This window comes from Toxorhynchites rutilus, chromosome 1, assembly GCF_029784135.1.
Source record: "Toxorhynchites rutilus septentrionalis strain SRP chromosome 1, ASM2978413v1, whole genome shotgun sequence".
Taxonomy (NCBI): domain Eukaryota; kingdom Metazoa; phylum Arthropoda; class Insecta; order Diptera; family Culicidae; genus Toxorhynchites; species Toxorhynchites rutilus.
In genome coordinates, this window is record NC_073744.1 from 78,566,975 (window position 1) to 78,711,153 (window position 144,179).

Below are 144,179 nucleotides of genomic sequence, written 5' to 3' on the forward strand. Positions count from 1 at the left end.
ACGAGTTATATGATTGTCCCTTAGTGGTCCAAAAAATCGTTTCAATAGCTTAAAAATGGTTTGAAAGTAAGCTATTGAAATCATCATTGCTCATTGATGATGAGTGGTGATCGCAATGTGTTCCCGAACACGGACGCAAAATCTGGGCACCTGGAGAAACCGTCATAGCGAATACATGCAAGCTGCGACTTCTTTTGCTCGCTTGCATTAGTGTTTGGGAATCCACAGCGAACACATGCAAGGCGTGAGTACTTTTACTCGAATCAGTTTCTGTTCTGCTTTCGCATTGAACAGTCATGAAAAATTGTTTGCGTGTGAATGCGTCCAAGCGAACGAATATTCGCATTTACGCATTCGACTTGGTGTTCCCGTGATGCAATCCAATTGACGAATTCACGCAAAGCTGAATCAGCTCATGTGACACCTACATTAGGGTTCAGAACCACAAAAGTGATAATGCAGTTTGATAATACTGTGGATAATGGTGATGAAATCGATTTCATATTAAGTTGTATTATATCATTGATAATGTAAGAGCCGATACAAGAAGGATTTGTAGTATTTTTAGCGCAACACATGCTACTCATCGTTTATCCAGTTGAAAAAAATTAAAAAGTTACAACACTTATACCAAGCCATTCTTCAAAATATACATACCACATTGTAAAATGGTGATTTTCTAACCTTTTTAGCATAGAAAATAGAAAATAGAAAATCTCGTGTTATTCTCACGAAAACAAAAATGAATCATTTATCAAACATCTTCAATTGCTTTTACAAGGCCACTCAAATTCCATCGGGGTTTTTTTTTCGGGATCACCAACAAGTTCAAAAGAGTTGAATTTTATGTTAATAACAATTCCATACTTATACTCATCCAAACACACACTAACAAGAAAAACTTTCAGAAATCTTTCGAAAATATTCATTTATTCATTCATTTAGAATTGATTCAGATGCAATTTCAAATAAATGATTACCAAGCCAAAGGTAGTCCTACGTCTACCTTGCGGTTATATCACAGATATAACCCATTTCTTGTTTTTTTCGAGATGACAGCTATTTTGAGACATTTGGCATCAAAAATTATTTTTCGAGAACCCCCTTAAGTCCGATTGAGCTGATATTCTGCATAGGGTGTTATTTCGAGGTGGTGAACATTTTTTATGGGGTAACTTTTTGAAATTCGAGATGACCATTTTCATTGACACCCTAATTAATATATAGCCATTCCATGCGAAACCGATATAGTGGTTTTTCTTTTCAGATTTTCGGGAAAAGAAGTGGTTTTGTTTTATATCGCAAAACATTAGACCCGTATTTTTTTTTGGTTCTGACGTAGGACTACGTCTTTCATTTCTATACCGGGCCGTAAAATAAATGTTTCGAAAATGGAAGCGTTACGCCTGAGACCGAGATTTTGAACGTTAATAGCTCCTAAACAACTGAACGAAATGGTATGATGAACACTTCATTCTAAAGATAAAATGTCTACACGTTATATACTTGTTACTTTTTGATCCAAAAAGTTGTTTGAGTAGCCTTAAAATTGCTTTCAAACCAGGCTATTGAAATCATCAATCGGTGTAAAAGCGAGCGCCGCTCAGAAATCCACTCAGTTATAATTGAACAGCGATTGGAGCATGTTGTCGTTGTTGTGGTGAAGCTAACTTCGTTCATCATGAAAGCGTTGATGAACGATGTCACCAAGAGCCTGGAGAGTGATGTCACTGAAAAGGGGATCAAGAGAATATCAGCATCGAAAACGGTTCCGCTTGAGACTTCGGAGCAGCCGCCACACACACAAATACAGGCGGAGAACCCTTTTCGTTTGTTTGCCATCCAGCATCGGGAAGATTCCGGAAAGATGTCATCGTTGCTGAGAAATAATCTGCCAGTTCCCCTTGGAATTGAAAAGTACATTCAAGCGAAAGAGTTTATTTTAATGTTTTATATACTGCGATCAAATACATTTGGTTTTGTGGTTTTTTCAATCAAGTGCAATTAGCAGGAAAGCTTCTGAAAATAATTCTTCATCAGTAGGATATTTTCGTATCCAATATTGGGTACGCGCGCAACGGAAAACGTTTCGCATCGCGAAAATCATAATTTTCAATCCATTATTGCTCAGTCGTTGTAAGTTTTAAATTCAAAGAGTTCATTCGCCTCTAGTTTGCCTTCCAAATTGCCATCGTAAACCACACCTAGTCTCGATTCAATCACGGACAAAAAGCGATATTCTGGTGGTGAAACGCATTAATTTTTCGTGAGGATAACGACTGGACAACATCGCTGCTGGATGAGCTGGCCGAGCTGGACGGCGAGGGATCGAGTGATTCATTACATCGCTGACCTGACCTGACCTGAAACGCATTCAGTTTATTTCGAACTGTGAGGGAGCGCAGAAAAGCCGAAACTATCGGGAGGAGAAGAGAAGGCGACCAAGAGAGTATCAGCATACGGTTCCGCTTGAGACATTGGAGCAGCCGCCACACACACATACACGCGCGGAACTCTTTTCGTTTGGTTGTCATCCAGCATCGAGAAGATTCCGAAAAGATGTCATGGAAATAGAAAAAAAACATTCAAGCGAAAGAGTTTATTTTAATGTTCTCCATCCATATAACACTGCGACCAAATACATTTCGTTTTGTGATTTTTCAATCAAGTGCGATCAACGTAAGACTACGTCTTTCGGCAATTTATTAGAGGTGCAATGAATCTTAAGAAAGAATTCCCGCTCTACCCACACTGGTGAACGATTTTTACTCAACTTTTTCTCAAACGAGAAATGGGTGTTGTGAGAAAGGATGAGCGAACGCAAAAATTATGTAGACTGATTTGATCCAACAGATATTCTGTCTATAGGAAATGGAATACAAATCATATCACAATACAATCAATGTATTATGTATTATACAACTTTTATGTGATTGCTTCTGTTGCTGAATATTGTGCATCCAACGTAACGCTCTCGAAGTCCCCCAAATATTCATTTATTCATTCATTCAGAATTGATTCAGATGCAACTAAAACAAATGGTCACTAAATCAACGATAGTCCTACGTCACCCTTGCGGTTATACCACAGGTATAACCCACTTCTTGTTTTTTCTTGAAATTTTCCAAATTCTGGTTGTAAATTCACGTGACTCTGGAAAATGTCTGCTGCCTTTCCTGGAACATTATTCCGTACTGTTTTGGTCATAAAGGAACAAACCGCCAACAACGTGTATTGTTTTTCATGTGTTTTATACTAATTTGAAGTTACAGAATCCTCGATGTTCGCTATGAACGATAAAAATCCTATCATCTGGGGAGTATCGTATTACTTTTCCTCTAAGAATTGTGATATTGTATGTTAGATTCCGTTTGTACGCTTTGAATCTGGCGTTGTCCTCGTCCCACGATGGGTCCCAAACGGCGACGATGGTGGATGAAGGTGATACGGCTGGCGGAATATCACATGGTGGAAGGTGGAAAAAACGTTTCGGGAGCGCGAATAAAAAACGTCCGAACTCTTTCACTTATAACTCGCTTCCAATTCTGGTAGGAAAAACTGGCACAAAGGCCAGTGAAAAAACCTACTTCCTTTCGTGAACATGTGTTGTGTGTTTTTTGTGTCAGTTTTGCGCGTGTATGAGTGTGTACGTTTTCGTGTAGTTTTTGACGTCTATGTTCGTTGATTGGTGGTGGATGATTGCGATCGAACACCGTTGTTTGATCGACAGCCCAGTTGCTGGTTTAACAATTCGTGAGTATATTAATCGAACATCGCATGCAGGCTATGTTTGATATACTTAACGTAGACTCAGATCCAATATAAACCCATCTTTATCAACATTCCTCCCAAAGGAGAGTTCCAAACCGCGTACCCACAGTATTACAACGCAAGAAGAAGTCCTTTGACACAAATCCAAACAATCGCTGCTGCTTCCCGGAAAGCACCAGGGCCCGAAGTTGTTGTGTGTAAAATCGTTACCCAATCCCCTAAACCTTTCTGCTAATTCAGTTCTAAATCATTAATTATCAGCCATGCCGAGCGAAGGGAGTTATTGTTTATTCAGTTCGGGCAAAGTTTTCCAGGCGGCATGCGAAGAAGACGATGACGGTTTGGTTTCATCGGGCTAAACGCCCGTCGCCGGCGGGATGTTTGCTCCTACCAGCAAGCTTAGTGGGTTAGCGGAGATTGTTTATTACCGCCAGGACAAAACATGCTAGCGTGGCATGTCTTTTGTGTGCGAAAGTTTCCCCCGGCGGAGTTTGAATTTTGATGGCTCATTACCCATCGCATCTCGATCGAGGATGTGGAAACGAATGAGGAAGAAAAAATGAGATGGAATGATTAAAATATGCTGTGTCAAAAGTTCGAAAAAAAAAATCTTCGCTGTATGCAGTTGATTGTTTCACAAATGTCTGCCGGCATCATGTCTACTTGGCACACCTTTTATAAATTTCTGTAGTGCTTCACGCTCGGTTCCTTCCCATGAATGAAGAATGGCAATTTGTGATTTCTTGATCTGTTGAAGTTGTCGATTACCAGCATAAACACTTCGCACACTTCGGAGGAACATTCACTGAAATACAAGGAACAGAGTAGGTTTTTTTTGTTGATCCTCGGTCGTTTTTTGCGATTGGAAAGGTCCAGATCCAACCTTTCTTTGATCACCGAATGTTCGTTCGTGGGTTTTACTTACTTACGCTGAAAGTCACATTAAATCAAATTTCGGACCTGTGTTGAGATTTGCTTTTCTTCCATTTTCCGGAAGCTTTCTCAGCGTCAAAAACACGTCATTACACACGAAAACTTGACTTAAAAGCTACGAAAATTATGTTTTTGTCAGATATAAATAACCAGCTGTCAATCGTTGGAGAGAATACGATTAAACAAATTTATGCAAGTTGATTTTTTTATGTCATACTATAAAAGTACCCATTTAAGAACAAAAGTCATTTTTTGTTTTATGAGAAAATAAATAAACGATACTGAAACGAATGGTCTACTAATTACCTACTTGTACGCAGTATTGACTGGAATACCGGAAAGTTTCAAAAAACTTTTAATATTGGAACACATTGACTTCAAATGGGGGTGGATTTTTTGTGCCCATCAGTGTAGATTTGACGAATCCAATTCAAGTTCGAATAGTCATCACAATATCTAAAAACATGAAATCATTATTTTGATGAATAGTCTGCATTCATCAATGGAATCTACTGTTCATATGTACGTCTATATTATTTTATTTGCAAAAATACTTGAATCAGCTTATCTCATAATTCGCCTTCTTCACACATTTATTTGGGCGCTTCACGCTTCCTCTTCAGTTCATCAGTTGAATGTGTGAAAGAGAGCTCTTCCATATTGAAGGAATTTTCTACTTTGTGTATTTTCTTTTGTCATCGCTGCAGGTGAGTACGACCCACATCGTTGCGTAATTCATCATACTCATCGTCAGTTTCACCCTCTGTTACCGTTAATATCTATCAAACAGTTTGAGGAATGCTTTGGGGTGGTGGCATTCGTAGTGAAGGATGTTGTACCGTGTCGAAGACGACGTTCGAGGTCGATGTTACCCGTTAATATGTCATGGGAAGGTACCAGATGTTGCATGTGCTTTGTGTACACCTCGGGTTCATTCATCGATTAACCCGTCAAACGTCGCCTTCGGTAAATGTGTTGTCACATAGAGTAGACGTGGGTAATTATTTGCCTCAAATTGACACTCGTGGCGCCTGTTCTAAATTGTTTCGTTTCCGAGTACATGTGAGAGAAAAATTCCCTACACAAATCATGCTAATTGATTTGGGTCTACAATCAATCATTCACTTGCATGGAATGATCACTGCGATGAGGTCGACCCACCAAAAACCCGAAACCACTTGTGAGCTACTTCACGCTCGTAACACCAGCCATCGTCATCGAGGGGACGAATGATGGTGAATATCCCTCACTCATTTATGTCAACAGTCGTGAGAAAGATTCAAAACTTAACGACTATTTGGCGTCAACAGACGGTCGGCTTAATGGGTCGAAACAGTTGCAGCGAATTTCACGAGTCTCCATCCCTCTCACCCCAGCTAGCAAAGATGTCCTCGGTGTTCGAGCTAATCACCCCCGTCGGTTATATTTTCCCAGCGAAGTCTTCCACGGAAACGAACAACAATACCTACAGAAAAAAAAGAAAAAGAGAAGATACAAGTCAACATTCTTTTTCTCTCTCCCCTTCCAGTTCCCACCAGGTAGATGCGAGAGAAACCGAGAAAGTTATGGATTAGTACACGGGGGCGACAGCGTTTATGTCCGTTTTCGTCGTTTTGATAACTCCTAAGTACCATCGTGGAACGCCACTACACACTCAAGAAGATAGCGAAGAAGTAAACAGCTAGAAATGATATTGCTTCACTTTTGGACCAAACCGATGGAAAAAGGGGGAACGGCGTCACAACTGTTTGTGTTTCCTCCATTCTCGGTTCGTGGAAATGAACATCAGCTTGGAAAAGCATCGTCTGGGTGACCTTGAAGTCGGAATGGTAACCTTGGAGTCTAATTTGGAATGAAATTCTCCTTTTAGCGACTTTGTTTAAAGATTTTGTATCATTTGAAGCATTCTTTAGGTTTACATATAAAGAATGCTTCAAATGATACAATAAAAATAGATATAATAAAAAGTAAATAAAAAAAGTAAGTAAATAAAAACAGAAATTACTCTCTCGATAGCCATTCGGCCGTAGTTCTGTGCGCATGGTAATAACAACATAGAAATTACTTTGAAGTTTAGGGGCAAAGTGGTCATAGGTGCATAACGACTTACAATGTTCTGTTTACTATACATAATATACCTCATCACATTCTGCCCTTGAAGAGATTCCTTTCGTGACTTTGATCCTGGCAAAATATGTCACTCCAATTAAACCATGCCTCATTATACGGAACGTTATGTGTTTCTTGCAACGTTTTTGTATGCATGAGAAAATTTGAATTGAGACTCTAGGTGAATAGACCAAGCTTTTTTCATATCTTACCTACTAAATCGAATATGATTTGAACAAATTTGGACGAAAAAAAAAACGCATAAATGTATCCCATTTAGCTTGATATGTATGAGTGACCACTTTACCTCCAAGCAAAAAAAAAGTTCGATTTTTCAAAATTTTTTTCTAACGATGGAAAATGTACTATTTTTACTTTTATAGTAAAAGTCGTACGCTATCTTGAACAACAATGAGTTGAAATATAATAATCTTAGAAAAACGGGAATTGTAGCGGTATGTGGACGCTGGAAATGGACATATTCCTTAGAATGACCACTATGCCCCCACTTCCCCTACGTGATGAATTAGAAAGGGTTTAAATTTTTCAGTTCATTCGCCTCTGAATTTTGTATCTTCTTCCCTTATCTTATATACGAGGTCTGTTCGAAAAGTATCGCGATTTTCGAATTTACGTGGGTTACGTATATTTGATTCTAGACTTTTATGTAACACTAGCTGACCCGGCAAACTTCGTACCGCCCAAAATGTATTGTTTGTTATCAATACCTTCAACATTCACGTTTTCTTACTAAGAGCACGTTCATGGCTCCAATCGCAGAGCTAATCATTGATTAATCTTCTAATCGACCCTTTAGAATTTTGCTATAAAATTCCTAGTACTTCTACCAAAACTTCTCATTCTCTTTCAAGATTATTCAATCACTTGAAAATAACATGTTTCTCCGTTACATGGAATAAATGTGATACATAAAATAAGATAGAATAAAGACAGCCCTAAATCCGAGAATTCCTTTCTCGAGTTTTGCTCCGATTCATTCAATTTTTATTTATATAGATAGAAGAAGACATAGGAGTTCATTCTATCACATTTAAATACATTTCCACTTTCTAACAAAAAACCAATTTCGTTAGCGCAAACATCAAATAGACTAACAACGCTTGTAACTATCATTCGCTATCCAACTCTTGACGAGTAAAGTTCAGTGTCGTTATTGTGCGTTGCCACTTTTACTATTGTGCGATTGGTATAGTGTACGAGTGAAGGTCATTGCTGTCCGCTTTCGAATTGACCTTTTGTGAAGTGGAACAAAGGAAGCAGCGCTCTTGCAGCTTGCAGCCCTTGGCGGCTGTAGAACATTGGCATAACGGGATCGCCATCGTGTGGCTGTCGTTAACGGGAATTATTATCACGTGACCGTGTGAGCTATTCTTGCGCTATTGTGTTGATCCATAGCGCGTAGTCTCTGTCTCTCCCTGGTTAGGGCAGTAGAGCGTAGTATCGGAACATCTTTTATATTAAGGTACACATATTTAATATTAATATTATTGTTCAACTCATATGTTCATTGCTTAATATTATCATCATAATTTTTTGTTTGTTTGTTTTGTTATTTTTTTTTTTGAGATTATTGTTAAAATCAATAATAGATTAGAAATAAGACAAATTTTTTTTGTAAAATGGAGAATAGTGGAGGATCTCCAGAGATGGAGATTTCCGATAATGAATCCCATTCAAGATCTGGGAAAAAACATAAACGAGTCCCTCAAAAAGAAGATAATTCTTCTGGGGACGAATCTGCTCATCCTTCCAAGCCCCCCTCTAAGAAAATAGCAAGCCTCCCTTCTGAACCCACTGTTACTTCCACTCCCCCTCTCCCATCATCGATTTCGCTTCACCCTTCTGATGTTTCCGATCCAACCCAATCCTCGTCCTCGTCCTCGTCCTCGTCTTCTCCCTCTGTTGTCTCCGCTCCACGTGTCAGAGTTTATCCAGAAGATGCACCTGGAACTGGCCCGTGGGTTGTTTTCCTCCGGCCAAAACCAAAAGGAAAAAACCTTAACGTGATTCAGATCATGAAAGATCTGGCCAGATACACTTCTGTATCTGAAATTCGCAGGGTTAGACCGAACAAATTGCGGGTTGTCGTGAATGAACGGAAACACGCAAACGAGATTGTTGCTGACCAACACTTCACTCTCGAATATAGAACATTTATACCCTCCCATAACGTAGAAATTGAGGGGGTGATAACTGAAACGGGTCTGACGAGCGAACAAATAAAAAAAGAAGGAAAAGGCAAGTTCAAGAAGCTTCCCTCAATGGAAGTAAAGATCTTGGACTGTCGCCAACTCGGGAAACTCTCCCATGATGGGGACCAAACTAAATTTACGCCGTCAGACTCGTTTCGAGTCACCTTTGCTGGTGCCGCCTTCCCTGACTACGTTATGGTGGACAAATTGAGACTACCTGTGCGACTCTTCGTGCCAAAGCCCATGACTTGCAACAAATGCAAGTCAGTTGGTCACACTTCAGATTATTGTGCCAACAAGGAGCGCTGTGCCACTTGCGGAGAGCAACATGAGGGGAAATCCTGCAGTGCGACTGAGCATAAGTGTCCATATTGCGGAGGATCCCCACACGCGCTCTCAGCTTGTGAAACTTACAAGAGTCGCTGGGAGAAACAGGAGCGCTCTTTAAAGGAACGCTCGAAGCGCACTTTTGCGGAAATTTTAAAGGGCGCTTCTCCACTGGCCCAACAACAACAACAACCAATCTCAACACACAATATCTTTTCCACGTTGCCAGTTGATGAAATGGAAGCGGACACAGCTAGCGGGGGCACACCGTTTATTTTCAAAGGGAATCCCCGGCGCAAAAATGTGACCACTCCCAAAGTTCAAGAACAAGTCCCCCCGGTGATACCCCCAGTTAGCTTGCCTAAAAAATCGAGTGCAGCGGACAAGCAAAATCAGGTTCCTCCTGGCTTCCGTGGGAATAGTTCACCTTCGAACGACCCAGCACTCGAGGGGACATCAAAAACCCCAACTGTCCCTGTTTTTCCGTCCAGCTCAACTTCCCAATCGGGATTTATAAAGTTGTCTGACCTTTTGGATCTAATCTTCAAGTGTTTTAATGTTTCCGACTCCATCAGAACCCTTGTCATCTCAATGCTTCCAGTATTAAAGACAATTTTACAGCAATTGATGCAAACATGGCCCCTCCTTGCAATGATTATCTCTCTTGATGTCTAATTTAGATAGAGAGGTCGGAGATATCACTGTTTTTCAGTGGAATTGTCGTAGTCTTATCCCTAAATTGGATACATTCAAATTTTTAATTCATAACTTCAATTGTGATGTTTTTGCTCTGTCCGAAACTTGGCTTTCTTCGCGAGATGATATCTCTTTCCACGATTTTAATATTATATGCTTGGACCGTGATGATAGATACGGAGGGGTGCTTTTGGGGATCAATAAGTGCCACTCATTTTTTCGAATTGACCTTCCACCTATTGGAGGGATCGAAGCTGTTGCTTGTCATGCAAACATCAGAGGCAAAGACCTCTGTATTGTCAGCTTGTATTGGCCTCCGAGAGCTGCGGTTAGCCGCAAACAACTTGATGACATGTGCTCACTCCTTCCTGAGCCACGATTGATCTTGGGAGACTTCAACTCTCATGGAACTGCCTGGGGGGAACAGTACGACGACAATCGTTCATTGTTGATATATGACCTTTGTAACAACTTCAATATGACCGTTTTGAACACTGGGGAAACAACACGTGTGCCTAAACCTCCTGCTAACCCAAGAGCTCTTGACCTCTCGCTTTGCTCGAATTCACTATCATTAGATTGCAAGTGGAATGTAATCCAGGACCCCAACGGTAGTGATCACTTGCCAATCAAAATTTCCATCACCATTGGGTCGAATTCTTCTGAATCTATAAACATGGCATATGACCTCACAAGACACATTGACTGGAAAAAATATACGGACGCGATTGCTCTAGCCATCAATTCCAGAGATGGTTTACCTCCATTGGAGGAGTATAACTTCCTTTCTCGTTTGATCTATGACAGCGCGGTTCGCGCTCAAACGAAACCCATCCCAGGTTCCACTATTCGTCGAAGGCCTCCCAATCTATGGTGGGATAGCCAATGTTCCAAGCTTTATGTAGAAAAATCGAATGCATTCAAAGCTTTTCGGAAACGTGGAACCCCTGAAAATTTTCAGACGTATTTGGACCTTGAAAATCAATTTAAAAACTTGATCAAAGGGAAAAAACGTGCTTATTAGCGAAATTTCGTGGGAGGTGTGTCACGAGAAACGTCAATGAAAAAATTATGGAAAGTGGCTCGAAACATGAGAAATCGCTCTTCAACGAATGAAAGCGAAGAATATTCACATCGATGGATTTTGAATTTTGCACGGAAGGTTTGTCCTGATTCCGCTCCTGTGCAAAAAATTGTTCGAGATATACCACAAGATAGGTGCGATCTTGATTCCGAGTTTTCGATGGTAGAATTCTCTCTTGCTCTCCTTTCATGTAACAATTCTGCTCCGGGATCGGATCGAATTAAGTTCAACTTGCTGAAAAACCTCCCTGATGTGGCGAAACATCGCTTGTTGAATTTATTCAATCGGTTTCTGGAGCATAATATTGTTCCAGATGATTGGAGACAAGTACGAGTTATAGCTATTCAAAAACCCGGAAAACCCGCGTCCGACTTCAATTCGTACCGCCCAATAGCAATGCTGTCTTGTATACGGAAACTGTTGGAGAAAATGATCTTTTTTCGCCTTGATCGATGGGTTGAAACGAATGGCCTACTCTCAGATACACAATATGGGTTCCGCAGGGGCAAGGGGACGAATGATTGTCTTGCGTTGCTTTCTTCAGAAATTCAAATGGCTTACGCCGAAAAAAAAACAAATGGCTTCAGTATTCTTGGACATAAAGGGGGCCTTTGATTCTGTTTCAATAGAGGTTTTGTCAGACAAATTACACTCTCGGGGTCTGCCGCCTCTATTGAATAATATGTTATATAACTTGCTTTGTGAGAAACATTTGAATTTTTCTCACGGAGATTCGGCAGTAAGTCGGGTCTCTTACAAGGGCCTCCCTCAGGGTTCATGTTTAAGCCCCCTTTTGTACAACTTCTATGTAAGCGACATTGACAATTGCCTTACACAAAATTGCAGCTTAAGACAACTTGCAGATGATGGAGTAGTGTCTGTCGTAGGATCAAAAGAATCCGACCTGCAAGAACCCTTACAAGATACTTTGAACAATTTTTCAACCTGGGCCATTGGGCTAGGGATCGAATTCTCCACGGAGAAAACAGAGATGGTGGTTTTTTCTAGGAAGCATAGACCAGCAAAACCAAAGCTTCAACTTTTGGGTAAACCGATCACTCATGCTATGTCATTCAAGTATCTTGGGGTCTGGTTCGACTCCAAATGTACTTGGGGGGCCCATATTAGGTATCTGAGTAAAAAATGTCAACAAAGAATAAACTTTCTCCGTACAATTACCGGCACCTGGTGGGGAGCCCATCCCGAAGATCTTATTATGTTGTATCGAACAACTATTCTCTCAGTGATGGAGTATGGCAGTTTCTGTTTTCAATCAGCTGCCAAAACACACCTCATTAAACTCGAGCGAATTCAGTATCTTTGTCTCCGTATTGCGTTGGGATGTATGCCCTCAACGCATACCATGAGTCTCGAGGTTTTGGCAGGCATACTCCCACTAAAAGATCGCTTCAATTTATTATCTCTTCGGTTCCTCATCCGGTGTAAGGTTATGAATCCATTGGTGATCGGAAATTTTGAGCAATTGATCGAGCTAAATTTTCATTCTGGATTCATGAATTCATATCATGAATTCACCTCTATGCAGGTTGTTCCTTCTTCGTATATTCCCAACCGTGTTTGTTTTCCTGACTACATCAATTCCTCTGTACATTTCGATCTGTTCATGAAGGAGAAAATCCATGAAAATCCATATTATCTTAAATTGGGGTTCGTTCCTACAATCTTCAATGCAAAGTATGGGCGTATCAATTGTGATAATATATACTTTACTGATGGGTCCTCTATGAATGAGTCCACAGGATTTGGAGTGTTCAACGTATTTTTTAGCACCTCACACAGTCTTCAGAATCCTTGCTCGGTATATATTGCTGAACTGGCAGCGATATACTGGGCGCTGGACAGCGTTGCCTCACGACCTGTTGAACACTATTACATTGTAACGGATAGTCTTAGCTCTGTCGAAGCTATCCGTTCAGTGAGGCCGGAAAAGCACTCGCCGTACTTCCTTGAGAGAATACAAGAAATTTTGAGTGCTTTATCCAGACGCTGTTATGTCATTACCTTTGTCTGGGTCCCTTCACATTGCTCAATTCCGGGTAATGAGAGGGCTGACTCATTGGCAAAGGTAGGTGCAATTGAAGGCGATATTTATCAGCGTTAAATCGCCTTCAATGAATTTTATTCTTTAGTTCGCAAAAATACCATCGTTAACTGGCAACGCAAGTGGAATGAAGATGAATTGGGCCGGTGGTTTCACTCGATTATCCCTAAGGTTAGCCTCAAACCGTGGTTCAAAAGTCTAGACTTGAGTCGGGACTTTATCCGCACCTTCTCCCGACTCATGTCCAATCACTGTTCGTTAGATGCACTACTCTTTCGTTTCAATCTTGCCAGCAGCAATCTCTGCGTTTGTGGCCAAGGTTATCACGACATCGAGCACATTGTTTGGTCGTGCGAGGTGTATCTGGTCGCCAGATCGAATTTAGAAAACTCCCTTCGGGCCCGAGGAAGACAGCCCAATGTGCCGGTGAGAGATGTGTTGGCTCGGTTAGACCTTGATTACATGTCCCATATATATGTTTTCCTTAAAGCTATAGATCTTCGTGTGTGATTGTCCCTACATCCTTATACCCTCATTTCCTTCCTTTGCGGGTAATTCGTCTCCTTGCTATAAATAGTAGAATAAGTTGAAATGTAAATAAACTATAGATATACGAATAGATTTAAGAATTGAGTGCTCATCAACATTGTTACAATTTCCTTATATCCCATCCTTCTCCTAAAAATATGTCACCCTTCTAAACTCGAGTACACCGCGAGTAATCGGTTTTCCACCTTACTAACCATAGATGTAAGAAAATTTTTTCTATATATATATATATATATATATATATATATATATATATATATATATATATATATATATATATATATATATATATATATATATATATATATATATAGTTTTAAAAATATATTTAAGAATTCGGCTCCTTTAAACTTAAGTAACTGAGCCTGTAAAAATAAACGAATTAAAAAAAAAAAAAACGCTTGTAACTATCTACTTATAGAACATATGGGAATTGAATTTTTCCATTTTCCTTCACAGTGTCATAGCACCATAGAAACACTTCTCGTACCCAGAAACCCGCACATCCCAAATTTGGCTCCATTTGCTTGATTAGTTCTCGAGTTATGCAGAAAGTTGTGTTGAATTTGTATATCAGCCCCCTTGCCCTTAGAGAGAGGGAAGGCGTGTCGAACCACTATAGAAACATTCATTGCTCCCTAAAACCTTGATTAGTTTTGAGTTCTGCTCCCTCCCTCTGAAACCTCCACATGCACAATGTTGCTTCCGTTTGCTTGATTAATTCACGAGAGATGCAGCCCATCCCCTCACCCTAGGGGAGAGGGAGAAGTTTCAAACCACCACAGAAACGTTTCTTGCCTCCTAAAACCTCCACATACCAAATTTGGTTCTGTTTGCTTGATTAGTTCTTGAGTTATGCAGAAAATTGTGTTTTATTTGTATGGCAGCCCCCTCTTAGAGTGGGGGAAGGGTCTAGAACTATCATAAGAACTTTCCCAGGCCCAAAAAATCCCTACATATGTACCAATTTTCATGTCGATCGGTTCAGTAGTTTCCGAGTCCATAAGAATCAGACAGACAGAAATCCATTTTGATATATATAGAACAGGGATGGCCAAACGGTAGTCCGCGGTCAACCGGTCGCCCGCGTAGGTATAACGAGGTGCCCGCCAGCTGGTCTAGGGTGGTGTCACCTTCAAAGGCGATGGATTAAAAATCCCTCCACCTTCTGCGTGATCATTTAAACCCTTTCGTCGCCCACAGCGATTCAGTCGAGTTTCTTGCGGGGCCCTAATTCAACTCTTGGTGCGCTAGAGAAATACGAAGGCAACGATAACAATGAATTCGGGTTCGATTCAGAACTATTTTTCTGTTGAATCCGAATGAAATCAACCGATTGATGATTAGAAAACGTATAAAAATAATTTTTCAGCCAATTGTACAGTGTTGCCAATGATAATGAAATTGAACCGAGCGTATTTGCTCTATATACTATATTCGATGACGATGAATAACCACAATTTTATTGGAGAATATGGAATATTCTGTTCAATCGATTGCAAAGATTCCGTGAATATATCATACCAAGAACATATGTCACTATTGTGGGAAAATAATCGTCATAAACTATATCACATTTGGCAACTCCGACTTTACACGTGATTCGTTTTCATTGTTCTTTGCGCTTGGTAGATAAAAGGCTAAAAGATGAGGAAAGTTGCAAGTTTTTTGACGTAGGATTACGTCTTTCGAGAACATATTGGGGTACAAATTGAAAATCGAAAATTGAGCACATCTTGAAAATTGTCCAATTTCAAACGCTTATTGCTCAGTCATTTCATGATGGATTGATGAAATTTTTGCATCAATCGATTTCGGTACTCCATAACAATGTTTTATATTGAAGAAAATAATATATGTCATGAAACTAACTATAGAACAATTGAAAATATTCAACCCCTATCCTAACAGAAATACCCACTTCTGATTGGTCGAAATTGGCGGACACATGTGGCGGGTCCCTAACAGAGACATCAAAACCAAGCTGCCTGGAGGAAATTGACATTGCTAATACGTAAAAGTAGGGGGAATTTTTGTTCCTACCGAAATGTATTCCCCAACAGAGCTATCAAAACCAAGATGCCCGAAATCGGCATTGCAAATATATGTAAGTCGGGGGCATTTTTATATTGCAAGTAAGGTGAGTGATACGATTAATTCTAGATTGTTTGCTTCGTGAAATTTCATATCAATGACCGATCGTGTGATGTGAAAAATTTAGCACAAGTGTAAGTGTAAAATTGTATATGGTAGCAGTTGTGTTAAAAATGACTTAATATATGAAATGATTTTTTCAATTTTCATAAATAAAAACCATGGTGTGTTCCCGCTCGAGAACGGGTCGTTTGGTTTAAGCTGTCTGTTTTGTTGTGTTCATTTTCACTCAAGGAAAATTTATACGGCGAGAAAAAAATGAAAAAGTGAAGAAATATTAGAAAAAGTGATTTCCCATATGCTCTACATATAGTATTAGGTGTTATTATTCCAATTAAAATTCGGGTTGGGTTGAATAAACACTCAGAAAATAAAAATGATAAAATAAAATTACCTTTTCCACTTATCTTTTCTCTATATTAAAGTAACAAGTTTTTACTGATGAGAAAAATAGATAATTGTGTTCGGTATTGGTAATTATTATTTATTACATTGGTGAGTTGTTTTTATTCTTTATTTCATCCATACAGACCACAGGAGACATCTCGTCTAGGATCACAAAGGACGGTTTTCATTATATCTCGTTCCACTTCGGTATCTTTTATCTAACACGCACCATCCAACAACTGTTTACCATCCTTCTGTCATCATCACTCGGTAAACACTGGTGGAGGGAACAAACAATACCCAGCAACCAAACAAAACGACCCTTTTCAGAGCCACCAAATCATTATCGAAGAGTTTGTAATTCTGTAATTCGATGTAATTCTTCAAACATATCCAAAATTAACAGATAGCCTAACGGAATCCTACGTCAATTATGCGGTCGTGTCTCGGACACAACCCTCCTGTGACTTTTTTTCTGAGAATGAGAATAATATTTGCGCAACTCGGAAAGGCCCCTGTTTATTCCAAAATGTTTTTTCTGAGACGCCATGTTTTTTTTCCTCCCTCAAATGTTTACCGGACGGCGTAATGGTAAATCTGAAAGTGAGGGAAGTTTTCCAGGGTGAGGGTTTCTTTCTTCCATTTTCTCTTTCATATGTTTACGAGTTTGCACTCAACCATGATGTAATATGTTAGAGAGAATGTGTTTCTCTGGAGAAAGGACTGACAGCTTTCCGGAGAGAATATGAGAGAGAGAAGTAGAGAAGCACAGAGTGTGTCATACAAAGAAAGATAAGTACTAATGAATAAATTTGAAATCTGAAGTTTAAAATCATAAATCATACAGTACAATTTAACAGAATATATCGCCGGACCGATTGGTTTTGTGGGGGTTCTCTCGGATGCTTCTCGGGTTTCCCGTGAGTAGCTCCCTGTCGAACATCAGTGAATGTCTTTGCGAGGGTCTGAAGGGGGGATCGGGAGGGGCTCCTCTGGAGCCGGTCGAGCCGGCGAAAAAGCGCACGAGTGTGGTAAATAACGAAATATATCGTGATGAATACTAGAATATATAGCCGGCTCACTAATTTTACAGATTTTCCTTCTCAGGATACCTGAAGATATTCTCTGCCACGTGTTGTAACACATAAGATTTCCGGACTCTTGTTTCTTCGAGTAGTCGAGTCGAATCGAGGAAAATATATCGTCGATTTGAGTAATGTTGAAGCATCGTCTTGGAGACCTAAAATAAATAAAAAATAACCTCGGTCGTCGCTATTGAATTATTTTTTGAAAGATAATACAAGTGACAAAAATCGAAATACATAGTCAGTTTTAGCGAGTTTAAAAGAATTTCCTCGGAGATCTTCTCAGGTTAAGAATATATTGTCGATTAGAGAAATACTAAAAGGGTTTCTTAGCGACCTTCTCAGGTTGCCAAAAATAACCTTGGTCTTCGCGATTGAATAAAAATATATAGAATGAGAATTTTCGAAGGAGATTTTTTATGACCTTCTCAGGTCAGGAAAAATATCTATTTACTACGCACGATGAATATGTATATTTTTTTCAAATCTCATTTCGCCGAATAGTTGAGAGTTCAGGTTTTTAGAATCACATCACTTACCGCAGTGAATCCTGATTTTTCTTAACCTTTCCCACTAACAACTGTCCCTTCTATGATAAACGCCAGGGAACCACGCTATAGACGCGACCCTTCTGGCCTTCGGGCGGCGAATATCATACTAACATTCCTTCCCTTCCCCTGGTGACTGTAAGGACGTGGCCGGCGGCGTTATTGACCATTTAAAGCTCGAATCACCGAAAATTGCACAACGAGAATGATTTGCTAGTCCCAAGCGTCATTCTGTGTGTTCTTTGTGCAATTTGGTTGGTTCAGGTCAATCACGGAGAGCAACTACGAATTGTACAGTCTACCCAAGCTCAAGCTCAACTAGTAAGAAAGCAAACAAGCAAAAAAGTTAGGAGAAAACTTCGCCTTTGAAGACTGCGAATGCGAGTTTTAATGAAGTATTGTTATTTTTATTTTAAAACTATGATGAGTAATGTGAATGTGAAGTGAAGATTTCTTTCAAGAAATATAGTCATGAATAGAACAAGAGTGATGAATGAGAAATTAGAAATTATTTAAAATTAAATATTGGGTCCCATTATGTAATTCTAATTGAACAGACTTTTGCTAGCTGGCTCTCTTTTGTTGTTATAGATACAGTCGGGTGGAAGCTGTCGGCATAATTTTCGAGCTGTTTGGTTTGCTTGTTGCATTCCTGATTTTTTTGCTTTGGAAAACATTTCGGCAGCATTTCAAAATATGCAATTCGCAACACATGTCGTTCTAGGATGAACTCGATTCTATAAGATATACAAAATACAAAATATACATATATTTTATACAAAACACGTATTGCCTTTTGTTTTTTCGCTGACATGCTTAAAAAAGCTGGCAGAAAAACTGGAAGGATGGCAATTCTGGTTTCAGTCGTTCCAAAATCTCTGTAAGTACTGCTCGGAATATGGTGCAGCTTTTGGGATACTCTTTCAACAAAGCTCTCCGATACGGGGGTGTTGTGTATACTCGAAATGCTGTACATATCAAACAAAAAATTCAATCGATATATTCAAATACTTTTGAAAGAACAACACTTAATTTAGCTTTGTATGAAAGCATCATCAAAATCGAAATATAAACCCAATCGATCGATCATAGGTTAACCGACATTTTCTTAAGTGCACCCATAACGATTATCATAATTTAATTTGATTGAATCAATTGTTCTGCTCCGGTTGGATATTGCATGTGAACTTGAGCCAAGATACACGCCGTGGCACGTCATTCGATGCTGCATCATTCATGCTTGAAAATAGAATCAGTTTGATTTTCCTTCAAATGGGTCAAACGAAGCACGTTTTCTGTGCAACCGTTTTGTTCTCAAATTTATCATGCGATTATGCAAAACAATTGCCATGGTTTGGCTGTTGCAACGAAGCAGTTTAGGCTTATTACGGTTTTTGGGTTCCCCCACGCTCCGACGGAGTAACGTCGAGCTAAAAAAATAACACACCTCAGCTCCGGTGAGATTTATGTCTTTCGCAAGTTTTGCCTTTCTCACCGCATCCTAACGCTAATCTTTCCTGTGGAAAACTTGGCAAATTGGTACCCCTCGAGGCGAAGCGTATCTGACATTTGAGCTCCCGAAAGTTGGTAAACTTTATGCTCGGAATGCAATTTAAAGTTTTGCACCGATATTTTCAAGCCATGGCCCTTTCCACTGAAACCGAATAGCCGGAACGGAACGGAAGCGAAACTTTCGTTCGAGACAAGAATTTCGGTCAAAGACTTCCATTTTACATCTACGATTTACAGTCTGCTGCAACAGCTCTTGTTTCGTGTGCAGGATTGGGACACTGTCGTTCAAAAAAGGAATATATGCGCTCATGTCATCCATGCTTAGCTGGTGAAACTCATGAGAGACGGTTGAATGGCTAGAAAGTGCAGTGTGAAATGAATTTTTAATCTACTCTAACTATTGCAATTCGCCAATGCATAATATATTATTCAGTGCTTGCTAAAGGTAATTGCAGCTAGCGTCTTTCGTTGGAGCTCACATTCTCACCGCTTCGACTAGTTCCAGGTTTCCAGTAAACTCAATTATAGTAACGTTGAATTATTTATTTCCTAATGACACTCGTGTCGGAGATTGTACTGGAAGAGCATTTGTAGCTTACCTCAGGTCTGTACGATTCGGGGGACATCTCCTAGCCGTACAGCATTCGACGTAACCCCAAAGCATTTCAGGTCGACAAACGACAAATTTCGCCACAGTTAATAAAAGCCATAAAATTACCATAACCAAACTCCGTAATAATTATCCCGATAAAGCAGTGGTAAGAGCTACCTCTAATCCTCACTGATGGAATGTGTTTGTGTATGTGACGTTACCTTGCAATGCTTTGGAACCATTTTGGGTCCATTCAGGCCCGCATCGAGATTTTACGATCTCATTATTCTTTGATAAATTTCAACCCCCGCATTCCCCCTGCTTTGCGCAGCATCTGTTACCGGATTGGTGCAGAGAACAGAGTGGACAACGGACGGCCTTCTGTGTATCCTTTCACTACTATCACTGCTCGTGAAAGCGAGGATCCGCGAAGTTCTGCGCTGCGAAAAATTGCTGACTTCGGAACGGGCATGGGAAATTGTAATAGAACCATAAATCTGCTACAAAGGCATCCGGGAGGATGCCGCACGAGAGCGTGGATGGAATGTGAGCCACAGGAAGGCAAAGAAAAAAAAAGAGAAAAGAATAGAAGATAGGCATTCCGAGCAAACGGCACGACCATGGGAAGGGACTGGCGTGCGTTAAACGGGTCATAAATCCCGACCTTTGAGGGGGGAATTTTATGAACTGCATAAATCTGCCAGAATTGAGGAGTCTATTTTACAGGAGTTTTACAAATGGGATTGTGCGATTGTTTCCGACATGTATAATCTTGTCCTTGGATCGTAAATAATATGACTGACAGGGTGTTTTGATTCGGGGAATTCTCGGATCAAGTCGGAAATGTTTTACTTTGTGCTTGTTTAAAATTTTATGATATTGTTCCACCGCGTTTTAGTTTTCAAAAGTGAGCAGTGACCATACTGGCCCAAACGTTCCTCATTCAGAATATTGACTTTTTAAAGTCGGATATCATAATGATGAGTTTCTGTTAAGTTCGAATAGAAAATATATGTGACGCACGCGTCTCGAAAATATATATTTATACGCAAAAATCATATTCATGAAATATCTATATAAATAAAAATTTAAGGCCAAATGTGTTGCTAAACGCGGAACCCGAAGATGGAATTGTCCGACTTTAGCCATTTTTATTTTGATGTATTCGTCTCTGCCTGTAGAACAATGTTATGGGGAGAAAAAAACTATGAACGAAGGTCGGAAAATTCGGAAAATTGATTTCCCATTTGTTCTAAGATTACATCATGATAAGCGTTGTCGGTCCATTCGATGTTTGTGCTATTGAAATTGATCTTTGTTTGAAGGTGGAAATGGATTTTCAGGTGAAATAACGCATTCCTATATCTTCTATCTTCTATATCTATCTATATAAATAAAAATGGAAGGCCAAATGTGTTGCTAAGCGCAGAACGCGAAGAAGGGATGGTCCGATTTGAGTCGTCTTTACTTTGTTGTATTTGTCTTGGTCCATAGATCAATATAGCGGATAGCAAAATTGCATACCCATATGTTCGAAAATTTCATCGTGATAAGCGTTGTTAGTTAGTAAATTATTCGTAATAATTTTGTTTGAAATATAAAATTTTCAAGATTTATATGCTTGCTACTTATTGATCCGAAGAAATATTTCATTAGCTCAAAAATAGGCTATTGAAATCACACAAATCTGTATACAAGCGGAAATCCATTTAGTTATGATTGTGAAACAGGTATATTATGATCTCGGCGCTCATGCACAGTTATTTTGTTTTCCCAAATCCTGTTTCTATTATATTGCCGATCTAATCGGTGTCTCTTGTATAAACCGAACTATCGATGATAATTCGATATACATTGCGTACAAATGGTGCCATTGGCTATGGATTCGATAGCGGATAAAACCAAATGTTTGAAATGAAGTGGAGATTATTTCACAATAGCAATAAACCACATTGTCTGATGAAAGCAGCAATTCTATTATCAAATGTTCACGAATGTCGCAATCGATCGATGATTCCAATTGGCGGGGAGGAGAGTATTATATGGGTATTATATTAACCGAAAAATGTGTTTCAATAACTTACCATACTTAATGCCAATGAAAACAGGCTATTGAAATCACACAAATCTGTATATAAGCGAGTGCCCGTTCGGAATTTCATTTAGTTATGACTAGCTGCCTCGACGAACTACGTCCCCGCAAAATTGATTTTTTGACACGAATGCTTTTAAACATTCAAGTTCTTATACAAAGCAAACGTTCGTGGGTCCAATCGCTGATTTCTTAATTTATTGATTACACTTGACCCTTTACAATTTAGATCGGGTCAGTAATTTCCAAGTCCATAATGATCAGACAGACAGACAGACAAATAGAAATCCATTTTTATATAGGGGAGAACTGTGCAAAACGCACCGGTGAGGTAAAATGGCCCAAGCCATTAATTGTTGAAAATCTTTGGATTAGTCATGTAAAATGATATATTACTTTATTCATTTCAGTTTGCAGTAATCTATTCCACATATCCACAGTACACAAACATGCCCATCGCAATAAAATAAGATACAAATTAAGAAAAAAAAACTAAAGCATCTGTCTGTAAAAACTTGAAGTGGGTTAAATCTGTGATATAACCGCAAGGTAGACGTAGGACTTCATACTTTCATATTTGGTGGTCCAGAAAACAACCGTTGGGTTTGCGTGGTTTTGCAATAGCAACTGATGAAGTTTGATCCATAATTCTATTTTGTTCTCGTGAGAATAACACACGATAGTTTTCATGACCACTCCACGCGGAAGCAGAATAGAAACTGATGCTCCTTTGATACGATTGCATCACTGCAACCAAATGCGCAAATCTTCCTTTGCTCGAACGCATTTGCATGCGAGTAAAAGAAATCACAGCCTGTATGTATTCGCGATGACGATTTTTCCAGGTGCCTTGATTTTGCGTCTGTGTTTGGGAACACATTCCGATCACCACAAAAGCAATCATCATCAATGAGCTAGATTAGACTTTGCCATTTTATCATTTCGCATAAAGTGATTATTATCCATTCAGCGTCACTCTCGTTTTCGAAACTTTGAACTTACACCCCGGTACAGATATGAAAGACGTAGTCCTTCGTCAAAAATCATGGTAACTTCGTAAGGTTTCGCGTTTAGTCAATGTTGAAATATCAGGATATTTACACTCTACCTCCACAATGAACCATTGAACTTTCTGATCACACCTGAAAATTGGACGAACTTGTCATATTTTACAAAAAAATTGCCAAAAATAGTGAAACAATAATTAGAACAAAATGCACAGAAAAAAATATTCATTGCGTAGGTTACAAAAACAAACGTTCGTTCTAACCTATGCCCTGGTATGTCGTCATTTTTTGTAGCTCGCATAGAAAATCATAAGCATACAAATTACTCCAAGCCGCACTCACATTGCGGAACAAACAAATGGAAGTTGACGGCATGACTGAATTGAGCACAATCACATTACGAAAAGAACAAAAGAAACCTGTAGAGGAGGATAGGGTAGGACGTCCATATTAAGCAAAATAGGATGAAACATGTATTTTTACTACACATTTCAACGTTATATTACATCCACAATGTAGCCACATCTGTTTTCTTTATAATTAAATTAATTTAAACTATTACAAATAAGAAAACCATAAAATATATTTTTATGTTTTTTAACGAAGAATTATGATCATGGTTTGACCACCTCTGATCATGGTTTGCCCAAAAAAATGATCATGGTTTGTCCGGTTTTAGAAATCTCCATTTTTGAATGAAAACATTCGATTTCACAATAAGATGTTGCATTTATCATTGCTTGAGTTTACTGTCATCATATTGATTCATTCATAATTTAGGCTTTCTTCAGAATATTGCCTTTTCTTGGGCATTTTAGAAGTGTTCACCTCAACACAATCAACACAGAAAAACCATACTTCTGCTATGCGCGAAGCACACCATAAACTGCAGCGCGCCAAGCGGTTGCCATAGAAATCATGTGGACAAAACAACATTGTTGAATTGGACAACTCATGATCAGAATTGTGTTCATCAAAATACGTTAATTTAATGGTTTAGCTATGTAAATCCGATACAAATGGTGAGCAAGCATGATGTTTACAATATTTATAAGTGTTGTAATCCAGAAAAGGTCTGAATACGTGCCAAATAATCATCTGGTGATCGATTAAAAGTTAGCTCGAATGAGGGGCGCATTTTTTTTTTTTTTTTTCCAAAATATATATTTTTATCAAGGCTCATATGGCGTTAGCCTCACGGGGCCGGGAGTCCAATACTTTGACAATTTTTCTTATTATCTATGTTAGTAATATGTAACCGATTACTCGCGGTTGGCTCGAGGTTAGTATTACAAGTGTTTTCGTAATTGGGATGTTGCTGTCTCCAATGCTCTGTACGTGTGCCCGACACGGGCAGCTGACCATTAATCAGCAACGCCCCCCTAGTCTGTACCTCATATCTAGCGTGGTGCGTCTTTCTCGACTCGAGGAATCCAGGATAGAATGGTCACTAGCCGGCGCAATCATCAGTTCGTGTAGAGTTGTCATGAGCGGTACAACCTTTGGCTCTTGTTGAATGATCCGTGGACTGCACAACCTTTGGCCCGTGTATCTGTAAAGAGGGGCGCATTGACACAAATAGAAGGTGTATTTTATAATCCTTTAAAACATGTGATTTCGTAAAAATATACTATCAAACTACTATAAATCATGTAAAAGGCAATTTCATTTATATGTTTCGAAACATTCGAAGGCCTTATTTGACACAGGAGCGCTGAATTAGAGCATTCAAAAAAGTGGGCAAACCATGATCATATTTTCGACTGGACAAACCAAGATCATTTACCCTACCTTAATGTTGCTTTGTTCGAATGTAAGAAATTTCACACGCGGAAAAAATCTGTACCAATCTGTACCTTTTGACGAAAATCTGCACTTTGTACCGTACAGAATCTGTTCCAAAAATAACGAAAAAATCTGTACCTTTCAAGATAAATCTATAAGTGTGGCAACTCTGATTAGACCCTTTTTTCAGTTTTTTATTCGGGAGTCCATTTCCATTCTAGGGTGGCCCGGAAAATCATTTTTCCCTTTTTCGCAAAAATGACTTTTTGTTAGAAACCCATAATTTTTTAACTAAGAGACCGAATCAGACGATCAACATATCAAATTGAAGGCAATGAACTAGTTTTCTTTGAAAAAAACATTAGACTTTCTAAAACAAATTAATTTGTTTCCGTAATTATTGATTGTAGAACAACTAAATAGTTTACATGGTCTCGGGACCAAGAGTGCTATATTTTTTTGTATTTTTCTTGAAAGTTGAGGTTTTTTTTACATAACATTTCCAAAAATCAGAGTGGCGTTATTTTTTGTTCTTGAGTTATGTTTTTTCAAAATTAACCGATGGTCCGAACAATCCTTTTTCACCACAAAAATTCATAACTTTTGAACTACTGGACCGATTCAGATGATCGGCATATAATATTAAAGCCAATGAGCTAGTCTGGCTTGAAAAAATATTAAAACTGGAGAAAAACGGATTGTTTTCGTAATTATTGATTGTAATTGTTTTTCATAGTTTACATAGTTTTGGGCCAAGGGCGCCATTTTTCTATATTTTTTTCTGAGGGCTGAGATTTTTTCACATAAAACATCCGAATATCAGAGAGGTAAGAACCATTTTCTTTTTTGAGTTATGATTTTCAAAAGTAAACATGTTTTCAGTTTTTGTTCAAGATTCCTATGCGACTAGAATCCAATTTTTACGCAAGTGTGGTATTTTTTCAAAGAAGACTCATTGGCTTCAAATTGGTATATCGACCATCTGAGACGGCTCAGTAGTTTGAAAGTTATGAATTTTTGAAAAAAGTTATGTTTGTAAACAAAGCGGAAAAATGATTTTTTGGACCATCGGTTAATTTTGAAAAATCATAACTTAAGAACAAAAAATAACGCCTGTTTGAATTTTGAATATGTTATGTAAAGTTTCTAGAAAAAATATGAAAAAAAAATATAGCGCTCTTGGTCCCAAGACCATGTAAACCAGGGTTTCTCAAAGTGATCGATATCGACCCCCATAGTGTCGATTATTGACAAAAACATTTTTTTTCGAGATAACAGTAGATCTCGACGTTTCATGCAATTTTAAGATATTTGGCATCAAAAGTTTTTTTTCGATAACCCCGATTTCGAGCAAATTTTGCGAGTAATTGGTCCTTACATCGAGCTTTCAAATCGTGGAGACGCACACAATCTACGCCAACAATTGAGTACTATCCAGGCTGTGTCAGGAAATTTGCATTATATCCATAAATAAACTTTGACTTTGACAGGTAAATTAGGCGTTACTAATAAAACAAGTACTAATATTATTGGTTCGATGTAGGATTATTATGCAACACAAAACATTCGAACTTATAGCTTCTAGACTCGTAACTTGTAACTTTTAACTAATATTATGAGGTTGATTATGCAACAGGACCTAGATGATTATTTGGTAAGTATTCAAATATTTTCTGGATTATAACACTTACAAAAATTGTAAGCATCATGCTTGCACACCCTTTGCATCAGATTTATATATCTAAATCATGTAAATTCTGGATCTCGATGACCTCAATCCTGATCATGTTTTGTTCGACTCGCTGATGTTGGTTTGTCCACATGATTACTATGGCCACGGCTTGGCGCACTGCAGTTTGTTCGTTTTGTTTTTTTGTCCGTCACGCGAAGCAGAAATAAAGTTTCTCTGTGTTGAGGGCTTTTTACCTTTCAAATGTCCAAGAAAATGCAATATTCTGAAGAATGCCTAAGCTATTAATGGATCAATATGATGACAGGAAACTCAAACAATGATAAATGTAACATCTACTTGAAAATTCGAATTTTGCATTCAAAAACGGTGATTTCTAAAACCGGACAAACCTTGAACATAATTTTTCTTTGAAGAAAATCGTTAAAGAACGTAAAAAATTGAACAATTTATTTATTTGATTGTTATCAATTTGAACGTCTTATGGTATTATTAGCAACTAGAGACTTTAGGGCTTTTCAACAAACCCAAACTCGTCTTGATAACATGTGATTTTCATGAAGAAAAATAGATTTGCATTTATTAGTTGCGTGAAAACACCAAAAATCTAAGCCTTATATAGCATCAGTATTTACAATATGTTATAAGTGTCAATAAGCTTCGAAGCAATTTTTTGACGATTTCAACTTGATTGAAACAATATGAATAATATCGGACAAAACTTTAAAAATAAAAAAAAACTTTAAAGACAAAATTTAAGCAGAAATAAATATTCACAGATTTCGCATTTGTCAAAATTATCACAAAAGCTTCAAGATCGTGTTATATTATCATAAAGGGTGTGTTACATCAAATTGCATCACGGAAAAAACGCTGTAGAAATTTAATTTTTAGGAATTATATCTTCAGCTTTCGTTTATAATCAGATAAGAGTGTATAGATCACGTTGGCCAGGCACTGTCAATTTTTCGTAAATTTGGAAAAATGTCGTCGAACGAAAAAGTGCGTCGTGAATTAATCCTGTGCACTCATTTCGAGAATCCGGAGTTGTCACATCGGGACATCGGTAAGATGCTGGGAATCGTCCAATCCACGGTCAGCAGAGTACTAAAACGATACTTCGAGAACCTAACCAGCGCTTATACCATTACTACCATCACGAGGGCCCGACCATCTTCTGGCCGGATCTCGCTTCGTGCCACTATTCAAAGGACGTGTTGGAGTGGTACGAAGCCAACGGGGTCACCTTCGTGACAAAGGAAATGAACCCGCCCAACGCGCCGGAGCTTCGCCCAATAGAGAAATATTGGGCGATTATGAAGCAGGCCCTCCGGAAGAACCCAAAAGTTGTCAAATCGGAGGCGGACTTCAAGAGAAAATGGATTTCTGTTCAAAAAAAAACTACAACCTGACGTTGTACAGAACCTTATGGACGGGTTAAAGAGGACTTTCGAGACGGGCTTGGGCTCGAAGTATGAATAAAAAGAAAAGGCCAAAAGTTGTTTAATAGTTTATATTTTACTGTCTAAAATTTTCAAAAGGATCGGTCTACTGGGCGAATTTCTACAGCGTTTTTTCCGTGATGCAATTTGATGTGACACACCCTTTATGTTACTCACTTGGACGCATTACAGAAGGATTTTACTAAGATGTCTTATGATCTTCAATATTTTCACATTCCGCAATGGAAAAAAGGCACAGTAGGGTTGTGACCGAGACACGACCGCATAGTTGACGTAGGATTCCGTTAGGCTATCTGTTTGATAATGATTTGGTGGCCGTCTGAAAAGGGTCGTTTTGTTTGGTTGTTGGGTATTGGTTGTTCACTGCATCAGTGTTTACCGAGTGATGATGACAGAAGGATGGTAAACAGTCGTTGGATGGTGCGTATCAGATGGAAGATACCGAAGTGGAACGAGATATGATGAAAACCGACCTCTGCGATCCTAGACGCGATGCCTCTTGTGATATGTATGGATGAAATAAAGAAAAAAAAAACTCACCAATGTAATATACTATAATTACCAATACCGAACACAATTATCAATTTTTCTCATCATTAAAAACTTGTTACTTTAATATAGAGAAAATGTATTTGAAATGGAAAAGGTTTTTTTTTATAACTTTCTTTTATAATTTTTACTTTATGAGTGTTTATTCAACCCAATGCGTATTTTAATTGGACTAACAACACCTAATACTATAAGTAGAGCAATCACTTTTTCCAATGTTTCTTAACTTTTCCACTTTTTCTCGCCGTATAAACTTTCCTTGGGTGAAAATGAACACAACAAAACAGACAGCTTAAACCAAACGACCCGTTCTCGAGCGGGAACACACCTTGGTGTGCTTATTTATGAAAATTGAAAAAAAAATCTTTTCATACATCAAGTCCTTTTTACACAACTGCAACCACATACTATTTTACTCTTACACTTGTGCTAAATTTTTCACAATACACGATCGGTCATTGATATGAAATTTCACGAAGCAACTAACATTTAAGTTCCAAATTTGAATTTTATTTGCTAGAATTAATCATATCACTCACCTAACTTGCAATATAAAAATGCCCCCGACTTTCATATACTTGCAATGTCGATTTCCCCCAGGCAGCTTGGTTTAGATGTCTCTGTTAGGGAACACAGTTCGGTAGGAACAAAAGTTCCCCCTACTTTCATGTATTTTCAATGCCAATTTCCTCCAGGTAGCTTGGTAGACATCAAGTCTCAGTTAGGGACCCGCCGCATGTGTCGTCAATTTCGACCAATCAGAAAGGGGTATTTCCGTTAGAATAGGGGTTGAGATTTTCCAATTGTTCAATAGTTAGTTTCATGACATATATTATTTTGTTCAATAACAAAATAGTTATGGAGTGTCGAAATCGATTAAAGCAAAAATTTCATCAATCCATCATGAAATGACTGAGCAATAAGCGTTTGAAATTGGACAATTCTCACGATGTACTCGATTTTAAATTTTCAATTTGTACCCCAATATGTTCCCGAAAGACGTAATCCTACGTCAAAAATCCGTACTATAACACAGCCATGGAATGAGCCAAGACGATAATGCAAGAAAAGTTGATTATCATCAGCACAGATGAGTTACAACGCAACATTGAAACACAGTATCCTGCGTTGTGGGACATTGTGGAAAAATATCTTATCGTTTTTCCATCACGATACTTTGCTGAAAAAAGGTTCAATGTGGTTACGAACCATCCGAAACCGAAGAAACCATTTGAAAATCTACTAACGCGGAAATTTAACTTTAACTAACCAATATTGAACCTATTTTGATATATTGGTAGTTGCGGATAGATTGGTTTGCGATTTGAATGTGTTTATAGCTTATAAGTAATATGTATAATAATTACACTTGATATTTACTAAATTTCATGTCTATTCATTTTGTTCAATATGATGAGAAAATAATGTCAGGTTTACTCATTGAACTAACCGCAATGTTTCTAAATATAGGGGTCTGTGGTATGACTTCATCCTGGAAAAGGGGTCTCTTGCCCAAACTAGTTTGAGAACCCCTGATGTAAACTATAAAAAAAAACTAATAAAATCTATAATTAAAACAATCAAAATCCATTTTTTTTGCAAGCATAATATTTTTCAATTTAAGAAAGCCAATTAGCTAGGCTTTAATTTGATATTTTATATCGGTTCAGTGGTTCAAAAGTTATGAGTTTTTGGAAAAAAAGGTGAATGAGTCGATTTTTAAGACCACCCTAAAATGGAAATGGGCACCCTAATAAAAAATAAAAAGAATACGGGCCTAAAATTTTGCGGTAAGGAACAAAACTACCACTTTTCATGAAAATCTGAGAACCAGCATATCGGTCTGGCATGGAATGGCTGAATGATAAGTTTTAGTAGGAATATCGGGAAATGAGAGGAAACAGGTTTTGTTAGGGTCAGGACTACGTGCTTCAAGTAATTAAATAACGGCAAGTATAATTTTCATTCAAATTTTACCAATTTAAAATTGCTTTCGAACTCTTCAATCTGATGGAGAATAGTTTTGATCCCAAACTCGAATGTCGAAACTAGTCATCGCGGAGACTCTCGTAGTCCCGAGTTGATGGCGAAACTGACCGTTGAAGGTGGCAAAACATTGATTGAGGTTATATCGGATCCGAAAGCCTGGCTGTAAGCCTGAACATAATTTTTGTATTGTTTGCGTTCGATAGAAAAATATCATGTCACTCGTTGAGGGGTTGCACTCACATATTGCGTCATCTCAACTTCCAGAATTCGATACCACGCCTAAAAGCTTTCAAAGTTTTGTCTTCCCTCCGCGACCGGGGAACTGAGCACGAAAGAGCAGGATCTGCACATTCCGGAAGGGCTCTTAAAAGGCCAATTAATTAACAACTGTAAAACATGAGTTGGTCGAGGGAGGCAGGACAAAACTTCACACCCTACTTCTATTATAGGGGGACCGTGGGAACCAACATAACACCGAATGGCTTGACTGCCGCTGTGCGAGTAATTTTTTTTTAGGCAAGCGAGATAAAAAGAAAAAAAAAGAAAATGCGAAGATTACTTTCCGCACTTATCTCGTAAAACTACTCTTAACTCGTATTTTATTGCGCCTTTACCGTCCAATGTTTGAAGTTTCTTCACCGCTTCGCCATAAAGAAACTCGAGACTTTTTATTTCTTCTCCAAAGAGGCAGGCTTTACTAAGCTTCTGTAAAAACTCAGCGGCGGGGGCGAAAAAGTTGTTGAACATGCGGAGAAGCGCTGGCGGAAATTGGAAATTCGTTGTTGTCCTGAAGGTGATGGATGAGTAAGGGAGTTGTTCCATGACTGATTTTAACAAATTAATGTATAGATATCTTCATACTGAGATGAATTGACATTAATCTTCTGTAAACAAAACATAGCTCAAAGCAGCGGTCAAAGTAAACTTCCCCGAATATTCGATTCCGATTATTCGATTTGTGCTGGATGTCTCCGCCGGTTCTGGCTTCAAAATCGGATTATCCTATTTCGATGACTGCATCCGGGGACGTTCAGCATGCCATCTATTCGTACATTTTTTTCCACTCGGAAGCAAATCCCCTTTCCTGCATGAATGTCAGCAAAACACGGCTCAGGATAGTGTACCGGATGAAGACAAGCGGATGTGATCAATTTGGGTTACATATCTTTTTTTTCTTGCTTTCCTTCCTTCTCTCGTCCCACACATATTCGCTCAAATTGAATCAACGCGCCGAAAGGAAAGTCACTTTCGTTGGGGATCTCTTCAGGAATGCTGTTACTCTCACCGGAGATAACTCCAGGGAACGGAAAATACGAAAACTTATTGCGCTAAATTGAATTCCATGATATCAAGTTTTATGTGTCCCTTTCGGAAGAATTAGGAGGCGTATCCACGGGTGAGAGAGAGACTTAAACAACATAAGTTTGTTTTCCCTCCCACTCTCCAGAATAGTACGGAGATATACAGCCGATGAAAAATAATTCACTAAGATCTTTCAAACAGTTTGAGTGCAGTAATGATTCAAGGCAAGCTGGAAGTGTTCTGAGCTGTGATTGTGTGCGATATTGTGTCACATCATCGCCCGCTGTAGTAACGAAGAATGTTGTAATTGGTCATTACCAACAGCCGTTCAGAGATAATCTGATTATGCAAAGTGTGCAATTATAGCTTCATAAACGTCCGACTTACGGCTTTCCGTGCGCTCGAGCAGGCTCGAAACGAATACCCGAGGGAAACAAGCTGCTGATTATCTGTCGCCCTAAGTGTAAAACTGATTTATTAGGTTCACACGATGGTGTGACTTTCTTCAGATAGGATCTTAGCTGTGGGTAAGAGCTGGCTGAACAGCTTCGGGTAGGCTGGTAATGTTGTCAGCGGGTTATAAAGTGTTCAAACGATTAAACGTGACAATCATTTCTTCGTAATGTGTAATGGTATGAGAATGAAATTGGAGAACTAAATTTAATTCTTCCAATAGAAATACAATTATTTTGTTTTCCTCTTGTTTCGACCAACCGGAAATTTCGAAATAAGGTTCATTATCGCATGATAAATTCCGATAAATCGATTTTCAACAGTTTATGTATCGATAGGTATTGCCTGGGAAACGTATTATTGTATAGTTCCAATACACAGTCAGATGATTTTTGAATTGGTAAATTAATCAATATACTATTGAAAAGAATCTTTAATTTGTGAAGGGATGATGCAATTAAATTTAATTGTTTTTATATGACACATTCAATAATCATCTCAAGATACTTTTCGTCAATGGTTCCCAACAAATCACTTATTAAATTGAATAAAAAATAATATTTTCCTGAATAGCATTTTCGTTTTTAAATTTTAAGCATGGTATCTTCAACTTTAATTCGAAATATGAGAAAAGCACGACTACATCAGTTGGATTCAATTAGGTTGTTGTACACCCAATCCTATGAATTACCATTTATGTGACCGAATTTGAAGGAATCAGTGAATTTGCATACATTTTTGTGCATTTTATACTAGAAGTTCATAAAAAAATATATTGAGCAATTTCGCTCACAGTTATGTTTTAAAATGTCCGCTAAAAGTTTTCCAAACTAACGCTTACGGAAATTTTGACGTAGGACTACGTCTTTCATTTCTATACCGGCGTGTGAAATCAAAGTTTCGGAAACGAAAGCGTTACGCCGGAAACCGATATTTTGAGCGTTAATAGCTCCTAAACAACTGAACGAAATTGTATGATAAACACTTCATTTGAAAGATAAAATGTCTACGCGTTGTATACTTGTTACCTTTTCGATCCAAAAACTTGTTTCAATAGCCTTAAAATTGCTTTTAAAACAGGCTATTGAAATCACCAATCGGTATATAAGCGAGCGCCGCTCGGAAATCCACTCAGTTATAATTCAACAGCGATTGAGGTGCCATCGCAGAAATGAATGGATGTTTCCTTAACAAAGACTTCAAAACTATGAAGCCAGGGGAAATTGGCATTGCAAATGAGATGCAAGCTGCGAGTACTTTTGTACTCGCTTGCGTTTTTGCAAATCGGAATGTGTTTTCCCAACACAGATTCCGAAACCAATTAGTTGGACAAATCGGCATTCCAGATCTCGGCAATACTTTTTTGCCCCCATGCATTTTTACACTCCGGAATGTGTTTTGCTAACACGGTCTACAAAAGCGGGTACAAATGCAATGCTTTGGCTCGGTTATTCAAGACTGCATGCCCCTTCATGTCGCCAGCTCACTGAACTTCTACGCATACCGTTTGATGATTAGGCAAAATGTTGCTAACAATTTGCTGCGACAACCACTACAATAATGCATGAATTGACCAAAATTGGGATTTGTTTACAATTGAATTCCTAAATTGTTTCATTCATCCACTAGTTTAATCAATACTTTAATCAACATCTCTGCGCAGGGGCGATATCGTACCCAATGAGGAACATTAGAAGTGCGATTATTGCTAATTGAAAAAACACAAATGATTACTAAGCGAATGGCAGTACTACGTCAACCTTGCGGTTATATCATAGGTATAACCCATCCATAGTTTTTCAGCAAAAAAAAACATAACGTTTTGTGACCTAAGCTCCTGTAGGGGAAGTGGGGGCAATACGGACATGTTAAGAAGAACTTCAATTGAGGGGCTCAAAATGAAAGGGGTGTAAGTGACATCATCGACTCTCTCTTTTGGTCACAACTTAGCTGCAAACAAATTCCCAGCTGTATTTGACAATGTGGAAGATAGGTCAGATCCTCATTTATCGGATTATATACCAAACTCAAATTAGAAGGTTTTTGCAGTTGAGTTATTCACTAAAGAGAAAGTTGGTGAAGATAAATCGATCAAGTCACTTACACGCCTTTTCATTCTAAGCCTCTCAATTAAATCTTTGGAAACTCATGTTTCCCGAAATTTTAATGCAATTTCTTGCAATTCAATATACTGTTTTTCGACCTAACACTTAATTTACAAAAAAAAGTGTTTTTCAATGTTTCTCACTAAAATTAAACATACCGAAAAATATGACATTTTTTCTATGCGGGTATTATGAACCTTAGGGTGGCAGCGAAAATGGTCATGTTAGATTTCAAAAACCGACCATGCACATTTTGTTTATTGGCCCAAAAAAATGACCTGTGCAATGTTTCAACTCAATCGGACATGATTTAGGGGTGCTTAACCGCGCTCAAAGTTTTGATTTTTTTTTATCGTTGATTCAGTGATCATTTGTTTTTAGTTGCATCTGAATCAATTCTGAATGAATGAATGAATGACTTCGAAAACGAGAGCGTTACGTTGAAGGCACAATATTTAGCAAAAAAAGCAATCACACGAAAGTTGTATAATGCATAATACATTGCTTGTATTGTGATATGATTACACGAAAGTTGTATAATGCATAATACATTGCTTGTATTGTGATATGATTTGTATTACATATCCAATAGAAATATCTGCTGCATCAAATTAGTCTACATTATTTTTGCGTTCGCTCATCCTTTCTCAGAACACCCATTTCTCTTTTGAGAAATTGTTGGGTAAACATCCCGAAAGACGTGGTCTTACGTTGATCGCACTTGATTGAAAAATCACAAAACCTAATGTATTTGGTCGCAGTGTTATATGGTTAGAAAACATAAGGTCAGGTCAGGTCAGGTCAGGTCAGCCTGACCTGACCTGACCTGACCTGACCTGACCTGACCTGACCTGACCTGACCTGACCTGACCTGACCTGACCTGACCTGACCTGACCTGACCTGACCTGACCTGACCTGACCTGACCTGACCTGACCTGACCTGACCTGACCTGACCTGACCTGACCTGACCTGACCTGACCTGACCTGACCTGACCTGACCTGACCTGACCTGACCTGACCTGACCTGACCTGACCTGACCTGACCTGACCTGACCTGACCTGACCTGACCTGACCTGACCTGACCTGACCTGACCTGACCTGACCTGACCTGACCTGACCTGACCTGACCTGACCTGACCTGACCTGACCTGACCTGACCTGACCTGACCTGACCTGACCTGACCTGACCTGACCTGACCTGACCTGACCTGACCTGACCTGACCTGACCTGACCTGACCTGACCTGACCTGACCTGACCTGACCTGACCTGACCTGACCTGACCTGACCTGACCTGACCTGACCTGACCTGACCTGACCTGACCTGACCTGACCTGACCTGACCTGACCTGACCTGACCTGACCTGACCTGACCTGACCTGACCTGACCTGACCTGACCTGACCTGACCTGACCTGACCTGACCTGACCTGACCTGACCTGACCTGACCTGACCTGACCTGACCTGACCTGACCTGACCTGACCTGACCTGACCTGACCTGACCTGACCTGACCTGACCTGACCTGACCTGACCTGACCTGACCTGACCTGACCTGACCTGACCTGACCTGACCTGACCTGACCTGACCTGACCTGACCTGACCTGACCTGACCTGACCTGACCTGACCTGACCTGACCTGACCTGACCTGACCTGACCTGACCTGACCTGACCTGACCTGACCTGACCTGACCTGACCTGACCTGACCTGACCTGACCTGACCTGACCTGACCTGACCTGACCTGACCTGACCTGACCTGACCTGACCTGACCTGACCTGACCTGACCTGACCTGACCTGACCTGACCTGACCTGACCTGACCTGACCTGACCTGACCTGACCTGACCTGACCTGACCTGACCTGACCTGACCTGACCTGACCTGACCTGACCTGACCTGACCTGACCTGACCTGACCTGACCTGACCTGACCTGACCTGACCTGACCTGACCTGACCTGACCTGACCTGACCTGACCTGACCTGACCTGACCTGACCTGACCTGACCTGACCTGACCTGACCTGACCTGACCTGACCTGACCTGACCTGACCTGACCTGACCTGACCTGACCTGACCTGACCTGACCTGACCTGACCTGACCTGACCTGACCTGATCTCCACGCCTTTGGGAAGCTTCAGATTCAGTACTCCGTTATGCATTACGTTCCAGAGCGTTGGGCCCAGGATAGAGCCTTGTGGTACTCCGGCCGATATATTCAACGTTGTCTGCCCCGTGCTCGTCTCGTAGACTAGGACGCGGTTCTGGAAGTAGCTTCCTAGAATTCTGCACAGGTACCCAGGAACCTTCATACGATGTAGGGACTCGGCAATGGCTTCCCAGCTAGCGCTGTTGAAAGCATTCCTCACGTCGATCGTTACTACAGCACAGTGTCGGTCGCCCCTCCGCTTTTGCTGTGATGCCTTCTCTGCTTTTTCAACCACTGTCCGGATAGCATCAACGGTGGACCTGCCTTTCCGGTCTGGTCTTTGACAGACCATGGTCACTCTCCGTACATTTCGTCAGTCTGTTGAGGATAATCCTTTCCAAGAGTTTCCCAAGAGTATCCAGCAGGCATATAGGCCTATAGGATGTTGGTACCCCCGGGGGCTTTCCTGGTTTTGGCAGCAACACTAACTTTTGGATCTTCCATTTCTTAGGAAAGTGACCATCATCCAGGCATTTCTGTAGCACTATCCTGAAAATGTCCGGGAACGCCTGAATCGCCGTTTACAAGGCCGCGTTGGGGATTCCGTCGGGGCCGGGCGCTTTGTTTACCTGCAGTCTCTTCGCCACTGCTACCAGTTCTTCACTGGAAACTTGAGAACGTTCGGTAGCTATTTCGGCGTACGGTGTCGGTGGCCATATCGTAGGATCATGCATCGGAAATAAACCCTCCACAATGACCTTCAGCTTCTCGGGACACGATTCGACGGGCGTCACAGGTCCTCTGATCTTCGCCATCACGACTCGATACGCGTTGCCCCATGGGTTGGCATCTGCATCTCGGCAAAGCTCCTTGAAACAGTTCGCTTTGCTCAGTGTAATTCCCCGTTTCAAGGCGGCTCTAGCTGCTCGGTACACCGTATTACGTTCCTCTCTATCAGCGCTATTTAGTGCTCTCTGAACGCGTCTTCTGGCTTGAAGACAGCTAGCGCGAAGGTTGCGAAGAGAGTCGTTCCACCAGTAAGCTGGGCGTCTTCCATTTTTTGGTACAACTTTCCTCGGCATGGTAGTGTCGCATGCTCTCACCAGTAGATCTGTCAACTTTTCTGCGTTCCAATCTGAAGCTCCGCTAGCTAGACGAAGTGCTTCGACGAAAAGGTCATTGTCGAAAGCATTCGTCTTCCACTTCCGCTCACCGCTTGTTGTCCTCCGAACTAGCACGTGGTTTCGTTGACCGATTCTGTACCGGATCGCCTGGTGATCACTGTGCGTATACGACTCGCACACTTTCCACTCCGTACTCGCCAACAGCGACGGACTGCAAAAAGTAACGTCGATGATGGATTCGCGCCCATTATTCCGGAAAGTGCTGGTGGTACCTTCGTTCAGTAACGTTACATCCAGCTTTGCTAGAGCTTCCAGTAGACTGTACCCTCTGATGTTGGTGCATCTACTTCCCCACTCCACCGCCCAGGCGTTGAAGTCGCCTCCAATGACGATCGGTGTTCTACCGATTAGTTCCTCGGTCATTGCGTCTAGCATCTGGTGGAATTGCTCAGTTGTCCATCTCGGGGGTGCGTAGCAACTACACATGAAGATTCCATTAATTTTGGCGATTACGAAACCTTCATATGAACCTCCAACCACTTCCTGGATAGGATATCTGCCCATCACCTGTATTGCAGCAATTCCTAAGCTATCCGTCGCCCAGCTGCCATTATCACGGGGTACTCGGTACGGCTCCGCTGTGATTGCAACGTCGCATTTTGTCTCTGTTGTCGACTGCCACAACAGTTGCTGAGCTGTGTTGCAATGGTTCAGATTGATCTGAATTATCTCCGTTACTGCGATTCTGCTAACGCCTTCTTATACGAGGGACACTTGAAGCTTCCTGTCGCATGGTCGCTGCCGTTCTCTGGTTTGCAGAGCAGGCATTTCGGTTGCTTCGTGCAGTCTCTCGCAACATGCCCTTTCTCACCGCATCTCCTGCACAGTTCAGACCTGTCGGGGCCTGTGCAGCTTCTTGCCTGATGTCCAAAGCCCATGCACTGGAAGCATCTCTCCATCCGCTTGGCCACCCGGGGCACCATCTTCAGCGAGCAAACCGACCAGCCAACTTTTATTTTGGTCGTTTCTACCATCTTATTGGCTGCGACTGTTGAGAGCCGTATCGACGCCGTCTGCGTGCCACCATACGCCTTCCTCATACGGATCGTCATTGGTGTATTGTCCAGCTTACACTGTTCTATTAACTCGCGCCTTAACTCCTCGTCTGTCGTGATTTCGTCGAGATTTCTGCATTCGACCACTGATTCCTGGGATAGAGCCCTCACCTTCGCCTCCTCACCGAGCGACTTCGCAACCAGTTCCTTGAAGGCTGAACTTTTGACCGCCGGATCCCTCTTGAGCTCGAAGAGCATCTCTCCTTTTTGGGTGCGCCTGGTTTTCACCACATTCTCTCCCAGTTCTTTCAACTCCGGATCGTCTCTCACTTTCCGCAGGAGTGATGCGTAAGTCACTCCTTCCTTCACCTCGACGATCAGAGCATCTCCCTTACTTCGCTCGCGTCTGGGCCTGTTTTTTTTTGTCTCCTGCACACCTTTCTTCTTTTCTTCTTTCTTCTTCCGTTTCTCCGTTTGTTTTTCGACAGTGCGCCATCCACTGCCTTCACCTTCCTTTTTGTTTCCCAGGTTGTCATTTTTAACCTTCTTCAGGTCTTCTTCATCCCCTGGGGTATCCCTCTTCCTTTTGTCCGATCGTGGGTTTCGTGGCGTCTTAGGCGTCTCCTGTATCTCGACGGACATCTTCTCCCTTACTTCAGCGAGTGCTTTTTCAACAACCTCTGCTCGCGTGATCATCTCCTTCTGTTCGCGGCCAGCAGCCGTAACGGCGGATTTGATGCTTGTGAATAAATGTTTGATCTTAGTATGGACATTGTTTTTGTCCTTAATGAACTCGTAGAGCTCGTTCACTTTTTTCTTGACCTCCATCAAGCTTGACCTCCCGACCTGCAGCCCTTCTAAAGAAGTGGTGGTGTTGGCTTTATGCGTTAGCACTTGTATCAGGCTAGTCTCTCCTTGTTGTGGATGCTGTTGGTGTCCTATAGGATTCGCTATGGCTGTCTGGTTGCGAATTGGTGATCTCTGGAGCTTACCGCTCCTTGCGAACACGCTCGCCTCTCCCGTTGGTGTGTCTTCATTACCGTCGTTTCGTCTGTTAAATTGTTCGATGGTATTCATGTCTGTTGGGTCCCAACTTCGGGCCGCTATCTCCGCTCGTTGTACATAGTCGCTATCAGTGATCCCATGGTTGTCTATGCAAGCAGTGAGGCCATGCAGGGGTTGACACGGTCCTTCATAGGGACCGTGTTCAGAGCCAGATCAGCGCAAGTCAGGAATGTGACATCTGACGCCTAGTACCTAGTGCCTGAGCCTAGACGAGCATCGAACGTACCCGAAGACTTGCCAAGTTATTACCGGGACGGGGGCAATCGCACTATTAGCCTACACGCCGTTTCAGGAAGGTGTCACCCTTCCTTACTCAGGGAACAGGATAGTACGACTGTCAGCCTTTAGCGTCGTGTTGAAATCGTTTCCGTATCGTGTCCGTTTTCTATGTCGTAACCAGTATGTCGTAATCAGGATCTTACTGGCGTCAATCCTGATGTGCTTGGCACTCCTTTCGTGGCTCATGTACACGGTATTTCCCCCGTGCAATCTCCAATAGGCTTTACCGCGCCCTTACTCGCGTTGTCACCCGATTTTCGAACCTGACCTGACCTGACCTGACCTGACCTGACCTGACCTGACCTGACCTGACCAAGCCTATTAGAGATTGCACGGGGGAAATACCGTGTACATGAGCCACGAAAGGAGTGCCAAGCACATCAGGATTGACGCCAGTAAGATCCTGATTACGACATACTGGTTACGACATAGAAAACGGACACGATACGGAAACGATTTCAACACGACGCTAAAGGCTGACAGTCGTACTATCCTGTTCCCTGAGTAAGGAAGGGTGACACCTTCCTGAAACGGCGTGTAGGCTAATAGTGCGATTGCCCCCGTCCCGGTAATAACTTGGCAAGTCTTCGGGTACGTTCGATGCTCGTCTAGGCTCAGGCACTAGGTACTAGGCGTCAGATGTCACATTCCTGACTTGCGCTGATCTGGCTCTGAACACGGTCCCTATGAAGGACCGTGTCAACCCCTGCATGGCCTCACTGCTTGCATAGACAACCATGGGATCACTGATAGCGACTATGTACAACGAGCGGAGATAGCGGCCCGAAGTTGGGACCCAACAGACATGAATACCATCGAACAATTTAACAGACGAAACGACGGTAATGAAGACACACCAACGGGAGAGGCGAGCGTGTTCGCAAGGAGCGGTAAGCTCCAGATATCACCAATTCGCAACCAGACAGCCATAGCGAATCCTATAGGACACCAACAGCATCCACAACAAGGAGAGACTAGCCTGATACAAGTGCTAACGCATAAAGCCAACACCACCACTTCTTTAGAAGGGCTGCAGGTCGGGAGGTCAAGCTTGATGGAGGTCAAGAAAAAAGTGAACGAGCTCTACGAGTTCATTAAGGACAAAAACAATGTCCATACTAAGATCAAACATTTAGTCACAAGCATCAAATCCGCCGTTACGGCTGCTGACCGCGAACAGAAGGAGATGATCACGCGAGCAGAGGTTGTTGAAAAAGCACTCGCTGAAGTAAGGGAGAAGATGTCCGTCGAGATACAGGAGACGCCTAAGACGCCACGAAACCCACGATCGGACAAAAGGAAGAGGGATACCCCAGGGGATGAAGAAGACCTGAAGAAGGTTAAAAATGACAACCTGGGAAACATAAAGGAAGGTGAAGGCAGTGGATGGCGCACTGTCGAAAAACAAACGGAGAAACGGAAGAAGAAAGAAGAAAAGAAGAAAGGTGTGCAGGAGACAAAAAAAACAGGCCCAGACGCGAGCGAAGTAAGGGAGATGCTCTGATCGTCGAGGTGAAGGAAGGAGTGACTTACGCATCACTCCTGCGGAAAGTGAGAGACGATCCGGAGTTGAAAGAACTGGGAGAGAATGTGGTGAAAACCAGGCGCACCCAAAAAGGAGAGATGCTCTTCGAGCTCAAGAGGGATCCGGCGGTCAAAAGTTCAGCCTTCAAGGAACTGGTTGCGAAGTCGCTCGGTGAGGAGGCGAAGGTGAGGGCTCTATCCCAGGAATCAGTGGTCGAATGCAGAAATCTCGACGAAATCACGACAGACGAGGAGTTAAGGCGCGAGTTAATAGAACAGTGTAAGCTGGACAATACACCAATGACGATCCGTATGAGGAAGGCGTATGGTGGCACGCAGACGGCGTCGATACGGCTCTCAACAGTCGCAGCCAATAAGATGGTAGAAACGACCAAAATAAAAGTTGGCTGGTCGGTTTGCTCGCTGAAGATGGTGCCCCGGGTGGCCAAGCGGATGGAGAGATGCTTCCAGTGCATGGGCTTTGGACATCAGGCAAGAAGCTGCACAGGCCCCGACAGGTCTGAACTGTGCAGGAGATGCGGTGAGAAAGGGCATGTTGCGAGAGACTGCACGAAGCAACCGAAATGCCTGCTCTGCAAACCAGAGAACGGCAGCGACCATGCGACAGGAAGCTTCAAGTGTCCCTCGTATAAGAAGGCGTTAGCAGAATCGCAGTAACGGAGATAATTCAGATCAATCTGAACCATTACAACACAGCTCAGCAACTGTTGTGGCAGTCGACAACAGAGACAAAATGCGACGTTGCAATCACAGCGGAGCCGTACCGAGTACCCCGTGATAATGGCAGCTGGGCGACGGATAGCTTAGGAATTGCTGCAATACAGGTGATGGGCAGATATCCTATCCAGGAAGTGGTTGGAGGTTCATATGAAGGTTTCGTAATCGCCAAAATTAATGGAATCTTCATGTGTAGTTGCTACGCACCCCCGAGATGGACAACTGAGCAATTCCACCAGATGCTAGACGCAATGACCGAGGAACTAATCGGTAGAACACCGATCGTCATTGGAGGCGACTTCAACGCCTGGGCGGTGGAGTGGGGAAGTAGATGCACCAACATCAGAGGGTACAGTCTACTGGAAGCTCTAGCAAAGCTGGATGTAACGTTACTGAACGAAGGTACCACCAGCACTTTCCGGAATAATGGGCGCGAATCCATCATCGACGTTACTTTTTGCAGTCCGTCGCTGTTGGCGAGTACGGAGTGGAAAGTGTGCGAGTCGTATACGCACAGTGATCACCAGGCGATCCGGTACAGAATCGGTCAACGAAACCACGTGCTAGTTCGGAGGACAACAAGCGGTGAGCGGAAGTGGAAGACGAATGCTTTCGACAATGACCTTTTCGTCGAAGCACTTCGTCTAGCTAGCGGAGCTTCAGATTGGAACGCAGAAAAGTTGACAGATCTACTGGTGAGAGCATGCGACACTACCATGCCGAGGAAAGTTGTACCAAAAAATGGAAGACGCCCAGCTTACTGGTGGAATGACTCTCTTCGCAACCTTCGCGCTAGCTGTCTTCAAGCCAGAAGACGCGTTCAGAGAGCACGAAATAGCGCTGATAGAGAGGAACGTAATACGGTGTACCGAGCAGCTAGAGCCGCCTTGAAACGGGGAATTACACTGAGCAAAGCGAACTGTTTCAAGGAGCTTTGCCGAGATGCAGATGCCAACCCATGGGGCAACGCGTATCGAGTCGTGATGGCGAAGATCAGAGGACCTGTGACGCCCGTCGAATCGTGTCCCGAGAAGCTGAAGGTCATTGTGGAGGGTTTATTTCCGATGCATGATCCTACGATATGGCCACCGACACCGTACGCCGAAATAGCTACCGAACGTTCTCAAGTTTCCAGTGAAGAACTGGTAGCAGTGGCGAAGAGACTGCAGGTAAACAAAGCGCCCGGCCCCGACGGAATCCCCAACGCGGCCTTGTAAACGGCGATTCAGGCGTTCCCGGACATTTTCAGGATAGTGCTACAGAAATGCCTGGATGATGGTCACTTTCCTAAGAAATGGAAGATCCAAAAGTTAGTGTTGCTGCCAAAACCAGGAAAGCCCCCGGGGGTACCAACATCCTATAGGCCTATATGCCTGCTGGATACTCTTGGGAAACTCTTGGAAAGGATTATCCTCAACAGACTGACGAAATGTACGGAGAGTGACCATGGTCTGTCAAAGATGCAGTTTGGATTCCGGAAAGGCAGGTCCACCGTTGATGCTATCCGGACAGTGGTTGAAAAAGCAGAGAAGGCATCACAGCAAAAGCGGAGGGGCGACCGACACTGTGCTGTAGTAACGATCGACGTGAGGAATGCTTCCAACAGCGCTAGCTGGGAAGCCATTGCCGAGTCCCTACATCGTATGAAGGTTCCTGGGTACCTGTGCAGAATTCTAGGAAGCTACTTCCAGAACCGCGTCCTAGTCTACGAGACGAGCACGGGGCAGACAACGTTGAATATAACGGCCGGAGTACCACAAGGCTCTATCCTGGGCCCAACGCTCTGGAACGTAATGTATAACGGAGTACTGAATCTGAAGCTTCCCAAAGGTGTGGAGATCAGGTCAGGTCAGGTCAGGTCAGGTCAGGTCAGGTCAGGTCAGGTCAGGTCATATCAATTTTTCTAATCAGTAAAAACACGTTACTTTTTATATAGAGAAAACATATTTGAAATAGAAAAGGTTTTTTTTATAATTTTCATTTTCGGAGTGTTAATTCAACCTTTTGCTCGCCCTTATACGAATTTTGATTGGACTAACAACACCTAATACTATACATAGAGCATATGAGAAATCACTTTTCCGAATATTTCTTCACTTTTCTAATTTTTCTCGCCGTATGAAATTTCCCTGGTTGAAAATGAACACAACAAAACAGACAGCTTAAACCGAACGACCAGTTCTCGAACGGGAACACATCTTGGTTTTTATTTATGAAAATTGAAATAAATCGTTTCGTATTTTAAGTCATTTTTATCACAACTGCTACCATATACAATTTTACACTTACACTTGTGATAATATTTTCACAATACACGATCGGTCATTGATATGGAATTTCACGAAGTTCCAAATTGGAATTTTATTTGTTAGAATTAATCGTAGCACTCACCTTACTCACACTATAAGAATGCCCCCGACTAGTATGTACTTGCAATGCCGATTTCCCCCGGGCACCTTAGTTTTTATGTCACCGTTAGGGAACGGTGCAACACAAACTCCCCCTACTTTCATGTATTTGCAATGCCGATTTCCCCCAGGCAGCGTGATTTTGATGTCTCAGTTAGGGACCCGCCGCATGTGTTTTCAATTTCGACCAATCAGAAGTGGTTATTTCCGTTAAGATAGGGGTTGAGATTTTTGAATTGTTCGAAAGTTAGTTTCATGATATATATTATTTTATCTTATATAAAAAATTGTTATGGAGTGCCGAAATCGATTGACGCAACAATTTCATCAATCCATCAGGAAATGACTGAACAATAATCGTTTGAAATTGGACAATTTTCACGAAAATCGATTTTCGATTTTCAATTTGTACCCCAATATGTTCCCGAAAGACGTAATCCTACGTCAAAAGTAACAAGTATATACCGCGTGGACATTTTATCTTTCGAATGAAGTGTTTATCATACCATTTCGGTCAGTTGTTTAAGAGCTATTGACGCTCAAAATTTCGGTCTCCGGCGTAACGCTTTCGTTTTCGAAACTTAGATTTTACACCCCGGTATAGAAATGAAAGACGTAGTCCTAAGTAAAAAAAATTTTTGGACGAAAATCGACTTTTTGGGACTTTTTGGCAAAAAAATCAAAACATTTAGTGCTTTGAGGCACCCCTAAATCTTGTCCGATTGAGCTGAAATTGCGCAGGTCATTTTTTTGGGCCAATAAACAAAATGTATATGGTCAGTTCTTTAAATTCGATAATTTTTTTTCCATACCCTCAGAAGCCAAAAAGGTCGATTTTCGGCCAAAAATTTTTTTTTAAATGACACCAGATCTCGACGTTTCATGCATTTTTAAGTCATTTGGCAGCAACAAAAAAAATTCGTTTTTCAAATTTCCTTTACTCCCCCCTTGGAAGATTTTCGAGGATCAAAAAATCAAAACTTTGAGCGCTTTGAGGCACCCCTAAATCATGTCCGATAGAGCTGAAACTTCGCACGGATAATTTTGTTTGGGTCAATAAACCAAATGTACATGGTCGGTTTTTGAAATTCGATGATGAAATGTTTTCCATACATACATTGCCACCCTAATGAACATATCCTCGTTGACGGCACTGAGCTTCGTATTACGAAATGGGGGAGTAGACATGACAATAAGAGTAGAAATGAGAAGAAATGAACACATTTTTAAAATAAAATAAATCATTCATATTTTTTATGTTTTTTCCCAAATCAAATTAGTACTCTATGTAAATGAAAATCACTTGCAAGTAATGGAAAAATATCATACAAAAATTTTGTCTAAAGATAATTTTATATTATAATGGTAAGTTTTGGTGAGAATATCTGAAAACACATAAAAAATAGTTTAAATTAGGGTCAGAACAACGTACTTCTAGTAGGTGAATAACGCCAAGAAAAAAAATGGATGGGTATATCTATAATATAACCGCAAGGTTGACGTGGGATTACCGTTGGCTTAGTAATCATTTGTTTGTATTGATTAATTGATTGAATGAAAAAAAATTGAGTTCAAATTAATTCAACATATTTGCTTTGTAAGTAAAGAATTTGAACAAGCGCTATGTAATGTAAGGTACCTTGGTTTTGATGACTTTGTTGGGGAAACAGTAAATCGGGCCAATCAAAACCGGGCAGTTAGGGCGTTAAGATAGTGCTTGACATTGTATAGTAATTCAATTGCCTATCTCAGGAAGAATAACATTTTATTAATTGTGATAGATACGTAGAAATATTTCCTATCAATTGATGCAAACATCTTTCCAATCTGTTAAGAAATGTTTCAGTTATAAGCAATAGAAAACTTATTTTTTCTCTGCATGTTCTGTTCAGTCCGAGAAGCGCGCTGAAGAGGGAAACAAATCAGAACGTAAATCCCACCCCCTTTTTTCTCTTCGTGACGCAACAGCCTAGCATAAAAGTAGCCACCCGACCGCGCTCAGGGACAGTCTTTTCTCAACCATCAGCGTGCAAACAACAAGTGCAAGAATGCAAGCAGCAAGAACAACACCCAGAAGCAACCAACACATCATCGCAAAAGTGCTACATCAGCAGCAGCAAGAACAACAAGAGCAGTCGCGGCAAGAGTAGCCCACAACAGCAAGAGTTTCAACGGGGGTCTTCGTAGCCACTTGGTTACGCGTTCGCTTACTAAGCGATCGATCGTGAGTTCAAACTCAGGGCCCTCAATTGACCATCTTTGTGTTGTTATAGAATAACTACGTCCACGCAACCATCATCAGCTATGGAGATCGATCCACGGTGGAACAAAGATCGATTCATCCATACAACTGCTCTGCTCTGCAAGAAACATCGGGCTGCTGTTCTATAAATAACCCAACAATGATCAATATCAACTGTCTCCGCTGTCCGGTCTGCTGAACAATGGAAGAACAGATAGAATACCCTTACGCCGAAATGGCTACTAGAGTGTAATTTACCATAATGTAATGGAACAGAAAACCTAACGCCTAAATGGCTACTACTTCTACTGTGTAATTTACAATTTATAGAAACATAAACATATGTACATGTACACGATAAAAACCCGGCTCTGTTACAAATAAAATGCTAACGAGCCTGATAAATAAATAAATGGGATAAAAAAAAAGAGTTTCAACATCGATGAAAACATAACCACATCAGCGGTGGCACTAATACTATCAGTAGCAGGAGAAATTTAACAGTGACGCAATCTGATCTTTAAATTCAAATTTCAAAGTGTAAATCGAACATTCAGTGATTTAGAGAAATAAAATGTATATAGAATAGATACTTGCAAATCACCATGCTTTCACTCCGCGCTACTCTCATTCCACGAAGAGTTTTCTAAAACACATCCTGAAAGAGTTTACATGCTCTTTTCAGAGCATAGAGCGGAGCCACAGGGGCTCCCACCCAGATGAGTAAGGCGTGAGGAACACAAGGGTTTCTTCCACGTACCGGTTGTCTTCATGAGTGGAACAACCATACATATACAGTCCATCCCACAGTTCCCATCAGACGGAATATGTTCTGTGTTTAGGTTTTTATTTTATCCTCCATATATTCCGGTTGTACGTAGTCTCACATCAATAATGCGTATCTGTCGAAGAGTGCGCTACTTTCTAAAATATCAAAAAGAAAGTTCATCAATATACGGCTACCCCAAATCTTCCCATTACTATAAAAATTGTGTGATGAGCTGATGAATGTGTTTGCGAAACGTATCGTTGCTTGGGAATCGAATTAGCTTCTGTTGCAGTATGTAATCTTTGACCCACGATTTGAGCAGCAAGGATTCGAGGATGATGGACTATACAGATCAACATAGTAAGCGATAACGAGAGAAATTCGAAACGTATTCACTGCTTCCGTCACAGCATCGAGTACAGCGAATGCGGGAGAATGTTCAACCATTGACAATTCCACGTTATGGGAAGATTTCGATAATGCAGTCAGCAAGCTTCAAGCAAAAAAGCAAAACAGTGGGAAGAAAGAAAATATACATAACCCAATTTGTACGCACTAAGAAAAAAGTTATGTATAACGGCGACATCTGTTCCATGTGAACGATTTTTTTTTCGAAAGCAGGGAATATTTGTACTGAAAAACGGAGTAGGATGACGTAGAAGTCATTTAAGGGAAACATATTCCGGTCTGCACAAAGACAAACGAGTACAAAAGTACTCGCAGCTTGCATATATTTGCAATGCGGTTTCCCTCAAGTATCTTTGTTTTGAAATCCATCTTAGGGAAATACATTTCGGTGGGAACAAAAATACGCCCTACTTGCATGTATTTGCGAAGCGGATTTCTCCAGGTACATTGAATTTGAAGTCCTCGTTAGGGAAACACATTTTGGTGTGAACAAAAATACCCCCTACTTGCATGTATTGGCAAAGCGGATTCCCCCAGGCACAATGATTTTTAAATATGTGTTGGGGAAACCATAAATCGGGCCAATCAAAACTTGACAGTTAGAACGTTTACATAACGCTTGACATTAGGGTCGATTTTTCCCATACATTCATTGGTACCCTAATGAACAGGTTTGTAATATACGGAGCGTAGAGGTTTATCGCTCATGAGAGGAATAATCTTATTCATCCAAGGCCGGAATTAATCACGAATGTCCCTTAAGGGATGAAAATATTTTGCTTTTGGTTCTAGTCAGCCTCTAAACAGTCCACCTTTGGCGATTTGATTTCCATTAATAGACGCAGGACATTCTTCACGAATATACAGTGTCGAACAAAACATTAAGACCACTGCTCAAGCAAAAAAAGTGACAAAAGTTTGAGAAAAAAATAATCCAATACATTGCTTCAATCATTTTACAATAATTTATTTGCATTGTTCGAAAAAATTTATACCATCTGTAGCTAAACCATAGTAATTCATTTCTCGTTTCGGCTGTTTCAAGTGTTGTTTCGACCGATTTTAGAAGAAAATTGATTGTTTCTCATAAAAAATAGTTTAAATTAGGGTCAGAACAACGTACTTCTAGTAGGTGAATAACGCCAAGAAAAAAAATGGATGGGTATATCTATAATATAACCGCAAGGTTGACGTGGGATTACCGTTGGCTTAGTAATCATTTGTTTGTATTGATTAATTGATTGAATGAAAAAAAATTGAGTTCAAATTAATTCAACATATTTGCTTTGTAAGTAAAGAATTTGAACAAGCGCTATGTAATGTAAGGTACCTTGGTTTTGATGACTTTGTTGGGGAAACAGTAAATCGGGCCAATCAAAACCGGGCAGTTAGGGCGTTAAGATAGTGCTTGACATTGTATAGTAATTCAATTGCCTATCTCAGGAAGAATAACATTTTATTAATTGTGATAGATACGTAGAAATATTTCCTATCAATTGATGCAAACATCTTTCCAATCTGTTAAGAAATGTTTCAGTTATAAGCAATAGAAAACTTATTTTTTCTCTGCATGTTCTGTTCAGTCCGAGAAGCGCGCTGAAGAGGGAAACAAATCAGAACGTAAATCCCACCCCCTTTTTTCTCTTCGTGACGCAACAGCCTAGCATAAAAGTAGCCACCCGACCGCGCTCAGGGACAGTCTTTTCTCAACCATCAGCGTGCAAACAACAAGTGCAAGAATGCAAGCAGCAAGAACAACACCCAGAAGCAACCAACACATCATCGCAAAAGTGCTACATCAGCAGCAGCAAGAACAACAAGAGCAGTCGCGGCAAGAGTAGCCCACAACAGCAAGAGTTTCAACGGGGGTCTTCGTAGCCACTTGGTTACGCGTTCGCTTACTAAGCGATCGATCGTGAGTTCAAACTCAGGGCCCTCAATTGACCATCTTTGTGTTGTTATAGAATAACTACGTCCACGCAACCATCATCAGCTATGGAGATCGATCCACGGTGGAACAAAGATCGATTCATCCATACAACTGCTCTGCTCTGCAAGAAACATCGGGCTGCTGTTCTATAAATAACCCAACAATGATCAATATCAACTGTCTCCGCTGTCCGGTCTGCTGAACAATGGAAGAACAGATAGAATACCCTTACGCCGAAATGGCTACTAGAGTGTAATTTACCATAATGTAATGGAACAGAAAACCTAACGCCTAAATGGCTACTACTTCTACTGTGTAATTTACAATTTATAGAAACATAAACATATGTACATGTACACGATAAAAACCCGGCTCTGTTACAAATAAAATGCTAACGAGCCTGATAAATAAATAAATGGGATAAAAAAAAAGAGTTTCAACATCGATGAAAACATAACCACATCAGCGGTGGCACTAATACTATCAGTAGCAGGAGAAATTTAACAGTGACGCAATCTGATCTTTAAATTCAAATTTCAAAGTGTAAATCGAACATTCAGTGATTTAGAGAAATAAAATGTATATAGAATAGATACTTGCAAATCACCATGCTTTCACTCCGCGCTACTCTCATTCCACGAAGAGTTTTCTAAAACACATCCTGAAAGAGTTTACATGCTCTTTTCAGAGCATAGAGCGGAGCCACAGGGGCTCCCACCCAGATGAGTAAGGCGTGAGGAACACAAGGGTTTCTTCCACGTACCGGTTGTCTTCATGAGTGGAACAACCATACATATACAGTCCATCCCACAGTTCCCATCAGACGGAATATGTTCTGTGTTTAGGTTTTTATTTTATCCTCCATATATTCCGGTTGTACGTAGTCTCACATCAATAATGCGTATCTGTCGAAGAGTGCGCTACTTTCTAAAATATCAAAAAGAAAGTTCATCAATATACGGCTACCCCAAATCTTCCCATTACTATAAAAATTGTGTGATGAGCTGATGAATGTGTTTGCGAAACGTATCGTTGCTTGGGAATCGAATTAGCTTCTGTTGCAGTATGTAATCTTTGACCCACGATTTGAGCAGCAAGGATTCGAGGATGATGGACTATACAGATCAACATAGTAAGCGATAACGAGAGAAATTCGAAACGTATTCACTGCTTCCGTCACAGCATCGAGTACAGCGAATGCGGGAGAATGTTCAACCATTGACAATTCCACGTTATGGGAAGATTTCGATAATGCAGTCAGCAAGCTTCAAGCAAAAAAGCAAAACAGTGGGAAGAAAGAAAATATACATAACCCAATTTGTACGCACTAAGAAAAAAGTTATGTATAACGGCGACATCTGTTCCATGTGAACGATTTTTTTTTCGAAAGCAGGGAATATTTGTACTGAAAAACGGAGTAGGATGACGTAGAAGTCATTTAAGGGAAACATATTCCGGTCTGCACAAAGACAAACGAGTACAAAAGTACTCGCAGCTTGCATATATTTGCAATGCGGTTTCCCTCAAGTATCTTTGTTTTGAAATCCATCTTAGGGAAATACATTTCGGTGGGAACAAAAATACGCCCTACTTGCATGTATTTGCGAAGCGGATTTCTCCAGGTACATTGAATTTGAAGTCCTCGTTAGGGAAACACATTTTGGTGTGAACAAAAATACCCCCTACTTGCATGTATTGGCAAAGCGGATTCCCCCAGGCACAATGATTTTTAAATATGTGTTGGGGAAACCATAAATCGGGCCAATCAAAACTTGACAGTTAGAACGTTTACATAACGCTTGACATTAGGGTCGATTTTTCCCATACATTCATTGGTACCCTAATGAACAGGTTTGTAATATACGGAGCGTAGAGGTTTATCGCTCATGAGAGGAATAATCTTATTCATCCAAGGCCGGAATTAATCACGAATGTCCCTTAAGGGATGAAAATATTTTGCTTTTGGTTCTAGTCAGCCTCTAAACAGTCCACCTTTGGCGATTTGATTTCCATTAATAGACGCAGGACATTCTTCACGAATATACAGTGTCGAACAAAACATTAAGACCACTGCTCAAGCAAAAAAAGTGACAAAAGTTTGAGAAAAAAATAATCCAATACATTGCTTCAATCATTTTACAATAATTTATTTGCATTGTTCGAAAAAATTTATACCATCTGTAGCTAAACCATAGTAATTCATTTCTCGTTTCGGCTGTTTCAAGTGTTGTTTCGACCGATTTTAGAAGAAAATTGATTGTTTCTCATAAAAAATAGTTTAAATTAGGGTCAGAACAACGTACTTCTAGTAGGTGAATAACGCCAAGAAAAAAAATGGATGGGTATATCTATAATATAACCGCAAGGTTGACGTGGGATTACCGTTGGCTTAGTAATCATTTGTTTGTATTGATTAATTGATTGAATGAAAAAAAATTGAGTTCAAATTAATTCAACATATTTGCTTTGTAAGTAAAGAATTTGAACAAGCGCTATGTAATGTAAGGTACCTTGGTTTTGATGACTTTGTTGGGGAAACAGTAAATCGGGCCAATCAAAACCGGGCAGTTAGGGCGTTAAGATAGTGCTTGACATTGTATAGTAATTCAATTGCCTATCTCAGGAAGAATAACATTTTATTAATTGTGATAGATACGTAGAAATATTTCCTATCAATTGATGCAAACATCTTTCCAATCTGTTAAGAAATGTTTCAGTTATAAGCAATAGAAAACTTATTTTTTCTCTGCATGTTCTGTTCAGTCCGAGAAGCGCGCTGAAGAGGGAAACAAATCAGAACGTAAATCCCACCCCCTTTTTTCTCTTCGTGACGCAACAGCCTAGCATAAAAGTAGCCACCCGACCGCGCTCAGGGACAGTCTTTTCTCAACCATCAGCGTGCAAACAACAAGTGCAAGAATGCAAGCAGCAAGAACAACACCCAGAAGCAACCAACACATCATCGCAAAAGTGCTACATCAGCAGCAGCAAGAACAACAAGAGCAGTCGCGGCAAGAGTAGCCCACAACAGCAAGAGTTTCAACGGGGGTCTTCGTAGCCACTTGGTTACGCGTTCGCTTACTAAGCGATCGATCGTGAGTTCAAACTCAGGGCCCTCAATTGACCATCTTTGTGTTGTTATAGAATAACTACGTCCACGCAACCATCATCAGCTATGGAGATCGATCCACGGTGGAACAAAGATCGATTCATCCATACAACTGCTCTGCTCTGCAAGAAACATCGGGCTGCTGTTCTATAAATAACCCAACAATGATCAATATCAACTGTCTCCGCTGTCCGGTCTGCTGAACAATGGAAGAACAGATAGAATACCCTTACGCCGAAATGGCTACTAGAGTGTAATTTACCATAATGTAATGGAACAGAAAACCTAACGCCTAAATGGCTACTACTTCTACTGTGTAATTTACAATTTATAGAAACATAAACATATGTACATGTACACGATAAAAACCCGGCTCTGTTACAAATAAAATGCTAACGAGCCTGATAAATAAATAAATGGGATAAAAAAAAAGAGTTTCAACATCGATGAAAACATAACCACATCAGCGGTGGCACTAATACTATCAGTAGCAGGAGAAATTTAACAGTGACGCAATCTGATCTTTAAATTCAAATTTCAAAGTGTAAATCGAACATTCAGTGATTTAGAGAAATAAAATGTATATAGAATAGATACTTGCAAATCACCATGCTTTCACTCCGCGCTACTCTCATTCCACGAAGAGTTTTCTAAAACACATCCTGAAAGAGTTTACATGCTCTTTTCAGAGCATAGAGCGGAGCCACAGGGGCTCCCACCCAGATGAGTAAGGCGTGAGGAACACAAGGGTTTCTTCCACGTACCGGTTGTCTTCATGAGTGGAACAACCATACATATACAGTCCATCCCACAGTTCCCATCAGACGGAATATGTTCTGTGTTTAGGTTTTTATTTTATCCTCCATATATTCCGGTTGTACGTAGTCTCACATCAATAATGCGTATCTGTCGAAGAGTGCGCTACTTTCTAAAATATCAAAAAGAAAGTTCATCAATATACGGCTACCCCAAATCTTCCCATTACTATAAAAATTGTGTGATGAGCTGATGAATGTGTTTGCGAAACGTATCGTTGCTTGGGAATCGAATTAGCTTCTGTTGCAGTATGTAATCTTTGACCCACGATTTGAGCAGCAAGGATTCGAGGATGATGGACTATACAGATCAACATAGTAAGCGATAACGAGAGAAATTCGAAACGTATTCACTGCTTCCGTCACAGCATCGAGTACAGCGAATGCGGGAGAATGTTCAACCATTGACAATTCCACGTTATGGGAAGATTTCGATAATGCAGTCAGCAAGCTTCAAGCAAAAAAGCAAAACAGTGGGAAGAAAGAAAATATACATAACCCAATTTGTACGCACTAAGAAAAAAGTTATGTATAACGGCGACATCTGTTCCATGTGAACGATTTTTTTTTCGAAAGCAGGGAATATTTGTACTGAAAAACGGAGTAGGATGACGTAGAAGTCATTTAAGGGAAACATATTCCGGTCTGCACAAAGACAAACGAGTACAAAAGTACTCGCAGCTTGCATATATTTGCAATGCGGTTTCCCTCAAGTATCTTTGTTTTGAAATCCATCTTAGGGAAATACATTTCGGTGGGAACAAAAATACGCCCTACTTGCATGTATTTGCGAAGCGGATTTCTCCAGGTACATTGAATTTGAAGTCCTCGTTAGGGAAACACATTTTGGTGTGAACAAAAATACCCCCTACTTGCATGTATTGGCAAAGCGGATTCCCCCAGGCACAATGATTTTTAAATATGTGTTGGGGAAACCATAAATCGGGCCAATCAAAACTTGACAGTTAGAACGTTTACATAACGCTTGACATTAGGGTCGATTTTTCCCATACATTCATTGGTACCCTAATGAACAGGTTTGTAATATACGGAGCGTAGAGGTTTATCGCTCATGAGAGGAATAATCTTATTCATCCAAGGCCGGAATTAATCACGAATGTCCCTTAAGGGATGAAAATATTTTGCTTTTGGTTCTAGTCAGCCTCTAAACAGTCCACCTTTGGCGATTTGATTTCCATTAATAGACGCAGGACATTCTTCACGAATATACAGTGTCGAACAAAACATTAAGACCACTGCTCAAGCAAAAAAAGTGACAAAAGTTTGAGAAAAAAATAATCCAATACATTGCTTCAATCATTTTACAATAATTTATTTGCATTGTTCGAAAAAATTTATACCATCTGTAGCTAAACCATAGTAATTCATTTCTCGTTTCGGCTGTTTCAAGTGTTGTTTCGACCGATTTTAGAAGAAAATTGATTGTTTCTCGGTGGTATTTTGTGGTCTTCGGATCCTTGCAAGTATTTATCAAGTAAACAAGAGGTATGTAAGGTTTAAATTTTCTAATTGTAGTTGCAGTCAACGAAAAATGGGTCGAGCGTATAATTGCACGGGAACACAGTGGATGGTCACCAGCAAAATGTCAAAGTCAGACAGCAGCCAACGCGAAATCGTAAAGCACTTGGGACGATTCGAAACTTTTATGTTTAAAGACTCTGACAAAAAGCGAGCCTCCAAGAAAGATCCCTTCAAGGCTTCGGAAAAGATCCGGGACGTGAGTTCCCGGAAAGTTCTGTGGATGATGGAGCAGAGATTAGGCGGTAAAAGCCCCCGGAAGCTCCCGATTATAAATTTGCTTTGAAAGCAGGCTATTAAAATCATAACAATCTAGTTCATTGATGATGATTGCTATAGTGGTGATTGGAATCTATTCCCGAATATGGATGCAAAATCAAGGCACCTGGAGAAACCGTTATCGCGTATACATGCGGGCTGTGAGAAAAGGAAGATTTGCGCATTCGGTTTCCGTGATACAATCATATCCAAGAGCATCAGTTCCTATTCTGCTTCCGCGTGGAGTGGTCATGAAAACTCTCGAGTATTATTCTCATGAGAACAAAATAGATTTATGTATCAAACTTCATCAGTTGCTTTTGCAAAACCACGCAAACCCAACGGTTCTTTTCTGAATCACCAACAAGTTCGAAATAGTTGAATTTCATATTATTAAAAATCTCATACTCATACTCATCCACTCACACGCTAACAAGGAACACTTCAGCAATCTTTAGAAATAATTCATTCATTGAAAATTGATTCATATGCAATTTCAAACAAATGGTTACAGAGCCAGTGGTACTCCTACGTCTACCTTGCGATTATATCACAGATATAACCAACTTCTAGTATTTTGACTCGAATATATGTAGGATTCGATTACATACAGGGTGGCAACGTGAAAGTGACTTATTTAATGCCATAAAACTCAAATCATTTTTTATTGACGTAGGACTACGTCTAACCGGAAGATATAGGGGGTGAAATGGAAATCTAGGCACTGAACAAGTAGGAAAAAATGCATTATAACTCGAGCATTTCTCAATAGATCGCAAAGGTTTTTGCATCAATTGATAGGAAATATATCTACGCATCTATCATAACGAATAACATTTCATTTTTCTTGAGATAAATAATTGAATAATTGTGAAATATCAAGCATTGTCCAAATGCACTATGTGCCCATTTTTGATTGGTCCATTTTGTGCTCCTCAAATCGTACCGACTAAAACGGTCAACCAGAGTAGCAGCGAAATACAATGAAGCACGATTGGAAAGGAAAAAGAAAAAAATATGAACGAAACATTGGTCGCAGTCTCACACATGCGTAATTCTCGAGCCAGCCAGTCAGCTTAAAAATCCCCGCTCCGCTGCCGTAACGATCATTCTTTGTGTGGACACCGACTGGACAACATCGTTGCTGGACGAGCTGGACGGCGAGGAATCGAGTGCCTTTCTCAAGGCAAGAGGGCGGAGGTGGTAGCGCTGGAGTAAAGTAGAGTGGAGTTTTCAAAGGGCCTTTCTCAAGGCTAGAGACGAATGAACTGCAAAAGTTTAAAGTCTCTATAATACAATACCTTCCTTCCTTCCTTCCGTAACGATCATTCTCATCCAAACCGTACATCACATCGTTTCGCATCACATCACATCAACAAACCAACACAAGCAGCCATGGTTGGATATGGCAAAGGAGGAAAAGTGAAGGAAAAGGCAAAATCCCGCTCGAACCGTGTTAGTCTGGAGTTCCCCGCAAGGGTAGCTAGGCCGAGCGCGTTAGTACCAGTGCATCAATCCACCTAGCCGGCGTTATATAGTTTCGGCCGCCGAAGTGATCGAGTTAGCTGGTAAAGCTGCTCGCGACGATAAGAAAACCCGCATTCAGAACAGCACACTTTCGGTTCGGTGGACATCAAGACAACAGGCAGTTGCAGCGAGTGGCGAGTGGCAAACGCAATCGGAAAACGACATCAGGTAGCAGAAGAAAAAAGTTTGTTCTTCATACAAACTGCTTTGGTGGCAAATCCAGAACAAGGCAGCATCGAGGGCGTTCGAAATGTTTTTTTTCAAAACCACGAGTACTTCTTCTTCTTCTTCTTCAATGGCACTAACGTTCCTAGAGGAACTTCGCCGTCTCAACGTAGTATTACTTGCGTCATTTTTATTAGTACTTAGTTGAGATTTCTATGCCAAATAACACGCCTTGAATGCATTCTGAGTGGCAAGCTCTAGAATACGCGTGATCACAGTGCATGTCGGAGGAAATTTCTTTGACGAAAAATTCCCCTGACCAGAACGGGAATCGAACCCGAACACCCGGCATGTTAGTTATGACGCTAACCACTCGGCCACGGGAGCACCACGAGTACTAAGTTTTCTAAATTGGAACCATTCCATAAAACAAGGCGCTTTTCAGGGCCATTAAACATTCCAAAAAAGAGTTTAGGAAATACAGTTCAATGCTTTCTAAAACATTATCCAAAATAATAATGAAACACAAATTGAATTTTTCATAATTTGTTTGCCAGGATCTGATGAGTATGTGAATTTGGCAGTTGTTCTGAGCTTATTGATAGTTGGGGACTTTCCAGATTATTCAATTTTCACCAATTCTTAAATTGTTTCCAGATTGAAAGTACAGTAATTTACAATTAGTTCGACATTTAGCTAATTGGACGGACATGTAATGCGACTTATTTAGTTGGACATTTTTGTAAACATAGAGATCCAAATTATGACCCCACATTGAAAGTCGACACTGTACCACTGTCATCGCAAATGTTCAATTACAGGTTAAAATCGCCTCCAATGCGACACTGAGTGGCGCTTCGGCACGTCGCATAGAATGTAATTTACTGTACAACATGTCACAAAGCTGGATGGGAAGAGATTTTCCAACTGTGAAAGCTGTGGCGAGTGGCAACAAATCGCTAAACAGGAAGGTTTAGCCGAACAAGATGGGGATATCGAGTGACAACAAAACAATAAACTCTTTAGATTGAAGATCATTTTGTGATCCTGAAAAGTACCCTTTGTAGCCTGCATGTGAATCCAACGAGCGAACAAATCGTAATGAATGTATTTTTTTGCCATCGCTCCCTTTTAACGCTCAATCGTTCGTCTCGTTGGACTCGCCCCTCTGGCTGAGTCTGCCGATTTGTATCTATCCTGCGAGTATGTACCGCTAGAGTATAAAACACGCGGACCCCAAAAAAATATCTTATTTTCTTTCAAACCCATTCTTTGTGTGGACACCGACTGGACAACATCGTTGCTGGACGGGCGGGCGAGTGCCTTTCTCAAGGCAAGAGGGCGGAGGTGGTAGCGCTGGAGTAGAATAGAGTAGAGTTTTCAAAGGGCCTTTCTCAAGGCTAGAGACGAATGAACTGCAAAAGTTTAAAGTCTCTATAATACAATACCTTCCTTACCTTCCTTTCAAACCGTAAACCCGTGTGGTTGTACGGCATCGGCATCGTGGACGTAACAAAGGAGGACAAGTTAAGCGAAAGGCAAAGCCCCACTCGAACCGTGCAAGTGTCCAGTTCCCCGTAGGTGTATCCGCCAATTGCTCAGCAAAGGTAGCTAGGCCGAGCGCGTTAGTACCAATGCACCACTCCACCTAGCCGGCGTTATATAGTTTCGGCCGCCGAAGTGATCGAGTTGGCTGGTAAAGCTGCTCGCAATGATAAGAAAAACCGCATTCAGAATAGAACACATCAAGACAACAACAGGCAGTTGCAGCGAGTGGCGAGTAGCAAACGCAATCGCAAAACGGCATCAGGTAGCAGAAGAAAAAAGTTTGTTCTTTATACAAACTGCTTTGGTGGCAAATCCAGAACAAGGCGGCATCGAGGGCGTTCGAAATGGTTTTTTTTCGAAACCACGAGTACAAAGTTTTCTAAAATGGAACCATTCCATAAAACAAGGCGCTTTTCAGGGCCATTAAACCTTCCAAAAAAGAGTTTAGGAAATACAGTTCAATGCTTTCTAAAACAATATCGACGTGCCATTGAATGTAATTTACTGTAAAATATGTCACAAGCTGGATGGGAAGAAATTTTCAACTGTGAAAGCTGTGGCGAGTGGCAAACGCAATAGCTAAACAGGAAGGTTTAACCGAACAAGATGGGAATATCGAGTGATAACAAAAACACAACACCAAAGGTTCTTTTCAGAACCATCAACATATTCAAAAAGAGTAAACAGTAAACTAATCCATTTTTCAGGTAGATAGGTAGGTATTCACGTAGGAGAAGAAAATAAAACAATATATTTAAAATATATATTTAACAAAAGCTGTCCCCTTTGTATAGTCCTACGTCACTCCGGTTATGTCCCCGACATTACCCACCCGTCTTTTTCTCTTCGGAATCGATTTCAATAACATCTGTAAGTAGTAGAATAACAATGTACTTAATTGGGTTCAAATCTCTCACGGCCCGTAGACGCATTTAAAAGTCATTGCAAGTCGCACGCACAACTTCGTTCGGCATTCATCCCAAATTTTCACCAAACGTTTTTTAAATGTGTCCAAACTCAGATGCCTAACGTCGTCCAACTTTACTAGCATGTATCCCCAGATACTGAAGTCTAGCGGGTTCAAATCCGGTGACGATGCAGGTCATTCAGATGAACTGATGAAGCAAGGCAAATTCTGCTTACACTATTTCTGAATGATCAATGCCTTATGCGCCTGTGCTGAATTCTGTTGAAAGCAAAAACTGTATTTCCCAAAAAGCATTTTATAGCGCAAGGATGCAAATGGCCTTTGATAACGTGTTGCAAGTAGCACTCCTCTTTTATCGGCTGGTATTTCACAAAGACATGCTCCATAAACACGGTCATTTTGTTTGTTTCAAAGTTGCCTCCAGAGTAAACAACTTTTCGTTCGAAAAAATAATGTTGTCACCTACGTGCGTCTTCAGCAGAAATCAAGATCTAGCAACCCTGTCGGCAATATTTTTGTTAATCCGTGAATTTTCTGCTTCTCAAAAGCTGAATATCCAAGGTCCTTTTTGATAACAATTTGCATGGAAGTGTGGCTCATGTTCATCTCACACGCCATTTTTTCTTGCCGAACGAGCTAGATTTCGCCGGAAACGTTCCTTCACTGCTTTGATGATAGCTGGAGTCCGAACACTCCGTTTTTTACCAGGTTTCTTATTGGAAACAACCGTGTCTGTATCCTTGAAACGGTTGACGGTCCTGTAGACGAATAATATGCCTCAATTCAGATGTGACAGCTTCCTCCTGATATCGATGTTAGTCAATCCTTGCGGGTGCAAGACCCTTATTTGTTCTCTATTTGAATCCATTGCAATTTGCTTGAGAGCGGAACTGAAAACTGACTGTATTTATTCCGAATAAACAGTAAACACGTCACTCTTTCAAAACATGCTCAGATGTTTGTCATGCTGTGACAGAAAATACAACGAGGGGCACTCGAATACGTGTATCACCTCTATGTTGCCACCCTGTACAATGAAAAGAATAACTGTCAACACAGAATAAATCAGGCAACTGGCAACACTGAATACATAAAGAGTTTGGCTTATATTGATCTGATTCAAAAACTATATAGTAGCGAAAGTTCGTTTCTATATTTTCAATTAGTCATTGGAAAGTATACTTCGGCACAGGCGGCTGAGGTCCCATCGTTATCTCCAAGGCGTGTGGTCTCCGTAGGTGCAAACAGGTCAGGTATTTGTATCGGAATCACAATGAGAGCGACGGCCATCTTTCTTACGAGGTACGAGATGTCTCATCTATAGCTACAATCAAAACATACGAACAATAGCAAGTCGATCTCTGGATGTATGTCTATCAAACGGATCGCGTCAAATACAGTGAAACTAACAAAATAGCTGGTGCTTACGTTCTCAAAAGCTTCATTTGTTGTTATTTACTCATTGTGGCCTGTTCATCAGTTCATCGACAAAATGATCAATCTAGATGATGATTATGTGTGCTCCATCTGCGAAAAAACTGAGAATGACCTGTCGCGAATGATCGAGTGCATATACTGCAACAAAAGCTGTCATTTCCGTTGCAAGAAGATCCATGGGTGTTGCCACGATCGTAGTAAGCCTGCCCATGTATCATAACGACGGTTACTGTGAAAAATAACAATTTGAAAATAACGTTCAGCGACATACACGCTATTAAAGATCACGGAAAAAATATACATAAACGGACAATTTGTGATTGAGACAGGAGTTAGGAACAATTTGAGGGACATCGGAGAAATTAGAGATTCAGGTTTTGAAATACCGCATTTTTATGTAATTATACAGATTATTCCTTATTTCCAAACTGTAAACAGATTTCAATTCCAGCTTGAAGCTATACAACTGTTGTACTACGAATTTTCAAATAAAACTGTATTGCTGTCAGGAAAGGTGTGAGCCCGATTGTTTTAGTAACAATGGGAATGCGATTGCAAGGGCGAAGAACAACTGCTATGTGGAATGTATTGATATGTACAATCGTACAGCCGAATCAAAGCCTGATCATTCTATGGATTTTATTGCCGAGCTGCGATCGTTGAATCGTTCGATCCTAGAAATAAAGCAGGAGTCGCTGCAATTTCGAGTTGCTTTTGAGGAAACAAGAATTCAATTGGCTACTCTAGTGGAAACAAATAAACACATCGAGGAGTCCTAGGCTTTCTTGGCAAGTCAGTTTGATACCTTGCAAGCTGGCTTCAACACGTTCAAAGAGGATGACTTGAAAAGTGAGAACTTGAAATTGTGGAATGAGATACAAAACTGTCAGAGCAGGAATCAACAACTCGTTTCAATAGTGCACGATCTTGAACATGACCTTGATAAGGTGAATCGGTCATTGTTGGCAAAAATGCAGTTATGCTGGGGGAAATAGAAAATGATAACACCAAGGACCTGGTGCGTGAAATAATGAAAATAGTTGGAGTTTCGGATGATGCTGATGTTATCGTGGACGCTAGACGAATCAATAGTCGGAACCTGCGCGGCGGCAATGCTCCACCAATCATCATGCGATTCGTGGACGAAAACACCAAGGAAACTTTTTCCTGATGGCAGCTACTGTCTCTCAAGCTTTTAACGCTTCAACAAATCGAATCATTGTTCACGATGAAATTACATCTTTCGGAAAAACTCTTCTTCAAAAAGCAAAGGATGTTCAGGGCTTTTTAAATATTAAATACGTGTGGATGGGACAAGATGGCAAGGTATTGCTCAAGCGGCATGATGGCGCCAAAGTGGAAAAAATGGCATCGCGAAGGATCTTGAATCGCTGTCAAAGTCGTCTCAGGAGTGGGTCCTTGATTCATCGAGGAGCAGCTCAACATCGTCGCCACAAGGGCCAGCCGCAAAACGAATTCCAGGGTAAAAAACCCTGAATCAGTGCTTTCTGCCCCATAACATAAATTCGATACTAGAAATTATTTTTACAACACGTTCTCAGATTTAAATAAAAATCTACCAAACCTGCCTAACTGTAGTTCACTTCGAGTCCTTCAATTTAATATAAGAGGTATGATTTCGTTGGAAAAGTTTGATAATATAAAAAAATTTTTGGAGGTTTACTCTGGAGGAGTTGACATTGTCGTTATCGGAGAGACTTGGGTGAAAGAAAATCGTGAACATCTTTATAACATCGATGGATACCGGGACATTTTTTCTTGTCGTCCAGAATCTCTTGGTGGAGGACTAGTAGTATTTATAAAACGGACGTTATCATTTGAAGAACTTTTAAATGAACATACCGGAGGTCTTCATCATGTTCACCTACGCATCAATGTTAACAGCACACACCTCAATGTTTTTCTTCATATTTGTTCTGTGAATTTATGTGCATACCTGCCTGTGCTTTCTATGCCGAGGAACGAGTAGAGTCGTGAGGTATATTTTGATATACCACTGCGAATAAGGTGTGTACAAAGCGCTTGCTCGAACTGCAAATGCAGCGTTCGTTCACACGGACACTGTGGCGGGAGGACATTTTGCAAATTATCGCCGCCCGTTATTATTGGGTTATTATTGGATATAATAAGTCATTCGCGATTGTTAATGCTCATTCTCGCTCCAACTAGCAAGCAGTCAGCAGTTTCTTAAATGTCACAAACATCGGCTTTGACTGATACAAAGTTCAAGAGCAAAATCAATTCGGAGGATCGAAAAAAGTCTTTTGTGAAAACAATTGGTTGGTGTTCAGAGGTGAATGAACTGAAAAGTTTAAGCCCTCTTAAAGCCAAAAAGAAGAAGAAGAAGATTGGTTGGTGGTTGCGACAAAAAAACCTTTTATCGGAATTTGAACATTTGCCGCGCTGAATCAGACCCAGATGCTGAAACGGTTCAAAATCGGTATACTGTAACCTTTGGAGTGTATAAATATAATTATTCGGATGATGAGTTACTGGCCCCAAAGTAGTTTTTCCAGTGAACAGCCTTAAGCTAAATTTATTCAGTTAGTAACAATTTACAGCAATTCTTTTTCAGTTATTTCCTTGCATAACTAAGTATTTCTCATCCAATAAAAATTTTCCTAATTTTCCGTTTTTTCCTAACAAGTGAATTCAAAACGTCACTTAAAATCCATTAAATGCATTTTTTTCTCACTTGGAAAATATTTCACCTCTTCAGTTTTCATTTTCAAGCTACGGTTGTCACTTCTAGAATGATCTAGCAATTTGTACAAATTTAACGGTTGCCATAATCCCGAATTTCAGTTCAGCGCCCCTGCGCTCGTTCCATTAGTTATGACGCAGTACCGACGGGGGGTTCGCTTTCTAATGTTGACGATTCTTCAACAATGGTACATTGGGTACCCTTGGATTGACAGCCACCCAATACTGAAAGTTGTACTTATTTGCAACCCCACTCAGGTGGAAACGATCCTCATAATTATGCATAAAAACGCGTAAATAGGAGTTGTCCGAGCATTTCCCTTGAAGCGCACCGCTGCGAGGCCATCCTTATCAGCTGGTTTGAAGTTCTTTAGCTGATTGCTAATGCCAATGAGTGTTGAGCGAGGGATACCATCCTAGTCCTAGCAGCCTTTTTTGTTGACATGTCTCACTATCAAAATTTTACACAGACTGTTAAACGCAGAATATATCGAATTTGGTGAAAGAAAATAGAAAACGAAAATTGATTTGCAATTCACTCGCTTGACTACTGCCTATCCTAAGAACAGCTCTCCGATACTTGTTCAATAACTACGAATTTGGCTCATTCGGCAGTCATTTGAGATACCACCATCAACACTCGCTCCGTTAGTTTCATAGAGAAAGCTTGGCCTGAAATATTGTTCGTTTCACCACCCCCGGTTGCTCCCCGGCATGAAACAAAAGTTCCACCGAATTTTATATTTTTCGGCACAACTTGACAGATAATATTGCAGTGACACATACCCGAGAAGGCGAAAAGATGCCATCCGGCTGCTGGTCCGTACTTTTTGTGCTCCTATGCCCGCTTGAACGAAAGAAGATGTAATCACATGACTATTCATCAACAAAAGTTTGTTCATTTATTTTTCATATCTCATCATCTGGAGCCCCGACAGTAAAATAGTGTTTGTGTTTGTGTTTGTTTGTGTGTGAATGATGCACAGTGAGAGAGAGAAAATAAACCGGAAATGTTTCTATGAGTTCCACAATGTCTGTCTCTTCAGATTCCAGCAAACTCATGACCATTCCGAGGCTATGAGAAACACTCTCGTGGCTACGGAATGTTACGCCGCCATGTGGTAGCGGTCAAGAATCACTGTCGGGTCTTACTTTGTAAATATGTAAATGTAAAAATGAAGCTCTCTACACAGTTGCATTCTTTTTCATCCACTGGAAGGTGGAATGAAGATATCCGGTTTGGGGTTGACCGTCAGTTTCGTTGAAGATTCTGGGTTCGACGATATGTTGCTGGATAGCTCCAGGGCTCATACGGAAGACACTTCCCTCCCTTTCAAGAGACTTCCTTCGATGGGGTTTCCACCCTGAAAACAGCGACAGGATGAAACCGTGAAGACAAACAAAAAACCTATCGCGCAAAGTGGCACTCACTGAATGAAGCAAATAAAGTTCGCTTTGTTTCACTTGCTCTCCATTTATCATCTCCCGGCGAAAAGAAGCGAAGCACAAAAAGAAAAAAACGTCGAAAGGAATTTGAGAATGCCCTCGGAAAATAATAACATAGAATTTTTCCACAAGTGGAATACACCGGCATACACATTCATGGCCCACCATAAGGCCACGGAGAATGGCGGCTCTCCTCGGGGCTTTGAATAGCGAGGTATCGTAAGCACTTTTCCACCACGCCATTATTGTCGGGGGGCTGTTGCTTTCACGCGCCGAGCATAAAGACCCCAAAAAACGCTTCTCCGCTATGCCGCAGTCGCCGTTGTGAGTGGAGGTTGTTTTGTTCTAAAAAGGGCTATCTTATACAGCCGCCTACGGATCCTCGGGCGTATTCTGCTCTCGCTTACAAAAGGAACATTTCAATTACTTGGGCGCATCGGGCGCGGTGGGCCAGGACGGGGACACTTTTGTCTTCGATGATTTATGAAGCTGAAAGTGATTCGAATTTCAGCAAAGTCACGTTTTCAGTGATTGATTTCAGCAGCACGATATGAAAAGAGCGCCTGGAGGCGTCTGTGGGTTGTTACGGGGGCGGGGAAGGTGGATTGACAAATGATAGACGAAGATTTTTGGATAAGAGATTTGTTGGATTGTCGCTAGCGTCGTTAGTTAGCGTTACTGGTAATCCGTAATGATGATATTCGGGATGAGCTTCTTCCGAACTTATTAAGACAGGTTTATCACTCGCCTGTTTTGTCGAGTAAAAATGTTTGCCCATTATTCACCATCATTGTCTGGTAAATTACAAAAATGTGCTAACGCGTTTCGCAAACAATTTGTTATGATTCCTTGAAACACACTCGACAAAAAGGAGCAAAGTGTAACATCAAATATCACAGTGTTTTGAAAAACTACAATGTTTCACGATTTCACGGTTCAATCGTCGATTATTTTTGTGAATATTTGGGTGTTGAATAAAACACTCTAATGTATTGTAAGTGTGTTTGAATATTTTAACGATCTTTAAAATAAATCGAATGTGACCGATAAAAAACGAATTAAATGATTTGAACGAAAGGTTATATGATGTTTCTTGGTGTATTTCATTAACGTAACTGACATGTTTGATCTCTTAAAAGTTAAACGTCAACTGAAACAAGTAATATAAGTTTGTCGTAAAGTAGAAAAACTGAAATATAGAAAATGAATATTTATTGCTGTCTCCTTGTTAGAAAATACGTGCATGTGATTTTCAACATAGCTTAGTTTATAACAGCTTGGTCTCGTTCATAAATTGGAAAACAGCGATACGCCAGATAACTTCAATGGAGCTGATTAATCGGCCTGTTTGGAATCGCGTTGTTTTATCGTTGTCATTCAATAGAGCAGTACTCACATCGGTAATCTAAGTTTGAAATACAGCCATATTGCTTCCTTTATTCATGGATGTTTTTATTACTCTTCACCGATTTCTAGAACTCAATATTCATATATGCATATGAGTGATCGGATTTTACAATTCGATCGAAATCGACTTTTACACTCTTAAATTCGTTCGCCTTGTCGCGAAAGAATGGTCAAAATAAGTCATCCGTATTTGTGGTTCAATTTACTCTCTATCTGATCGTCATAATTCCGGAAATAATTCTAAATTGTTGAAATTTCAATGAAAATTATTATTCGATTTCGTTTGGATGCTAAATTTGTTTTGAATGTGTTTGAATGCTAAATTTTGCGTGTTTATTCCACCCGAAAAACCATTACTATTTTTGCTTCATAGAAATGGAACATGGAGACCAATGTTGTTTACGTCGAATTGCGTGGCAAGGTTGTCACATTTGCTCAACTCGATTGGACTTGAGCTTGAACAGAATGCAAAATTGCGCTTTTTCCATTCAACAGAATGTAAAATTGCGCTTTTTCCATTCAACAGAATACAACCAACAATATGTGGGAACGAATACGATCGAACTTTATTTTGTGTTTGAACACACGCGCAATGTCATGACAATGCATTGCGCTTTGGCCTGGCTATAACTAAAGCTGTGTCGGCGTTGCTCATGATAGTGTCTCGCAAGTGAATGTGTTATTCCTCGCACCGCTTTTGTTGATTGTGTAGTAAGAATTGCAGTCGTTCAATCTCTACCTCCGCGTATATGTCGACCATAAATTGTTGGCACAGCTTACGATATCTTGAATTGGCGTTTCTTGACCATGTCAGTTCACCATATGATAAACATAAAAATCCTTCGAGCCCGCCCTCTGTTTGTTTCGTCGCATGTTCATAAATATTAAATCAAAATGGGAAATGATGTTCATAATGAATTAAGTATCTGTGACGGGATCTCGTTGGTCTATTGTTTAACACAAATTTCTACATCACTCGAGAATTAATCAAGCAAATGAAACGAAATTTGACATGTGGAGGTTTAAGGGTGCAATAAATGTTTCTATGGTGGTTAGACACTCCACCCACCATTTGTATGACAGCCCCCTTCTCTAAGGGGGAGTTGCCATACAAATGAAACACAAATTTCTGCATTACTCGAGAATTAATCAAGTAAACGAAACCAAATTAGGTATATGAAGGTTTTAGGGCGAATAAATGTTTCTATGGTGGTTAGACACTCCACTCCCTCTCGGAGGGGGGGCTACCATACAAATGAAGCAACAATTTCTGCATTACTCGAGAATTAATCAAGCAAATGAAACCAAATTTCGCATACGGAGGTTTTAGGGTGCAATAAATGTTTTACGGTGATTAGACACTCTATCCCCTCTCTAAGGGGGAGCTGCCAAACAAATGAAAACACAAATTTCTACATTACTCGAGAATTAATCAAGCAAATGAAACGAAATTTGGCATGTGGAGGATTTGGGGTTCAATAAATGATTCTATGGTGGTTAGATACTTCTCCGCCCTCTCCTAGGGGGGGCTGTCATACAAATGAAACACCATTTTTTGCATTACTTTGCATTAATCAAGAAAATGAAACCAAAAAAGTTTTAGGATGTAATAAAAGTTTCTATGGTGGTTAAACACATAGGCGACGCATGACCATCTTAGCTACCTGTTCAATTTAATTTGCAACATTAAAACAACAGTATTGCGATGACAGATTTTAACATTTTTATTTCTCAACATTTATCTATACAGTAAAACCAGTTTTTGTGCGGTTTTTTATGCAATTTTTTTTGTGCGATTGTTTTTTGCGACTTTTTTTTGTGTGGTATTTGAAAGAACATGAAGTCATCGGTCATTTTTTTCTATCTTTGATATGTATTTCGCTCTACATAGAGACTGTGTCAGTTAATTCCCATTCTCATGTTTTGTTTTGTTTGTTTTAAGGTGTCAGTAGGAGCTTATTGACAGGAGCTTGATTTTATGATCTGCGCAAGTGAGTGGGATGGTTATTAAAGAGAAAAAAGGAAGTCGAATGTTGATCACGAATGGAATCATTAGGAATTGGGTTATTTTCTCAAGGAAACTTTTTTTTTGCGGTCCATATCCACCACATAACAAAAAGTTTTTTTTAAGTTGTTCAGCGAACACGATTTTTTGTCCCTATCACCCGCACAAAAACAGGTTTGCCTGTATAACAAAATAATCCTACGGACAACTATGAGCGCAAACTTTTCAATGATTTCCTCATAAAATAAAGACATCTGCCTTATGTCATAAAGGTAATCTTTTTCCACAGTCATCATCATAATTCTGAATAACCGTTTCTGGTCAGATCTCGACCGCAAATAATTCTTGATTCGTCGAACAACAAAAAAAGTTCTTTCAACGGATGCCGTTGTATTAGGCAATGTCAGTATCATTTTGGCCAGCCGTTTCGGAGAAGGTTTGCTACAGGTTTTGTCCAACGATAATCGAAATAATGACAATAGTTTAAAAAGGACCGTCAGCTTATTACAAAGTTTCGCTTCATCGCCGACTTGACGATACGCACAAACTCTACTACGTCTAATTACTTTTTTTTGCAAAATCTGAAGAACATCCGTATGTGCAAAAATATTCGCAATAAGTTTTAGCAAGAATACAGTGTTGAACTCAAGCATGAATGCGTGAGGACCTCTGAATGTATAAAAAGTTTCAGCATCAAAGACACTGTCGCCCAGGTAAATCTCACCCAAACATCCATTGATAGGTGTAGAATTCAAATAATCTATTTTTGCAGCTGTTTCATCCACATGTCCGGCCAATGCAGCGAAGGTTTTGAAACGTAAGCATACAAACGTGTACTATATGTACCAGGTTCAAGTTGTCGAATGAACAGAATCGATAAAAACGGTTGAATTGAAGCAACACATCAACGAAGAATACCACCACATCCACAGAAATCATGAATGAATTTGTTCGTTTTTTTTTATTTTCATCATGCTCGCTCGGGGTGTTTGGTGCTGTGTACTCTCGCGGTCTCGTGCCCTCTCTCAACTTTTAATGACGTCAGGAATACAGAAATGGAAACGATGACAACTACGAACAAACACTGAATAATGGTAGTGTGTATTTTCCATCGTTTGCATCGGTTTTGTGTACTGAAATTTTATAGTAAAAATAAATTTTAAAGGGTAGATTAGAATATCAGTCAATAAACAGTTCTGCGATTGGACCCATGAACGTGCGCTTAGTAAGAAAACGTGGATGTGATAACGAAAAATAAATTTTGGGCGGGGCGAAGTTTTCCGGGTCAGCTAGTATCCTATAAAGCTACTGTAAATCATGAATAATACTATTTTATTTACATGTTTGGAAGCATTTGAATACCTAATTTGACACAGGTGCGCTGAACTAGAGCATTCAAAAAAGTGAACAAACCATGATCATATTTTCGACATGTTTCCGAGGTATAGATGGCTATTGCTATTGGTTATTGTATAGGCTATTAATTTCTTTTATGAATTTGTAAAAATACGTTTTTGAGAAAAATCGATTTATTGTTTTTAAATATTTTGTGTATAAATATAAAATAGTCAGAGATTCGACTAGAAAGTAGTCACATATAGTAAAAGATCCGAAAATAAATTATTTTTTTTATTCTCTTATTTTGTAACTGTCACAACATTTTTTTATGTTTCTACGATAAACTCAATGTCAGTCCCTAGGGATCGACAGGAAACGTGTTGAAAGATCGATGTCTTTACACCCACAACGTTTCACTGCAACATGAAATACATGAAGTAGGATTGTTGTCAATAGATTAACCCTTTCTCTACGGCAGTGTGCCCTGCCGGAACGCTACCGCTGAAATGAGCACTGCGCCGAAAAGTATGCATATCGCGCTGGTGTGATCGATGTGCAGTATCACCCTGATGTCGTCTGAAGATGACGCTCGTAGAGAAAGGGTTACCTACAGTCATAATAAAAAGTTAGAATTAAAAAAAAACAATTAATCTGTCGAATATAGTTTCGATTTCGCAAAGTTGGCGTACACGATATCTTCGATATCCACTGAACCGATCTATATCAAATTTGATATGACCACATCTTTAAACATCTTTCTATTATATAAATCAATAACATTCAATTGGTATTTTTATAATTATAGACATTATTAAAAAAATAGACAAATTATAAAATTATGTTAGTAGAAATATGCTATGTTTCATTTGTTAAAAACACGAAAAAAAACCTTCAAAATTCGTGTCTCCACAATAGAATACCCCCTTAACCAAATAGGATGGATTCCACATTCAGGCAATGGAATTTCCATTTTGACGTTGAGATAAATAACAGTTCGGCTGAAAAGTTCATAAGGTTGTCGTCTAGATGGCGCCTCTTGCATAAATCTACTTCACTATCACAAAGCACAATTTTCAATGGATACGTGTAAAAATTTGACAGCAATTGGTTGATTGGTTCGAGAGTTACAGCATTGAGAGTGAAGCAACTTTTGTTATTGTGAAAAAAAAAAATGGAAAAAACACAAATCAATGAAAACGATAACAAAATTGCATAAATTGGGCTTCGAATTGCTTCCGCATCCACCGTATTCTCCAGATCTGGGCCCCAGCGACTATTTTCTGTTCGCAGATCTGAAAAGAATGCTCGCTGGCAAGAAATTTAAGGACGATGATAAAGTGATTACCGAAACTGAAGCCTATTTTGAGGAAAAACCGAAAGAGTACTATAAAAATGGTATCGAAAAGTTGCAAGATCACTATAATCGCTGTATCATCCTCGAAGGCTTGAACTTTGCAAAAAAATAGTTTTACTGTATTACTATATAAATTTTTCAGCTGAACTGTTGAAACATAGCTAAAGTTTGAACGTAACTCTATATACAGAGTATGAACTTAAGGACCAACGGAAAAAAAGTATGCATCGTTGTCGAGTGAACAGCCATGTGAGTAAAATAACAGTAACCATATTTACGATTGTTTTTTTTTCCGTTTGTTATGTCGGTTTTGTTGCATTCACCACCTAGTACAAAAACAGACGGCGAAATGACGGGGCGTCAACTTGGATGACAACGGCGGAAAGCAGGGACAATATGCAGAAGAGCAAAAAAAAAAAAACCCAACACTACAGAGCATGGTTTATCGGTAGGATGCGTACGTGGGTTCGTAATTAATGGTTTTCTGCAGGAAGGAGAGCTCGTTGACGCTGGCCATTTGTTATAATTAAACATTGCTGCTGGTCTGCTGCGTACAACGGTCGGCCAGACGGAAGTACTCTTTGAAGTTAGTACGTAGGCGAGGAAATGTATAAGCTTCATTAGGATATTGCTTCGTTTCCAGGTCATGGATCAAGCGAGGTTGATATAATTGCAAAAATGGAAAGAGAGGTGAAGTCTGTGAAATTGGAAAAATGGCAACACGAAAATTATACAGAGTTATGCTGCTGTTCTACGCATAGTTGTCCCATGTTCAAAAATCAGCAAATGAGAAAAATGCAATCAAAGTTTTGTATCACATTTGTCTACCAGAAGCTTTAAGTATTTCAGTTTCGCAATACACCGGGTTTTTAATAAGCAATAGACTATTGTCTAATGAAATGTGAAACGTTCCCCTCGCTTGAATCAATCAAACTTGATTTAGGGGTTAAAATTCATGGTGGGGCAGTTATGCCTAGAATATCAACATGGGACAATTGAACTTGATGTTGTTTTTTTAAATGCTGGGAATAAACAATAACCTATTTTCGTGTTTTTCCGAAAGATTAGGCATTAAAATATCGGTGTTATTGTTCGAGGTATATCTGAAGATGTACTTTCTATTTTTGAGAGCACGAATAATGGTTATTACGCTGTTGACATCTGGATGCGTAGATGCTGTCTGAAAATTGGTGCCTTACTGGTGGTATCGGTTCTAAAGCAACAGGGTGTCGCAGAACGGATTCCAATGAATAATATGAAACTTTAGGACTATACATAAAGCGTTACATCAGCCATTCCATGCCAAACCGATATAGTGGTTCTCAGATTTCCTCGAAATGTGGTAGTGGTTTTGTTCTTTACGCAAAATAGTAGACATTTTTTTATTTTGACTTAGGACTACGTCTTTCATTTCTATACCGGGGTGTAAAATCAAAGTTTCGAAAACGAAAGCGTTACGCCGGAGACCGAGATTTTGAGCGTTAATTGCTCCTAAACAACTGAACGAAATGGTATGATAAACACTTCATTCGAAAGATAAAATGTCTACGCGTTATATACTTGTTACTTTTTCATCCAAAAACTTGTTTCAATAGCTTTAAAATTGCTTTCAAAACAGGCTATTGAAATCACCAATCGGTATATAAGCGAGCGCCGCTCGTAAACCCACTCAGTTATAAATGAACAGCGATTGGAGCATGTTGTCGCTGTTGTGGTGAAGCTAACTTCGTTTATCACGAAAGCGCTAATAAACGGTGCCTGTTTGTGCACCTTAGACCAGAAGGGAATCAGGAGGAGAGTGATGCCACGGTTCCGCTTGAAACATCGCAGCAGCTGCCACACACACATACACGCGCGGAACCCTCGTTGTTATCATCGTTGCTGAAAAATATTAAATATTATTTTTCCCCATCAGTAGAAAATTTTCGTATCCAATATTGGATGCACAAAAATGAAAAACGGAAAATGTTTCAAATCGCGAAAATCATGTAATTTTCGTGCGATTATTTGCTTCCTACTCATATAATGCTGCGACCAAATACATTTCTTTTTGGATTTTTCAATCAAGTGCGATCAAAGTAAGACCACTTCTTTCGGCAATTTATTGGAGGTGCAATGAATCTTAAAGAATTCCCGCTCTAGTCGCACTGTCAAACGATGTACTCAACAATTCTCAAACGAGAAATGGGTGTTGTGAGAAAGGATTAGCGAACGCAATAACGACAAACGGGAGAAAGAGATGTTTGGAGGTTGAAGGAAATTGGTAGAAAACATCTTCATTTTATCTTTCGAATAATGTGATTCATACCACTTCGTTTTGCCAGAAATAGATTAAAGGGTGTGCCACATCAAATGCATCACGGAAAAAACGCTGTAGAAATTCGCCCAGTAGACCGATCCTTTTGAAAATTTTAGACAGTAAAATAAAAACTATTAAACAACTTTTGGCATTTTCTTTTTATTCATACTTCGAGCCCAAGCCCGTATGCTCGCCCCTTCCTCTTTACCCCGTCCATAGGGTTCTGTACAACGTCAGGTTGTAGTTTTTTTTGAACAGAAATCCATTTTCTCTTGAATTCCGCCTCCGATTTGACAACTTTTGGGTTCTTCCGGAGGGCCTGCTTCATAATCGCCCAATATTTCTCTATTGGGCGAAGCTCCGGCGCGTTGGGCGGGTTCATTTCCTTTAGCACGAAGGTGACCTCGTTGGCTTCGTACCACTCCAACACGTCCTTTGAATAGTGGCACGAAGCGAGATCCGGCCAGAAGATGGTGGGGCCCTCGTGCTGCTTCAATAGTGGTATTAAGCGTTTCTGTAGGCACTCCTTAAGGTAAACCTGCCCGTTTACCGTGCCGGTCATCACGAAGGGGGCGCTCCGCTTTCCGCCAGAGCAGATCGCTTGCCACACTATGTACTTTTTGGCAAACTTGGATAGTTTCTGCTTGCGAATCTCCTCCGGAACGCTGAATTTGTCCTCTGCGGAGAAGAACAACAGGCCCGGCAGCTGACGAAAGTCCGCTTTGACGTAGGTTTCGTCGTCCATTACCAGGCAATGCGGCTTCGTTAGCATTTCGGTGTACAGCTTCCGGGCTCGCGTCTTCCCACCATGTTTTGCCTTTCGTCGCGGTTAGGAGCCTTCTGAACCTTGTATGTACGCAGGCCCTCCCGCTGCTTGGTCCGCTGGACGAATGAACTTGACAAATTCAGCTTATTGGCCCGGACCGAACTTCTCGGATCACGTCTAAACTGCTTAACTACGCGCTTGTGATCTTTTTCACTGACGGAGCATCCATTTTTGCCGTTCTTCACCTTCCGGTCGATGGTTAGGTTCTCGAAGTATCGTTTTAGTACTCTGCTGACCGTGGATTGGACGATTCCCAGCATCTTAGCGATGTCCCGATGTGACAACTCCGGATTCTCGAAATGAGTGCACAGGATTAATTCACGACGCTCTTTTTCGTTCGACGACATTTTTCCAAATTTACGAAAAATTGACAGTGAAGCATGGCCAACGTGATCTATACACTCTTATCTGATTATAAGCGAAAGCTGAAGATATAATTCCTAAAAATTAAATTTCTACAGCGTTTTTTCCGTGATGCAATTTGATGTGACACACCCTTTATATCTATATTTCGTGTTTTCTCTCAAAGCGTCAATAGAGTAATAAAAAAAAGAGTACAGTTTCTAAAAAAATCCGAAGTGCTTGTTTGAAGCAAATGTTTTGTCGTGAGGTGCTTTTAAAATGTGTTTTTGTGTTCAAATGAATCGGAGAAAACTGCATCAACATGTTTAACCAGCAATTTAATACGTGGTGCGCGAAGTTTTGCGACGTCCCCATTCGTTTATCCTTTGTGTGTGACGACACACATGGCTGCGTCCTATGTGAGTGTAGTGCGGAGAGGTCTTCAGAGAGAACATCAATGTACAACGTGGCATGTGACTGATGTTTGCGCTAGCGACGGGATGAGTTAAACAAGCTAAGTCATTTTACTTTACTTTACTCTCTTCCTTTTAGTCTCTGTATCTTTCAACATTCTACTATCGTAACTATTTTTCTGTTATCCAGAGCTCCATTTCTATTGGGCGCATCATCGTAGAAAGGTCAGGTTCTCTCTTTTGTCAAACTCTCGCTCCTTTGTCTGAGTGTTGGGAGAATGTGTGTGGTAGCCTAACACGGGGGGACGTGTTGAGTTTTGTTTATTGAGTTTGGGCCTGACGGCCAACATTTATGCTCCGGGTGTGTGTAAGGTTTTGTAAATTTCATTACGTTTTCACCGTGAGGTGGCGTTTGTGATCGGGCTTCTTGGGAAACATGGATCTGTGAAGTGATGAAATGGATGAAGCATTTTTCACTTGTGAGTGAGTTAGTCCCCGTTATTCTGTGCGGTGAGTGACGTGAGATAGCAAATTTTCTCATTTTATTGTGGAAGCCAGCACAACTTTCAGCTTCTTTTTGATACTCGAGTAGATAACAAATGAGGACACGACCTCAAATCTCACCTAGTGACAAACTATAGTCACGCCATTCGTCTATAGGAATGCAGTGATTTCAGTATGGCGCCGTGCTAAGCGGCCTGCAGCATGAGCTAAATTATTTTTTTTATTCGAATTCTCCCCCTCTCTCTATCATTCTCTCTTACACACACATCTAATGCATTTCTCCTACATTACATATTTCATTTAGTTCAATTCCTTTTAGAAAACTAACGGCACGATTGCTTCCATACCAGCTCTCTCAGAGTGTTGCTCTCAGTTTCTCTATTTTATTTTTCTTATTATGGAGACTTTGGATTTAAAAATTCATTCACCTCTTAAAACCCCGTGGAAAAATTACCAAATTTGCTAATTTTATTGTTCTTATTACTCCTTTCCTGAATAGTACCAATGACATTTTAATTATTATTAATCAATATTACTATCCATTATACAATAATAATTATTTTAATAATCATATTATTTACAGCGAATTCCGCAGTAGTGATGTGTGTTACATCAAATAAAATTCGTTTCTTTCAGCCACAAGTTTAGAATTTTAGATTTATATTTTAAGAATTCAAGATTTTAAACTTACGAATAGCGATTTTAGGTTTTTGAAATCTGTAGAATTTAGATGAAGAAATTTTTAAAATTTACAATGGATTTGGTATTTTTTTTTATTTAAATCGTTTATTTTTACAGGCTCAGTTACATAGGTTTAAAGGAGCCGAACTCCTTACTGTATTGTTACTAGTATATATACATTTTTCCTTAATTCTAATGTTAATAATATAGGAAACCGATTACTCGCGGTCAACTCGAGTTTAGAAGGGTGACATATTTTCTTCAGGAAAAGGAGGGGATAACGGATTTGGTATTGAGAAACGTGTTTTATTTTTAATTTCAAGTATTGGATAACTTTTTTTTTTGAGATTTAACGCTTAGAATTTTAGGTTTTGGATTATTTTATTTTAAGATTTTTTTTAGTATGTTTGGTATGGTTTTGGACGTTGTGTTAGATAATGTACTATGTTTGTCTATAGTTTGTATTTATATTGATAAGAATATGTACTTCTATGCTTCAAAAAGTGATCTTAAGTAGCTCATTAACACGTTGAGCCCCGTGTCAGTCCCTAGGGATTGACATTGAGCTTTTAGTCGGAAAAACGTTGATCACTGGAACTGACAGTTACAAAATTATCAACTATGAAGAAACATTGTTTGTCTTCGGATGTTTTACGATATGTGATTACCTTCTAATCGAATTTGTGACTTTTTTCACGTTGTACAATAAATATCTTTGGAAATCAGAGACCGAAACAGATAGTGTGTAAATGCTCTTGATGGGGACTGAACGGAAAGTATAGCAAGAAAAATTCGGGGCTCAACGTGTTAATAGCCCTCTAGCTTCGCGCTCTAAATCTCTGATATAGTGCTACGCCGGAAAACACTCAAAACATAGCACCGATTCGAGCTATGGTTGAGGAGTTCTTTTGGTTACCTTCTCAGGTAGCCCATCGATAACCTCCGATTTGCGATTTGAGAAAAAATAGAGTACTTGGCGTGGAAAGTCATAGAATGTATCGCCAATTTGATCCATTGTAGAGAAGTTCTTCCGGTTACCTTCTAAAGTAGCTTAATAATAATCTCCGGTGTAGCAATTTTAGAATACAAGAGAGTACTATGCGCGAAAAATCATACAATAAGTTGTCAATACGCGATTCGAGTCATTGTAGAGGAGATCCTTCGGTTATAGGGATTACCTATTATACCACTAGGTGCGAACGATCCCATAATATATCGTCGATTCGAGCCATGATAGAGGAGTTCTTTCGATAACATTTTTAGGTAACCTAATAATAATAATCTCCGGCGTCAGGGTCCGTGTTAACATAATCACATCACCTACCGCAGTGAATTCTGATTCTTAATCCTCCCTACTAACAACTATCCCTTCCATGGTAAACGCTAGGGAACCACGCTATAGAGGCAACCCTTCTGGCTTTCGGGGCGGCGAATATCATACTAACATTCCTTCCCTTACTTTGGTGACTGTAGGGACGTGGCCGGTGTCGTTATTGACCATTTAAAGCTCGAATCACCGAAAATTGCACAACGAGAATGATTTGCTAGTCCCAAGCGTCATTCTGTGTGTTCTTTGTGCAATTTGGTTGGTTCAGGTCAATCACGGAGAGCAACTACGAATTGTACAGCCCAAGCTCAAGCTCAGAATCGCTGTTTAGAAGCTTATAGAAAATCGAAAAAATTAGATATCGAAAAACGGCGAGTAACGCTCTAGATAATTCATTTTTACATGCTGATCAAAAATTTCAGCCAAATTGGTAGTGTAGATCCTGAGATATCGATACCACCAGCGGAAAAAAGAAAATGGTTTCGGGAAAACTGAGTTTAAGAAATCATACAGCAATACTATATCCCTTGAGATGACCTCATACTTTTGGCTGTAACTTTTCAACGAAATCAAATTTCGGACAATCCTTCTAGGATAACATTTCTGGGGGTATAAACTTCTCAAAAATTCGAAAAAACCGGGGTCTCCCTTAAGTTTGAGAGAACTAGCCCGTGGATTGAATATTTCTTATGAGATTGTTCGTCATATTTTGGTTGATGTTTTGGGCACGAGAAAAGTCGCAGCAGAATTTCATCGCAATCAGGTGACTGAAAACAAGTTTTACGATCAAATTCCGATCACTAGTTATGAAAAGTGTTTCGATGACTGAATTGTTCAATGGATTGCTTTAGACGGGGCCTGTTTTGAAGGCGATAAATTTAGATGATAAATAAAACATTTTCTTTAATAGCACAAATTCCCGGTTTATATTTGACAGAATGTATATAAATAAAAACAAAAATGAAAACAAACAAATAACTAAATAATAAAAGCACTATAAATACAGGAAGGCTTATGACTCCATTCCTCACTCGTTTCTCGTCCGGGTATTGGAGCTCTACAAAATTGATCCCGTCGTCGTTAGGTTCCTGCAGCATGCGATGAGGCAGTGGAGTACGTCTCTGCACCTCAGTGATGGGGAAAATGTGTTGCAGTCTAGAACGCTGCAGATAAAGAGGGGGATATTCCAAGGCGACTCTTTCAGCCCGCTTTGGTTTTGTCTGGCACTGAACCCCCTCAGTAGGACGCTCAATAGAAACGGTCATGGCTATAAAATAAGGTATGGCGACGGCGCCCACGAAGAAGTGATCCATACCTTCTACATGGATGATCTCAAGGTCTACGCTGATTCACGTCAGCGTCTAGGTGTAGTTATCCGGGTTGTCGAAGACATAAGCAGGGACATCTGCATGGAGTTCGGCCTTGACAAGTGCCGCTGTGTCCATCTGCTGAAAGGGCAGCTTACCGAATCCGGAGGTTACGAGGTCTATGACGGCGAGTTCATAAGAGACATGGTTCGTGGCGAATCCTATAAATATTTTGGATTCCAACAGCTCACCGGGATTCGCCACTCCGACATCAAGACGGAGCTGCGAGACAAGTTCTTGAGTCGAGTGAACTGTGTCCTGAGGACTTTCCTCAACGCGGGGATCAAGGTACGCGCGATCAACACATTCGCGGTTCCCCTGCTGACCTTCAGTTTTGGTGTAGTCAAATGGAGCAAAACTGATCTAGAGGACCTTGAGAGGAGGATGAGGAAAGCATTTAAAGAGGCCGGAATGCACCATCCTCAATCGGCACTGGAGAGAGTTTCACTGCCACGCAAAGAAGGGGGACTTGGAATAGTCGACATATCTGCACTGTGTGTTGCCCAGGTACGACTTCGCAGAACGCGCCAACCAAAACGCGCTATACCGGGCTGTCTGCGCCGCCGACAGAGGATACAGCGCTCTGCACTTGGCGCAAGCGGAGTACCAACTCAACTGCAATCTGCAGACAGTGGAGGAGAAGATTGCAGCTTGGAAGCAGAAGGCAGTGCATGGTGCCCACCCCCATCAACTGGACCGGTCACACGTCGACAAGGCCGCATCTAATCTGTGGCTAACGCGTGGTGAACTCTCTTCAGTAGTAGAAGCCGACATGATAGCCATCCAGGACAGGATAATGCCGACGAGAAACTGCAGGCGGTACGTCTGGCATCAAGACGTTGATGACATTTGCCGGATGTGCCATCAACCAGGTGAAAACATAGAGCACATTATGGGAGGCTGTCCCGTTTTGGCCAACGCAGCCTACACCGAGCGCCACAACAACGTGGCCCGTATTGTTCATCGACAACTGGCGCTCCAATGTGCTCTACTGGAAGACAACGTACCAAACTACCGGTACCTGCCTGCACCTGTCCTGGAAAATGACCGTTTCAAGCTGTACTGGGATCGCACTGTTCTGACCGACCTCTCGATCCACCACAACCGGCCAGATATAATGGTTTACGACAAGAGCGACCGCAAAGTCACCATCATCGATGTCGCTATTCCACTGAACCAGAATCTGGAGGAGACCCACGGTCGCAAAATCTGCAAGTACCGACCATTGGCCGTGGAGCTCAAGGAACTGTGGGGGCTAAGGGAGGTCCCAAGAATTGTTCCAGTCGTTCTCTCTGGAACTGGAATTGTCCCGAAGACACTTCTGGAAGCGCTAAAGGTGTTGAATATGGAGAAGGAATTGGCCGGCATCCAAAAGTCGGTCATCCTTAGCACCTGCGCGATTGTCCGACAATTTCTCGGTCAGAACTGAAACAGCACGAGCATGCAGATACGTGCATTCCGCAGAGCCTAGTCCCCCTTTGGCATTCAGAAGCCCGGGGGCAGGTGAAAATTCTGGCTAGGTTCGCCTAGTTAAGAAGTGAGATAAGTCTGCCAAAATAATAAATAACAATCTTATACCTCTTTTTCGATACAACGTGACAGCATTTGGAATCAAAATCCATCCATTAATTGAAGAGATATTAACGTTGAAAATCTATACTTTTAGCTCCGAAATGGGTCTATAAATTAAACAGACAGACGTAGTCTTACACCAACAATTTTGTTTTTGTTTGAAATTTATGAATTTCGGCGTTTGCATCTGAAAAAGGGTGGCAGATTGTTTGGAATCAAAAAATCCAAAAGTTTGCCCAAGCTATGATGTGGCACCACTTTTGACTACTCTATATTTCGTTTGTGTCGAAAAAAATCGACACGGGATGATTTCTCGACCGCGGGATTGAACAGAATGAAACTTTGAGGATTATAACGGTAAGAACCTTTTCGATGTCATTATTGCCCGTTTGAGGCTTGCATCGCCGTTTCTCGAAAATAAACGGTTTATCTAAGCGTTTTCCAGGGTGTTTCAAGTGCCACCGTCAATCAAGCTCAACTGACTTCTGTTTTATTCTGTGCTTTTATGCCGAAGGCACCCTTAGCGACATTAAATCGGATCATCTCAGCCCATGAATCAAGGTCACGCAAGCCTCGTTGATCGCCATTAGCTGGAAATCCTGATGATATAAAACAAGCCAGAAACTTTCAACAACATGATTTACGGCTGGGCGAAAGCAAGCAATGTTGGGTGGTGGAGGACGGTGCTCAGAGCAGGATCAGGATATAAACTCGATGATTTATTGATCAACTTTTAAAACCTGCCTTCGGTCTGCCCGTGTCTGTGTCTCTGTGTCTTTATTAGGCGTGTTTCTGCGGTCGGAGTATAAGAAGTTTTGTGCGAACTCGAATAAAGTTGCGAAATGGATGGAATTACAAATCAATCGTTGTGTGAAGCGCTGCTCGGGTTGGCGGAAATTTGATTGCGAAAAGTAATTGGATTCGCTCGCTCTCTCGCTTCAAGTCGAATGAATGTTGGTGGAAGCATCGAAATACGTGCTGCCTGTTACCGACGGAATTTAATTATAGAGATGAATTTTTAATAACCGCTCTCGGAAACGTACACTGCATTCTCTCTGAATCTGAATTCCGTTGATTGAAATAGAAACAGGCGCTTTGGTCTCGAGATACCGATCAATACACACTTTATTGCGGAGCGAGATCCGAGCAGATGGATAGTAAATTGCAGCTTATTTTCTTAGAAGAACCATAGTACGAGTAATGGGCCTCAAAAGGCCAGCACTTTTATATTCTTGCTGCCTGCGGAGCATCTTGGAATTTTCATACCGGCTGCAGCAACAATTCATAGGGAAATATGAAATGAATTGACCTCTGAGGAATACTTTACCCTGAGATGTGCTTCCTGGCAGGATGCTTTGTAAATCTTAGCGCGTTTGCATAAAATAAAAGAAATCTTGCACCGAATGGCAATAACAATTGGAACACAACTATTAAACGGATGCAAACAACGATGCATTAAAGTATTTGAGCCATTTTCCAACTCGTGCTTTCAACAATCGGCTGCATCATTAGCGATTCAAGTGTGGCGAATGCACCGCCCGTCGTTCACATTCCAGTGGGAATTATTATACCATAACGAGTCGATATATTGTGAAAAATACAAAAAAGGAAATACACGAACAGCTAATTCAGCAGTGAATTCGGTGCTTTTACTGAAGGTACACTGTTTGTCCGAAGGTAAAATATTTGACACTTATTGGCAGATAAAGTTTGGTTTGAAATTTGTACAAACTCTTCAATTATCAACAGTGGCAAACAATGTCAAACATCGAACGTGGAAAAAAATCGACTGAAATATTCAAGGTAACCTAACCATGTACCGATAGGTTTGACCAACAGACCGAACAATATTTTAGGCATCCAATAACTGAATACTTGCTTGTAGTGTTTTGTGTCGAATATATTTGATCAAAGAACAAATTTTATCTGCCAAAAAGAGTCAAATATTTGGCTTCGGCCAAACAGTGTATGAGCACTCTGAGTGGGAAGACAGTAAAAAAATAAAATAAACTGATAAACTGTTCCGCAGCCTACGCACTGCGAGCATTACGTGTCGAAAATAAAGTGCCGCAGCTTTCCTGCTGGGTTTACATTTGCGCTCCACTGCGCTGTCAATTTTCCGGCCGATACACGCGGGGATTGAAATTGAACGAGCCCAAAATAACAATCGTTAAAATGACAACCGAACTCGAGTGTTCGATTTGGTCCCGTGCGAGCGAGAATGTGTGGGCGGTAAATTGAATGTTTGAATAAAGCGACAGTTTATCTTCTGTTTCTTTTGGTGATCTTTGGTTGCTTCCGTAGTTGGAAGGACGAGAGTTGAGTTGATATTTAATGTATGAGGTACCGATCTTAAATAGAAGTTTTCTACGAGATTTTGCAAGTAACGTTCTATCCATTTTCGAATCCGACATCGTGCATAGATTTTGGATGCAAAACACATCCACAACATAATATGGGCACCACCACGTTTTACAAATTTTAAATATTTTTGCGAAGAAGTTCTCCGTCTAGTTTCATGAAAATTCCAGCCGATTGTTCGATCACAAACAGCTTTAGCTTGCATTCTTCCAACCAGGGCTATGGAGAGTCAACTGAGGATAGTCAGCTGACTATCTGACTGACTATATCCGTATTCAGTTAGTAATGACTTTTGGCTTCTTCACGCAGTTTCTCCGCCAAAACGACTAAACAGTGAGTCGGGCGTTTAGTCGCTATCTCCCTCTACCGACTCGACTATAACATTTCATTCCTCCCAGTCAAATTGTCCTCATTGAATTTTGAAGTGACTTCCCCTAAAACGAATTCGTTCCTCTCTTTCTCTCTCATGCACGTGTGCATGCATCGAGGTTTGAGTTCAACGTGGTTTGACATACGCTACAGGTGAGCTAGATTTTTTTTGTATCGTACACGAAAATTACTCACACGCTGTGTTCGTTACTAAAGTCTTGTCCAGTTAGAATCCGTACGGAAGAAATCATTTATATCTCGGAGATAGAATGACATACAAAAAAGAGTGATCAACCAAAAGAAAGATATATTCTTGCACTTTTACAAAAAAATGTCCTTAAAATTATTTTTCTTCATTTCTGATGAAATTTCTCACTTTTCTGGTGATTCCTCCCATCAAACGTTGCACAGCGGCAGTGTCGACCTCTGTGGCCAGTTTTTTCCAGAATCTGGTCATCCCTGCAGCGTCCCGAGCCATTTTTCCGGTCTTCTTTAGCTTCCGCTTCATAATCGCCCAATATTTTTCAATTGGGCGGAATTGGGAGCAGTTTGGTGGGTTGAACTCCTTCTCGATAAAATCCACCCCGTTGTCGCGGTACCACTGGAGAACCTCCCGGCTATAGTGGCAACTCGCTAAGTCAGGCCAAAACTTAACGGGACCATTGTGTGCCTTTATGAAAGGCAACACACGCTCCTTCAGGCACTCTTCCTTGTACAATTTCGAATCCATGGTCTTTGTAGTGATGAAAACCGGCGTCTTCGCACCACAGGTGCATATACCCTGCCAGATCATCATCTTTTGGCAAATTTGTCCATGAACATGAACTTGAATTTGGCGGGGACATCGCCTCGTGCCGTGGAAAGATAAAATTTTTGTCCCGGAAGTTGGCCGAAGTCCATTTTTACATAAGTTTCGTCATCCTGGAGCAGGCATCCATGGTACTTCGTTAGTACCTGATAATACAACTTACGAGCGCGAGTTTTCGTCACTAGACTCTGCTTCATCGTCCTATTTGGTTGCTTGATTGCTTTGTAGGAATGAAGTCCAGCTCGGTGAATGATTCGTCGAACGGTACTACGAGCGGCACCGTATTTCTGAGCGATATCATGTTCGGACAGTCCAGGGTTTGCTCTGACGGTTCTCAACACCTTCCAATTCAGCTGACGATCGTAGGTTCCGCTTCGACGCTTCTTTTGAACCGCCCGGTCCACGCTGTTCCGCTCGCGGAATCGTCTGAGCACATCACATACGGTAGTTTTAGCGATATCCAACTGTTTGGCGATCTTCGCACCCGACCACGTTGGATTGTCAACGTGGGTGTGCAAGATTAATTTTCTTCTTCTGTCTTCCATGTGGAATAACTCCGGACTTACGGCACGAAAAAATTTGAAACTTTTACCACCAGAAGAGGAAACATTTGTAAACAAACCGCTGTAAAAACTTTCTTGCAGCGGCCACTGACTGTGCCGCTGTAAAATGTGCAACGCGTACGGATTCTAACTGGACAAGACTTTAGAAGAAGGTACTAGAAGGAATTGTTGTGATCAGGAATCGATTTGCCCCTCGCAATCTGTGTAATTTCTAGTACACAATATCAAGAAAACATCGGCTAAATGAGCGAAACGGATGTATAATAATGTATGTGAAAGTCCAAAACCTTTTTATGTTGTAAAATTATATAATGTTCCGAGGAATTCGTAGAATTTCAGGGTGGGGGAGGATGTTCGTTACTAGAAGAAGGTACTAGAAGGAAGGCATTGTTGTGATCAGGAATCGATTTGCCCCTCGCAATCTGTGTAGGCCTACCTTCTAGTACACAATATTAAGAAAACATCGGCTAAATGAGCGAAACGGATGTATAATAATGTATGTGAAAGTCCAAAACCTTTTTATGTTGTAAAATTATATAATGTTCCCAGCCGCCAAGGCAAAAGGTTGCCATTATTGCAAATTTATGTATTGTTTTGGATAAGTCCAGTTATTGTGAATATAAAATAAATATTATAATGTAATGTAAAATAAATATTATAACTATTGGAAATACAGTGTAATTCAATCAACGAGTGTTTTGAATCAAAGACCGGAATTCTTGGCTGTGGAGAAAATTATTGAGGATACTGTCCAGCACCCAAAGAACCAGTCCCAAACTCGTTGGGTTGCCATAATAAAATCTGTGTTTTTGGTCCCAAACAATCTTTTTATCTGAGTTTTTGACGTAGGACTACGTCTAACCGGAAGATATAGGGGGTGAAATGGAAATCTAGGCACTGAACAAGTAGGAAAAAATGCAAGATTTGGAACGCTTATAACTCGAGCATTTCTCAATAGATCGCAAAGGTTTTTGCATCAATTGATAGGAAATATATCTACGCATCTATCATAACGAATAACATTTCATTTTTCTTGAGATAAATAATTGAATAATTGTGAAATATCAAGCATTGTCCAAATGCACTATGTGCCCATTTTTGATTGGTCCATTTTGTGCTCCTCAAATCGTACCGACTAAAACGGTCAACCAGAGTAGCAGCGAAATACAATGAAGCACGATTGGAAAGGAAAAAGAAAAAAATATGAACGAAACATTGGTCGCAGTCTCACACATGCGTAATTCTCGAGCCAGCCAGTCAGCTTAAAAATCCCCGCTCCGCTGCCGTAACGATCATTCTTTGTGTGGACACCGACTGGACAACATCGTTGCTGGACGAGCTGGACGGCGAGGAATCGAGTGCCTTTCTCAAGGCAAGAGGGCGGAGGTGGTAGCGCTGGAGTAAAGTAGAGTGGAGTTTTCAAAGGGCCTTTCTCAAGGCTAGAGACGAATGAACTGCAAAAGTTTAAAGTCTCTATAATACAATACCTTCCTTCCTTCCTTCCGTAACGATCATTCTCATCCAAACCGTACATCACATCGTTTCGCATCACATCACATCAACAAACCAACACAAGCAGCCATGGTTGGATATGGCAAAGGAGGAAAAGTGAAGGAAAAGGCAAAATCCCGCTCGAACCGTGTTAGTCTGGAGTTCCCCGCAAGGGTAGCTAGGCCGAGCGCGTTAGTACCAGTGCATCAGTCCACCTAGCCGGCGTAATATAGTTTCGGCCGCCGAAGTGATCGAGTTAGCTGGTAAAGCTGCTCGCGACGATATCAAAACCCGCATTCAGAACAGCACACTTTCGGTTCGGTGGACATCAAGACAACAGGCAGTTGCAGCGAGTGGCGAGTGGCAAACGCAATCGGAAAACGACATCAGGTAGCAGAAGAAAAAAGTTTGTTCTTCATACAAACTGCTTTGGTGGCAAATCCAGAACAAGGCAGCATCGAGGGCGTTCGAAATGGTTTTTTTCAAAACCACGAGTACTTCTTCTTCTTCTTCTTCAATGGCACTAACGTTCCTAGAGGAACTTCGCCGTCTCAACGTAGTATTACTTGCGTCATTTTTATTAGTACTTAGTTGAGATTTCTATGCCAAATAACACGCCTTGAATGCATTCTGAGTGGCAAGCTCTAGAATACACGTGATCACAGTGCATGTCGGAGGAAATTTCTTTGACGAAAAATTCCCCTGACCAGAACGGGAATCGAACCCGAACACCCGGCATGTTAGTTATGACGCTAACCACTCGGCCACGGGAGCACCACGAGTACTAAGTTTTCTAAATTGGAATTCCATAAAACAAGGCGCTTTTCAGGGCCATTAAACATTCCAAAAAAGAGTTCAATGCTTTCTAAAACATTATCCAAAATAATAATGAAACACAAATTGATTTTTTCATAATTTGTTTGCCAGGATCTGATGAGTATGTGAATTTGGCAGTTGTTCTGAGCTTATTGATAGTTGGGGACTTTCCAGATTATTAAATTTTCACCAATTCTTAAATTGTTTCCAGATTGAAAGTACAGTAATTTACAATTAGTTCGACATTTAGCTAATTGGACGGACATGTAATGCGACTTATTTAGTTGGACATTTTTGTAAACATAGAGATCCAAATTATGACCCCACATTGAAAGTCGACACTGTACCACTGTCATCGCAAATGTTCAATTACAGGTTAAAATCGCCTCCAATGCGACACTGAGTGGCGCTTCGGCACGTCGCATAGAATGTAATTTACTGTACAACATGTCACAAAGCTGGATGGGAAGAAATTTTCCAACTGTGAAAGCTGTGGCGAGTGGCAACAAATCGCTAAACAGGAAGGTTTAGCCGAACAAGATGGGGATATCGAGTGACAACAAAACAATAAACTCTTTAGATTGAAGATCATTTTGTGATCCTGAAAAGGACCATTTGTAGCCTGCATGTGAATCCAACGAGCGAACAAATCGTAATGAATGTATTTTTTTGCCATCGCTCCCTTTTAACGCTCAATCGTTCGTCTCGTTGGACTCGCCCCTCTGGCTGAGTCTGCCGATTTGTCTCTATCCTGCGAGTATGTACCGCTAGAGTATAAAACACGCGGACTGCAAAAAAATATCTTATTTTCTTTCAAACCCATTCTTTGTGTGGACACCGACTGGACAACATCGTTGCTGGACGGGCGGGCGAGTGCCTTTCTCAAGGCAAGAGGGCGGAGGTGGTAGCGCTGGAGTAGAATAGAGTAGAGTTTTCAAAGGGCCTTTCTCAAGGCTAGAGACGAATGAACTGCAAAAGTTTAAAGTCTCTATAATACAATACCTTCCTTACCTTCCTTTCAAACCGTAAACCCGTGTGGTTGTACGGCATCGGCATCGTGGACGTAACAAAGGAGGACAAGTTAAGCGAAAGGCAAAGCCCCACTCGAACCGTGCAAGTGTCCAGTTCCCCGTAGGTGTATCCGCCAATTGCTCAGCAAAGGTAGCTAGGCCGAGCGCGTTAGTACCAATGCACCACTCCACCTAGCCGGCGTTATATAGTTTCGGCCGCCGAAGTGATCGAGTTGGCTGGTAAAGCTGCTCGCAATGATAAGAAAAACCGCATTCAGAATAGAACACATCAAGACAACAACAGGCAGTTGCAGCGAGTGGCGAGTAGCAAACGCAATCGCAAAACGGCATCAGGTAGCAGAAGAAAAAAGTTTGTTCTTTATACAAACTGCTTTGGTGGCAAATCCAGAACAAGGCGGCATCGAGGGCGTTCGAAATGGTTTTTTTTCAAAACCACGAGTACAAAGTTTTCTAAAATGGAACCATTCCATAAAACAAGGCGCTTTTCAGGGCCATTAAACCTTCCAAAAAAGAGTTTAGGAAATACAGTTCAATGCTTTCTAAAACAATATCGACGTGCCATTGAATGTAATTTACTGTAAAATATGTCACAAGCTGGATGGGAAGAAATTTTCAACTGTGAAAGCTGTGGCGAGTGGCAAACGCAATAGCTAAACAGGAAGGTTTAACCGAACAAGATAGGAATATCGAGTGATAACAAAAACACAACACCAAAGGTTCTTTTCAGAACCATCAACATATTCAAAAAGAGTAAACAGTAAACTAATCCATTTTTCAGGTAGATAGGTAGGTATTCACGTAGGAGAAGAAAATAAAACAATATATTTAAAATATATATTTAACAAAAGCTGTCCCCTTTGTATAGTCCTACGTCACTCCGGTTATGTCCCCGACATTACCCACCCGTCTTTTTTTCTCAGAAAATCTGTATAGAAATCTGTATTACCCATTTGCCTTCGTTAGCCACCATAGCACAAAAGTATACTAATATTATAATTTATGCAACAATGTATCAGTTCACATATTTTCTAAACGAATTTTAATGTCTTGTAAATTTATTCATGAATCAATACGGTGCTTTTATGAATAATAGACAACGATACTCAATATAAACAAAAATTGTTATACATGGTTCAAGAAAGGATTAATGGAAAACTCCATGTATTGCGGCACTGTGTAGATGTAAAGAGCATTGTTTACATGAAATCGTACATACACGCAAATTGAGTCTATTTTGACTCACTCGTTATTTTGTTTCGTGCGATCCTTCCAAAGGAGTTTTCATGCATTGAATGTGGTTTTCCACTCTTTGTTTTATTATGTTCACTCTCAGTCCCGAATGAAGATGCTCGGCGAGTGTAAAATCATTCATCGTGCAATCTCACGATTGCTAGCTGTATTTTCTTCGCCATGAATATTCCAAGCAGATACAAGAGTGATTTAAAAGTAGGTGTGGAGAGATGAGCGAATGAACTTTTCCATACTTGTGTATCACATGAAGAATTATAGAAAAAAAATGTTTACATAAACATAAAAACGTTGTTTAGTAAATACTTACTACAAGTTTATGAAAAAATAAAGGAATACGAGGTATGGCTATTAAATAACGAGACTGCGCGCCTGGAGCGCGCCCTAAAGGGGTGGAGGGAAAAACGAATAGTGCGTTTGGTAGCTTGAAGTGTCTGCCATAAACGTACGAAAACACGTTTTTGTCACTATAGTAGTTTGCGAGCAGTAACGGTTTGAATGGAACGTGGTTTGTAGTGTGTGTCGGAAATCGTGTGTGACAAAAAACGCGAACAACAACGCACCTGCCCATAACGCGCTGTCGGTGAAGCAGTTTTTAGTCGATAAGAGCATTCCAGTGCTCGAACATGCCCCGTACTCGCCAGATCTAGTCCCATGCGACTTTTTTCTATTCCCCAAGATCAAATCCGTGTTGAAAGGTACCCGATTTCAGCGCGTAGAAGAGGCGAAGGGAAAAACGACGCGGTTTTTGAACGCCATCACAAAAGATGAGTTTCAGCACTGCTTCGAACGATGGAAAAAATATGTGTAAAGGTGTGTGAGGAGCCAAGGGGAGTATATTAAAGGGGAGCATATCGATGTACCGTTATTTTTAAAATATTACCCTTTTTTGTAACCAGTATCGTTATTTAATAGCCATACCTCGTATTGTTCATCTTACGTAATCTCACAAAGTTATACGTCACTGCTTTTTCAAGTTATTTTTGCGACCAGTACGAATACACAAATTTTTGGCGAAATTTGATACAACCGCAAAGGGTACATTTATATTTCGAAGCATAATTTCAACTTTAGAATCATTGATTGGCACAGTTATTGTGAATTTGACGATGTTAATGGCATCCACGTAAAATTCGCATTCACTGTGCTCTAGTAGGAATGAGATAAGCAGTGTTATTTATTTATTGTAGAGCTATCCGATGACTAAGACTTTTGCATTTTTTTGTCTTAGATTGAACATGATAAAGTAGTACTACACGATACATATGAATGCAAAAATGACTTTGATTCAGACTGATTCGAATTCTATACGAATAGAATTGGTGAATTGGAAAAAAAAATGATTGAGATCAAGCCATAATCAATATTGGTTCGTTATTTTGAAAAATCTGCAAATCTGTATGAAAATCGAAAAAAATCTATAATCTGTATCTACAGATTCTTGGTTTCTAGAAGTCTGAAAAACTTCCTACTCAGATATCAATCACAAACTATGAACCCTTTTGCTCCTATATTCCGCTCGAGATGTGATCGAACCCTACAACATGCAACAGTAAGGCTACCCTACTGGAATTTGAAACCATACTTTCATGAATCATACGTTTATCTAAATAAATTTAGTGTATATCTGTATTCCAAAATTGTGGATACTCTTCCATATCCGCACTAGCACAAAAAATTCTCGTATGCTGCTTTTCTTTGTCGTAGCACACCTGGATACAGAGGGCTTTCTCTCCTTGTATCGAACTGTGTGTGTTTGTGTGTGAAATCGGCATTAGGCATGAATGATATCCGCGGGTTGTGTTATGCTAGCTCACTCGCATTTGTGTTTTCATTCTATTCTATGTTTGGTTTCCGTCTCTAGCCCCGAGAAGGGCCCTTGTGGTAAGAAAATCTATTCCATACTCCTCATTCACCCGACAAGAAAACAATACTCTCCCGCTCGACGCTCTGCGGCATCCATGTTGCTTCGATGACTATTAAACGAGAAGTGGTGTGGCTTCAAATTGCGGATGGCTTATTTAAACCAAATATTAGGCTGTCAAAAAAGTTCTGCGGTATTTTTTTTGAATTTTCATTTGTTCGTAAAATTAGTTACGATCATCTGTTTTAAGTCAAATATGCGCCGTTTTGTTCGATGACTTGTTCCCAACGAGATGCCAACTTCATAATACCCCTGTTATAGAAGCTCGCTTCCTTATTGGCAAAAAACTCGGATAGCCAATTTTCACAGGCCAAACACACAGCAGAACCCACCAAACACACAGCAGAACCTTCCTGGCCGTTAATGAGGGCTTGGCCACCGTCTGAGCCGCTTCAGCGGGCTTTGACCACGACCGTTTGCGCTTCACGTTGACGTAAGTGACCCACTTTTCATCGCCAGTCACCATCCGCTTCAGAAACGGGTCGATTTTGTTGCGATTCAGCAGCGATTCATATGCGTCGATACGGTCAAAGATGTTTTTTTGCGTCAACGTATGTGTGTGGTATACCTTTTTTAACTACATAAATTGTTAGTAGCAAAACCTACACGATAAAAACATGAATTGAGCACAAAGTGATTGGACAACATACAATATAATATAAAATAAATGCCTATTATCGGTAAATGGAGAATAATTTATTTCACGCATCAACTCACATTATGAACTAACGCCCGAATTTAAGCAAAAAGATTGCTCGTTGCGTCGGGGAGGAAGCTAGTGGATAGTGCAATCGAAAGAAAACATACCCAATTAAATCATCAAATTGTTAACTTTTGACGTAGAACTACGTCTTTCATTAAGGGTGCCAAATCAAAAAACAGGTCACGTTTTTATGAAATAAAGTTAACGTTAATAACTGTTGTTGCCGCGAACGGATTTTGGCGATTTACATACTAAACGAATCGGAAATTCGCTAAGATTTGTTTAATATGCTATACATTAGAATCCCTTTATTTGTAAATGGTTAAATTTCATGAAAACTTTAAGCGTTTCTATGTTCCCATGCATTTGTTCAGTCCATTTGTGTGCTTTCCCGAACAGAGCTGTCAATAACGAGCAACTTATCGACGAGCAACGGAGGGGAAATCGTGGGATATAAAGTCACCGTGAACAAAGGAAAAGAATAAGAATGAAGGGAAATACTTGCCTAGAGTATAAACAGTGAATCTCGCTGAGGCAAACTTTCATTCGGCATTGAACTGTTGAGCAATCCAGTTCACTTTGCTTTTGCTGCGCTTCGATCTAAGATTGGACCCCACCAGTGGTAATTCAACTTGGATATCGTCGTGTCCTCTTCTCTTGTCCACGGAGAGGGGGGAGGGTGTATAGACTATGTCCAGGTGGACACGAAGAGTAAATATTTTTCCAAATATAATCACCGATACATTCTGAATTGAATAAAAACTGTTCCGTATTCAAGAATTCTAAAACTCCGCCCAACCTGAGTATTTCGTAATTATCAATAAACTGATTAAGTTGCCTGAGGGTTCTTCGTATATTTTTATTAAATCTTTGGACTTCTTCACTGAAATCCATATTCTGAAAAAAAAAATACTCACGTAAACTCCAATGTAATATTTTCGTCAACTCGAGAAGACCCGAACATTATTCCGCGAATTGTCTTAAAAGCTATCGATCTTTATCCCTACTTTCACCACTAGCAGTCAAGAATAACTCTGAAAAACCAATCGTAACTGTTGTTCCGTGATTTGAGATTAAAGTTGCAGCCTCGGAGCGAAAAATGTTACATTGGTCGTTTTGACTGCACGCGTTTGCACATTGGTCTTATTACGTTGCACGACAACAATTCGAAACTCAGTCAGCTCGCGCAGTCCGAAGCCGCCGGACGCAAAGTTGTTCGTGTCCGTTATTGTGTTGGAACAATACCGTTATCGGTTTCGCTGAAGTGATTGTTTCGCCCTAACGGGGTTTCCTTTATTGCGACAGTGAAGTGATAAGTAATCACAACCAGCGGAAGGGAGAAGTCCTCCACTGCGGGCGCTGTGAGCGTGTGCCGTTCCATCGTCATCGTATTGTGGTGCGATACACCATTGCTGTTGTGCCAAGCGATCATCACGTGGTTCGATTGGAGCACCGTTACAAATCATCCGCACCGTGCGCTTCAAGTATTTAAGTATATATATATTAGGTTAAGGATTAAAAAAAAAGAAAAAGCATAATTGTATATCTGCCATAATGGCAGAGTGCGATCCTCTTGATATGGACATTGAGTCTGATGTTTCCTCCTCACTAACTACTGGGAAGGCGCTTAAACGCGTTCCCCCCTCAGACGATGTCTTTTCAGAGAAAGAGTTAATCAACATCAACAAGCCCCCTTCAAGAAAATTGGCAAACTTTTCCACTTCGCCCCCTCAATCTCCCGCTCCCGCTTCCGATTATCTCCCGAACTTGCCTCCCAGCCCAACTGTTCCCGCTTCCGCTCAACAATCGACCTCGTCCTCCCCCTCAGTTGTCCCCACTCCGCGTGTCAATGTCTATCCAGAAGATGCATCTGGATCTGGCCCATGGGTTGTTTTCTTCCGGCCAAAACCCAACGGGAAATCGCTCAACGTCATTCAGATCATGAAAGATCTGACAAAAAATTATTCCTCCGTGGTCGAAATTAGAAAGGTTCGACCGAACAAACTGCGTGTTGTCGTGGCTGACCGGAAGCAAGCTAATGAGATTGTTGTCGACAATAGGTTCGTACTAGAATATCGCGTCTATGTGCCCTGCCATAACGTAGAAATTTCGGGGGTGATTACAGAAACGGGTCTGACGAGCGCATTAATAAAAGAGGGAGATGGCAGATTTAAAAAGCTCCATTTGACGAAAGTTAAAATTTTGGACTGCCATCAATTAGGAAAAGAGGGAAAAACAAAATTCACGCCGTCCGACTCGTTTCGAGTAACTTTTGCTGGTTCCGCCCTCCCTGACTACGTTATGGTGGACAAATTGAGGCTTCCGCTGCGTCTCTTCGTGCCAAAGCCCATGACTTGCAACAAATGCAAGTCAGTTGGTCACACAGCAGACTACTGCGCCAACAAGGAGCGCTGTGCCACTTGCGGAGAGCAACATGTGGGCAAATCCTGCAGTGCGACTGAGCATAAGTGTCCATTTTGCGGGGGACCCCACATGAGCTCTCAGCTTGTGAAATTTACAAAAGTCGCTGGGAGAAACAGAAGCGCTCTTTAAAGGAACGCTCGAAACGCACTTATGCGGAAATTTTAAAGGGCGCTTCTCCACAGGCCCAACAACAGCAACATCCAATCTCCTCACACAATATCTTTTCCACGTTTCCAGTTGACGAAATGGAAGCGGACACAGCTCACGGGGGCACACCGTTTATTTCCCAAGGGAATCCCCGGCGCAAAAATGTGACCACTCCCAAAATTCAATCACAAGTCCCTCCGGTGATATCCCCTGTTAGCTTGCCTAAAAAATCGAGTGCAGCGGACAAGCAAAATCAGGTTCCTACTGGCTTCCGTGGGAATAGTTCACCTTCGAACGACCCAGCACTCGATGGGACATCAAAAACCCCAACTGTCCCTATTTTTCCGTCCAGCTCAACTTCCCAATCGGGATTTATAAAGTTGTCTGACCTTTTGGATCAAATCTTCAAGTGTTTTAACGTTTCCGACTCCATCAGAACCATTGTCATTTCAATGCTTCCAGTATTAAAGACAATTTTGCAACAATTGATGCAAACATGGCCCCTCCTAGCAATGATTATCTCTCTTGATGTCTAATTTAAATAGAGAGGTCGGAGATATCACTGTTTTACAGTGGAATTGTCGTAGTCTTATCCCTAAATTGGATACATTCAAATTTTTAATTCATAAGTTCAATTGTGATGTTTTTGCTCTGTCCGAAACTTGGCTTTCTTCGCGAGATGATCTCTCTTTCCACGATTTTAATATAATACGCTTGGACCGCGATGACAGATACGGAGGGGTACTATTGGGGATCAATAAGTGCCACCCATTTTTTAGAATTGAACTTCCACCTATTGGAGGGATCGAAGCTGTTGCTTGTCATGCAAACATCAGAGGAAAAGACCTCTGTATTGTCAGCTTGTATTGGTCTCCGAGAGCTGCGGTTAGCCGCAAGCAACTTGTTGACATGTGCTCACTCCTTCCTGAGCCACGATTGATCTTGGGAGACTTTAACTCTCACGGAACTGCCTGGGGGGAACAGTACGACGACAATCGTTCATCGATGATGTATGACCTTTGTAACAGCTTCAATATGACCGTTTTGAACACTAGGGAAACAACAAGTGTACCTAAACCTCCTGCTAACCCAAGTGCTCTTGACCTCTCGCTTTGCTCGAATTCATTATCGTTAGATTGCAAGTGAAATGTAATCCAGGACCCCAACGGTAGTGATCACTTGCCAATCAAAATTTCCATCACCATTGGGTCGAATTCTTCTGAATCTATAAACATGGCATATGACCTCACAAGACACATTGACTGGAAAAAGTATGCGGACGCGATTGCTCTAGCCATCAATTCCAGAGATGGTTTACCTCCATTGGAGGAGTATAACTTCCTTTCTCGTTTGATCTATGACAGCGAAGTTCGCGCTCAAACGAAACCCGTTCCAGGTTCCACCATTTCCCGAAGGCCTCCCAATCTATGGTGGGATAGCCAATGTTCCAAGCTTTGTATCGAAAAATGGAATGCATTTAAAGCTTTCCGGAAACGTGGAACTCTTGAAAATTTTCAAACGTATTTAGCCCTTGAGAATCAGTTCAAAAATTTGATCAAAGGGAAAAAACGTGCTTATTGGCGAAATTTCGTGGGAGGTTTGTCACGAGAAACGTCAATGAAAAAAAAGTCACAGAAGGTTGTGTCCGAGACACGACCGCATAGTTGACGTAGGATTACGTTAGGCTATCTGTCGCATGCTGATTTTGGATGTTTGAAAAAATATATTGTTAAACTCTTTGATAGTGATCTGATGGCCCTGAAAAGGGTCGTTTGGTTTGGTTGTTGGGTATTTTTTGTTCATTTCACCAGTGTTACAATCGAGCTTTCGGTATCAGTGATAGAAAGTTGTTTCAGCTCCGAGGCACGTTTACGAGATTGGCGCTCATATTGCGGGAACATATATTCCGACATATTTACTCGCGTAAAACTTTATGGAGCAACAAAAACAACAATTCACTTCTGTTGTTTTTTTGGCAGCGGTAGCTTTTTCGGAGCCGCTGCTGCTTATTTCTGTTTTTATTTTGGTGGTTTTCGTTGACACCATCACGTCGAGCTAAACGGCGAATAGCGAGTTTGATACACTGGATATTGTCATGTAAAACCTTGTGATACGCTTCGATCCTCCTTTGCCTTCCTTGCCGCATGAAGTCATGTTGGTTGATGTTGATCTGATGTGACCACACTTAAAATACTAAAAACATATATGTTTACCGATCTGAGCGTCGAACAAAATGATAAATCTGACTGAGCAGCAGAATCAGCAGAAAGAGAGAACATGCCTAAAACTTTCTGCTCATGATGTTTGCTGTTGCCATCAGTACTGGACCGATGCGGGACACAGCTCGATTGTTGATGTTAGGCCTCGATGTTTACCGCCGCTGCTGCTGCTACTGCCACTTAAGTTCGATATGAGACACAGCTCAATTGTTGGCCGCTCAGATTCGATGCTCGTCTTGAAGTTCACTGCTGCACTTTCACGATTCCAAGAAGCGTGTGCTCGCACTTCTGATGGAGAGAGCGTGCCCGAAATGCTCCGCTCGCGATGCTTGCTGCTGCCACTAGTAGAGTAGTAGTAGTTTGCCGCTGCTTATACTGCCATAGAAGCTTGATGTGAGGCACAGCTAGCCTATTTACCACACAGCCTCGATGCTCGTCTATATATTAGCCGCGTCCACTGCTGCTGCTCTCCACTGTTGTCCGTTCCACGTCCGTTGTAAAAATGAATAAAATCCACGAACGCTCCATTCTTTTATATCATTTGGTATGTGTGAAGTAGGCGCCTCCTACTCGATTGTCATGCAGCTTGCCGGTGAACGAACGAATCGGGCGCGAAAAAGAAATGACGTCAATTTCGATCAATCAGGTCTAGGTATCTTCTGTTTGGATAGTGGTTGAGATTTTTTAATTGTTCGATTGTTAGTTACATGATATATATTATTTTATTCAATGTGAAAAATTATTATGGAGTGCCGACAACGTATGATGTATACATCTCATCAATCCATCATGAAATGAATGAGCAATAAGCGTTTGAAATTGGACGGGTCGTTCATTTATTTTCTAACGATCATTTATTTTCTAACCGGGAAGCAGTTGACATACTACACTGCGCTTTTATGTACATGAAAAACCACTTTTAACATGCGGGGGAAAAATTTTATATGAAAATTGCCAGATGTCAATGTTGCCAAGCGTAGTTATTGATGGTTAACCCTTGCGTTGACGGCGCCAGTGGTTGTATGGTTAGCGTAACAGCCTCACAATCCGATCGGCCTGGGTTCAATCCCAGCTGGCGTCGTTGGGATTTTCTGAGGCGAAAAATCTCTGGTTACGTCTTCCTTCGGAGCGGAAGTAAAAGAAGTTGGCCCGGCTCATGAGTTGTTGAGTCTGATAGGTAGGAACAGGTGGAGTCGCCTCCCTGATGTCGGTGATTGGCACTAAAGTGGCGGAAATAGGCCGACGAAAAATAAGCGAAGATAAAAAAAAAAAAAAACCCTTGCGTTACAAGCGTCGTCTATAGACGACATCCGCGCGACGAGCTGTGTGTACGAGCGTCGTCTTTAGACGACATGAAATTTATACTGCTCTTCGATCACACCAGCGCGATGTGCATACTTTTCGGCGCAGTGCTCCGTACAGGGGTAGCACTTCGGCGGAGCACACTGACGAAATAAATGGGTTAATGTTAGAGGCGAATGAACTGCAAAGTTTAAAGCCTCTTAAAAACAAAGAAAGAAATAATGGGTTAAACCGACGCCGAACCGAATAGCGACGAACGCACCCATATCACGAACTTCGACATTTGATTTGCTATTATGGTGCTACTCGCCCGTGTAGTTCGCGCAAAGGCATCGGCAAAATATTATTTTAGAAAATTCCTTGAGGCATGACCGGAGCCGTTTCGCTATATATATATATATATATATATATATATATATATATATATATATATATATATATATATATATATATATATATATATATATATATATATATATATATATATGTATATAGGTAAACTTCGATATAACGTACATTTCACTTTCAAAATTGTACGTTGTATCGAATTGTACGTTATATCGAAGCATAATAAAGTACTCACAAACGTAGTCTATAATACATAATTGTGTTGCTGTTCATTTAGTATCCGCAATAACTAAACCAGCTGTATTTCATGATTGATTGAAGGTACAAAACTTGTTTTAGCATCACAATACAGATGATTCATTGTTCTATCACAAAAAAAAAATATTGAAAAAAATTTTCCTTTACACTTTGGAAATGTGTACGTTATATATATATATATATATATATATATATATATATATATATATATATATATATATATATATATATATATATATGCATATGCATACAAAGAAAATGTAAAAGTAAACAGTATTTTTGATCGTAGTTTTATATCATTTTTATGATAAGTGGAAAACAATAAATTAAACTCTTTCGTTTCAAAGCAATATCGAAAGTCCTGAAAAGGACAGGAATGGTTAAATGGGTTGTACGGAATCTGCTGCGTGCTAATGTGAGGTTTCAGTCGGATGTAGCAGTTGTTAACTTTTTGGCAGCGGTAGTTTATTCGGAGTCGCTGCTGGTTTCCTTGGCTTTGGCATCTTCGGCTTCTGTGCGTCGGTTTGCAAGGGTTTCGTTGACACCAACACGGTGAGCTAAACAACGGATAACGGGTTTGATACATTGGATGTTGTCATGTGGAACAACAAGAATGAGAAATCTGACTGAGTAGCAGCAGCAGCAGCAGCAGCAGTAGAGAAAGAGAGCATGCCTGAATCTCTCTACTCATGATGTTTGTTGTTGCCAACAGTAGTGGGCCGATGCGAGACACAGCTCGATTGTTGAGGTTCAGCCTCGATGTTTACCGCCGTTTACTGCCACTTATGTGAGACACAGCTCAATTGTTGGCCGCTCAGATTCGATACTGCACTTTCACGATGCCAAGAAACGTTCTCGCACTTCTGACGGAGAGAGCGTGCCTGAAACGATCCGCTCGTGATGCTTGCTGCTGCCACTAGTAGTGGACCGGTTTCAACAACCGTTGCTACTGTTTGCCGCTGCTTATGCTGCCATAGAAGCTCGATGTGAGACACAGCTCGAATTTTGACCGCTGAACTTTTATGCTCGCCTATATATTAGCCGCTTTCACTGCTGCTGCTCTCCACATGTTGTTGTCCGTTCCACGTCCGTTGTAAGAATGAATGAGATCCACGAATGCTCCTTCCTTTTATATCATTTGGTATGTGTGAAGTAGGCGCCCCCTACTCGATTGCCATGCAGCTTGCCGGTGAGAGAACGAATCGGGCGCGAAAAAGAAATGACGTCAATTTCAACCAATCAGGACTGGGTATCTCTGTTTGGATAGGGGTTGAATTTTTCCAATTGTTCGATAGTTAGTTATATGATATATACTATTTTATTCAATGTGAAAAATTGTTATGGAGTGCCGTAATCGTTTGATGCAAAAATCTCATCAATCCATCATGAAATGAATGAGTAACAAGCGTTTGAAATTGGACATTTTTCACGATGCGATCGATTTTCATTTTTCAATTTGTACCCCAATGTGTTCCCGAAAGACGTAATCCTACGTCAAAAATATGGAAAGTGGCTCGAAACATGAGAAATCGCTCTTCAACGAATGAAAGCGAAGAATATTCACATCGATGGATTTTTAATTTTGCACGAAAGGTTTGTCCCGATTCCGCTCCCGTGCAAAAAATTGTTCGAGATATACCACAAGATAGGTGCGATCTTGATTCTGAGTTTTCGATGGTAGAATTCTCTCTTGCTCTCCTTTCATGTAACAATTCTGCTCCGGGATCGGATCGAATTAAGTTCAACTTGTTGAAAAACCTCCCTGATGTGGCGAAACATCGCTTGTTGAATTTATTCAATCGGTTTCTGGAACATAATATTGTTCCAGATGATTGGAGACAAATACGAGTTATAGCTATTCAAAAACCCGGAAACCCCGCGTCCGACTTCAATTCGTACCGCCCAATAGCAATGCTGTCTTGTATACGGAAATTGTTGGAGAAAATGATCTTGTTTCGCCTTGATCGATGGGTTGAAACGAATGGCCTACTCTCAGATACACAATATGGGTTCCGCAGGGGCAAGGGGACGAATGATTGTCTTGCGTTGCTTTCTTCAGAAATTCAAATGGCTTACGCCGGAAAAAAACAAATGGCTTCAGTATTCTTGGGCATAAAGGGGGCCTTTGATTCAGTTTCAATAGAGGTCCTGTCAGACAAATTACACTCTCGGGGTCTGCCGCCTCTATTGAATAATATGTTATATAACTTGCTTTGTGAGAAACATTTGAACATTTCTCACGGAGATTCGGCAGTAAGTCGGTTCTCTTACATGGGACTCCCCCAGGGCTCATGTTTAAGCCCCCTTTTGTACAACTTCTATGTAAGCGACATCGACAATTGCCTTACACAAAATTGCAGCCTAAGACAACTTGCAGATGATGGAGTGGTGTCTGTCGTAGGATCAAACGAATCCGACCTGCAAGGACCCTTACAAGATACTTTGAACAATTTTTCAACCTGGGCCATTGGGCTCCACGGAGAAAACAGAGATGGTGGTTTTTTCTAGGAAGCATAGACCAGCAAAACCAAAGCTTCAACTTTTGGGTAAACCGATCACTCATGCTATGTCATTCAAGTATCTTGGGGTCTGGTTCGACTCCAAATGTACTTGGGGGGTCCATATTAGGTATCTGAGTAAAAAATGTCAACAAAGAATAAACTTTCTCCGTACAATTACCGGCACCTGGTGGGGAGCCCATCCCGAAGATCTTATAATGTTGTATCGAACAACTATTCTCTCAGTGATGGAGTATGGCAGTTTCTGTTTTCAATCAGCTGCCAAAACACACCTCATTAAACTCGAGCGAATTCAGTATCTTTGTCTCCGTATCGCGTTGGGATGTATGCCCTCAACGCATACCATGAGTCTCGAGGTTTTGGCAGGCCTACTCCCACTAAAAGATCGCTTCAATTTATTATCTCTTCGGTTCCTCATCCGGTGTAAGGTTATGAACCCATTGGTGATCGGAAATTTTGAGCAGCTGATCAAGCTAAATTTTCATTCTGGATTCATGAACTCATATCATGAGTTCGTCTCCATGCAGGTTGATCCTTCTTCGTATATTCCCAACCGTGTTTGTTTTCCTGACTACATCAATTCCTCTGTACATTTTGATCTGTCCATGAAGCAGGATATCCATGGAATTCCAGATTATCATCGATCGGGGATCGTTCCTACGATTTTCGAAGCAAAGTATGGGCGTGTCAATTGTGATAATATGTACTTTACTGATGGGTCCTCTATGAATGAGTTCACAGGATTCGGAGTGTTCAACAATTTTTTTAGCACCTCACACAGTCTTCAGTATCCTTGCTCAGTGTATATTGCTGAATTGGCAGCAATACACTGGGCGCTGGACAGCGTCGACTCACGACCTGTTGAACACTATTACATTGTAACGGATAGTCTGAGCTCTGTCGAAGCTATCCGTTCAGTGAGGCCGGAAAAGCACTCGCCGTACTTCCTTGAGAGAATACGAGAAATTTTGAGTGCTTTATCCAGACGCTGTTATGTCATTACCTTTGTCTGGGTCCCTTCACATTGCTCAATTTCGGGTAATGAGAGGGCTGACTCATTAGCAAAGGTAGGTGCAATTGAAGGCGAAAATTATCAGCGTCAAATCGCCTTCAATGAATTTTATTCTTTAGTTCGAAAAAATACCATCGTTAACTGGCAACGCAAATGGAACGAAGATGAATTGGGTCGGTGGCTCCACTCAATTATCCCTAAGGTTAGCCTCAATCCGTGGTTCAAAAGTCTGGACTTGAGTTGGGACTTTATTCGCACCTTCTCCCGACTCATGTCCAATCACTGTTCGTTAGACGCGCTGCTTTTTCGTTTTAATCTTGCCGACAGCAATCTCTGCGATTGTGGCCATGGTTACCACGACATCGAACACGTTGTTTGGTCGTGCGAGTTGTATCTTGTCGCCAGATCGAATTTAGAAAACTCCCTTCGGGCTGGAGGAAAGCAGTCCAATGTGCCAGTGAGAGATGTGTTGGCTCGGTTAGACCTTGATTACATGTCCCAAATATATGTCTTCCTTAAGGTGAAGGTGGAAGCTAGCCATTGTAGTAGTATAGGTAAATCCACGTGTAAAAACGGGGTAATAGTGTTTGTGAGAGAAGAGCAAAGCACACGTAAATAGATCAATTCACTTATCTGACTGTGTGGCGCTTCATTGACGCGGGTCTTTGAATACATGTGAAAAAAAATTAAAAACTCAATACTGAAGTTAAATGTATGAACGATATGTTCCGATGAACAATTGCAAACATAAATATATATAGAAGGTGCATTTGCATATGAACTAAAATTCTAATTATACGCGAGCGTAACATGAGCAAATTTATAACACATGCGAATTGGGGCTTTTTTGATATTAACAGGTTCTTCCGCATCCGCATACTAACTCGATGCTGATAATCCCTCATATTTTCCTTCGTTGGTCGTATTGTTTTCACACATTCACGTTGGAGAGCCTTAACCCTTCTCTTCGTTGGCCGAGGCATTTCGATTGAATGTAATACTTTTCCGTTTATTGTTTTTGAAAGCATAGGCAGCCGTGGCAGTGTTCCGAGCTTTGCAATACAATTTTCTTACCCAATGTTAAAGTTGCTAAAACTTACATTATAGACCTATTAAACGTAAAAATAATTATTGTATTGATATCCACACAATTTTATGCTATTGATTCTCATGACATGAAACGCTATGACTCAGGAATAACATTTTATTGAGTGGTTTTGATAGCTGTTTCGATTATGTTGTCTGGCACCAGTGTTGAAAATATAACGATGCTTTCACCTATACAAACAAAACCATGGCCGAAGATTGAAAAATGAAAATCTAACTTTCAGACCGACGTTTTTCACTATACAGTGCGACAGCTGATGAAAATGTAATATCTTGTGAGTAATCGATTAGAGTTTGGTTGATATTACTTGATGGGAAGTGTGCGAAAACGATCATTTTCTTCACACTGTTTCGCAAAATTATTGATTTTCGGGCGAGGGGTGAGGGAGGGAGATGAAAGAAATGAGCGCCATTGTGGCAGCCATTTGTGGCTAGCTTTCACCTTCACCTTAAAGCTATCGATCTTCGAGTGTGATTGTTCATACATCCTTTTCCCCTCCTTTTCGTCCTTCGCGAGCTATCGGTTCCCTTCCTACTAACATTAGAATAAGTTAAATTGTAAATACATATTAGATGTAAGGATAGTTTGAAGAATTGAGTGTGAAGTGTCAGTGTGAATGAGAATGTGAATGTGAGTGCGAGTGTAAACACACATCTCCTTACATCCCATCCTTTCCCTAATGAAAATGTGTCACCCTTCTAAACTCGAGTCGACCGCGAGTAATCGGTTTCCTATTTCATTAACCATAGAATTAAGGAAACATGTTGATATATGCTAGTTGAAATATAGTTAAGAGTTTGGCTCCATTAAACTTATGTAACTGAGCCTGTAAAAATAAACGGATTAATAAAAAAAAAAGAACAATTCGAAACTAACTACTAAACGACAATCCAAATAACAGCATTCTGAAGACAGATTATCATTGTTATCACTTATTAAATTGCACTGAAATTGATAACAACACCCGAACGAAACAAAAACTCAAAACGACCGATGTACGACTTCGTGTTGTTTTTACTGCTTTGTTACTTCGGACAAAGGAAAGCAGCGTCTGAAGTAACAGCCGGGTGCTTAATATCCTAATCTATACATTGGATTTTTTTGTATCGGCGATGAAAAAATGAAGGAGATAGATACGTGAACGATTGTTTGTGTAATGTATTCAATGATTGAAAACTAATAGCGTGCACCCATTAACTCAATTTGTTTACATTTGTTACATAGGACCTTTTCAAAAGTCACGCGAGAATTCCATAATGGTTGAGTTTTCATGATATTACGAATATATTTTTTTTTATAATTTTCTATAGATTTTAAATCGAGAACAGTTAGTGTACGAATAAAAATGTTTGTATAGTTTTGCATTCAGAATTACGTGTAAAATCAATTTGTTGTATTATTTTTCTCGAAAAGCTACAATTTTTTAAAGTATTGGAATTTCATCAATTCCTAGGATTCAATATTTACATTTGCGTAAGATAATCTATGCACCACTAGTAATCAGTAATCACAATTTCCTATGATTCTCTTATCTCTCCTCGCTAATAACATTTTGTTTACATCGAGTACCGTTCTCTATTATCCATATAAACTGTGTATTAATTCGTGATCAAATTCACTAGACATTAAAATTCGTACAAGAGAAGTGTAAATTATTGCATGTGGTTGGATAAAGTATTCAGTATGATTCCTTGCTGTGGTGGCTTAGAGCAGACATACGACCGCAAAGGGTTAATGAATTCTCGCGTAACTTTTGAAAGGTTCTAAGTAACAAATCGAGTTAATGGATGCACACTATTAGCTCCCAATCATTGAACGCTTTGAGAAAACAATCGTTCAAGTGTCTATCCTTTTAACATTTTTATCACCGATAAAAAAATGTCCAATGTACAGATTCGAATTTTAAGCACTCGACTGTTACTTCGGACGCCACTTTCCTCTGACGCTCGATACGTCCGAAGTAACGAAGCAATCAAAACAACACGAAGTCGCGCTTTGGTCATTTTGAGTTTTTGTTATTATCGGGTTTTGATATCGTTTTTAGCTCAATGCAACGAGTGATAACAATAATCATCTGCTTTTAGCACAAAGTGCAAGTTTTTGGATCGTTCTTCAGTAGTTATTTTAAAATTTTCATCGTTCTACGTTATTTGTCCAATGGACAAAGCGGTCAGTCGAAACGTCCAATGTACCATTTTTCGCTCGGAGGCTTCATTTCAAACTAAAATCACATGACAACTGTATCGATTGGTTTTTCAGAGTTATTATTGACTGCTAGTGTAAGTAGTGTTAAAAGTAGTGATTAAAATCGATTCCATTTGAAACAATTTGCGGATCTTCAACTTCGTTTTTCTCGAGTTGATGTGAATGTTACATAGGACCTTTTCAAAAGTTACGCGAGAATTGCAGAATGATCGATAAGTATTTAAATATTTTAATACGCTTTCAATACCCCGTTGAAAATCCTCCGAAATATAGTATTGCGCTTCCGACTAAAGGTGAATCGGAGATCTAGAGTGAAGATGAATCGGCATTTGCTGTGATCAATCATACTCCGGAGTGGGCAAAGATCTGCACTCAACAAAAAAAAAATAAAATAAAATAAAGGACCAGAATGCGGCATCGAAAATTTTGAGTGGTTTTTGGAACGCTGTAATTCTGTCATAAAACGATGCATTTGTCAAAGCAATAACTGGGTCTTGTATAGAAAATGTAAGTATAGAAAATTACGAAATATGCATAATCCAAAAAGAAAGGATAATTTTCCATTCGATTTTCAGACGGAATAAGTATTCTTCTGGAATGAAGCTGAGAACTCAAATTAACATTATTTTATGTATGTATTATATGTGATATTAACACATTTCATTGCAAGTGTTGTGAAAATTCTGAACTAAAATTGTATTTGAAAATAATTTTAAACCCACTTATTTTTATTCGATTGGCTTTTTCAATTACAATTAGTAAAGCTCAAGATCAATCTTTGAAGTTGTGTAGTTTATGTTCAGATGCGGATTTTTCCTCGCCTGGTCAACTTTACATTACGAGTTTCCGTGTTGGCAAACTAGATAGCCTGCATATCTTCGCTGATAATGAAAAAACAAAAAAAAAATCTTGTTTACTCAAAAGTATTTCAAAATTATATGAAACATGTGCTTTGTCACGCTACTCATTTCTCTACCGTACAACAACAATGAGCCACAGCAAAGCAGGTACAGCAGGGTACAGCTAGTAACATTTGAAATAAAATAAACTTAAATGGAATTCAGGCACAATTCAGTTATTTCCTTAATTATTAAAAAAGGAAAAATGTCCATGGGGTATGAAAATGTCCACGCTTGTCCACGGAGTGTGAGGGGGAGTCTAAAATCGTGATTTTTCTGTCCACGTGGTATGTGGACAGCCCCTAGTTTGGATCCCAAACTCGATATCGCCACTAGTCATCGCGGATACTTTCGTAGTCCCAGATTGCTGGCGATAAGGACCGTGTAAGCTGGCTGTTTGCCTTCTTCTTCTTGAATGGCGTTAACGTTCTCTGTGGAACTTTTGCCGTCTCAACGTATTTACTTACTAGCGTCATTTGCTAATACTAAGTTGAGATTTCTTAAGCCAAATAACGAATCGAACCCGAACACCCGGCATGATAATGTGAGACCCTAACCACTCGGCCACGGGTGCACTGGCTGGCTGTTTGCCTATTTTGCTCAAATTAGTACCATGAACTGAAATGTAAATTAGTACCATGAGCTGACACACAAAAATGACCACCCTGTACAAACTGTTATACAAATCACACAGATAAGGTACACTCACAATACACTCAGAAAATTATACCAATAGACACCGAACACGAACGAAACTCATGGGACCATGAAAAAAGGAGATAGATTAGCCATACTGATCAGTATCCGACCGATCACCAAAGAATGAATACTGTGAAATACAAAAATTATATTATTGTGAAAAAATTGAAAAGTTGTTCTAATAAATTTGTATATATAAAAAACCAAATGGTTGGCGTCTATGGAGGAAAATAAAAGCGGATAATTGGATTCGTGAATGATTTGGAAAGGACGGTATTCAATAGGAAAGGACGGTATTCAATAGGAAAGGAAGGAATTCAGTTTGGACAAATTATAAATCACACAACGTAGGATCAAAGGTACGTTCCAGTGTTTAAGGTGTGTCTTTGGAGAGTTTTGGAGGTTGTACTCAACCCACGAACCAGAATCCCATAACAGTGGCAAAACATTGATTGAGATAAGATTGGATGTTGAAAGCCTTGCTTTCGAGACATTGAAGACATTTATTATCAATAATATGCACGATCAATATGCCCATTAGTACCCATTAGAAACACTACTCTCTATTCAGAGCAATTGTAAGCACCCATAGAAAATATAAAGGTTTAAGTTTCATCCATATCGAATATGGCCATTCTAGGCTGGATCCCGTAAGTTGTGTTACATTCTGGCCTTTTTAGCGTGACTGAGTGCACCGAAGTGCAACACTCCGCCATTAGTGTGGAAGCCACCTTGCAGCCGAAACACACTTCAAGTATGCCTCTGCTCTACCTCTTCCGCTGGTTGGGCTGCTAATGAAAAGAGCTCCTTGGGCATCCTCGACTGCCGTGCCTTTTCGTGTGCATGCATTCTTACACACAAACGATAATATGCTTGAATTACTCGAGCAATGGTGAATTATTACCGTTTAAATCGTCTGGGTCGTCTGATTCTCAGGTGGGTTTGCTGTAGGCGACATTGGCGTCCGTGCGAATGTGGGCGGCTCTGCTGTGAAGAAAAAATGGCTGCCAGCACCCGGCAGGTACCTGCACAAGCTGAGATGAACGTGGGACGAGGTTTTTTGTTTTCATAAATGTAAATGATGATGGGAATTACACCTGATTTTCCCAACGGGAGTGTTCACGCCCTAAATACTCCCACAATGGTATTCGCACTGATGCGGTTTGTTGGATTATTTTTTCGAAGGAAGTTTTATAAAGAAGAGCACATAGTCAATTAACTCAAGGTTCATTCGAAAAACGAAAAAAAAATATTTTTGTTCTCTGCATGTTCAATTTGTCCCTGACTGGATAATATGGTCAATTAATTTAATTAACGTTGTTCTGCAGTCGTTGAGCACCACGGACATTTGTTGGAATCAGACATTCTCGACAGGATGCAAATGACAATTAGCAGACAGTTTGTCACTTCCTAGAAGATGAAGAAGGGTTACCTCTTTTGTGTCTTCTCGGCTCATTGCACGACAGTATAACGGGTACGAGATGGAACGTGATCTGCCGGAAGATGAGATGTTGAATCTATACTGCAAGTTTGTTCTGGTAGTATTGGTCAACTGTTCTCGGAGGAAAGACAAAGTTTCATCGTTTATGTGGTTGTCATGTAGTCGAGAGGGGAGTTTGCAAATATTGGGCATTTTCTATTTAAGTTCTTAAAAAAGTTGCCAGGGAATATTTCTTAGAACTTTGCAGTCATCCGACGGTCATAGCTATTATCGGGAGGTTGATTTTTGACCGAGAGTTTTTGAGAAGTTGTCCCAAAATCTATTCATGAGGGAAAGCAATCATGCTAATAATCGATTTTTGCGATTGTATTTATCCAATATGACGACATCGTTCGCAGCCCTTGTTGAGTATGACAATAACATTCGTACATGGTTCGTTACAGGGGAAACCTATTGGAAGCATATGTGCCGTGGAAATTGAAAAAAAAAAATTGGAATCGTTCAATAGGTCGTAAACGGAAACTGTAATGGCTACCGTTAACCGTGAATGTACAGAATTTGATTACGTTTTGGGGGCGCAAGAATAGCAAACAAATAAAGCACTGACAATTTGTAAGATTATAGACGATGATATATGGATGATTTGGATGCTTCCCGGGGGAACGGGCCACGCAGTCCTCAGTCAAATTTATTAAAACTAAAAAACTAAAACAGCTATTATGCTAAAGCGTGAAATTGCACGATGAATTGAAATGTATGTATAGAAAATATACATACATTATAGAAAAAGTTCTTAAAATATTGAAATTTTTTGGGGGATTTAGAGATTCACTACTACTCTAATTCGTATAGAAATTTGATTTTGCACTTCTCTAGATATGTGTTTATTTTTGAGAATTTTTACAGTGTTGCGCGGTACAAAAGAATATATTTCTAAATATTTTTTTTCAGAATTTTTAGACCCATTACAAATTCAGTTTATATTTAAATATGTATATTTATTTGTTTGTGTGTTTATTATATGTTTTAATATTGGTGATCTTTTTTTAGAATATTTCTGCGCGGTACGAAAATCTAAAAGGTTTCTAAGGTTTGTCCACTTTTTTGAATGCTTCAATTCAGTACACCTTTGTCAAATCAGGTATTCGAATGTTTCAAAACATATAAATAAAATTGTCTTTTTCATGATTCACAGTAGTTTTATAAAAAAAAGATAATAAAATACGCCATCTAGTGGAGTCAATGCGCCCCTCATTCGAGCTAACTTTTAATCGATTACCAGAAGATTATTTCGCACGTATTCAGACCTTTTCTGGATTATAACACTTACAAACATTGTAAATATCATTCTTGCACACCATTTTCGGATTCACATAGCTAAACCATTAAATTAACGCATTTTGATGAACTCAATTCTAATCATGAGTTGTGCTATTCAATAGTGTTGTTTTGTTCACATGATTTCTATGGAAACCGCTTGGCGCGCTACAATTTGTTTATTGTGTCCTTCGCGCATAGCAGAAATAAAGTTTTTCTTCGTTGAGTGTGTTGAGGAGAACACTTTTAAAATGCCCAAGAAAATGCAATATTCTGAAGAAAGCCTAAATTATGAATGGATCAATATGATGACGGTAAACTCAAGCAATGATAAATGTAACATCTACTTGAGAATTCGAATGTTTTCATTCAAAAATGGTGATAAAGCCGAACAAACCATGATCATTTTTTGGGCAAACCATGATCAGAGGTGGTCAAAACGTGATCACAATTCCTCTTTGATGAAAATCGTTAAAAAAATAAAAAATTGAATAATTTCAACGCCTTATGGAAGTATTAGCAACTAGTGACTTGGGGCTTTTCAATAAACCCGAACTCGTATCGATTATATGTGATTTTCATGAAGAAAAATCAATTTGCATTTACCAGTAGCGTAAAAACACCCCAAATCGGACAAACCAAGATCATTTACCCTATAACAATGGATTTCTGTCCATTTTGGTTTTGGGATGCAATAAATGTTTCTATGGTGATTAGATACTCCTCCTCCCTCTCCCTCTCCCAAATTTCTGCATAACTCGAGAATTAATCAAGTAAATGAAACCAAATTAGGCATGTGGAGGTTTTAGGGTGTAATAAATGTTTTTACGGTGATTAGACACTCCACCTTCCTCTCTAAGGGGGAGCTGCCATACAAATGAAATACAAATTTTTGCATAACTCGAGAACTAATCAAACAAATGGAACCAAATTAGGCATATGGAGGTTTTAGGGTGCAATAAATATTTTTATTGTGGTTTGACACTCCTTTCCCCTCTATAAAGAGGTGGGGGGGGGGGGGGGGTGGCTGATTGCTGAACAACTCGAGAACTAAACAAACTTATCATATAGAGGTTTTAAGGATCGATAACTTTTCTATGGTAATTCGACACTCCTCTCCCTCTCTAAAAGGGGGCTGCCATACAACTGAAACACAAATTTGAGCATAACTCAAAATCTAATCAAGCGAATGGAGCCGAATTTGGCATATGAAGGTTCTAGGGGCACGAAACGTTTCTATGGTAAATAGACACTGTTCACCTTTCTCTGGGGGGGGGGGGAGAGGGGGCTGCCTTACACATTTGTAGCATATATTTCTGCATAACTCAAAAACTAATGAAGCAAACGGAACCAAATTCGGCATGTGGAGGTTTTAGGGGGCAAGAAACATTTCTTAGGTGGTTCGTCACTCCTCCCTCCTCTGTAAGGGGAGGCTACCATACAAATGAAACACAAATTTCTGCATAACTCGAAAACTAATTAATCAATTGGAGCCAAATTTGTTATGCGAAGGTCACGAAACGTTTCTGTGGTGAATAGACACTCCTCCCCTCTCTCTGAGGGGGGAATAACTGCCATACAAATGAAGTATACATGCTGAACAACTCGAGAACTAATCAAACAAATGGAATCAAACATAGCATATAGAGGTTTTAGAGATCGATTAACGTTTCTATGGTGCCGAACTACCATAGAAACGTTAATCGATCACTCCTCCTCTAACGGGGGCTCACATACAAATTAAACACAAACTTCTGCATAACTCGATAACTAATCAAGCAAATTTGGAATATGGGGGTTTTTGGGTACGAGAAATGTTTCCATGATGGTATGACACCCCTTCCTGCTCTGGAAAGGAGAGGGGGTCCTATAAAAATGGTGCACATATTTCAACCAACATATTCCAACCAAACATGTCAATTGAAAATTTTCGGAAAACTCTGAAGGAAAATAGGAAAATTCGAAAAATGGTGTGTTCTACATGTGTTTGCAGTGCATGTGTTCTACAATTACATATGGATAAGCGTTGTTAGTCCATTTGATGTTTACGGTAACGAAATTGATCATCGTTCGAAAGTGGAAAAGGATTTTAATGTGATAAAACGCACTCCTATATCGTTTTCTATCTATATAAAATAAAAATGGATCGCCGAATGTGTTGATAAGAGCAAAACTCGAGAAAGGAATTGTCCGATATAGGTCTGTCGTCATTCTGGCATATTTTCATTCCATGTAACGGAGAAACCTTTTATTTGCCAGTGGATGAAAAATCTTGCACGTGAATTGTGTCTGAACATAATCTTATATTATAATGTCGAGTTTTGGTAGAAGTACTGAAATTTTACAGTAAAAAATAATTTTAAAGGGGGAATTAGAAGATCAATCAATGAACAGTTCTGCCATTGGACCCATTAACGTGCGCTTAGCTAGTATCTAATAAATTTTTAATACTGTTTTTTATTTCATTTTTTTGTGATTGTCTAGCATTTCTTAAATTTTCCTAAAATCTTTTATTGTATTGTATTCGTGTAATCGTAAAAAGAGCCCTAAATCCTATCACCAGCGCTATGAAAAGTATTGTTGCAAATTAGAAAATTAGATGTTCATGCAGTCCGGGCCTGACTTCAAGTGGATACCCTCTATCAGTGACTTTTTTGGTCAGATTGTGGAAAGAATTAAGTATTTGTTTTTTGCAATTTTTGTTACTTTCGTTCGTGTATAGTTGTTATATGACATTTGGAATTTGATATGTTTATTGTCACACAATTTTCACCGCTCTACTATCACAATTGGAAATATTCTATGTTTCGAGTTTTGATTTCACAACTCTATGTTCACTTAATATGTAATACATTCTGTCAAATTTATACCGGTAATTTGTGTTTTTAAAGAAAATACCATTCTGAATCAATATACTTTTTTCCAACGCAAAATCAATTTTTTATAGCTGTATTTAAGAACTGCCTTAAAATAGTACGTTCAATACTCTATACATTAAGAAAAAATCATGAATATGAAAAATACAACTACGAACACAGCAGTGCTGTGTCTTAAAACTCAATTTAATATTTCCAAAATTTCAAATTATTAAAAAATACCGCAAATCCCTTCAAAATTCTAAAAAATCAGATACATTTAAATGAGAATTATGTATTGATGGATCTAAAAATAAAAACAAGTCCAAATTTTCGAAATACCGAAAAATTACTTTTATTTTCTATAAAAAAATCATATTTTGTAGTGGTACACCACTACAGGGAAACTTCGATATAACGTACCCTCGTTATAACGTACCCTCGATATAAAGTCACTCGATATAACGTACATTTTACCTCAATACACATACATACACGTACACATTTCCAAAGTGTGAAGGAAATTTTTTTAAATATTTTTTCTTTCTGATAGAACAATGAATTATCTGTATTATGATCCTAAAACAAGTTTTGTACCTTCAATCAATTCCGAAATACAGCTGATTTTGTGATTCCGGATTCTAAATGAATCAAGCTTTAATCAACAGTACGAAGGGAAACATCGTGAGAAAGGCTGGCTTCGTCTTCTGATTGAAGTTATGCATAAACTTTACTAAAACAGCAACACAATAATGTATTATAGACTACGTTTGTGACTACTTTATTATGCTTCGATATAACGTACAATTCGATACAACGTACAATTTTGAAAGTTAAATTTCACCAAAAACTAACGAGGTATGTTGCATGTGACATATCAATTTTGATTGGGGATGATCTAACGTAAATTTCTATGCCTCGAACATAAAAATTGATTAGCTTTTTTCTAACAACTCGATATGAAATACTATTTGATGGAAATATATATGGTATATTTGATGGAAATATTTCATGAAAAATCTACAAGTTCGCATACAAATTTCAGCCAAAACTAGGAAGATACGTTGTACGTGACATGCCAATTCTGTTTGCGGATAATCTATCGTTAGTTTTCATGCTTCGAATGTGCAGTTCAATGAGGTTTTCTTGAATGTATCATATAAAAACCAATTGGTCTTCAGAATGAAATTGTATTGTCGAAACGGGTCTCTAAAAAGATTTTTTCGGCGAATTCGGAGATATTGCACAGAACAGGATGAAAATCATTAGAATTGATCTAATCTAACATCTTGTGAGTGTGTCGATTAAAAAAAATACAAATTAGATTAATTCAATTGACTCATTGAAATATTTCAAGAGTACAACATATTTTAATCATGAATACTGTTACTTTCACTTAAATATAGACATATATACATGAAATCCGATTAGAATTTGACAAGAAATCCGAATCTGTTGTCATATAACGCATATGAAGATTTTTCATAATTTTTACTAAGAGAAGTATGTTAATTTTTGAAGTTAGTTACAAAACCCACACATTTTCTTAAAGTACAATTTTGGTACATTCGATATTTGCTATTTCTGAGTTTCCGTGTCAAGCCGTTAAGAAGTTATGGACGATCAAAATTTACTCCAGCGCGCACTTAAAAAGTTATATAACTCCGAAACTATTGAGGTACGTTAAAAATCCCCGGAGGTACGCTATGGTACGTTGCATAAGCTTTCCAAAAAGCATAATATGGTTCAGATCGATAAACTTTGCCCCGCTGGATAGATTGACGTCTGCCGAAGATGAAATGTTTTCTGCCAAAGCTAGTTTGGTGTATGTGTAATTAACTTGAAAAAAGACAGAAAAGCAGGATGGGACAAAACTGGTTTCCTCTCTTGCCTGTTCTGTTCTGTTCTCTCACCTGTATCGTTGGTTGGTAGTTAGATCTCGGTCAGTCAACGAAATTAATTACCCACCTTCGAATATCGAGGGAGGAAGAGTACAATTTGGCCTCCGAACTGAAATCAATCTGATGTCAGTTTTCCTTAGCTATAACACTGACCTGGAAAACGTCACTTATTTCCGCAATGATATCTGCCCGAGACAGTGGCAAACCACATGCTGTTTTCTCGTTCTCCTTGACGGATGATTCCTGCCCCAATTGAGAGGCTAAAGTTTCGTGTGCCCAAACAGCGACAACAATCATCCTAAGTGACAATCTTATTATCTGTGGATGATGTTGGCTGGAAGTGAGATAAACTTCCGCGTCAAGCCGCAAATCAAGCACCCTTCCCCTCTTCGTCGAACATGGTCGAAATTATTTCCATCCCAGCAGCAAAACCAGCAGAAATTGCTGCTTCATCCGATCCTTGCGCTCGCTTGGTGGCCCTGAACAAGCTGCGAACCCATCGTTTTCGTCCTCCCACACCATCACTATCCACATCTCATCCACACGTAATGGATTGATTTGTTCAATGCCGGCGGGTAGCTTCTTTCTCGCAAATGTCATGCTTCGTTCGCTGATTGCACGAGTCGATGGGAAAATTGCTGATTACTTCCGGCTCATTAGAGATGGTGAGCCAGCATATTAGAGCGGTTCAAGCCTCATCTGCTCTCGCAGGTTACATGTTTATTTGATGTCGGTATGTCTGTGTTTGCGCTGGGGTGTCTGCTGGCGATGGTACAATTTAAGGGTGGATTGATTAGTGGGGCCCCTTTGAACATTCTAAGACATGTATTAAAGCCGCGGGGAAAGCTTGAAGAAACATATTTTGATTATTCAATATAGGATTCTGTTCATTCGGGGTGACAAAAATTGTTCATGCTTTATGAAATGCACAAACCGAACGAGTGTTGTACCATTTTTTCTTCACTATCAAGTGCACCATTGGCTGGATAGGCGCAAACAGCCCAAAACCAATTCCCGCTTTGGGCATGTCTTCCGCATCCTTCCGCCGTCGAGTGTCGGCCGCTCGAGTGGAGTGCAATTTCATTCTGTCGAGCGCTGCTGAAAAGCTGTCTGCATTGCGGTTTTCAGTTTCCATTTTGGTTCCGCCGATCTCGAGCTATCTATCCAGCTGTTGCTAAATATAGCATCGTTCAATTCACCCGTGCCATCCAAACGGAGAGACTCCGGTCTTCGTATACGTATATTTATGTGGATATGTATTAATATTTCTTATCATTTCTAATTTTCTTCCGCTAGAATTCGATCCGAACTCATAACAGCGTATCTAATTGATATTTATGGCTGTTTGAAATTTAAATTTTAATCGACGATAAAACTCCGGCCTTCAGCCGGGTTCAGTTAAATTGAAAAAGTTGGAAAATTTCCCATCCCTCGTATCTTGTAGGTCGCTCGCACGTTTGATCTCGTGAATAAACAACTTACAACCGCCTCACATCGGGGCTTCGGGTTATCTTCGGGAGGATGTTTTATTATTTTTCGTCGAAAATGTTACGCCCTGCTGAAAGTGGAAGTTTTAACGGAAAACTTTAACGGCTTATTTGATGCCCTGAGATAGTGTGTCTGTAAGATGAGATGTCTGCCTAACTCTAGTCGATATACCACAGCAGAAAAAAAGGATGGAGAAGCGTCAGAAGCGTGCGGATGATAGGGACAATTTATGCAAACAGAGTCAAAACAAGATTTATTCATGAGACGATGTAACTAACCTCTCCCGATGAAAGCCATCATCTCCTATCTTCCGTGAGTAGGAAAGAAATATTGCTGCCTATTCTGTGATCGAAGCCGCTTCGGCAATGAATATTCATGACACAAATTTGAGTGGAAAATTATTGACTATTACTTAGCAGCTGGCGTTAATAAGGGATTAGATATGTTTGTTAGTCGGCTGAAAGTGTTCGACCCTTGTAAAACGATGAGATTGATCTAAATCGCACCTAATGGTTCATAATAGATTTCGTTTATAAACTTGTGAGATGTTACATCTCTTGGTGAATTTTCCAGCTTGCAAGCTGCAAGCATAACGCTAACAACTCATTTCCGCTGTCATTCAAACTGGTAAAAGCAAACGGAAGGAACAATTTGTTTACCTATAGTTTGTTGAAGCTCAAATCGCTCAAAATATGGACCCACTGTTGACTTACCTGTAACGCTCTCTGTTGGGGATCCTGGCCGTCAAATTCCATATCTCCGATAGCTCCGTTCCAACATCGAAGGGAAAACTCATATTCCCCCACACAAAACACACCAATTACCGTCGGCAAGAACAAAATACTTTGGTGATCGGAAATTTTGAGCAGCTGATCGAGCTAAATTTTCACTCCGGATTCATGAGTTCATATCATGAATTCATCTCCATGCAGGTTGATCCTTCTTCGTATATTCCCAACCGTGTTTGTTTACCTGACTACATCAATTCCTCTGTGCATTTTGATCTGTCCATGAAGCAAGATATCCATGGATATTCAGATTACCAACGATCGAGGATCGCTCCAACGATCTTCGATGAAAAGTATGGGGGTATCAATTGTGATAATATGTACTTTACTGATGGGTCCACTATAAACGAGTCCACAGGATTTGGAGTGTTCAACGAATTTTTTAGCACCTCACACAGTCTTCAGAATCCTTGCTCAGTGTATATTGCTGAATTGGCAGCAATACATTGGGCGCTGGACAGCGTCGCCTCACGACCTGTTGAACACTATTACATTGTAACGGATAGTCTTAGCTCTGTCGAAGCTATCCGTTCAGTGAGGCCGGAAAAGCACTCGCCGTACTTCCTTGAGAGAATACGAGAAATTTTGAGTGCTTTATCCAGACGCTGTTATTTCATTACCTTTGTTTGGGTCCCTTCACATTGCTCAATTCTGGGTAATGAGAGGGCTGACTCATTAGCAAAGGTAGGTGCAATTGAAGGCGATATTTATCAGCGTCAAATCGCCTTCAATGAATTTTATTCTTCAGTCCGCAAAAATACCATAGTTAACTGGCAACGCAAATGGAACGAAGATGAATTGGGCCGGTGGCTCCACTCGATTATCCCTAAGGTTAGCCTTAAACCATGGTTCAAAAGTCTGGACTTAAGTCGGGACTTTATTCGCACCTTCTCCCGACTCATGTCCAATCACTGTTCGTTAGATGCGCTACTCTTTCGTATTAATCTTGCCGACAACAATCTTTGTGTTTGTGGCCAAGGTTACCACGACATCGAGCACGTTGTTTGGTCGTGCGAGCTGTATCTTGTCGCCAGATCGAATTTAGTAGTCACCCTTCGGGCCCGAGGAAGGCAGCCCATGGTGCCGGTGAGAGATGTGTTGGCTCGGTTAGACCTTGATTACATGTCCCAAATATATGTATTCCTTAAAGCTATCGATCTTCGTGTGTGATTGTCCTTATACCCTTAGTTTTTCCTTTTCCTTTTCCTTTGTGAGAGATCGGATCCCTTCTTAATAATAAGATGAAATGTAAATACATATTAGATATAAGATAGGTTTAAGAATTGAGTGTGATGAGTGTGATTGAGAGTGTGAGTGTGATCATTGTCAGCATATCCTCATATCCCCTCCTTTTCCTGAAGAAAATATGTCACCCTTCTAAACTCGAGTTGACCGCGAGTAATCGGTTTCCTATATTATTAACATTAGAATTAAGGAAAAATGTATATATACTAGTAACAATACAGTAAGGAGTTCGGCTCCTTTAAACCTATGTAACTGAGCCTGTAAAAATAAACGATTTAAATAAAAAAAAAAAAAAGAACAAAATATCATAATAAGGCCGACGGTATATCCACAAAACGCATAAAACAATAGTGCAACCATAATGCACTGTCTACATTTTACTTTCACACACATATAATACATTCCAGTTCACAATATCACAAAATATATACATTTTTTTCCAGGTCACATTTCTTTTATTTACAGGTTTTCTATTCAATTTAACGTTTATATTTATTCACAGGTACAATATTCACAATATTTACAACATGAACATTGATTCCGACCGAAGTAATTATTCTTCCGTGGCAGACTGAATCAACTGCTTTTCGACCGAGTTACAATATTCATCGTCTGGCGGATCGATTAGAACCACTGTCGCTCCGTTATTTACAAATTTGCCGCGCGCTGGATCAATAACTCCTAACCCATGTGTGATGTTTTCCGACCTTCGCTCTCCGATGATGTGGTGAAATTTCCTGTTGTCAAAACACCACTTTTTGACAGACCAAGCTTCACCGGGTCAGCTAAAGGGTATTTCAATAGGGACGCTTCAAAAGTGGACCGATAGGGACAGCAAACGACGCCTTGTTTTTCCCCGCTCTCTTGACATTTCTTATCAGTAAGGCTTGCCATTTCAGAATGGAAAGATATACGATCTAACGAGTCCATATTATTAAGATTTACTACCGAAATTCGGAGTCAATGGTCTCAACTTTAAGAGCGCTACGTCCAATTTATGGTAGTCATAATCGTCCTGCCAGATCAACAATTGAGCGTCTAGTGGAATAATTTGAATCCACAGACACAGTACAAAATGTTCCCGTGCCAGTGAGACAAAGAAGTGCCCGTAGGGTCGAGAATATTGCTGCCGCTTGCGCATCAATTGAGGAAGATCCAAATCAGTCTCTCACACGTCGTCTTTAAGTGTTGGGCATCTCTGACGTCGTTGTGGCGAATTTTGCGGAACGATCTTGGCCTACATCCTTACAAGATCAAATTGACACAAGAACTGAAGCCGCTTGACCACCAGAAGCATCGTATGTTCGTGAATTGGACTGAGCAAAAACTTGATAATGATCCTGATGTTCATCGAAAAATCATAAGGCTCATTTCTGGTTGAATGGCTCCGTCAATCGGCAAAATATGCGTTATTGGTCAGGCAACAATCGACACGTACTCCATAAGTCACCATTGCATCTAGGACACGACCGCAAATTTTCGTAGAACGTAGAACTACGCAATTTTATTATGCAACCCACTTGTTTACCACTTCGAATATTATTTTAGAATGCATCGAAATTTTTGTAATATATTATGTTCTTCGTTACAAATAAATTTGACGAACGTCCTTTTATGTTTGATATGATGCCTAGAATTACCAAAATATGTGAACGGAAGAATTGTCAAACGATCATTGTATTTCACATTTCTCTCTGAATTATTGCACATTTAATGTTTATGTAGTTTTCGAACCGCGAAAGTTCAGAAACATATTCCGATCTGCACAACGACAAGCGAGTACAAAAGTACTCAACACCAAAAAATACCCCCGACTAGCATGTATTTGCAAAGCGAATTCCCCCAGGCACATTAATTTTGAAGTCCGTGTTAGGGGAACACAGGTCGGTGGGAAGGAGGCGATCTGGCGTAGCGGTAACATCCATACCTCTCACGCTAAGGGTCACGAGTTCAATTCTCACTCCCGACATTCTTCCGAAATGGAAGGTAAAAGTGACGAACCAGCCAAATGTGTTGAAAGTCACTATAATACAGAAATAATAAAAAAAAAAAAGGTCGGTGGGAACAAAAATACCCCGACTTGCATGTGTATTTGCAGAGCGGATTTCCACAGGTACATCGATTTTTGAAGTCTGTGTTGGGAAAACCGTAAATCGGACCAATCAAAACCTGGCAGTAAAGGCGTTCAAATAAAGCTTGACATTTTTGAGTTATTCAATTGTTCATGTCATGAAAAATAATATTTTATTAATTGTAATAGACGCGTAGAAATATTTCCTATCAATTGATTAGGATTAGCACACAAATCGGCAGAACAAATGTATGGGAAAAAAAGAAGTTCTTCCAGTTTTCATGAATTTAAACCATTTAGAGATTAGCGAATTGTAATGTATATCATATCAAACAAATCTTAGAGAATTTTCGATTCGATTGGTATGCAAATCATGAGAGTTCGTTCACAGTGAAAATAGTTATTAACGTTAACTTTATTTCATGAAAACGTGACCTGTTTTCTAATTTGGTACCCTTCCTGAAAGATGTAGTTCTACGTCAAAAAATATGGTTTGGTGCGTGCGATTTATGGTCCGGCGGCGCCATTGTACCATACTTCTTCCATGATGATCAAGACAGGCACATTACTGTAAATGGGAATCGCTTCCGCTCAATGATAACCTAATATGTTTGGCCCGAAAATGTTTGGATCCGAAAGACGACCGCTTAGGACGTAGGCAATATTTTTTTTTTTGAAATTTGTTGGTATATCATTTCGGATATTACTTGCGAATACATCGAAATCTCATAAATAACTCTTTAGTAAAAAGTTCCGGATTTAATGGCTTGCGTGGTTATGTAGAATCATCCCGAAAAGCAACGAATCTTTCTTGACTTTGCGATAACAATATACCAATTTGTTATGAATGTGGTCATATGTCGCATTATGTTCCTTTATATAAATGCACGTATTGCACTGAGTATTTAACGAGAGGCATCTTTCGTACATCGCCATTCAACAAGCATCAAACACGCGTCTAACAGATGCACACAGTTGCAGCGATAAAAATGAAACATCACGAGAATGACCGTTTATGAAAAATCGTTTCTCGACTCTCGGTCAGAACCGTCAACAAAGCTAGGAGCTTGTTGCATCAGAACAAAGCCGATGCGCATGAGAGCAAATACGAATGGCAACTAAAGTATCGAGGGTGTGCTATTCACATGTATAGGAAATGAACAAGTTCTAAGTTTCGCGCAATGAAAACAAGCAACACACTCAAAGCTTGAAGCGGCCTATGACCACACAATTGTGTGGGGAATCATCAAGCTAGGCTATCGTCAGCTCACCAAGAAAATAAATGTTCTGGAATTTTGTCAATGGTTTGGTTTCGCCTGACGGTAGAAAAACTAGACTGGCAATATCAACAGAAAGGGCTTTTGTTGAGAAGAGCGCAAAACGGAGATGAGTGCGTGTATATTTAGTTGCTTCAATCCATCGGTATATGGATATTTGTGTGCGTACGTGCGTGCTTCATAGCCCGTACGTAAAAAAAGTGCATCTTCGCTACGCTGAAACCCCGTTTGTGTCTGCTCCCGTACCCTGCAACGATGCAACTATTTGTTTGTGCTATGATTGACGATTGTTTGGCGTTGAAAATTATGCAGCCGTAATGATAAATATAAACAAAGAGGAAAGGTAACGGGACGGGAATATTTGCGCTAGGGTATTAGTAATGAATCTCTGCTGAGGAAAATATTCAGTCTTTTTACAAGCAGTTAAAATTGTTTGTTTTCTGTCATCATAACGGCTCCGTTGGTGCCCTTGACATTGCATCAATGCATTGAATTGACGCTATGGTAAAGCAGGTGTAAAGTTTGTGCACAAAAAAATTATTTGGGGAACACCAAGTTATTCAATATATTATAATAAGTTATTAATTTATTTGGGTTCGCGTGCCAGTCGCAAAACTGGTTTCAACTAGGATTGCATTTGCGCTAATCTTGATCATAATGAAGCAGTGCTACTCTTTTCGAGGTTGTTGAGATTAACAGATAGAGTTTATTTCGTTTATTCAGTCGCCAAGAAAGTAAATGTCGTTCTCCAATTTTGTATGTGATTTGGTTTCGCTTGCCAGTAGCAAACCTTTCTCCACTAAGGATGACAGCTGCGCTTATCTCAAAATATCGTCAAATGATTCTACAATAAAAAAAACCAATGCAGGGTGACCAAACTGGTAGAATGGTTGTTTCAAAATTTTCTTAGCATTATAAAATAATATCCGCAGTTATTAACAAGCGACATGAATTAAACTACAGCGTAGTTCTACGTCAGCAATGCGGTCGTGTTTTGAACACAACCTCCTATATATATATATATATATTTTTTTTTTAATGTTGAATCTGATTCCTATAGTCTAAAGTGTTTTTCATCATATTATATATTGGATGGGCAAAAAAACTAAAAAAACTTGTCCACCAAAAAACTTTGCGCAAAAAGTGTGGAATTCGCCATCATGCTTCCACATGGAGGCAAGATGGCGAATGCCTGGAGGCAAGTTGGCGAATATGGTTTGGTCACCTAAAAATCAACATAATGTTGCAGTTTGTCAACTTGCCCTCAAGCGACTTTTTCAATAAAAAAATTTAGCTGAAAAAAATTCATGATTGTACCTTAATTGCGACATCAATTTGTGTCTGCAGTCAAACCAGAATTTTTTTTATCATAACGATATTTTTTATTTCATCATAAGGAATAACTACTACGAGCGGTTCAAAAGGGAAAAAAGTTCGATTTTCTCCACAAAATTATGATCTGTCATGGCTTTTTCACGCGATTAGAAAAACAATTTCCTACATTTTATCTTTTGACCAGAATTTTGTAGGTACTATAGTTTTTGAGTAACAAATTGTTGTCAAGTATGCATAGTTGCTTAAATGTCTTTCCACCCAAAACGTTTCACTGCAAAATAAGATGTTGCTGCCAAGGGCCAGTCGAGTTGACATGAAGTTTTATCACATTTTCAGAGAGTGTACAAATTGATTGATAAAGAAAATCTCGATCAAGAAATGACTCGAAATCGAAGTTTTCCGTTTTTCAATTTGCACTCCCAATATGTTTCCGGAAAGCGTAACCCTTTGTCGAGAAATTAAGTTTCTGTTTTCCAGGTTTTCCCTCTTAACAAAAGTAATTGATAGTAAACTAAATATGTTATAATATTGAAGTTTCATTAAAACAGTTATTATTTGTCTACCTAGTGTAGGGGTAAATCGGTCGAATACCTCGGAGTGGTCTATCGCCATTTGCTTTGTAGGGGAAGTGGGGGCATAGTGGTCACCCTAAGGAATATGCCTATTTCCGTCGTCCACAAACCGCTTTAATTCGCGTTTTTCGAAGAATGTTATAGTTCAACTCATTATTGTTGAAGATAGCAAACGGCTTTTATTATAAAAATTAAAAATAGTACATTTTTCATCATTAGAAAAAAAGGTGAAAAATCGAACTTTTATTTTTGCTTGGAGGTAAAGTGGGGGCAAAGTAGTCACTCTTACATATCAAGCCAAATGGGATAGATTTATGCGTTTTATCGTCCAAATTTGTTCAAATCATATTTAATATAGTAGGTACATGTACGAAATAAGCTTGGTCTATTTACCTATAGTCCCAATTTAAATATTTTCATGCATACAAAAACGTAGTAGGAAGCACATAACGTTCCGCATAATGAGACTTGGTTCAGTTGAGTGGCATATTTATCCAGGGTCAAAGCCACAAAAGGATCCTACTCAAGAGCAGAATGTGATGCGGTATATCAGCTATAGTAAACAGAACATTGTAAGTCGTTATTCACCTATGACCACTTTGCCCCCAAACATCAAAGTAATTTCTATACGAATTAATCGCTGAGATTAAACAAAATATCTGTTCACCTCTCCTAGAATATGTGAACAGTCGTCCAAACTGATGATTTGTCCAATATATCAGATTGAATAAACTAAATTTCACGAGAAATTCCTTAGATGCGCGTAGAACTACGGCCGAATGGCTATCGAGAGAGAGAGCAATTTCTGTTTTTATTTATATTTTGTCTGAAGTACAGTCATTCAAACTACTGAAAAGTCATTGAATGCTTCAAACATAAGGTGATTATCAATACGGCATCTATAGTCAATAGTTTTAGTACCAAACAAGCAGGTGATCACTTTGCCCCCATGACTAATTTGCCCCCCTACCCCTATATCAAATGGCTACAAGCAGCCGCATTCCGGCTTGGTTGTCTCATTTAAGGTGAAGGTGGAAGGAAGCCATTGTAGCGGGATAGGTAAGACCATTTCTAGAGGCGAATGAACTGCAAAGTTTAAAGCCTCTTAAAAACAAAGAAAGAAAGAAAGGTAAGACCACGTGTAAAAATTGAGTAATAGTGTTTGTGTGAGAAGAGCAATTTGTTTCGTTTGTTTTAGTCTTCGTACGTAAATAGATCAATTCACTTATCAGACTGTGTGGCGCTCCACTTGCACGAGTCTTAGAATACATTTGAAAAAAAAAACAATTCAATACTGAAGTTAAATGTATGAACATAATAAATATATACAGAAGGTGGATTTGCATATGAAGTAAAATTCTGATTATACGCGAGCGTATCATGAGCAAATTCATAACAAATGCGAATTAGGGATCTTTTGGTATTAACAAGTTCTTCCGTACAGCAACTCGATGTTGATAATTCCTTAATATTTTCCTTCGTTGATCGTATTGTTTTCACATATTCACGTTGGAGAGCTTTAACCCTTCTCTTCGTTGGCCGAGGCATTTTGATTGAATGTAATACTTTTCCGTATACTATTTTTGAAGGCATTGGCAGTCGTGGCAGTGTTCCGAGCTCTGCAATACAATTTTCTTAACGAATGTTAATGTTATTAAAACTTACATTATAGACCCATTAAACGTAAAAAATAATAGTTGTATTGACATCAACACGATTTTATTTTATTGATTTTCATTACATGAAACGCTATGATTCATGAATAACATTTTATTGAGTGGTTTTTATATCTGTTTCAATGATGTTGTCTGGCATTAGTGTCGAAAAAATAACGATGCTTTCACCAATACAAACAAAACCATTGCGGAAAATTGAAAAATGAGAATAGCTTGGGTTTTCCGACTTTTTTCATTATACATTGTGACGACAGATGAAAATTTAATATCTTGTGAGTCATCGATTAGAGTTTGGTTGATATTACTTCATATATCAAAGTGATGACGATTTATTGTTTTATTTTTCAGAAAAACAATTTCCATTCCAGTTTTGATGATACCCTCCATCAAATTTTGGAATCTGTGTTGGTCAACCTAAGGCTGCTCCATTAACCCTCCTGTACTCGCGTGCAGGAGGGTTATTACACGTATACTCGCGCACGGTGTCACAGACCTAAAATTGAATTTCTCTGTAATGTTGCCATTGTGTATTTTTCAGGCTTTATTGGTATTTATTTGAAGAGAAGGGTATGATTGAATGAAAAAACTCAAAAAAATATGTTTTCTTTGTCTTTATTATGTTTTAATAGTCATCTAATACAGCCTCCTCAAAATAGAGTAATTTTTTATAGTCCAGCACAAAAAACGAAACTCGAATTTTTCACTGTTGTTAATTAAAAGTAAGCAACTGAATATAATTCATGGAAGTATAAAGAGCTATAAAATAACGTAAAAACGTATTAATCGATTGTGGTTTCATTGGAGTAAAAATCAGAATGTAGCATAACTGCATGCTCGAAACAAACATATTTTTTACATTTCATGCTGTTGTTGTGAGTTTTTCTGGTCTTTTATCGAAGAGAAGAATGTATAACGACCTTCTAAATAATTACCAGATGATAAAGTTTCTGGAATATAAAGTTTGCATATTTCTAATATTCTTTGTCTCTGTTTTCATGGTAAACTAAGAATTAATGCTTTTTTTCAGATGGGGCATAAAAAGATGATATAAAGGGTGTGTCACATCAAATTGCATCACGGAAAAAACGCTGTAGAAATTCGCCCAGTAGACCGATCCTTTTGAAAATTTTAGACAGTAAAATAAAAACTATTAAACAACTTTTGGCATTTTCTTTTTATTCATACTTCGAGCCCAAGCCCGTATGCTCGCACCTTCCTCTTTACCCCGTCCATAAGGTTCTGGTACAACGTCAGGTTGTAGTTTTTTTTGAACAGAAATCCATTTTCTCTTGAAGTCCGCCTTCGATTTGACAACTTTTGGGTTCTTCCGGAGGGCCTGCTTCATAATCGCCCAATATTTCTCTATTGGGCGAAGCTCCGGCGCGTTGGGCGGGTTCATTTCCTTTGGCACGAAGGTAACCCCGTTGGCTTCGTACCACTCCAACACGTCCTTTGAATAGTGGCACGAAGCGAGATCCGGCCAGAAGATGGTCGGGCCCTCGTGCTGCTTCAATAGTGGTATTAAGCGTTTCTGTAGGCACTCCTTAAGGTAAACCTGCCCGTTTACCGTGCCGGTCATCACGAAGGGGGCGCTCCGCTTTCCGCAAGAGCATATCGCTTGCCACATCATGTACTTTTTGGCAAACTTGGATAGTTTCTGCTTGCGAATCTCCTCCGGAACGCTGAATTTGTCCTCTGCGGAGAAGAACAACAGGCCCGGCAGCTGACGAAAGTCCGCTTTGACGTAGGTTTCGTCGTCCATTACCAGGCAATGCGGCTTCGTCAGCATTTCGGTGTACAGCTTCCGGGCTCGCGTCTTTCCCACCATGTTTTGCCTTTCGTCGCGGTTAGGAGCCTTCTGAACCTTGTATGTACGCAGGCCCTCCCGCTGCTTGGTCCGCTGGACGAATGAACTTGACAAATTCAGCTTATTGGCGACATCCCGGACCGAACTTCTCGGATCACGTCTAAACTGCTTAACTACGCGCTTGTGATCTTTTCACTGACGGAGCATCCATTTTTGCCGTTCTTCACCTTCCGGTCGATGGTTAGGTTCTCGAAGTATCGTTTTAGTACTCTGCTGACCGTGGATTGGATTCCCAGCATCTTACCGATGTCCCGATGTGACAACTCCGGATTCTCGAAATGAGTGCACAGGATTAATTCACGACGCTCTTTTTCGTTCGACGACATTTTTCCAAATTTACGAAAAATTGACAGTGAAGCATGGCCAACGTGATCTATACACTCTTATCTGATTATAAGCGAAAGCTGAAGATATAATTCCTAAAAATTAAATTTCTACAGCGTTTTTTCCGTGATGCAATTTGATGTGACACACCCTTTAAAAGGATTTCTAGGAACTTTCGTTTGTTTTTCTTGTTTTCTTGTCGATATTGACCATTATAAAAAAATATTCCCGAAACTGTAACTGATAAAATTAGCATAAGCTACCGATTAGTTTATAGTTTACTGTTTACAATTCTTCCACAAGTCAAATTCTTTCACAAGTGTGTATATGCATGACCATTATATATTTTGCGAATAACTATACGTAAGTCGAACATTTATATTTGACTTTTGAATCTAACGATGAATATATCGACGAATAGTTAATATATGAATCCGTTTAATCCAGTTATTAATTAAAGTAAAAGCTATTAATATTAATAATTAAATAAGAATAGTCCGGTAATGATTTTATGCATTATATTCAATGAATATTCCACGCCACTAACATTAATTTATACATTTCATTCAACAATATTCTAGAATATGAAAAAGGCACTTGTCCAAAAAAGTTACTCCTATACTCGCGTCGGTGTGTCAGACCGAAAGTGTTAAAAAAGTGGCACACGTCCCGTTTGTACCAACACATGCGATACGCTAAACGAAGACGAACGACGAATAACTAAGCTAGAGAGAATCGCAAAGTCGTAGTGTTGATATTTTCTGAGAAATGAACGAATTATTGATTTCTCGGTCTGACAGACCAATGCGCGAGTATAGGAGTGTGGTAAGCATCGTTAGTGAGAACCCGATCCATATAATCGAAGTCAATACAGGGCGGACACGATTATATACAGTCTCCATTTTTTTTTTCAAATGTATATCATCGATTCGGAAAAAAAATCAAAAATGCTTAATAAACTTGATAGTATCTATCAGAAGCTCTCTAATCGCTCTACAATTTGATGTTTGATGTTATGTTATGCTAACTGGTTAGATTTATATTAAAATAAATTTCGTTATAACTATAATTATCAGAAAAAAGAACCCGTTCTGCTCAAACTTGTGATGGGACCATCATCATGATTTCATATAACGAGTAAATTATTGTCTGTGTGTGTTTTTGTTTATTTTATTTCTTATTTTATTCGTTTTATCTTAAGACTATGATGATGATGGTATTGATTGGTTTTGTTTTAATTTCATTTTAGTTTTTCAATAAAACTTTAAAAATAAAAAAGTCACAGAAGGTTGTGTCCGAGACACGACCGCATAGTTGACGTAGAATTACGTTAGGCTATCTGTCGCATGCTGATTTTGGATGTTTGAAAAAATATATTGTTAAACTCTTTGATAGTGATCTGATGGCCCTGAAAAGGGTCGTTTGGTTTGGTTGTTGGGTATTTTTTGTTCATTTCACCAGTGTTACAATCGAGCTTCCGGTATCAGTGATAGAAAGTTGTTTCAGCTCCGAGGCACGTTTACGAGATTGGCGCTCATATTGCGGGAACATATATTCCGACATATTTACTCGCGTAAAACTTTATGGAGCACCAAAAACAACAATTCACTTCTGTTGTTTTTTTGGCAGCGGTAGCTTTTTCGGAGCCGTTGCTGCTTATTTCTGTTTTTATTTTGGTGGTTTTCGTTGACACCATCACGTCGAGCTAAACGGCGAATAGCGAGTTTGATGCACTGGATATTGTCATGTAAAACCTTGTAATACGCTTCGATCCTCCTTTGCCTTCCTTGCCGCATGAAGTCATGTTGGTTGATGTTGATCTGATGTGACCACACTTAAAATACTAAAAACATATATGTTTACCGATCTGAGCGTCGAACAAAATGATAAATCTGACTGAGCAGCAGCATCAGCAGAAAGAGAGAACATGCCTAAAACTTTCTGCTCATGATGTTTGCTGTTGCCATCAGTACTGGACCGATGCGGGACACAGCTCGATTGTTGATGTTAGGCCTCGATGTTTACCGCCGCTGCTGCTGCTACTGCCACTTAAGTTCGATATGAGACACAGCTCAATTGTTGGCCGCTCAGATTCGATGCTCGTCTTGAAGTTCACTGCTGCACTTTCACGATTCCAAGAAGCGTGTGCTCGCACTTCTGATGGAGAGAGCGTGCCCGAAATGCTCCGCTCGCGATGCTTGCTGCTGCCACTAGTAGAGTAGTAGTAGTTTGCCGCTGCTTATACTGCCATAGAAGCTTGATGTGAGGCACAGCTAGCCTATTTACCACACAGCCTCGATGCTCGTCTATATATTAGCCGCGTCCACTGCTGCTGCTCTCCACTGTTGTCCGTTCCACGTCCGTTGTAAAAATGAATAAAATCCACGAACGCTCCATTCTTTTATATCATTTGGTATGTGTGAAGTAGGCGCCTCCTACTCGATTGTCATGCAGCTTGCCGGTGAACGAACGAATCGGGCGCGAAAAAGAAATGACGTCAATTTCGATCAATCAGGTCTAGGTATCTTCTGTTTGGATAGTGGTTGAGATTTTTTAATTGTTCGATTGTTAGTTACATGATATATATTATTTTATTCAATGTGAAAAATTATTATGGAGTGCCGACAACGTATGATGTAAACATCTCATCAATCCATCATGAAATGAATGAGCAATAAGCATTTGAAATTGGACGGGTCGTTCATTTATTTTCTAACGATCATTTATTTTCTAACCGGGAAGCAGTTGACATACTACACTGCGCTTTTATGTACATGAAAAACCACTTTTAACATGCGGGGGAAAAATTTTATATGAAAATTGCCAGATGTCAATGTTGCCAAGCGTAGTTATTGATGGTTAACCCTTCCGTTACAAGTGTCGTCTATAGACGACATCCGCGCGCCGAGCTGTGTGTACGAGCGTCGTCTTTAGACGACATGAAATTTATACTGCTCTTCGATCACACCAGCGCGATGTGCATACTTTTCGGCGCAGTGCTCCGTACAGGGGTAGCACTTCGGCGGAGCACACTGACGAAATAAATGGGTTAAACCGACGCCGAACCGAATAGCGATGAACGAACCCATATCACGAACTTCGACATTTGATTTGCTATTATGGTGCTACTCGCCCGTGTAGTTCGCGCAAAGGCATCGGCAAAATATTATTTTAGAAAATTGAGGCATGACCGGAGCCGTTTCGCTATATATATATATATATATATATATATATATATATATATATATATATATATATATATATATATATATATATATATATATATATATATATATATATATATATATATATATATATATATATATATATATATATATATATATATAGGTAAACTTCGATATAACGTACATTTCACTTTCAAAATTGTACGTTGTATCGAATTGTACGTTATATCGAAGCATAATAAAGTACTCACAAACGTAGTCTATAATACATTATTGTGTTGCTGTCTTAGTAAAGTTAATGAATAACTTTAATCAGAAGACGAAGCCAGCCTTTCTCATGATGTTTCCCTTCGTACTGTTGATTAACGATTGATTCATGTAGTGTCCGGAATCACAAAACCAGCTGTATTTTATGATTGATTGAAGGTACAAAACTTGTTGTAGCATCACAATACAGATGATTCATAGTTCTATCAGAAAAAAAAATATTGAAAAATTTTTTCCTTTACACTGTGGAAATGTGTACGTTATATCGAAGTTTCCCTGTATATATATATATATATATATATATATATATATATATATATATATATATATATATATATATATATATATATATATATATATATATATATATATAGATATATATATATATATATATATATATATATATATATATATATATATATATATATATGCATACAACGAAAATGTAAAAGTAAACAGTATTTTTGATCGTAGTTTTATATCATTTTTTGATAAGTGGAAAACAATAAATTAAACTCTTTCGTTTCAAAGCAATATCGAAAGTCCTGAAAAGGACAGGAATGGTTAAATGGGTTGTACGGAATCTGCTGCGTGCTAATGTGAGGTTTCAGTCGGATGTAGCAGTTGTTAACTTTTTGGCAGCGGTAGTTTATTCGGAGTCGCTGCTGGTTTCCTTGGCTTTGGCATCTTCGGCTTCTGTGCGTCGGTTTGCAAGGGTTTCGTTGACACCAACACGGTGAGCTAAACAACGGATAACGGGTTTGATACATTGGATGTTGTCATGTGGAACAACAAGAATGAGAAATCTGACTGAGTAGCAGCAGCAGCAGCAGCAGCAGTAGAGAAAGAGAGCATGCCTGAATCTCTCTACTCATGATGTTTGTTGTTGCCAACAGTAGTGGGCCGATGCGAGACACAGCTCGATTGTTGAGGTTCAGCCTCGATGTTTACCGCCGTTTACTGCCACTTATGTGAGACACAGCTCAATTGTTGGCCGCTCAGATTCGATACTGCACTTTCACGATGCCAAGAAACGTTCTCGCACTTCTGACGGAGAGAGCGTGCCTGAAACGATCCGCTCGTGATGCTTGCTGCTGCCACTAGTAGTAGACCGGTTTCAACAACCGTTGCTACTGTTTGCCGCTGCTTATGCTGCCATAGAAGCTCGATGTGAGACACAGCTCGAATTTTGACCGCTGAACTTTTATGCTCGCCTATATATTAGCCGCGTCCACTGCTGCTGCTCTCCACTGTTGTCCGTTCCACGTCCGTTGTAAAAATGAATAAAATCCACGAACGCCCCATTCTTTTATATCATTTGGTATGTGTGAAGTAGGCGCCCCCTACTCGATTGCCATGCAGCTTGCCGGTGAGAGAACGAATCGGGCGCGAAAAAGAAATGACGTCAATTTCAACCAATCAGGACTGGGTATCTCTGTTTGGATAGGGGTTGAATTTTTCCAATTGTTCGATAGTTAGTTATATGATATATACTATTTTATTCAATGTGAAAAATTGTTATGGAGTGCCGTAATCGTTTGATGCAAAAATCTCATCAATCCATCATGAAATGAATGAGTAACAAGCGTTTGAAATTGGACATTTTTCACGATGCGATCGATTTTCATTTTTCAATTTGTACCCCAATATGTTCCCGAAAGACGTAATCCTACGTCAATAATTGTGAAGTCTGTAATAGTTTGAGCCCGCGCGCATTGACAAACATAGAAAGACTTGAGATCGAACATGAGCAAAAGCAGATTTCCGCGAATAAAATAAAAGCATTCCAAGGGGTTTAATGTGGAAACCGGAGTGAAGCTAGGGATAGCTCGATCGGAATACTTGTAAATTCATCTTCTCAACAGATAATTACAACAAGATTTTTCTGTGTTGTGGCAGATCTCATTGCAAATTCGGGTTGACACGTTACACCCTAGGTTGAATGTAGAGACGTTACACGTTACACCCTAGGTTGAATGTAGGGCCTGAAGTATCGGCTGGAATTAGGCTTAGGTTTGCTCAGCTGTCTGGTCTCGAAAATGATCGCATTAGTAGGTCGTTGTCGGGAATCTAGTAAAGCGGGAATTCCTTTTTAAATTCAGAGCTAATGCTGACTTAGGTATTGGGTTCAATTCCTGATCGATCAAGTATTTTTTCGGGTTGGAAACATTCTTGACATGCTTTGGGATAAGTAATGGGCCGGAAGTATCGGCTAGAATTAGGCATGGGTATGCTTAGCTGCTCGAACTCGGAAACGATAATACCGTGACCGGGGATCTGATAAAGCGGGAATTCCCTTGTAAATTCTTGGCTAATACTGACAGAGGTATTGGGTTCAATTCCCGATCAGTCTAGTGTCTTCCCGGGTTGGAAATTCTCTCGACATGCCATGGAATAAATACGTTTAGATAATGGCTTAAATTGTTCTTTCGTTTAGTAATCTATGTCTGCGAGATAACCAGTCCGTTTTCTTGTTTAATTTAATTTGGTCACTGATTAGTTGATGAAAAAAAAAATAAATACCGTAATATAATTATTATCAACAAGATAACTCGTCTCGCTCAGACCTTTGCAGAGGAATGAGGTGGAACCATCATCATTATTTCTAAAAAAAAACAATTTCTGGTGGGTTTTTTTTTTAAATTAAATCGTTTATTTTTACAGGCTCAGTTACATACGTTTAAAGGAGCCAAACTTCTATCTGTATTGTTACAAGTATATATAAACATTTTTCATTAATTCTAGTGTTAATGAAGTAGAGAACCGATTACTCGCGGTTTGCTCGAGTTTAGAAGGGTGAAATTTTTTCAGGAAAAGGAAGGGATATAAGGATATGTTGTCAATGTTTACACTCACATTCACACTCACATTCATCATACTCGATTCTTAAGCCTATATTATATCTAATATGTATTTACATTTCACCTCATTCTATTTTTAGTAAGAAGGGATTTGATTTCTCGCGAAGGAAAAGGAGAATATAAGGATATAAGGACAATCACAGACGAAGATCGATAGCTTTTAGGAAGACATATATTTGAGACATGTAATCAAGGTCTAACCGAGCCAACACATCTCTCACCGGCACATTGGGCTGCCTTCCTCTAGCCCGAAGAGAGTTTTCTAAATTCGATCTGGCAACAAGATACTCCTCGCACGACCAAACAACGTGTTCGATGTCGTGGTAACCTTGGCCACAAGCACAGATATTGCCATCGGCAAGATTAAAACGAAAGAGTAGCGCGTCTAACGAACAGTGATTGGACATGAGTCGAGAGAAGGTGCGAATAAAGTCCCGACTCAAGTCCAGACTTTTGAACCATGGTTTGAGGCTAACCTTAGGGATAATCGAGTGAAACCACCGGCCCAATTCATCTTCGCTCCACTTACGTTGCCAGTTAGCGATTGTATTTTTGCGGACTAAAGAATAAAATTCATTGAAGGCGATTTGACGCTGATAAATATCGCCTTCAATTGCACCTACCTTTGCTAATGAGTCAGCCCTCTCATTACCCGGAATTGAGCAATGTGAAGGGACCCAGACAAAGGTAATGATACAACAGCGTCTGGTTAAAGCACTCAAAACTTCTCGTATTCTCTCAAGGAAGTACGGCGAGTGCTTTTCCGGCCTCACTGAACGGATAGCTTCGATAGAGCTAAGACTATCCGTTACAATGTAATAGTGTTCAACAGGTCGTGAGGCGACGCTGTCCAGCGCCCAATGTATTGCTGCCAATTCAGCAATATACACTGAGCAAGGATTCTGAAGACTGTGGGAGGTGCTAGAAAATTCGTTGAACACTCCAAATCCTGTGGACTCATTCATAGAGGATCCATCAGTAAAGTACATATTATCACAATTGATACGCCCATACTTTGCATTGAAGATCGTAGGAACGATCCCCGATCGATGATAATCTGGAATTCCATGGATTTTCTCCTTCATGAACAGATCAAAATGTACAGAGGAATTGATGTAGTCAGGAAAACAAACACGGTTGGGAGTATACGAAGAAGGATCAACCTGCATAGAGATGAATTCATGATATGAGCTAATGAATCCAGAATGAAAATTTAGCTCGATAAGCGCTCAAAATTTCCGATCACCAATGGGTTCATGACCTTACACCGGATGAAGAACCGAAGAGATAATAAATTGAAGCGATCTTTTAGTGGGAGAAGGCCTGCCAAAACCTCGAGACTCATGGTATGCGTTGAGGGCATACATCCCAACGCAATAAGGAGACAAAGATACTGAATTCGCTCGAGTTTAATAAGGTGTGTTTTGGCAGCTGATTGAAAACAGAAACTGCCATACTCCATCACTGAGAGAATAGTTGTTCGATACAACATAATAAGATCTTCGGGATGGGCTCCCCACCAGGTGCCGGTAATTGTACGGAGAAAATTTATTCTTTGTTGACATTTTTTACTCAGATACCTAATATGGGCCCCCCAAGTACATTTGGAGTCGAACCAGACCCCAAGATACTTGAATGACATTGCATGAGTGATCGGTTTACCCAAAAGTTGAAGCTTTGGTTTTGCTGGTCTATGCTTCCTATAAAAAAACACCATCTCTGTTTTCTCCGTGGAGAATTCGATCCCTAGCCCAATGGCCCAGGTTGAAAAATTGTTCAAAGTATCTTGTAAGGGTTCTTGCAGGTCGGATTCGTTTGATCCTACGACAGACACCACTCCATCATCTGCAAGTTGTCTTAGGTTGCAATTTTGTGTAAGGCAATTGTCAATATCGCTTACATAGAAGTTGTACAAAAGGGGGCTTAAACATGAGCCCTGGGGGAGTCCCATGTAGGAGATCCGACTTACTGTCGAATCCCCATGAGAAAAAATCAAATGTTTCTCACAAAGCAAGTTATATAACATATTATTCAATAGAGGCGGCAGACCCCGAGAATGGAGTTTGTCTGACAGGACCTCTATTGAAACAGAATCAAAGGCCCCCTTTATGTCCAAGAATACTGAAGCCATTTGTTTTTTTTTCGGCGTAAGCCATTTGAATTTCTGAAGAAAGCAACGCAAGACAATCATTCGTCCCCCTGCCCCTGCGGAACCCATATTGTGTATCTGAGAGTAGGCCATTCGTTTCAACCCATCGATCAAGGCGAAACAAGATCATTTTCTCCAACAATTTCCGTATACAAGACAGCATTGCTATTGGGCGGTACGAATTGAAGTCGGACGCGGGTTTTCCGGGTTTTTGAATAGCTATAACTCGTACTTGTCTCCAATCATCCGGAACAATATTATGTTCCAGAAACCGATTGAATAATATCAACAAGCGATGTTTCGCCACATCAGGGAGGTTTTTCAACAAGTTGAACTTAATTCTATCCGTTCCTGGAGCCGAATTGTTACAAGAAAAGAGAGCAAGAGAGAATTCTACCATCGAAAACCCGGAATCAAGATCGCACCTATCTTGTGGTATATCTCGAACAATTTTTTGCACAGGAGCGGAATCGGGACAAACCTTCCGTGCAAAATTCAAAATCCATCGATGTGAATATTCTTCGCTTTCATTCGTTGAAGAGCGATTTCTCATGTTTCGAGCCACTTTCCATAATTTTTTCATCAACGTTTCTCGTGACAAACCTCCCACGAAATTTCGCCAATAAGCACGTTTTTTTCCTTTGATCAAATTTTTAAATTGATTTTCAAGGTCCAAATACGACTGAAAATTTTCAATGGTTCCACGTTTCCGAAAAGCTTTGAATGCGTTCGATTTATCCTGATAAAGCTTGGAACATTGGCTATCCCACCATGGATTAGGAGGCCTTCGGCGAAGAGTGGAACCTGGGATGGGTTTCGTTTGAGCGCGAACCGCGCTGTCATAGATCAAAAGAGAAAGGAAGTTATACTCCTCCAATGGAGGTAAACCATCTCTGGAATTGATGGCTAGAGTAATCGCGTCCGCATATTTTTTCCAGTCAATGTGTCTTGTGAGATCATATGCCATGTTTATAGATTCAGAAGAATTCGACCCAATGGTGATGGAAATTTTGATTGGCAAGTGATCACTACCGTTGGGGTTCTGGATTACATTCCACTCGCAATCTAACGATAGTGAATTCGAGCAAAGCGAGAGGTCAAGAGCACTTTGGTTAGCAGGAGGTTTAGGTACACGTGTTGTTTCCCCAGTGTTCAAAACGGTCATATTGAAGCTGTTACAAAGGTCATATATCAAAGATGAACGATTGTCGTCGTACTGTTCCCCCCAGGCAGTTCCGTGAGAGTTGAAGTCTCCCAAGATCAATCGTGGCTCAGGAAGGAGTGAGCACATGTCAACAAGTTGCTTGCGGCTAACCGCAGCTCTCGGAGGCCAATACAAGCTGACAATACAAAGGTATTTGCCTCTGATGTTGGCATGACAAGCAACAGCTTCGATCCCCCCAATAGGTGGAAGGTCAATTCTAAAAAATGAGTGGCACTTATTGATCCCCAATAGCACCCCTCCGTATCTGTCAACACGGTCCAAGCGTATAATATTAAAATCGTGGAAAGAGATATCATCTCGCGAAGAAAGCCAAGTTTCGGACAGAGCAAAAACGTCACAATTGAATTTATGAATTAAAAATTTGAATGTATCCAATTTAGGGATAAGACTACGACAATTCCACTGTACTGTAGTGATATCTCCGACCTCTCTATTTGAATTAGACATCAAGAGAGATAATCATTGCAAGGAGGGGCCATGTTTGCATCAATTGTTGCAAAATTGTCTTTAATACTGGAAGCATTGAAATGACAATGGTTCTGATGGAGTCGGAAACATTAAAGCATGTGAAGATTTGAGCCAGAAGGTCAGTCAACTTTATAAATCCCGATTGGGGAGTTGAGCTGGACGGAAAAATAGGGACATTTGGGGTTTTTGATGTCCCCTCGAGTGCTGGGTCGTTCGAAGGTGAACTATTCCCACGGAAGCCAGGAGGAACCTGATTTTGCTTGTCCGCTACACTCGATTTTTTAGGCATGCTAACAGGAGGTATAACCGGAGGGGCTTGTCCTTGAACTTTGGGAGTGGTCACATTTTTGCGCCGGGGATTCCCTTGGAAAATGAACGGTGTGCCCCCGTTAGCTGTGTCCGCTTCCATTTCGTCAACGGGCAACGTGGCGTAGACATTTTGTGTGATGATTGGTTGTTGTTGTTGGGCCAGTGGAGAAGCGCCCTTTAAAATATCCGCAAAAGTGCGTTTCGAGCGTTCCTTCAAAGAGCGCTTCTGTTTCTCCCAGCGACTCTTGTAAGTTTCACAAACTGAGAGCTCGTGTGGGGATCCCCCGCAATATGGACATTTATGCTCAGTCGCACTGCAGGATTTCCCCTCATGTTGCTCTCCGCAAGTGGCACAGCGCTCCTTGTTGGCACAATAATCTGAAGTGTGACCAACTGACTTACATTTTTGGCAAGTCATGGGCTTTGGCACGAAGAGTCGCACAGGCAGTCTTAATTTGCCCACTATGACGTAGTCAGGGAGAGCGGAACCAGCAAAAGTTACTCGAAACGAGTCTGACGGCGTGAATTTAGTTTTTCCCTTTTCTTGGGATACTTTCCCTAGTTGGCGGCTGTCCAAAATTTTAACGCCCACCAACGGGAGTCTTTTAAATTTACGTCTCAACTCCTTCCTTTATCATTTCACACGTCAGACCCGTTTCAGTTATCACCCCCGAGATTTCTACGTCATGGGACGGCACGTAGACACGATACTCTAGGGAGAATCTCTCGTCGATCACAACTGCATTTGCGTGTTTCCGATCACTCACGACAACACGCAGTTTGTTCGGTCTAACCTTAGAGATTTCGACCACGGAGGAATAATATCTTGCCAGATCTTTCGAAACCTGAATGACATTGATGGATTTTCCGTTCGGTTTGGGCCGGAAAAAAACAACCCATGGGCCAGCTCCAGGTGAATCTTCTGGATAGACCTTGACACGAGGAGAGGAAGCAACTGAGGGGGAGGTCGAGGTCGATTGTTGAGCGGGAGCGGGATCAGTAGGGCTGGGAGGCAAGTTCGGGAGTTGAGCGGAAACGGGAACGGGAGAATGAGGGGGTGAAGAGGAAAGGTTTGCAAATTTTCTTGAGGGAGGCTTGTTGAGGAGGGTTAACTCTTCCTGTGAAGAGGCATCTTCTGAGGGGGGAACGCGTTTAAGCGACTTCCCAGCACCCGTAGCTGGGGAGGGGGAGACAGTGGATTCGATATCCATGTCAACGCTTTCTTCCCCTTCTGCCATTTAAAATGGCAGATGTACACTTTCTTATAATTTTTGCAATTTTTTTTTTATAATTAACCTTAACCTAATAACCTTAACCTATTAATTTCAGTATACTTATTATGCACACCAGTGCGGATTATTTATAACGGTGCTGCGTGTTGATCGTTCGGTACAGCTGAACCCGTGTATCGCACCACGCGGTGATGATGTCGAAGATGGTGCTACGGCGATAACACACCAGCACACAGCGCTCGCGTGCAGGGTTTCTTCCTCTCGCTTGTTGTGTCTGCTTCAATGAATTCACAGGGAATCCCGTTAGTGTCCAACACTCACTTCACCAGCCACGTAAATAACGGTATCACTTCAACGATGGACGATAACGATATAAAACCGTCCGGCGGCTTCGAGCTTAGGAAGACGAATGTTCTGGTGGGTTGTCAAAAAGAATTTTCAAAACTGTCGATTTTTACTCCACTGTATTTATAACAGTAGTAAGAGTAGCGTCATCATTAGGAGTCATGTCTCAAAACTATCCTAGGGAAGAAGAAAAAACTCGAACAGGATGCCTTTATTCATGTTGTTAGAAGATAGAAGAACCTTGAATAGATCAGAGAAGCTGTGAAGTTCACAGGTCTTCAGGTATGTACGAACCGAAAAAGCATACGAATCGGCCCCGCTGGAAACATTCTAAAAAAGTATAGAAAATTGTGAAACAACGCCAGCGCATCAGAATATCATTCTATTGGAATTATTTTCCCGCGTCGAACGCGAATATGATCTAAATCGGTTCGTTTTCATTTTCCCGATTAGAGTTTGTCAACTGACCGATCTCAGCAAAATCAATGCTACTGCCACGGTTAGAAAGCTCTCCCGGCCGAAGGCCTAAATTTCGCCAAGACAAGCAAATCTCCACAATCCATTAGAGTACAAAGCACTTTCGATGGTGCTCAGCGATTGATACATCCCTGGGGAACAATCAATTACGATGCGGTGCGCGGCTTGTATGGTGGTGTCACTTCTGAGGCACGAATATCCCGCGTGGCGTTGCACTCGCATCCTCCAGAAGAGCTCCCGGTACATACTATATGGACTGGCCGAGAAACGGTGCATATTTCACATCACAAACGTCGCGCCATGATGCAAACATCGCTGACCCCCGTTTAGCGCCCGAAGGGAATTAAAGCGGGAAATATGACGATGCAGATACACTGCATCAGATCCTCTGCCGCGCACAAAGACCGGTGCTCTCGAAGAAGGATGTATCTCCGTTGTCCTGGCAGCGCAGCAAAGCGCAGGGCAGATCCAAGATACGGAAGCGGAAGAAGTGCAGGACAGATAACGCGCATATTTGTTGTTAGCCGCTGAGCGAAAAAAAAACGGAGCGAAAGCAAACGAGGAAAAGGTGAACTTGCGACTCGCAGTGTGATCGTTATGTTGATTAGACCAAAACAAACTGGTTGTTTTTCCCCATTCCCCCGGGGGGAGAACCAAGCGCCAAGTGGAGGAATACAAATGACTCAATTTATCGTACGTTGAATTTATACTTTGCTTCGCCCGGAGCGCTTCTTTGATGTGGTCGTTTTAACGTGGTGTTTTGAGTCGTTGCATAGATATTTGGTGACCGGAAGGTTGGCACTACTTATTAGGTCGCTGAACAAGGTAGCGGTAATAACTATTTTCCTTAACCGCAAGTATTGGTTTTTCACTGCTGCTACAGTCTAATCAATAGTCCTAGTGCTGGAAGGAAAAAAAAGGACAAACGGGGGCAAGTCACGCACGGTACGTAGTTGGTGATGGAGAGCATGTCAATTATTTTGTCATTCATCATTTCTACGCCAAGTGTTATAGTCTGATGGAACCGAATGGAGGGTTTGGGTTGATTACACTGAAATTCGTCCACGATAAATAGCAATCAGACATTATCATTTAATGCTGATTCGATTTCAGTACAAAAGTAGGTTTGTCAACTATTATTTCAGAGCAGAATTGTGCCTCTAACTGACTGCTAGTTGGGAAGAATAGATGATACAATGCAGCCAAACAACAGTCCGTGGAACATGGAACGAAGTAGGCACATCGGTTCGGGAATTTATTTGCTCCATTCTGTAAAATGTGGAACTGCGACTTGCCTCTGTACCGACTGAGTTTATGTTCGAAATTGCTATAGTTTGGTGCGCTAAAAAAGTGCACCCCGGAGCGGAAAGGTATTTAAATTGATTGAAATCATTCCAACAATTTGTACCCTGAAATCGCACAGTTGAATGCTAACTAGTTGGAAGAATGCAAACCATTTGAGTCAGGCAGGTGAATTTCCTACAGTCGGATGTGAACTTGGCCATATGGTCGCATAGTTTTGCAAGTTAGCAGACCGGCCGACCGGAAGTGCAGTACCGCTCATTAGGCCACTGAACAAGGTGGATTTTTAATGATTGTTCTCCATGAGTAACCATTGCTTTTGCCACGGGTCAGTTGCTGCTTCGCATAGTTCGGTAGGGTTGTGGACAAATGGAGTCAAGTCACGCAGTACTGCGAGTACGAGGTACTTTGGAACAGCTGACAAACGTTAGCGTATCAATTATTCAATCATTCATCACCCGAACTGAGTTTAAGTGTGGTGATGATTTTGGGAAATGTGGAATTTCGATACGGAGCATGACCAAGGCAGAGTTGTATTGTTATAATGATCCATTTAGGTGTGTCACGATGCTGTTCTTGCTTTTAGGCAGGGCCTTAACTTAGTTTCCACCCGCAAATGTTAAATGTTGAGGAAAAAAGTAGTCGTAATTGTATGACCCCGAGCGTCCTCGGGATAATCGGAGACCGCCGAACGGTGACTGCCTGCTGATAAGATGACGGAAGATGTGCTGAGTGCCCGGCCCACTTGATCGTTAAACTGACGATACCCGTGTTGCTAGAACTGGGCATGCCACTCATCTTCTCTTTTCTCCGAAAAAAAAAAGAATTAAAAACAGACGAAAAAACAAATACATGTGGATTTTGTATCAGTGTATGTTCCTTCACATTTGAACCACCTTTGGAATGTATGAACTAATTGATGACGTTCAACTAACAAACTATCGAGTCGAGTTCTGTTTTCCACACGTTCGTCCCGAGCCCGTACTTGTTTTGCGCGGTCGTCCCGATTCACAAATATTTTTACTTCCATTTTTACACAGCATGGTTGTCCCGATCCGCACTCTTATAATTATCATTTTTTTATACGTTCGTCCCGAGCCCGTACATGTTCTGCGCGGTCGTCCCGAATAATTTTACTTCCATTTTTACACAACACGGTCGTCCCGATTCGCACTCTTATCATTATAATTTTTTCATATGGTCGTCCCGATTCACAAATATTTTTACTTCAAAGGGCTGGTGGGAAGTGGTCGCTTCCTCTGAGGTCATTGTCAACAAACCAATTTAGTCTGGGTGCCAGCTCTCATTATGCAGTCGTGAGGGTTAGTGGGAGATGTTTCTCCTTAACCAACATTAATTTGATTTCATTCGTTGAACTGAAAAGCCCACGCAGGTTCCACTGAATGGAAAGTTTGCGATTAGGGCTTGGGTCTGGAGACGATGGTGTATGTTGATTTGTTAGAGGATTGAATGTTGAGATTGGGAAACGGGAAGTGGGCTAAGGTGTGGGAAAAATAATAGGAGATAGGTGAAATAGGAGCTATTGAATTATTTATGGTTGGGTATGTAACCCTTGGATGGTTTGGGTTTTAATCTTGGGTCATTTTTAGAGACATTGGCAGTTGGCTTATTGACAATAGGATGTTACTTCTCTCTAAATAGATCAGCCAGAATGGCTGATCCCAAATGCCCTCGATCCCTGGTCTAAGCCGCGGGGACCATTGAGGGTGGGCTCTCAAGACCTCTTTTCGATGGCTAGCTCGAGCTTGAAATGCGGAGGCTCAAGATCGGCTTATTTCACATCCGTGAACAAATCAAGGGATCAGTTGGCAATTGAATACACACTAGATTTTTCTTTTTTTCCAATTTTTATTACCTTACAGTGTTCGTGTTCGTGTGAAGTGTGTGGAGGCCGGCCGGCAAGAGTCGAGCGAAGGACACTTGTGACGTTGTTGGCGACCGTCGTCGCAAGCTGGGTACCAGAGCTGTGTTGCGCGTAGAGTTTCCAACGAGTTGGCGACTCAACTTCAAGTTTCTCGTTGACCGCTGGCTTTGCGATGACACCAATTGTTGCCAATCTATTTGAATTGGTGCCGATATTATTGGGTCCTAATTTTTCGGTCCGCTCTGTATGAACTGCAGTTTCCAAGTCCTTTCAATTTAATTCGAATTAGAAAAGTATGGACATCTTTCTATGACCATTGTGCCTTGGATAAAGAACTTTTATTATAGACCCAGTAGTGCTCTCCTTTTCCCCAAGTTTTTATGTCGTATGTCTCTTCTCGAAACATATACATGTGTATTTCAGCTATTGTAGTTTTATGGTATATCGCTCAACTCCAGGTTTGTGTATTTGGTGTGTATATGTGTGTGCGTGTGATTATAGCTAACTTATGTCCTAGAGTAATTCTAATATTTTACATTCTAATTTAAACCTACATATATTTATTTATTTATATAAACTAATTTATTTATGTTCTTTTTTATTTTTTTTTATTAAATCGTTTATTTTTACAGGCTCAGTTACATAAGTTTAAAGGAGCCAAACTCCTATCTGTATTGTTACAAGTATATATAATCATTTTTCATTAATTCTAGTGTTAATGAAGTAGAGAACCGATTACTCGCGGTTTGCTCGAGTTTAGAAGGGTGACATTTTTTTCAG